The sequence below is a fragment of the Lacerta agilis genome, chromosome 2 (assembly GCF_009819535.1).
Source record: "Lacerta agilis isolate rLacAgi1 chromosome 2, rLacAgi1.pri, whole genome shotgun sequence".
NCBI classification, from domain to species: Eukaryota; Metazoa; Chordata; class Lepidosauria; order Squamata; family Lacertidae; genus Lacerta; species Lacerta agilis.
In genome coordinates, this window is record NC_046313.1 from 21,597,931 (window position 1) to 21,719,826 (window position 121,896).

General features: G+C 43.6%; 4 protein-coding genes across 5 annotated transcripts; 2 read left to right on the top strand and 2 right to left on the bottom strand.

Moving 5' to 3' along the window:
* Positions 1–10,737: 10,737 nt before the first annotated feature.
* LOC117040848 (regulator of G-protein signaling 9-like) lies at positions 10,738–11,495 on the bottom strand. The gene has a single exon (XM_033138896.1). The coding sequence runs from the start codon at positions 11,360–11,362 to the stop codon at positions 10,835–10,837; it is 528 nt and encodes a 175-aa protein (XP_032994787.1). The 5' UTR covers positions 11,363–11,495; the 3' UTR covers positions 10,738–10,834.
* Positions 11,496–17,607: 6,112 nt separating this feature from the next.
* LOC117040847 (regulator of G-protein signaling 9-like) lies at positions 17,608–66,919 on the bottom strand. The gene is made up of 17 exons (XM_033138895.1): positions 66,776–66,919; positions 57,165–57,261; positions 51,484–51,534; positions 50,522–50,628; positions 47,558–47,609; positions 45,276–45,334; positions 43,794–43,870; positions 41,927–42,008; positions 38,292–38,354; positions 31,803–31,832; positions 29,964–30,025; positions 28,078–28,191; positions 26,849–26,963; positions 26,156–26,244; positions 25,375–25,513; positions 23,138–23,226; positions 17,608–18,209 (listed from the first exon to the last, which is right to left on the bottom strand). The coding sequence occupies exons 1-17, from the start codon at positions 66,836–66,838 to the stop codon at positions 18,071–18,073; spliced, it is 1,428 nt and encodes a 475-aa protein (XP_032994786.1). The 5' UTR covers positions 66,839–66,919; the 3' UTR covers positions 17,608–18,070.
* A 4,895-nt stretch (positions 66,920–71,814) lies between these two features.
* Positions 71,815–102,190, top strand: GNA13 (G protein subunit alpha 13). Its single transcript, XM_033138898.1, has 5 exons — positions 71,815–72,167; positions 78,483–78,709; positions 97,406–97,456; positions 99,118–101,497; positions 101,642–102,190. The coding sequence occupies exons 1-4, from the start codon at positions 71,885–71,887 to the stop codon at positions 99,691–99,693; spliced, it is 1,137 nt and encodes a 378-aa protein (XP_032994789.1). The 5' UTR covers positions 71,815–71,884; the 3' UTR covers positions 99,694–101,497; positions 101,642–102,190.
* A 6,478-nt stretch (positions 102,191–108,668) lies between these two features.
* Positions 108,669–120,724, top strand: AMZ2 (archaelysin family metallopeptidase 2). 2 transcript variants are annotated; one of them, XM_033138899.1, is made up of 7 exons: positions 108,669–108,761; positions 110,091–110,373; positions 112,361–112,534; positions 115,511–115,639; positions 118,075–118,238; positions 119,478–119,654; positions 120,441–120,724. In XM_033138899.1, exons 2-7 carry the CDS (start codon positions 110,091–110,093, stop codon positions 120,582–120,584), a joined length of 1,071 nt encoding a protein of 356 aa, XP_032994790.1. In that variant the 5' UTR covers positions 108,669–108,761; the 3' UTR covers positions 120,585–120,724. The 2 variants fall into 2 exon arrangements, with proteins under 2 accessions (XP_032994790.1, XP_032994791.1); XM_033138900.1 differs by lacking the exon at positions 115,511–115,639.
* Positions 120,725–121,896: the final 1,172 nt, after the last annotated feature.

Genomic DNA, 121,896 nt, shown 5'->3' on the forward strand with positions numbered 1-121,896 from the left:
AGCCCACTCTGGCTAATCATTCTCCCTTGGATGTCCTAGCATGTTTCAGAAAAAGTGGACCTAAATCATCATTCATATGCACACCCCTTGAACGTTTCTGTTTGCTAATTTTGTTCACTGTCCTTGGTGTTTTGTCCCACCACCCCAGTAACTTTCACATGAGCAACCTCCACTGCACCCTCCTGGTCAGGTCTAAGGTTATTCCTGCAGTGCAGAAATAAGGAACCCGTAGCCCTCCAGATGTGTTGCTGGACTCCCACTCCCCATCAGTCCCAGCAAGAATGGCAAATAGTCAAGGGTGATGGGAGTTGTGGTCTACTGATATCCAAACCTTTCAATAATTCTCCAGTGAAAATAGGGACGTCCTATTCCATAGCCTCCAACATTTCCCGGATGAAAATAGGGACCTCCTAAGGAAAGTGGGAGGGACCCAGGTGGCGCTGTGGGTTAAACCACAGAGTCTAGGGCTTGCCGATCAGAAGGTCGGCGGTTCGAATCCCTGCGACGGGGTGAGCTCCTGTTGTTCGGTCCCAGCTCCTGCCCAACCTAGCAGTTCGAAAGCACGTCAAAGTCCAAGTACATAAATAGGGACCGCTCTGGCGGGAAGGTAAACGGCGTTTCCGTGCGCTGCTCTGGTTCGCCAGAAAGCCGCTTTGTCATGCTGGCCACATGACCCGGAAGCTGTCTGCGGATAAACGCCGGCTCCCTTGGCCTATAGAGCTAGATGAGCGCTGCAACCCCAGAGTCGGACACGATTGGACCTAATGGTCAGGGGTCCCTTTACCTTTAAGGAAAGTGGGACATTCCAGGATCAAATCAGAAACCCGGACAGCTTCTGTAAATCTGGGACTGTCCTTGGAAAATAGGGACACTTAAAGAGATATCTAGAGAGCCGTATGTTCCCCTTCCTTGCTGTAGAGGCACATCCCCATTGAAACTCATGTCCCAGAGCATTATTCTCTGTTTCCTGTACTGTATAGCAGGCAGGGCTTGGATACAACCTGTGCCCCCATCCAAGTTTAACCCTTAAGAAACCAAGGACATAAGAAGAGCCCTGCTGGATCAGATGAAAGGCCTCTCTAGTCCAGCATCCTGTTTCTCGTGCTGTCAACCAAACCTTCTGAGAAGCCCACAAGTAGCGGATGAGAGCCACAGCCCTCTCCTGCTGTTATTTCCTTGTCAGCTGGTATTTGGACGCATGGCACCTTTGATCCAAGAGGGCCCCCTTTTTCTATTATGGGGCATTGACCACCCCCCTATGCCAAGTAGGATCTCCAAACTGGGATCCAAACCTTCTGGTCAGGCACATTGATTTATTCCCCCTGCCTTTCTACCCTACTTTTTAGTTGACCATGTCTACTCAGTTGCCTAACTACTTCATAGAGAGCCAGTGTGAGGTATGGTAGAGTCTCCTAGGACCTGGGGGACAAGGGTTCAAATCCCTGCTCAGCCACGGAGCTCACTGGGTGACCTTGGGGCAGTCACATTCTCTCAGCCTAACCTACTTCGCAGGGTTGTTGCGAGGATGGAATGGGGAGGAAGGGAGCCATGTATGCTACCTTGAGCTCCTTGGAAGTTGGGATATAAATGTGATAAATAATAATGGACGACACTGGATGTGAGAAAAGAAGGCGCACCAGTGACTCCTGCTTCTTCTCTCCTCACTTCAGTGTAATGTGCAAAAACACACTCTCTCTCTCTCTCATCACCCCAAACACATCTCAGAAGAGAAGGTCCACACAGCAAAATATATCCATACACACACACCGTGCAAAAATGCAGGTGCACTTGGCTACATTCTCGCAACGGAAACTCCTCTCCTTTAGCAACCCTGTTTCTATTAGCTTCCTCCCCAAAGTAATAGATTTCACTAAGTATTGTATTTTCAGAATCAGTAAAACAATAATCCCCAAGAAATTGCTCACCAGCTCTGTTTCATTACACCTCAGGTTCCTGATGCAGAAATCAAGGAGAAGACTTTCTCTCTCCTTCTCTCCCCCTCTCTCTCTATGTGTGTGTGATGCTGGGGGAATCAGGGAGCATTAGATCCAAATCTATTCAGCCTCTCGTGATAATAAAGCCTCTGAAAAGATGTGTAAATTTAAATGGTCCTTGAGAAGGTGCCATTTCAGATGGAAGTGGGATTGTTGCTTTGAAATAAGCCTTATTTTCCACTTTAATAAAAAATCACTTTATTCGATGGCAACGAGATCAGAACCACAGAGGAGTGGTGAGAGCTTGTGGTGCAAATGAAAGAGGGGGGAAGGTGTCTGTGCTACACTTATTGGTGATCCTGGGGACCTGTGGCCTTTATCACACCTGAGAGACGATTCACAATTGAACCCAAAACAGTTGTAGGTCATGGGTAGGCAAACTAAGGCTCAGGAGGCGGGTGCAGCCCAATCGGCTTCTCAATTCGGACCACAGGCGGTCCAAGAATCAGTGTGTTTTTACATGAGTAGAATGTGTGCTTTTATTTAAAATGCATCTCTGGGTTATTGTGGGGCATAGGAATTCTTTCACCCCCCCCCCAAATACATAGTCTGGCCGCCCACAAGGTCTGAGGGACAGTGGTCCGGCCCCCTGCTGAAAAAGTTTGCTGACCCCTGTTTGTAGGTCATATCACCACCTGTCCCCTAATGGACACCCCAGGATTTGATGGGGGAGCTGTGTGTGTCAGGTTGCCAGCTCTTCAAGCAGCCCTCTGCAGCTAGCCTTTACAGGAGCTTGTTCTGCAGGAATTAGAAGATGAAGCTCTTCATAAGACGGAATTAAAATGTTATCCTTATGCTAATTGCTGAAGATCAAGAGGCGCTTAAAGGCACAACTAACAGGGACCAGCTGAAAGGCTGGAGGCCCTAATTCCATGTCTATAAATACTTTGTCAGGATGCCTCAGACAACCACGACTTCCCGTTCTTGTCTCCACCGCGTACTGTTTCCTTTCCAATGTTATTATAGTTGCTGGATCAGGTGCATTGCACAAGCCTGGCCTGAAACTGAAGAGCCAGAAAAGAGCCTGCAATTGGATGAGGCCAGGTTTGTAAGTGATGGCAGATGCATGGTTGATGCCCAGCTATTATGTATGTGAACAGCTAGCCATGCGAATCAATGTTACCTTGTAGGACATCTCCATGCCAGAGCCACATCTTAGAGGTTGGCTTGGAAAATCTTGGAAAATGATCCCATGCACAGCTGTGTTGATCCACATGGCTAGCCTTTCACGTGCAAAGGAAGGTCTCAGGGCTTAGTGGTAGAGCGTCTGCTCTGTAGGCAAAAGATTTCAGATTCAATCCCTGACAACTCCAGCTGAAAGAATTTCAGGTCACAGGGCCGGAAAAGGCTGGAGAAAGAGAGCCACTGCCAGAGTAGACAATTCCAGGCTAGATTGGCAAATGTTTGGACTCAGGATACAGCAGTTTCCATTAAAAGGCCAGCCACCTCTGCAGAATGATCATTCCATATTCCGGGTGTGAGAAATTGAAAGTTCCCATCAGTGGAGGGATCCCTGAGAAGATTTGTATGGGAGGAGATGGCTCTCGAGAGGCCTGTTCCTAGGCCATTTAAGGCTTTAACCATCAAATTTTGCACTTTGAACTGAACCTGGAAACGAAACTGGAAGCCGCAGGCTGCCCTAACATGCCCAATCCTATTAGCTCCAGGCAACTTGTGGCTGCCATAGTCTGGACCATTCGAAATGTCTGGGCAGTCTTCAAGGGCAGCCTCACAGAGAGCATATTACAGCACTCCACTCAAACCTTGAATGACTGACTAGTTTGACATTACAGGTTTCAAGATGGGAGATTCAAGTTTGAAAAATGAGATTCCGACTAAACATACAGAAAAACTTCTTGACAGCAAGAGTTGTTCGACAGGGGAACGGTCTCCCCTGGGAGATTGTGGACTCTCTTTCCTTGGAGGTTTTCAAGGAGAGGTTGGATGGCTATCTGTCTTGGACGCTTAGCTGAGATTCCTGCATTGCAGGGGGCTGAACTAAATGACCCTTGGGGTCCCTTCCAATTGACGTCTTCACAACAGGGCAAATAGTTCTCGATGTTCCGTGTCCTCCATCCTTTCCTGCCCCCTGCTGTGCAACTGTGATTTTTTTAACATACTTTTTTTTTTTTTTTGAAAGGGCTGGGTGGGACGAAATGATCTTGTGAAAGCCGGTTGGAGCTGAGAGCACCAGGGCCGCCTAATTCATATACATCCACTTAACAAGCAAACTCATTGATAAGCAAACCACCTGATGCTTGCGCAGCAGAAAAATAAAACACCTGGTTTTGCCCCGTGGCTTGATAAGTCAGTATCTTTAATCTCAACCTGCCCCCCCTTTTTTACCCTCAGATGACTGAAGTACACACTCTGTGAGACCCTCTGCTCCATCCACACTGGCAATAGTGACTAAGCTTTGATGTCCCCTCATTCAACAAATGTGTTTAGTTCAAAGCAGAGAACAGAGGCACCTTCTTTGCTTTTTAAATTATTAGCTCCCTAAGTCTTCTGTAATGATATAGTTTGACTGAAGTGTGCAGTTTATTAACTACATAAAGATGATATTATTAGAGTGGAGAAAGGCAGCTGAAAGTTTTGCCTTTCAGTTCAACAGCAGGGTTTTAAATACTTTGATCTCAATCAATGCTAAATGTCTTTGTATGAGAGGGGGGGAAGAGAGAGAGAGAGAGAGCGCAGCTGAAATTACCTTTGGCACCGGGGCTGCATCAATTATTTAGCTCCTTTTCTTAAAAATTAAAATCTTCAACTTTTACCCTAATTTCTTCTTGCAGGGTCTTCCCCTTTTATCTCGGGTGGACTGGTGGAGGAGTACAAATTGGAAGACATTTTGCTGCGTGTGCTAATAGAAACTAAGCTGACCTTACCCCAAAAAGGTCTAGTTTCTGATGGGCCTGGGGACAGACTGATATCGGCAGCCATTTTAAGCCAGTCAACGTGCGTCAATTTCCTCTGATGGGTGTCAAGGAGGCTCCCAAAGTGCAGCGACCAAATATTTCATTTTCTCATTAGCTTCCAAGCCAGGCACGGCTTTCCTCGCCTCTGTGACTTAGCCCTAAACAGAGCTGGCCTGCCCAGGAGGCTGGATCAGGCGGCCACCTCAGGCGGCACCCCCACCCCCCGCCAAGGTGCAGCACCCACATTCTCTGCCCCAGCTTCCAGGATAGAGAAGGACTAGCAGCAGAGCTCCGTAGAACACCTCCCTTATGCCTAGTCAGCGAGAGAGGAGGCATTCAGACACCCAGCTTTGCCAGAGATCTCCCCCGCCCACAATCCGGCAGCGTGACATGGCTTTTGCACCATCTTCTCCTGAAGGGAGAAGCCGGTGCAAAGCTTCACCACCATCAGGAGGGCAGGGATCCCGAAAGGATGTCCACCACCACCCACGGGGGGGACGTCTCCTTAAGAAGCCCTATGGAGTCTCCCTCCCCCTGGCGTATCACGGGGGTAGCAATGGGGGTGTTTTGCCTCAGGTGCTGAAATGCTTTGGACTGCTCATGCTCTTAAACACTTTAAACGATTGGGCTCTATTATCACTGCGATGGTGACAGCAGTCATGAAATTAAAAGACCCTGCTTCTTGGAGGAAAGCAATGACAAACCTAGGCAGCATATTAAAAAGCAGAGACATCACCTTGCCGACAAAGTTCCGTATAGTTAAAGCGATGGGTGTCCCCAGTAGTAATTATGGAAGTGAGAGCTGGACCATAAAGAAGACTGATCGCCGAAGAATTGATGCTTTTGAATTATGGTGCTGGAGGAGACTCTTGAGAGTCCCCATGGACTGCAAAAAGATCAAACTTATCCATCCTTAAAGAAATCAGCCCTGAGTGCTCACTAGAAGGACAGATCCTGAAGTGGAGGCTCCAGTACTTTGGCCACCTCATGAGAAGAGAAACTCCTAGAAAAGAACCCTGATGTTGGGAAAGATGGAGGGCACAAGGAGAAGGGGACGACAGAGGATGAGATGGTTGTACAGTGTGTCCTCGAAGCGACTGGCATGAGTTTGGCCAAACTGCGGGAGGCAGTGGAGGATAGGGGTGCCTGGCATGCTCTGTTCCATGGTAGTCCGAAGAGTCGACACGACTAAACGACTGAACAACAACAAACATTGGGCTTCTGATTATCTCCTCAGCAAAGAGATCTAAGAAATATACCCAGTCCTGATCTTCTTAGAAGAAGACAGGCTGCAAAACTGGTTAATTTTTTTTAAGGTCACACTAAAACATAAAGTTCACAATGCAGCAATAGAGGAGCACCAGATTCCTGAGAGATGTAAGTCGCTAATAGGTGAAAAGCAGAACGGTTCATGTTCACACAAAAGGCACACAACATTTTCTCTAGGACGATGATCACAGTTTAGAAAAAATGAGAACAACGGTGAACTCTACCAAGAAGTTACGGCACCAGGAATTTTTAAAAGGAAAATTTGGTTTCCAGGATGTTGTTTTTTGAATAATAATACCCCAGCACCTTGGAGACAAAACCTAATAAGGAGAGCTGCTTTACATTACAGTTTGTGTATAAACACTCAGTCTTCATTGCTCAGACATGAAGGCAGCACTTTTGTTGGAAAGTGATCACTATGCATTAGCCCACAACTTCTGCAAATTTGGTGTATTAAATTAAGGATTTCTTTATGCTCCAATGGATTTATTGTTGTGCATGTGGTGATTTTATACGTGTAAACCGCTTAGAAGGCATTTTTGGCATGTGATATATGAATTGATAAATAATAATAAATAATAAATGAAATCAAAACAAGTAAAACGTAAGAGAGACACAACATGTTGATCGTAAATATCCTATCGGAAGCAGAGTCATTCAAATTCATTTTATTTATAACTCATTAGAAGCAAAAACACTTGATACAGATAAAGGAAATATACTCAATTATCAGGAAATCACCCATATAGAAAGGCAGTTATAGTGTGTAATGAGGGCAGACAGCTGAAAGAGCTGTGCGGCGTTGGTTTATTAAAGGCTAAAACAAATATATGAACATAGAGGGAACACTTGATGGAGATGCAGTCAATATTCAAACTTCAGCTGAACCAAACACAGGGAAACAGAAACAAAAATAACCTCAGTGAAAAAGTTGGTAACAAATAAGGTGCTCGTGTTTCAGAAGAATATAGAAGTATCTGCACTACAGTTTATACTGGTTTTACATCCCAAATATTCTGTGACTATTTCGGCAAGGTGCTGATAACTCTCAAGTTAGAAAACTATTCTTTCCATACAAAACTAAATCCTACGGTTGCTTGGGAAGAGGGAATGTGTTTTAAACTTGTCTGAACCAAATCAAACTAGATTTGACAGTCTGATCCCCAACTTGTTTGTAGAGGTGTTTTGCATTTAGTGTTTCTGAGCTCCTAACCAGTCCCATTTGTAGGGAAGATTGTGGGGAAGTGGAAGTGGAGAATACAGATTGAAAATGGACGTAGTAAAAGAACTGATCTGATATTGTGGTGCCATTGATGCAGGTACAAGTCCGAATGGATGGCTGGTATACAGAAGTGTTCTTAGGATTTAACCGTGTTAGCATGAAATGAGGCCTCTGGTCAACCATAAGATTATCACAAACATGGAAGTTATTGCAGGCATCGCAGGCAGATAAATTGGTGCAGATGGGATCCAGAATGGACAGCTGGACAAAGACAGGGAAGCCCTGTGTCTTTCTGTGTGGCTACGGACAAAGTCATTCCCTTCAGCTGTTATTTATACTGTATATAAATAGGAGTGATGGTGATTTACCTTACAAAACGGTTGAGAATTCAACAAGATAAAGAGGATGAATAATATTGCAGTTGAAAGTTCTCTGTTCTCTAAGTGATTAAAAGTAATAACAGACAACGGACTTCTAATTAGTAGTGTCAAGTCTTTGGCTTCGCTGAAATATGGGCTATGTTGCAAGGTTGGAGCAACATAAAAAGGCAGAACCCTGCTACCAATATTTCATCAGCTTTATAATTACCCAGACATAGGATTGTCCAGAACCTGAGTCTAATTTCACTCAGAAGCTACAAGCCGTTTATCAGAAGGCACCCTTCATTGTCACCAAGAGTTATATGGATTTAGCAAATAACATTTGAAATGAAACAACAAAAAGGGGGGGGGGAATGTGTCAATTTAGCTACATCAATTGCAGCAGAACTTCCTGATAAGGAAATATCAATCTTCCCTTCACAGATGTTTGTAAAGGATTTTGTGAAGGGCAATTAAAGTTCAACGAAAAAATGTCATATTTATCTGATAATGAAAATGATGTATCAAACATATATTTTCCGCTCCAAGATTTGAGTCTAACTCAGTTAGATATCGGGCCTGAAGAGTACCTGATGCTATAGCATTGTTGAAGCCAAGCAGATGCCAACCTAATCATTACCTGGTTAGGAGATCTGTAGGAGATATACGCAAATCTGACCTTCCAAAGGAAGAGCAGGGCGCAGGCATAAGAAACACAAATGCGATAGTTCTGAAAGGCTAACAAAGCAGGAGAGTTTCCTAAATACACTTGATGTAGTTAAGAGTTACATAAAAGAAACCAGGAAGTGATGGCACTGAACTGCCCACCCCCCGCAAAAAGCCAACATTAAATTTCTGAATTTTGAAATAAATATGTATCTGGGTTCTTGCTTTGCAATCCATGTGAATTATTGTCATTCTTTATTCCATTGCACTCCTTTTAACAGCATTATTAAATCAATCAATCTATAGGAAATTATACCTGCCAATTCAGGAACAGGATAAAAAAAATTATCCATTTAAAAATATCCAAATAGCGTCAAAGGCTTCTTTTTTATCCAGCTTTTCCATCTTCTATCAGATTCTCCCATGGGCAGATAACTTCATTTGCAGAATCCTTGCAAGCCCAGTGGCTGCCCTCTTCCTCCTCCTCCAAATCTATTGGGTAGACCTTGCTCTCCAGGGGTATTTCCATTTTTATCTGGAAGAAGCTGGGATGCAAAATGAAAAACTCGTCACAGTGTGGGCATCTGCCAGACAGACAGTCCAACAGCAAGGCGTTTGGCCTGGACTTTTGCTATTGTGATAGCATCAAAACAGGGGATCTTCCAGCACATCTGCCTATCAGCTCCCCATTACTATGGTTGCCTCAAATTGGTTTCTGGGGCAACCAGAGGGTATATGATTGGAGGCAAAGCTTTACATTCTGAGTCTAGAGGCGCCTGTCTCACAGATGTGGCTGTCTGATGTATTTGGAATTAAGATGTGGATGAATTTATTTATTTTATTAAAACATGTGTATCCCACCTTTCAGTTCTACAGTGGAACCTACAAAGTGGCTCCCAATCTCAATAAATTAATAATAACTGGATTACTAGGCTACGGATTCCTAAGGTGTAAGTTTTTTTAAAAAAAAAATATGCAAATGCTCTCACAGTTCAGAACTTATGGCTAAACCAGAAGTGGCTTCTTCCTAGAGACACACAAGGGGGGATGTCCATCTAGGGATGGATGAATCTGTTAATTTGAGTTTCTCATTTTCCCAATGTTAAATTCAGTTTTCCACATTTCTGCAGCCATATTTGATTTTTAAAAATAATAATAATAATAAATCCTCATGAAAATCCACCAGTATTTTAGTGCAATTCCCCCCCCAATAAAAGCTTTTTGTAGTTCCATCAAAGAAGAATAGATAAGCAAGATGATGGACTATGCTGAATCAGCAATGTTAACAGCTAACATAAGAGAACTTAACAATGACTGCTTCACTGAAGAACAGAAGTCTTTTTCAGACTATTTATAAAGAAATATTATAATATGATGAATTCGCAAGCAGAATTTGAACTATGAGCAACAGAAACCATTGTACTATGATTATGATACAAGAGAGGAAATATAGGTTGCAGCAAAGGGGTGGGGGGAAAACACCAACAAAAATGGGATGGGAAGTCGATAAAACAAAAGAAACAATTATTATGTATTGGGATTTTATGTGAGATTTGTGGAAATTTAATAAAATATATTGGGGGGGAACGGACATTTTTGCATGCAGTTTTGACTAATACAGTATACACATTTTTGCAAGCAACTTTCCCTAACATAGTAATGTAGTTCTCCATGTTATTTTCACTAAGAGGTGCATTTTTATGCACACTTTCACCTAATGGATGTATTTTAGTACACATTGGTTGGAGAACTGAACCACCACAGTTCAGAGACATTTCCATTCATGTACAGTGGTACCTTGGTTTACAACCATAATCCGTTCCGGAGGTCCGTTTGTAAACCAAAACAGGTTGTAACCCAAGGCACGCTTTCACCAATGGGGCCTCCCAAAAAAAAATTGATCGTAATCCCCCCAAAATGGGTTGTAATCCAAAAAAAAGGTTGCAAACCGGGACACGCACTTCCGGGTTTGATGTGTTTGTAATCCAAAACGTATGCAAACCAAGACGTATGCAAACCAAGGTGCCACTGTATTGGTTAGATAACAACAGCAAATTAGGTACAGTGGTGCCCCGCTAGACGAAAATAATTCGTCCTGCGAAAATTTTCGTCTAGCGGGTTTTTCGTCTAGCGAAGTGGCAATGACAGCCACGCTTTCGCTAAACGGAAAAAAGACGAAAATTTTCGTCTTGCAAAGCAGCTCCATTGACTTTTTCGTCTTGCGGGGCAGCTTCCGCTAGACGAATGCCGTTCGTCTAGCGAGTTTTTCGTCTAGCGAGGCATTCGTCTAGCGGGGCACCACTGTATTTTCTCATTAAGATGCATGCAAAATCAGAGTTCTCCCCAATCCTTATCTCCCCTTATAGCAGCTCTCAAAGCAAAGCATGATGGAATAACTCAGAGGGATACTCACTTGGACACCTTTTTGGACCTCTGTTGCAGTTGTGGGTTGAGACCATCGAGTGGCTGCACTTTCCCATGAATCACTCCAGGGCACTTGGGTGAGAACGTCGCAAACATTGGAGAGTTCAAGCATCCCAGTTTGAGGAACCTACCAAGGGATGAGGACATCTGGGGCTTGGGCAGCAGCTTCGTCTTAGAGCTCATACGGTACTGGGAGCTGCAGCAGGGCTCCAGCTCAGAATCCATGGCGATCTCAGTGCTTTCCATGAAGGAAGGGGCGGAGTTAGAGCTAGGCCCATCCCAGTTCCTGCCCGTGACAGAGGTGCTGTCTGGGGCTACCTTAGCAGAGGAGGAGCTAGTGCTGTTTGGTAGAGTAATGCACCCAGGGCACTGGAGAGGACGATTGCTAGGCACACGGCGGGAGGAAGAAAAAGCATTGGACGTAGACGGAGAGTCAGAGGTACCACTGTAAATGGCCAGATGGGGAACAGGAGCAGTGAACTGGCACAGCTGCATGGAAGAAAAGGAGAACATTTACAGCACAGGAAGCAGAATGGAATTCCTAGGAAGCATGGGCATGTTGTATCTGCCAGCCGTTCTCATGCTCCCACCTCTTTACCTGAAGGCCCACAAAAACATGGAGCTGGTTCTGATTTGGATCTCTTTCCCACCCCACCTTTAACTAGTTAAAAAGGTAAAGGGACCCCTGACCATTAGGTCCAGTCGTGTCCGACTCTGGGGTTATGGCGCTCATCTCATGTTATTGGCCGAGGGAACTGGCGTACAGCTTCCAGGTCATGTGGCCAGCATGACTAAGCCGCTTCTGGTGAACCAGAGCAGTGCATGGAAACGCTGTTTACCTTCCCACTGGAGCGGTACCTATTTACCGGTATCTACTTGCACTTTGACGTGCTTTCAAACTGCTAGGTGGGCAGGAGCAGGGACCGAGCAACAGGAGCTCACCCCGTCGCGGGGATTCGAACCGCCGACCTTCTGATCAGCAAGCCCTAGGCTCTGTGGTTTAACCCACAGCGCCACCTGTGTCCCGTTTTAACTAGTTATCACCACACAATATGACCCATCCCATTGCTGCTAGTTGTTCTCAGAAAGGACTTGGGTAAGAATATGCCTCTAAAATGTTAATCTGTTACATGCTGCAACTTTCTTTAGACAAGGAGAGGTGCTTCAATATCAGACTGAAATGCATATAAATGAAGGGTGGAAGGATAATGTAATGATGAGGTGAATGGTGAGAAGAAATTCTACTATTACTGTTGCAGCTGTGGGTCGCATTAAGTCGCCCGCCCCCCCAAAAAGATTTTATTAACATCTGGAACCCAATGACTACAGAGACTGGCACAAAACTCTTATTTTCTCATCCTATCTCCAGACAGAACTAAGTCAGCCAATCATAAGGCTTTTTATTTATTTCTTTGAAACATTAGCTAATCCAGCCAAGCATCTTGCTTCACCTGAAGAAAGGATGCACATAATTTGATTGATCCTCTTATTGCTGTTCCCCACCCTACATTCTACCCAGCAGTTTATCCCCCTGAAGATTTCAGATCTTCAAACAGATGTGGGATTTATTACTTTAGTTCTGTCCCGAGTTCCAACGTTCCCTTTACATTGCAGTATCTTGTGTTATGGAACTATGGCTTCTTGATCAATATACTGGCATGTCATGCTAAATGTTAAAAGGCAGGAAAGAAGAGTTTGCCAATACGCCGCTCCAGATTTTGTCAGTGCAAAACTCCTGTGATTCTCGGAGTTGACCAGGGTTGCAAACAATTCACATGGAAATGAGTGTTAAAACTTTCACGAGATTCCACCATGATCACATAAAATGTGAAAAGGAACATCACGAACATAGACATAAGTGATGGTCAATACTGCCAAAGTTGCCTTTCAATACAGTTACAGGTGAAACTCAAAAAATTAGAATATTGTGGAAAGGTTAATTTCTTTCAGTAATTCAACTTAAAAGGTGAAACTTAATACATGAGATAGACTCATGACATGCAAAGCGAGATATGCCAAGCCTTTATTTGCTATATTTGTGATGATTATGGCGTACAGCTGACGAGAACCCCAAATTAACAATTTCAACTTTGGGGTTTTCATCAGCTGTACACCATAATCATCACAATTATAACAAACAAAGGCTTGACATATCTCGCTTTGCATGTCATGAGTCTATCTCATATATTAAACTCCAGTAGCTAATGAAAACAATTGCTTACATAGATGGACTTTTCCACGATATTCTAATTTTTCGAGTTTCACCTGTATGTGCAAAGCAATGTACAAAGTAAAGATGGCACCCAATAATCGATAAAAAAAATTCAACTAAACATGGGAAAAAGTTAGTGCATTAAAAAGGGGGGCAGGAAATAATACCTATCCAATTCAAGCAAAGATGTTTAATTAAAGCTTGACACACTGTAATAAATTCTGGTGTTCTAACTTTAAAAACTTGGTCCCTTGGAAGAAGGAATCCCACTTTGAATTTCAACTTCCCCTTCCCATCTCTTACCAAGTCCTTACATTTTTCAAAAGTAGGATAACAGAAACATTTTCTCTCTCTTCTTTTCTCATGTTCAGGTGACGTAGATTCAGAGCTGAATGGCAAAGCCAAAGCTGCTGGTGTAGATAAGTTGCTGGTGGAATGAATACATGAAGACAGATGGGAGAAAATATGGGGAATATGAATTTATACATGGCCTTGATATATACCAATAAATGAAATGGTGCCAGTTATGTTGGTGCAAGCCGGCAGGAAGTGATGTTTGATAGCAGGTACCAGAGGATGATGATCCAGGAATTAATCAGCGGCACTCTAATAACCTCTAGCAAAATGGCTTGATATTTTATAAGGTATTTGCCCTGGTTGTTTATCTTTATAAAAATTGTGCCATGTACCATATGTAACAAAAGACTTGTGACCGATAAAAATGTGATGGAGCCAACCCTATAATTCTGTCTAACTAAATAATTGCATTCTCCTGCGAGTGCAGAATTCTCCTGCAAGTGCAAAAAATTTCCGCCCCCCTGCTTTCCCCTAAGTCTGCTCTGGGTTCCCCCGCCCCTGCAACCCAGCAGAGAGTTTGGTTGTGATTGTGGGAGTTGTTCTGTACATGCAATGATTTAAGTTGTATGCAACCTAAAAAACAATAAAGTATTCAACATGACTATTTGTTTCACTGGGTGCCATTGCATTTTAAAGAACTAACTCATAAGTGCAAACTCTAATGTGGCTTAGTTCTGTGTCGTCATTTTTCTAAAGTGAAAAGAGGGAGGCTTCAAAGTTTAACTGATAGCTGATTATCATGTTGAACAACAGTTCAGACTACATGAGCCATTAATGTCTTCTTTTGAGAACCATCTACGGATGGGGAGATTGCCTTTTTTAGTATTGCCATCCGTCTCTGGAACTCCCTCCACCAAAAGATCAAAGAAATGCCTTCTTGGGTCTCATTTCGGCATCAGGTTAAGACTTAATCTGTGCAACAAGGTTCCTAACTGAGCTCCATTTTCAAAATGGTTTGGTTTGGTTTTTTCGTGTTTGTTGTTTCCTTGACTGCTTTGTAGCTATCTAATTTCTTTGTTTGTTGAATTAGACATGCTGAAGAGAAGTGGTCAACAAACCCTAAACCAAATATAATGGAGAATACATAGAGGAGTAGTCCATCAATCAGAGACAGAATGGTGTGATCTTGCACAGATACTGTGCTTACATTGCAACTACTGTCAGCAATTGTCCTTCAGGCGTGAGGTGGGATGCCTTTCAGGCTGTCTCCTCTTGGGGAATGGATCCAAGCGTAACTTCACTCTTTTGACTAGATTCACTACACGCTTTGCAGTAGCAAATTGTGCTCCCAATAATTTTGTGTTGTTTCCCCACCACCACCTTTTCCTGCCATGTGACTGTGGGATAGAGGAGCAAATAGTGGTGAGGTTGAAATCAGCTTCCCTTTATGAAAGCTGCATTCCTATGCCCACTTACTTAGAGTACGTCTAAGTACAGGTGCATAGCATTGGGGTGTGTAGACTTAGGATAAGGATGTAAATGAGGAGCTTCTGGAGACTATTAGGTTCTGTATTGCTACAACACAGCCAGTAGAAGGCAGTTTTAGAAGATGGTACCTTATGATTAAGACATGTAGCAAGACTTAATGTCGACAAATTAAGTAGAAGCCTACCTAATCTGACATTATCTTACACAATGGTTTTTCAAGCTCTCTCGAAGCATTAGGAATTGACGTATGCACTATTCACCAGTATTTTAGAAATGGAAAACCGATTCAAAATGGGACAGAGGCAACACAGTATGAACAAATGAAAGACACACGGAAGAGAGGCAAAAGACATGACAGACAAGCACAGTGATGGTTTTGCTTTCTAGTTTTATTTGACCAGAGGAGATAAAAGAAAGGAAAGATGAGGAATCAGGGTGAGAAAGAAAAACAAAGCAGTATTCTGAAAATCCACTGGAAGCCCACCGCTTCTTAACTTAACTAGACGTGAAGCCGATTCCATCTTGGGCATTTAACAGAAATGAAAAGCAATGACACATATACATGCATTGACATATTTGCCACAAGGAAAGAAAGATGGAAGACAGCATGAGCTTAGAGGCCAACAACAGGCTTACAGCTCTGTGGTATCTTAAGCAGTTTTCAAACTTTCTACTGGTGAACTTGAACTCTTCCACACTGAAGGCCACCTACTCATTACAAAGGGTTCTAGGGTACCTTTTGGACATACTGAGTGGAACTCAGCGTAGTACAATGGGGTATTTGTACACAGAAAGAGGTCTGCTCATGCAACCAACCCTCCAGAGCAGATTTACGTGGCACAGTGGAAGGAGAGGGGAGACGTCCCGTTGGCTGAGCAGACGTCATTCCATGCACACAACTTAGTTGAGTCTCACCCACTATGTCCTTGGCCTTGCAGTCATCCCATGTAAACGAATAGAACTACAATGCATCCAATGTTCTTCTGTCACTGTACATTGCAGGGGCACGTCAACCATGATGGGCATGCTGTTTTAAGAAAGTTTGGCTGCCACTGCTGAAGTTACCCCAAGGAACCTCAGAACACAGTTTGAAACCTCTTGCTTCAGGCTATTCTGTTGTTTCCATGTTGGCCTCGATAAACAAAGATGCAGGACAAGGTATTGGGGTTTCCTTTAACGAGCTAATCTCCATAGTCGCACTCAAACTCAGAAGCGGAGCTAGCTGCTCCGCACCCAGAGGGCGTGCATGCTGTGCACCCGGGGGGGGGCGAGCATCCCAGGGGGGCAGCATGATGTCACCTCCCCAGGGATGACACCTGGGGCCAGGCCACACCTATTGCACCCCCCTTCCTCCACCAGTGCTCAAACTTGAGTGCTTCAAGGGATCTGCTTATGAAATAAATGCTTAAATTTACAGCAACGCCCCTTGGCTACCTTTAGACTTCTTTGAGCTGGTAGAAGCTGTCACTCCTAAACTGCTTTTAATATTGCATTTGGGGGGGGGTATTTTCCTCACAGCCTTTTCGACTGTGACGTTCTGCTGCCACTGTCAGAGTGATTCCCAAAGTTTTGCTGGCATTTTGTAGGAAATGATGAAATGCAGTGATAAAGGAGAGAAAAACTGCAAGCAAGCCCAGAGATGGAGCAGACATAAAGATATATACATACAGCGGAAATAACTTAATGGGGAAAGAGATGAGTAGGAGGGAGTCCTGATTCCATTCAGTGCCCATAATTCTGGATTTTTTCGAACACTTCTTGATCCAGACTTATGAAGCACTGAACATTTAAGGAAAAAATGATATTGCCATTGTTTTGGGATTAGGGTTTTTTTTTTTTGGGGGGTGGGAGGAGGCAAGCATTTATGTCCTCCTGACTATGCCCACGAAGGAAACAAGAGAGGCTACATTTTGTTCAACACTCCGTCAGTCATACGACTCACCCGTCTTCTTCCTTTACAGTATGGCAGCCTCATGCTTCCCACATGTGCACTCCTCTAAGTATTAGGTTCCCATCTTTGGGGAATTTCACAGCGAATAAAACCAAATGGGACTTGGAGCTAGGTGGAGGAAAACGGATGTTCTCCATTGGTTAGCATACCCTTTAACAAAGACCCTAAAGAACATAGGAAGCTGCCCAATACTGAGTCAGACTATTGAGCTATCTAGTTCAGTATTCTCTACCCTGATGGACAGCGGCTTTCCAGGGGACACCTCCAGCCCTGCCTAGAGATGTTAGGGACTGAACTTGGGGCCTTCAACATGCAGAGTAGAAGCTCCAGCCCCCAAGCTATGGCCCTCCCTGTTAGAGCTCAGAATCCATAAAGGACTTCCCGTCCCTATGACCAAGTTACACCCCGGCCAACTATACTCCTATTCTGCTCAAGCGAATATGCATTTGAGCAGACATCTACTTCAGATTGCTTCGGAAATGTGGAATGCATGTTTACATGCACAAGACCACAATACGTACTGCTTGTTAATTCGTATGGGCCATGCGGCTGCTTGGTTCCGTGCTTAACACCCACAAATACTGATCAGAATACCTAATCCCCAAGCATACCCTGAAAAGAGGGGGGAATAATCTACCCTTTGCTGATATTTAACCGTCTGAACTGTTTGCATGGCAAGGTGAGGGTGCCTGAGCTGTGTTAAGCAACTGGAGTATGCAGCCTTATTTAGGATTCCTCAACAGCGCCTGGAAACCAGAATAAGCCCTGCCCTGTGCCTCATAGCACACTTTTTGCTGCGCCTCCCCCCTCCATCCTTTGCAGGCGCGGGAGAAGAGGGAAGCCAGTTGCCATGGTATCTAGATTTCTGAATATTTAGAACTGGGAGGGATGTTTCAGGCAGTTTATAGAAAACATTGTTTCCTTGGTTTGTTTAACACACACACACACACACACACACACACACACCCATTTGATATGGGGAAAGTCACTGTGAGGCTCACATGGCAACTTCTGCCATCTGCGTTCAACGATTCCACCAGCGATGGCTTATGAAGTGACACTACTATGGGCGCCATGGCAACAACATGCTGTGTTGGAAAGGAGGGATGGAGAGCACAGAGAAATGTTTCGTATAATGACGAAGCACCACTGCCACCTGCAGGGAGGAGACAGGAAATGCAGCTCTACATTCAGCCAACACCCTCAGACTCTGGCCTTTTCACCAACATCTGAGCCCTACTTAGCAGGCGGGGGCTCCTGCTTGAGCTGGCTTCTACGATCCAGCTTGCTCATAACCTGGGTGATCCACGTTGGCTGCTGCTTCTTTCGCCTTGGCTTCTTCCTCCATTTGCCTCAAGATGACGGGGCTGGGGCTGGAGCGGAGCTGCCGGCGAGCAAACGGATTATTAGAGCTAAAAAGAAAGCGGAGGAGAAGGCGGTAAGGGGAGGGTCGTTGTGTATGACAGTGGAAGGTGGACGTATCTGAGGGTGTCTGCGGAGGCAGAAAAACACAGGATTGTCGAGAAACCACATCAAACCCAGCTCTGCACCGATGGATTAATCAGTGCCTGTTTACAACACAAATTGCCCTGGGATAACATGCCGTAAACTCACTTACTTGCCTACACAGACAGGGGGGATGAATCAGGGGTTGAATCAAACTGCTCTGGAGGGTAGGACTCGAACCAATGGCTTCAAGTTACAAGAAAGGAGATTCCAACTAAACCTTTCCAACAGGGAGAGCTGTTCGACGGTGGAACGGTCTCCCTCAGGAGGTTGTGGACTCTCCCTTGGATGTTTTTAAGCAGAGGTTTGGTGGCCACCTGTCATGGATGTTTTAGCTGAGATTCCTGCATTGCAGGGGGTTGGACTGGATGACCCTTGGGGGCTCTTCCAACTCTGCAATTCTCTGTTGCTATAAAAGGGAGACAGCAAATGCTGGAAAGGTCAGAGATTCTTGCCTTTCATCCCAGGGCTGGATGGGGGACATGTGGCTGTCTAGATGTTGCCAGACTCCAACTCCCATCAGCCCTAAACGTTGGCCATGCTGGCATGGGCTGATGAGTTGGGAGTCCACAACAACTTCTGGAGTGCCGCAGGGTCCCCATCCCTGTCTCAGGGTTAGAGGTAGCTCCACCCTTTCTGTAGCATATCTGCTGCATCTACATCGACGCTCCACACTTTCAATGGCAAATGTGTTTGCTGTGTGCACATCAAAAGGAGAGCAAGATTTCCTAAATCAAATAACATGACGTTGTTACTCCTTTGGCGCTGCTGGTCTCAGACTCAGGATGGCAGACTCTGGAGAAAGATGAGCAGAGAGACGAGAAAGAACGGGAGAGGAGGCTGCAACAGATGGAAGCCTCCCTCTGAACTCATCTGGTTCTAATGTTGAGACAGGAGAGAGCACTGTCAAGAGTCTCAGGAGGACTCTGAGCTGTAGCTTGGGGTGGCCGAGCAGGATTCAGATAGGGAGGTGAGTTCGATGCTTTCTCCCATGACAAGGCCGTGCCTCTGGAGAAGGAAGGTCTGCCTTAAAACTTGATGGCTTGGTGTGGGAAACTTGTTGGGACAACTTCTCAGCTCCTGGGTAGCCTTGCACTTGTTACCAACCCCGGACTCATGAACCCTGTCCCTGGCTTCTAGATTGGGCTCATCCCCACCAACCCTTTGCCTTGTGAGATCTTCATGACCGCATTAGCTCATTTCCTGCTGCCGCTTTACTCATGCCTTAATAAAGATCACTTCCTTGCTGTTTTGTTTTGGGGTGGCAACCAGGACACATATAAAGCCTTACACGGCTCAGGACCTCAACACCTTAAGGATCGCCTCTCCCTGTATGAACCGACCTGGACCCTGCGCTTATCATCTGAGGCCCTTCTCTGTGTCCCCCATCCCAGAGAGGTTCAAAGAGTGGCAACAAGAGAACGGGCCTTTTCTGTGGTGGCTCCCGATTGTAGAATAATCTCCCCAGAGAGGCTTGCCTGGCGCCATCACTACATGTCTTTAGGCACCAGGCAAAAACATTTCTCTTTACCCAGGCCTATGGCTATTAAGTAATCTATGGCCAGTGAAAGTGTGAGGAAGTGGACTGTTATTAAGATGACTATTTGATTATTGGCTGTCTGTATGTTTTTATCACTGATGTTCTGTAATGTGTTTTTAATATTGTACACTGTCCTGAGATCTTCTGATAAAGGGCAAATATATAAGTTGAAACAACAACAACAACAACAACAACAACCCACATTTTTGAGCAGAGATCTCTGATGGGGAAGGTTCAGAGTACTATAAAAAAAATCCAAGTAGATAATCTGAAAATTATCTAGGATAGCCAGCAAGGGAGCATAGTAGAAACAGCCTAGAATTCCTTGATAGGATAGGTCTGTCAACAAGCTTGAGATAGTGACCTTTAATTGTTCTCTCTGTGTATGTATGTGTACTTTTCAAGACCTGTCCCCCAATGTAAACCCCTTCCTAAGATATAATTACTGATTCTACAGATACGTGCTCCCTAAATCCTAAGCAAAACATTTTAAAAAGCAAGTGCTTCTGTTATTAATGCTAGCAATCAAACTCCATTTGGGAGGAACAAGATCTCTACCTAGATCTTCAACCTGCAAGTAATTTCAGAGATATATTCATGGCTGAAAGATGGTGGCGATCACTCCCTCAGCTTTACACACACCTGCTCTGTGCCACCACTTCATTCTGTACCTGCAAATTATTCCAAAGTGCAGTTGAATGCTGTCTGCATCCTTCTGGTTATATGAGAAGCCTTTTCAGAAGCACATCACAGTAAACACGACAACATTTGCAATTGCTACTTGCAACATTGCGCAACATAGCAGTGTTTGAAAATCGCATTGGTGGCAGCCAGGTATTTTAGAGAGCTGCAGGCTGCACACACTTCAGTGTTCAAGTATGACTGGGCTTAACTGTCCAGGGGTCCTTTACCTTTTACCTTTACACCTTGGGAAAATGCAGATAGAAGCTGGTGACACTTTGGAACAGGCATATGAAATTCTCTTTGTGAGACTTTGGTAATTGGGAACTATAAATATAAAAAAGACCTAGACTAAGTTCCATCTACCTCCCTGACACACACCAAATGACAGTGTGGTCCCAGAATAAGAGAGCCACATCCATTGGCTGGGTGGCGGGGGTGGGGAGGCAACATTTTGACTAAGGTCAATGGGATTATTCTGGAGGATTGTACCATATAAGGGAAGAACACGCTACTGCTATGAATGAGATATCTTGTTCATTTCTCAATTCAGGATTAAAAGGTTGTTATGTGAATTGGTAGGGGGCAATACTTCTAACAAAGGAAGTCTACAGAGGATGACCATTTTGCGTGGGGGTCCCGTTTCCGGCCCCTGTGCACGTCAGCAGACTAGGTATGAGCATCCCCACCCCACATACAAAAGGACCCGTGCATTGGCAATCGCTTGGATGAGGACTATGTTGACTGGACAACTTGAGAGGCATCAAATCCACTTTAAACTGCCATGTGTACACAGCCTTTATGCACTTAATGAAGGAAACTCTGGCCTTGCCACAACAAACACAGTTGCCACATAAAAACGGAGCAGTCCTAAAATATAAAACACTCAAAAGATTATACTCAGAGTATTCAAACACATGCTTAATCTGGGTTCCCTAGAATCTGGTTTTGATTAAACCACGGCAATTCTCTGTCTAGACAAATCTTATACATGGTAACGCTGAACTCTCTCTCCTGCTAAGAGACAGAACCCAAGACTCACATTCTTAGTTCAGATCCAAATGTTACCAAGCAGGGAGATGAGATTGATATCTAGTCCTCTGAACCCTTTGTTAATTTATGGGAAGCCACATTGCCCATTCTAACTGCTTTTAACAGAGGAATATAACACATGTTTCCATTTGTGTGTATACACACGGAAGTAAGAACTGTGTCTTAGAACAGGGATGGCTGCCAAAGAGCCACAGAGCAAGGGAGGGGGCTCAAATATCGCTGACTTTCCTCACAACCTGTCCGAAGACTAGAAATAAGTCCAGTTTGGGGATAGCCCAGGGAAAAGGGTAGGGAGAAGAAGCAGGCAGGAGAAGTGCTTATTCATTGGGTGATATATTTCTATGTTGGTTTTCATAGCAAAAGGCAGCTTATCAGCTACCTTCTGTGTCTACTGCTTCTTCCCTTGATGTAGCCCTATGTCATTCTACACTAGGGATGGGGGGGGGAGAGAGAGAGTTTGATTCATTTCGCATTTAAAGGCGAATCTACCTAATTCACGCTTTCTGGAACTCAACAACACCGAAAAGCAGCCACCTTTCGAAATTCTCACTTCTTGTAATCTTGCATTCAGAAAGTGGCTTATTAAAACACGCACGGCGAAAACAGCATGCAAAGAATAAATAAAGCCCTGCTGCAACAGCAACCAAAGCGGTAGGGAGTGGCGGTGGGGGGGGGGGAGAGAACAGTTTTCATAAAGAAGCAGTCCGGAATATTTCAAAAGCTTCCTCGAAACGAGTTGCCTTGTTCTGCCATCTGAAGCAGCAAAGGAGGAGGGCGGTTTGAGGGAACCGTCCCTTAAAGGTAAAGACAAACACGTCCTTGAAAGAGAAACTGCATCATGTTATTCACCTGTAGGGTGAGCTCTCAGCTTTGCAGTTGCGTGAGAGATGCACATTCCAGAAGGCAGAATGCAAAGCCACCCACTAGTCTTGTCTTCTGCGCCGCATGTTGGCAGGCTGCCTGGCCTTTGGGAACCCCCTGTTTCTCAGTCCCAGCCGGCCCCTTCTATAACGTGAGGATAAACCTAACAGGCCCTACTACACAAGGATGCTAGTAAGGATCTCGAAAACACGCCCGTCAAGCTGCCTGGGAAACCACTCAATGGATACACTACTACTGCTGCTAATATTAAACAACTCTTCTTATTGCTGATGCTCAAAAAAACCAGCTTCAGGAGCCTGCAAACGATGCTTACCATAGGATGGTTTCCATGACAACCAACAGCAGTGCAAGGTACAGCTGTTTCTGTCCGAGCTATGCTTTAAAGAAAGAGGGGGATGTGGCACATGCTAGTGGCCAGAGGAAACTGCTGTTAGGGCAAAAGGCTTTTCCGCAAATAGCCATTCCTTCCTGGAAGCGAAGCATCTGCAGAGTCACAGACAGCTCACGTCCAAAATGAGGTGTTATCTGTCTCTGAGCTCGTCCCCCCCCCCACCATGAAAAACCTACTTTAAATTATGCAAATGCCTAAATCACAGTAGTTTTTGCTCAGGCCCCCAGCACTTTGTGCCCTCGTTAAACCAACAGCAATAACCTGCAATTAAACCCCAACCAGCTTGCCTTTTCTTCACGGCGGCTTCTTGCGGCACAACTGCCTTGGACAGTATTTCCTTGTATATCGGAGACTTTAAATAGCGACCGAACGAATCCTACTGGGGAGAAGGAAAGGGGAAACGGTAGTTATAGATTACAAGCATCCTAATTAAATCATCTTTTCTTACAGCTGTTTAGGAGTCAAAGAGGCGGGGTGGGGGGGACGTGCAAGGGAAGAGGATAATGTCGCCCAAGAGCACAACAGAACATCTCTTCTCCACATTGCATATGTATTATGAAAACCACTGGTTAAATTAATGCCCGGGTGGTTAGAAATCTGTGGCCAGAGCACTCAGTAAAAGATTGGGAAGAGGCTCTCATCCTAGGAAGGAAAAAAAAAATCACATAAGCTCTCCCTTCTTCAAGTGTGCATTTCAGCCAGTCAAAGCCAGTGAAAGGAAATGGGAATTGTATATTAAAGGGTATATATGCTATGCATCCTTGAAAGGGTATGGCCTGATATACCTCGAGTCACCCAGAGCTACTATTATGTAAGCACCTTTGCAGGGCACATACCCTAAGTGTGGTGGGATTACCTAACTGAGATTGGAAGAGGTTAAGATGTCCTAACACTAGACTACTTGCTGCCGTTTGGGCTAGATGGCTTTCTGGATTCTTAAATCTATTGGATCTGTTATTCTTGTAATGACATGACATGAATGAGGTTGCACTGCCACCATCTGCCCCAACACATTTCAAATCACATTATCAAACTTGCTAAGGGTGGGGTGGACAAATGTTGTGGTTAAGCTATTTCGCTTCCTCCATCCATCTCCTGTGTCAAGCTGCAGTTGGTGTCAGCTGAAATTAAGTTTCCTGTGGCTGCATTACATTTTCTGAAAGCACACTAGGTAGGAGGCTTTAAAGTATTCTGAGAAACCTGAACCCCAGAGAAATAAGTTGACTATTGAACCAAATGCTACCTTCGCAACCTTCTTCATTTGGCCACTGCTTCTGTAATGTTATGAGGTCAGCCAAACAGGAAAAGAGGCAGGTATGCCTTCATCTGAAAAAGAGTGCCCAGGGGTGGAAAAGGGTGTGTTCGCACATAACGCTAAGCCTTGTTTTAACCATTGCTTGCTCAACAAACCACAAGTCATCCCATAGACGGTGGATGAAGGGCCATAGCTCAGGAGAAAAGCTGCTTTACACCTGAAATCTCAGAGAGCTGCTGTCAATTAGTTTAGAACCACGCTGAGTTAGATGGACCAACGGTTTGAAATGGCATAAGGCAGCTTCCTACATAGATGAGCAAACAGTCATGCTTTGTTTCCCCGAAGCTTTGTTTGTTTTTCAGTTGCTCCAGCCTTGTGCCTCTGCAGCTTAGCAAGCATCTGAGGTACGGTGGCCAACGCATGATGCTAAACCATAGTTAAAACGAAGCCATGGTTTTTAAACCAATACCATACCATGGCTTCACATAATGGATTTCATTAGAAAACAAACCATGATTAGTCTGTTAGACTGGGTTCTAACAAGTCACAGTTTGGCCAACAAACCATGGGTTTGCTTTAAGGTGCAGACCAGGCCACTTTATAGGAAAATGCCAGAGAAATTAAGAACTGCAGATCTGTTGTGGCTTTATGTACAAAAGATCAAAGCTATCCTATTTTGTATTCTAATTTCAAAAATACTTCCATTGCATACATTGGGCATTCTTAGATCTTACATAATTTCTGTCTGCATAAATAGTATATTAGTTCCTTCTTCATCAAAGCGTAGCTTTGATTATTTTGCATGGCCAAAATAAGGGCTGAGTCAGCCCCAAAAGGAGATGTCCCAAGACTGTCACTAAAAAATTATTTCATGTGTTTACTTCAAACTTCACCAGGGTAGATTCGGACAATGGGCCAATACTGCTTTTCTCAAGAAGGCTTGGGTGGGAGTGATGGCGATGCCACTTGGTTAACTGGGAAGAAGAAGAGGAGTTTGGATTTGATATCCCACTTTATCACCACCCAAAGGAGTCTTAAAGCGGCTAACATTCTCCTTTCCCTTCCTCCCCCCACAACAAACACTCTGTGAGGTGAGTGGGGCTGAGAGACTTCAAAAGAGTGTGACTAGCCCAAGGTCACCCAGCAGGTGCATGTGGAGGAGCGGAGACACAAACCCGGTTCACCAGATTACGAGTCTACCGCTCTTAACCACCACACCACACTGGCTCTCCAGCAAGCCGGAATTAATAAGCAAAAAAAACAACAAACCTTCTTCATCAGCATATAAATGTGAGTCTGTGCAGCATCTAAGACATAGCGATGAGGGTGTTTGAGGCCTCTGACTGTGATGCCCATAGTGGTGCCGTCAATATTGATCCAGCGCCTTGCTCCAGGTGCCAAGAAGGTCCTGAAATTGAAAATGAAAATGAAAATAATGTGGATTAAAATAAAGCTGGGGAAGACAGACTGTAGGGACATACTTCCTGTTTAAGGCAGCTCTAAATGTTCTCATGTCAACTGACAGAAGCAATTCTTACTCTTTGACGTGAACAGGTATCGCTAAAGGTCTCCTGTATCTTGGACGCTGTGCGTATACCTAATGATGTGCAGCTTTAATGCCACCAGTCCTTGACTGGAACCACTGAGAGTCTTTTCAGCGGCTCCGGCTGACATTTCACTTAGGATATTCGAAAGACTCCTCAGTGCAAAAGTCTCAGACCATGTAGCTAGCCTTCCAGGGCTAGAAAGAAGAACGTTCGGGGCACTGCTTATTGCTGGCAAATGTGATTACAATCATATTCTTAAGATGAATTCATGTGACCCTTGTTTCCCCCCCCCCCCATCTATCATGTGGCAGAGATCTATGTGCAACTAGGTCACATGAAGACTTCTGCATGGATTTACCAGTGCTTTGAAAATCCTACTAAAAACATGAAAGAAATTGCAACTCGGTGTTTCGTTCATTATTATTATTATTTTTACAAAAATTGGTACAATGTAGGAAAAGGACACGAGGGAAAGTTTTTGTAACGCCATATACTGTGCTCACTTGTAAATTTCTTCAGCTTTTTCTTTCACCTTGGATTGGTCTCCATACTTCAGATCTTCACAAGCTTCCCAAAATCCCAGATTCCTCCCCTGAATTAAAAGAGAAAGGAAAATAATGCTGCGTGATATATAATATTTTAAGTCAATAGCCTAATCGGCTGAATGTGATTCTAGTGTGGTGATTCAAATGGGGACGCTGAATTGCTCTTCTAGAAGCAGGTGCAGAGATTTTCTTATTTCCTCCTCATGGAAAGTTTCCCTTCCCAGAATTCTCGCTTTTGCACAAATGTCAGAAATACGGGAGCTTTCTCTGTCTTTGTATCTGGGCATACGACTTCTTGCCCTATTTATTTGTGGCCTTGCAGACACAGAGAGGATCTACAATATGCAAAAAGCTTTGCGTTTCCAAGCCCTTTTAATATATCACAGCAGCCCCTTTGTGGTGGCAGGCTTCGTATAGTTTTATGTCTTGAGCCAATTGGATGGCTTTGTAGGTGCTAAGCCATGGGCAAAAGCTATAATGGACAAATTTGTACTCTGCACTGTTACCTCAGGGCACCTCTCCCTACTGTAAAGGGAGAAAGGAAACGTTTTTTTTTTTTAAATGAGATGCCATGTGTGACATCAAAGTCCTCCAGCACTTTAAAGAGGAGCTAGAGAGGGTGGAAAAGCAGAGACACAATTTCACACCCACCGCTGAACTCTTCTTCAGGAACAGCTGGAAGTTCTGGCGGCCTTTGGGATCCCTCATCAGCTCACTGAAATTGAAGGCCCATCTCTCCACTCGTGATTTGGTGGGGATTTCCACCCTGCGAAAGTTTAATGGCAAAGAAGTTGCACTGTTTCTCTCTGAAATCATTTCCTGTGAGATTCAAACAGTCTATCTATTTGTGTGTTTTAATAGAAAGCAGACAAGCACACACACACACACACACACACACCCCCACATACCAGGTTGGCAGCATAGAGATTCCCCCCCCCCCCCTGTTTTCAATACACCACAATGAGCTCTCGAGTCCAAGTAACTGGTAATTAACCATTGTTGCATATAGCTGGATCATTATACACAAAGAGTCTGATTCTAATTTGATTCATAATGCAATAGCTTCGCTGAGCAGGTATTCTTGATTCTCATTGTCCGACGACAAAGCAGGAATCCTAATTACATTTTGGAGAGGTCACGCCGTAACAAGGAGGCATATATTTGCGTTGGCCCCTGCAACTAACATCAGAGCATGCTCAGATCAGCTCTTCACCCAGGGTGAGCTCTGGTCTCGTCCACTTTTGCCAACCACTGGTTCCACTACTTTCCACCACTGACTCTGAACCCTGTCCACCAAGAGCATGGCTGCCAACAGATTATTCCTGACATAGCATAGTACTCAATAACAGCGACAAAAAAGATTCTGCACCCCTCTCTTAGGCCAAGATACATGAGGCTTGAAGCAGCTCTTTTGAAAACAGGTTTGTAATGGGAAGGTAAAACCTATCTCGGTCAGGAATGCTCATCCGCATTACAAATGCCTCTCCTCTGCTTTCCAAAGACACATTTTCCAGAACAACGTAAAAACCAAAACACGGTCATCCTTCAAAATGCACACTTGTTCTCCAGCCAAGTAACGTGAATATAACGCATATAACTGAGATAAAGTGTTCATTATATAAGGTGAAATTGCTTTGCAAAAAAAAGTGTATATAAAGCAAAATTGCATAGAAACATATGTAAGGAGAAATTTGCACAAAAAGGCTGATGAATTTTCATGTGAACTTTTTTTTTTTTTAAATCAAACTGATGTGGAAATGTGGAGAACGGAGCTTAAGATTGGAAAAATGAGAGTGTAAGAGAAACTGAAATTGACAGATTCACCCCTGCTTAGGTAAAGTCACTGTAACTCACAAAAGGAATGTAAATGTAGTACATACAGCTTTGCATTGTACTCCCAAAAGTCAACCTCATCTGAGATCCAGGGGTTGCTGGGGAGGCATCCTGAGATTATGCAGTCATTGGAGCGGAACTGTTCGCAGTACTTCACAATTCTGAAAACATTGGAGATGAAAACAAGGTGATCATCTGTGGTCAACATATTAAATAGTACAGTTGGAAGAAAACTACGAATGGCTTTAACGACTGCACAAGATGAAGGACATTCCGTGCTGCGAATTATAACACTTGGAACCTTCCTGCCTAGCCCAACAGTGATTTTATAACCCGTCATTTCACAAAACAGTTACAAATTTTGTGTTGGTTCTAAGCTCACTGCAGAAGAGCGAAAAGGCTGAACAATCCATTACCTGCATATGCCTATGGGGAACTCAAAGCTGGACAACACATTCCAGAATATCACCTGGCAAAGCCCAGCCTGGACTCCACCACTCTGGAACGCAGGTGAGGGATCATGGGTTTGAATGTACCCCTGAATGTATATATATATTAAAAACCCTATGTAACGGAAAGCAACTACATAGAGGGAAAGTGGCATAGCCTAGCTTTCCTGTAGATATGATAGTTTCTCTCTAGAAAGATATTTTAACATGTGAGATTATTAAAACATGAAGTCCCCCACCTGCAGTCTGAAGTGCCGATGTCCAGGAAGAGCTGCACCAAATGATGTTTCTAGGCAACCAGTTTGCTTAATCGTGCAATGTGTTGATGGGAGCTGGGCCTCCGTTAGCAGACACTCAACCTGGCAGTTACCCAACTTGGTGTTATCTTGCTTTAAAAACTCAAAAACCTGGCTGCATTCCTGGTGTTTGCATGCTTCGGTGCAGGCATGCACCTGGACTTTTTTTTTTTCAATCTGGCAGTGCTTTCCAGCTATTGCTTGCTCCTGCATGCCAGAAAACAGATGACCGTTTGGGCTGAGGAGGCCAGGTGCAAAACCGTAAAGTGATCCTGCACTTTCTTCAATAGTTGTGTAGAACAGGGATTTTTAGCAAGTGTAATTTGATGTGCATCTGGTCCCCTTAGCTTTGGCTTCCCTCTAGGCTAATAGAAAGCTCCTGCTTCTAGATGCTTCCGCTGTGAAAGATTCTGTCCCCCTGCCCTTTCCCAGCCTGTGGAGGATGAGGAACATTTGGTGGCCCAGCCTGACAAAGAGCAGGAGAGTTCAGAGGGGGAAATTCACATGGCGATGTCTCCCAGGGGCAGGCAGGGCATCAGGTGAAGAGAAGAGACTCCCCAATGCCCTATTCCATTCGGGCCAAGAATTCTTGAATGGAGGTGGATTTGTGTAACTTAGCCTAGAATAGATGACCCTTGGGGTCCCTTCCAACTCTACAATTCTATGGTTCTGTGATCTGAGATTAGAAAGAAAGGCTTCCAGGTCAGAAAGGGCAAAGCTCAAAACAGATACCCTTCCTGCCATTTATTTTCTTTTCTTTTTTTTAAATAATCACTAGCTAAATCACATTATTTGAAAGTATTGAATTAGGGCTTATCCACACTGACCTTTGGGCCCACTCTTTCTAGACAGCGGCCTGTGCTGTGACATTCTGTGTTGGAGCATTTTTAATTTTTTGCCCTGAGCTTTCCCTACAAAAATCCGCTCTTTAAAGCTGAATCGGAGCAAACATCAGTTCAGTTTGTGGATTGACATTTGCTCTGATTGAGCTTTAAAGAGTGGGTTTCAAAGGGAAAGCTCAGGGCAAAAAATAAAAAATGGTGTGGGTGGGTGTGCTTGGACAAAAAGCTTTAAGTCATGGACTGTGCTTGGAAAGAGTGGCGGAAAAGTTAAGTGTGTGTAAGCCCTCAATCACTAATAAACGGAAGGGCATAATATGCTATGCCTTAAAACAAAGTTAGCACTTACCCTCCCAGGGAGACAGAGGACTTTACTGTGGTTTTCATTATGGCCTGCTGGTAGTACATGATCTAAGCAGGAAAACAGTTTTCATTATGTCAGCAGAACCACAGGTGCTTGCGAGAAAGCTTCACCCACCAAGAAGCTAGCAAGAGGTTTCCTACACCCTTATAACAAGGTACCTAGGTGGTTGTCCAGAAATCAGCTTCCTGCACTGTAAATTCAGGGTTTGTGCTATTTCTCACAATGGAAATACGTGAAGGTGACAAAGCAAATACCATTTGGAAGGCTCCACTCATGGAGCAGAAGGCTATCAGAAGCTACTAACTGCATTCTAGGGCCTTTTAGATGTGCTTCTGGGAGCAGGGCTATTGATTATCGTTTGTTTCATTATGCATTTTGTGTTCTCTGTGATCTAATGATGTTGATGATGATGATGATCAGTGGTGTGTGGTGAAACTTTTCATTGACGAACAGTTAGGGCCAGAGGTGCCAGTTTGTGAGGGTGATGTCATATGTGTGATGTTTTGATGTCCTGACGTTGTGCACGTGAGCATTACACCTTCCTTCCTAAGCTGGGCAGAAGCTTTCTGGGGTTTGGGAAGGAGGCACCAGGGCTCTGACAGGATGCTGGAGCCCTCCTTTCTCCTTCCCAAAGCCGGGTGAACTTTGGGAAGGTGCTAGGAGGGCTCTTGGACTCATTGGAGCATCGCGCTTTCCTCCCTCAGCTGGGCAGAAGCTTTCCGGGCTTTGGGAAGGAGACGCCACTGATTGATGATTATGGCCACATTCAACCTCCTCTGTCAGAGGGAGCGTGTCCCCAAATGCCAGCTGCCAGGAATCGCAGGTGGGGAGAGTGTTGTTGCACTCAAGTCCTGCTTGAAGGCCTCCCATAGGCATCCAGCTGGCCATTTTGAAAGCAAAACTGCTGGACTAGATGGGCCCTTGGCCTGGTCCAGAGCAGAGCTCTTCTTCCATCCATGCATCCCCTGATATGCAAAGAGCCCAGTCTGGGCTATTCCTACAGTCGCCTCCATGTACAACAATGTGAGGCATGGATAGTCAAGGGGACCAGCATGGGATGAAGTCACACACACGCACACTTGGGCATGGGGGGGGGGTTGAACTGTGAGGGTTGTACATTAATTGACATGTAAGTGCAAATGCACTACATGTGGTCTCAAGTTGGTAATTTGGGCTGAGCATTGTTAGCTGGGGAGGCGGGGAGCGGGGGCAAAGAGCTGTCCCTGCAATTAAACAGCATGTGTGGCCTAAGGGGTTACCAAACCTTCACCAATGATTAAATAATTTAGAATTTTATATATTTTACCATGGAAGGGGGAGGATTTTAGATTTTCTTGTAGCTCCCCAAGAATCCTTATCTGCCTGGCTGTAAAGCAGAAGTGCGAATCCCACCCTCCCAGGATTGTTAAGGACGATATTCCCTTGGAGTTGATTTGCTGGAGGCTGCATGCTGGCCTTGAATGGGACCAAAGCCCAAGGGCAGATGGGGACCAGAGGTCAAAAGTGGGTGTGGCCAACCCTCCTCTCATTCTGCCACCTTGTTTTCTTGTTATCTCTCCTTCTGCCACAGTCTCCCCCCCCCCCCCAGCATGCTGCGAGAAGTGGAAAACTCTTGCCACCAGTCTGGAATGATTGCTTGCAGAGGGTTTTTACTCGGTTCTACTGAGAGCTCATTCATTTTAATGGGCCCACTTTGAGTAAAACTTAGTTGAAGACTTGTGAATAAGGTTTCAAGGAAAACGATGTTTTTACCAGGACTGTATTATTAGTCGTCGTTATTAACAGCAACCACAAACACCGATTAATATGTGGGAAAGAAATTACCTCTCTCCTGTAAACATCCATGGTTTTTTTCTGTAAAAGAAAGGAACACGGTAGCATAATAATAATAATAATAATAATAATAATAATAATTGACTGGGTGTTCAAAAAAGCTGTATCTGAACAGACAGCGCATTGCTCTCTACTTAACCAACTTTAACAATTAACGCTAAATTCAGACTAGCATCTACCGAGCCTATTTAACAAAGAGAACATTGACGTGAAGAGTTTCCACCCGCCGCGCGATGTTGTAAAGCCTAACTTTGCAGATAGCGTTGCCTGTTCCCCTCTCAGCCCATATATGTGTGTGCATTTAATTACAGGGTTATTCTAATGGAGCTAATGCAGATTCATTTAGGAGACAGGGATTAGATCATTCAGTATTAGTTAAAGGCGACAGGAACTGACATATTGCAAAACATAAACATAGCAATTAAAAGCCTCAGAAACAATATCTGCTGTGCTTATGCCGCTATTTAAATGGCTCAGATGATGTTATGTGTCACCCACCAGCCAGCAAGCAACTGAAAGCTAGAAATTAACTGCAGGCTGTTTGTTCCTGCAGCTCCCTTTGAAGTATCATGCCGTGACTTTGTTTGGAATAAGCAGATGGAAACAGAGGAGAGGCACGCCAAGCGAGGGCTGTCAGGAAAGCCTCCAAGTTTTGTGGAGGCCTTTTCCTTCTATGACATTCAAGTACGCACTCAGCTCATGTCTTGCAAACCTGCCATGTGTAAGGGGCTAACTAACTATAATATGCAAATGCATGCAATAGGGTGTGGGCACCAGTTTTCTTTCTTTATTTCTTGGAAAGCCATTTGAGGAGGGCGAGGGATTTGTCAGCCAGTTTTCTACTCAAAACTCCCCAACTTCTACATTATCCACCCGACAGGATTCCAAATGGATATTTGCATTTCATGGAGGATAGTTTTCCCAGAAAACAGCTAGAAGGGAAGGGTTTCGGCACCTGTGCTCTCCCACCCCCAAAGTGGCTTTGCTTTTTAAAGAGCAGGACTGAACTACTGTCATGCACACTAATGTGTAACATGTAGCTAGGCCCTTAATTCAATACGTAAAGGGACAACGCTTACCAAATAAAAGCATGCAACAATCAATCGACACAATAGCTGCTTTTAGACAATCACTGGCATGCATGAAGCTCTGGGCACCTTGCATGTAGAACCTTCCCTGTGATTAATCACAGCTTCCCATGATGTCCAAACCAGGCACTGTAGCGAATGGCTTCCAAGCACATCAGGATTTGAAAGCCAGCTTTACACCATTAATTAATTTCCTGGCTCAACAAGAAGCCATTAGCTATGGTTTGCTGGTTCAGATCTAGCAGGAAGCTATAGCTAACTTCAGCTTCTTGGTTTGCTTAGCTGATCTCGCAACAGAAAGAGTGGAGCGGAAGCAAAGAAGCTATGTGAAGATGTGCAGAGCTCATGCATATCCTGGCTTATTTAACCACGAGTTGATTGTCCAAACCAGGTCAATATGACATGACACCAGAAGAGCCACATGGTGTCGATATAATACCTGCACATTTTGCCCCTATGTTCAGAGACAGGTGCAATTTTCAAGAGGAAAATAGCATTTTGGGAAAGGTTAACCTGCTTTCCCCAGCACTGCAGTCCCAAGTGATGCCAGGGCCAATTGTGGCTGTTAAAACTTTTAGAAAACAACAGCTTGCAGGTCCTGCCAATGTCTCATCTATCAACACCCTTAGTTTCTTAGGATGAACCAGGGCTTTCTGCCAGCTGCAATGCTACAGCATAAGGAATACCAGTAGATGTTGCTTCATGCTACTGACTTCTGGAACTATGCTGTGAACATTAAAAAAACAGCCAGGAAACAATAATGAACTGTATCAAAACTTACAACTATATGAGGACTTATTCACAAGCTACATTGCGCATATGACTTTACATGTTATTTAAGTGCACAATGCAGTGAGGAAACCTATCCCTGTGGTTGTTGATCTGAAAGTCACATGCCATATTTTTCGCTCCATAGGGCGCACCTCGTTTTTAGAGGAGGAAACAAGATAAAAAATATTTTTTCTGGTTTTCCTCCTCTAAAAGCCCTGTTTTTTTGAGGATTGACTAAAAGTTTTGCAGCTTTTTTGCAAAGGGGAAAGCCCTGTTTTTTTTGAGGATCAACTAAAAGTTTTGCAGCTTTTTTGCAAAGGGAAAAGCCCTGTTTTTTTGAGGATCAGCTAAAAGTTTTTCAGCTTTTTTGCAAAGGGAAATGCCCTGTTTTTTTGAGGATCAGCTAAAGGTTTTGCAGGTTTTTTTGCAAAGGGGGAAAAGCAAAGCTCCTTTTGCAAAGGGGGGAAAGCAAAGAGGGAAAGCCCCATTTTTATGGGGTTCAACTCACATTTCTGCAGCTTCTAAAGGAAAGGGAGCCTTTTCTACAGTTTCCAGACAGATAATCTAATCAGCCAGTCACATGTTGCTGGGGAAACAAACAACCTCCCTCTGCAGCACATTCAACAATGGAGGGCGGGGCTGAAAGGGAGCCGGGACTCTTATCTCTCTCCTGATCTCTTGCTGAGCGGGGTCCTTTCAACACCCCCTTTTCTCTTTGTAAAATAAAAAGCATGATCCTCTTTTGGCCCCTGGGCAATTCAGCTCCAGGGACCACCATTTGCTCCATAAGACGCACAGTATTTCCCCTTACTTTTTAGGAGGAAAAAGGTGTGTCTTATGGAGCGAAAAATACGGCAAATACATGTGCCCAAACTGAATGCCAAGTTCAGCAGATGGCTTGCCTGTCAATGTAGCTTGCCCAAGCCTTCCCCAATGGAGTCCTTGAGGCTGGGCAACTGTGTTAGGGGTGATGGGCAGAATTTCCCCCAAATGAAGCACAATGATTTCCCCTTTTGGAGTGAATGGCAGCTATTAACTGATATTCAGGGAAAAAAAATTAAAAATGCACCCACAGACTTCACCTGGTGTGCGACTCCAAAATGGAAACCCTTTTGCATGTTTAGGCAGCTCATCATCCCATTAGAAATGTCCAGAGTTACACTCAAATCCCATCAGAGTCCCCAGGAAACATTAATTGAATTGTATGGCTAATCCACAGAAAGCAAAGGTTTTGCATTAAAAGATAAAAAAGTTGTTAATTTAAATTAGATCCGTCCCTCATTCCCATTAATCTTCATTTCCAAGGATGATGTTTCTTAGGTACACAGTACAGTTGTATAAGGGGAACAGAGGTGAAAAAACAGAATGTCACTCATATGGAGGTTATAGAGCTTTAGTCTTCTACGGAACAATCAACCCAGGACGTCACAGACAGGAAGGCCATGCACACATCCCAGAAAAATAAACTGGAAAGAAAGAGAAAAGAAAGACAGGGGGAAATGGGTTAATTAACTATTTCAGAAAGCGGCAAAGCTCTTAATTAAATGGTTATCATATTTGCTATTCCAACCTGAATAGTATCGTCCATACTGCCCCCCTTTCCATTTTAGTCATCGCTTTGTTATTTACTATTCATCCATTCTCTGTTTATAATTTCTCTAAATGCAATGAGCTGTTAGTTTAGGGTTGTCACCCCTATATTCTATTACTCATGGACTCAACTGAACAAATCCTAGAATTCACTGAGAACAGTAACAAAACTCACAATGCATTGAACTGACTTACAGAAGCTATTTGCTGCATGTTGTGTGCGTTCTCCAGATGCCATCACCCTGAAAGTGCATCTGTTATATAAGAACCCAGGCATCGTTCTTCCTACCAGCCCAGGACTGTGGTCCTGCGGATATTGTTAGACTCCACTTCCCATCATCCCTTATCATTGGCTATGGCTGACGGGAGCTGGAGACCAATTAGTATCTGCAGGGCCACAAATTCCTCACTCCTGCGCTTGTCTGTCAATTACTATGGGGCTGCATTTCACCGGCATTTAGGTGTGTCTGTCTGCTATTGCTGGGGAGGACGGGGACTCGATTTTGTCCTAGGTCAGGCATCCCCAAACTTGGCCCTCCAGATGTTTTGGGACTACAATTCCCATCATCCCTGACCACTGGTCCTGTTAGCTAGGGATGATGGGAGTTGTAGTCCCAAAACATCTGGAGGGCCAAGTTTGGGGATGCCTGTCCTAGGCACTCTCATCCGCTCTGCTTACCAGGAAGGGGAAGAATCAGCTCATCTTCTCCGCACAGCTCCTGCCTCTCAAATTTTCTGCATCTAATTCTGTCTCTTTACAACCTGCTGCTCCACAGCCTCTGCTCATTGTGAAGAAGCATTGATGAGTTCACTATGAAATGCCTCTCTAGTCCAATACCCCAATTCAATCTGCACCTCTCCCCAACAGAAGAGGTGCTTTGGCGTCTCGAGAGAAATGGAGCATTCAACTACACTGCAGGGAGGGAAGAGATTTTAAAAAGACAGAAGCCTTATTAGTCAGGGTTGGGGAGAAGATGGAAAGCAGCTAGTTCTGAAAGTGTTTAGGCTTGCATGTGTAAACAGGTCCGAGGAGAGTAGCGTTCTGTAGCATTAAAAAAAACACACCAAACTCTTCCGTCTCTGTAGGACTCTGCAAATATGAGCACAATATGACATAGCTTGGCATGATAACCTCCTCCTGAAGTCTATATTTGGTCCCCTACCGGCTGACATAGGCTTCTGTTCTCCTTTCAAAAAAGACATGTCAGCCACCTCCTCTTAACGGTAAGAGGTAAATCCTCAGCCACAACGTTTAGCTCTCCTCTTCAGTCTCCATGGCAACCAAGCCCACTTGGCCACCGCAATTATTTGCAGCTGAGAGTCCTCACGCAAATGGAAAGTTTCATTAGTACTGCACAGGGTTTGATGAAAACAATTTCTATAAAGAGGGTTCGGACAAGCAGCACACAAGCCTCACCTTCAGCTGCAGGCCCATGAACAACAGATCACTTCAACTGCCTGGTTTGCGGCCTCCCCTATTCCCTTCATTCTCCGCGAGAAGCTAAGTTAACATGGCTGCAGAATGTACTCTCAGCCACGGGTAGAGGAAGGGGGTGCGGTGGAGGTGGGCCGCCCTGGGTATCACAACTGAGGGGAGTGGCAATATGCCGGGCGGCACTCACTGCGGGGCCTGCAGTGTGCCTGAGCCACATATCTCTCCTGGGAGTGACGCGGTGGCTTGGGCGCCCGCAGGCACCATGCTGCCCCAAATGGTCCACCCACTGCCTCCCCCGTTAGCTGTAGGGCAGCTGACTGGGAGGAGGCAGGCAGACTCCTTGGAGGCCCCATGGAGCGTCCTGCTGTGGCTGGCCCTGCCCTGGGCACAGGGCATGCGTGCCACCCCAAGTGCCCGATCGGCTTGCTCCACCGCTGCTCTCGGCCTGCCCTACACAAAATTAAGCTACAGTATCCTTTTCATGCTAAGGCCTTGACTGAATTTAAATCTGACACCGGGAAGCTCGGTGTGGGCTGTACCACTTCAGATCACAACAAATAGAACTTCTGTCTCTTTAAACTACTGCTGCCACAGCTTCTCTTCCCTATGCATGGCTGAATATTCCCCACAAATAACCCCACTCCAGCGCAGAACCCTAATATGAGAAGGTAGGCTAGGACCCCTTTTCCGTGAGGTGCCCGTGACATTTTTTAATTGAAATCCTTCCACATTAAAACTAATTAAATCCCAGCTGCAGTCCGAAGGTCAAGTCAGATGGCAGAAATCCATAATCACATCCCATACCTCTTTATATTTTTGCGGGGGGGGGGGGGAGAGATGCAGTACAGTTCAGGACCAGGGCACTGGTGGAAGGGAGAGGTTTAACTTTCCCCCTACACCTGGTTTGCCTGCTGAAATTTGACTCCCCTACCTGTTCCAAGCTGCTATTCGCCCTCAGGGGAAACCCCCAGGCATATGGATTTTCTCTAAGGCAGCAAACAGGAGCTGCAGGGCTAGCCTACTTCACCTGGAAAATGGCATAAGGAAGCAAATAGCTAAGCCCTCTCTCCCTGTAACACCATAGTCCCAATCTGGACCCAGTCCTTACCCCCCTGCAACTCCTATTTGCCCAAATCAAAAGCGATAGAGGTTCCACTCACAGATCTCCTTCGCCTTGTTTAATATCACCCTGAAATAAAAACAGCTAGGATATAGGTTGACTGCCTTAGTAAGAACTAGGTCAAACAAACCCCGAGCAAGACATTTAAATGGTTATTTGTATTAAGTTGTCATTCCTATTCAGAAGAAGAAAACACCCAGTGGCAGAAATGGTTAGCACTCTCATACTTTTTGTTGGTACTCAAAACTGAGTGATCTGTGTGGATCAAACATTTTCTCGAACTCCATAATGATTGTACACTGCATCAAACCCCCTCCGTATCTGCACATTTTCACCACCAGCTGTTGGACCTTCGGTCCCAATCTTGACTTCATTGGGTCTTGTTTCTGTCCTTTCAATGCGGATATAGAAAGCTTTGTCACCATTCAAAAATACAATCCGAGTGCTACTAAGGAATGCAAACTTACCTAGTTTACCGTATTTTCACAGGGATCAGTTACTCGGTCTAAGCCATAGTCAAGTGTGTCTTGCATCCCTGGCTATTACAGTCAAAAAAACAAAAAACATACAATTACATATTTGTGTTTTTTTTTTTTAAAAAAAATATTGTTTATAATATTGCATCAATTATTTAGCTGCCAGTGGTAAGCCAAATTAATTTTGGAACAATTTCCAAAATAACAATATATATATATTCTGTTTTACAGTTTAGAATACTCATTTAAACATCCTTAAAATATCAGTGACTTCTCTTTCCATAGTTCATTTTGCATCTCATAAATCCCTGCATATTTTACATAAACTAAACCATTCATTATTACATCCATCAAAACTTATTTACACTGTTGAATTTATCTTAATGTTTCCAATGTTTTCAAGTGTACACAATTCCCCCCCATATACTCAATAATCATTTTCTAATCTTCTCTAAATGTATGTTCTTCTTATTCTCTTATTCTATATGTTAAGTCTGCAAGCTGTGCATATTCCGTCAGCTTAAGTTGCCATTCTTCTTTAGTTGGGACCTCGCTCGTTTTCCATTTTTGGGCTAACAAAACACAGGCCACAGCAGTGGCATACATAAATAACATTTTTTTGACACCTGGGAATTTCCATCTAAACTATCCCCAACAAAAAGGACTCCAATTTGTTGACCTTCCTAATACTTCTCCAGCTCCACCAGCTTGTCCACCAGATCTAAGCCTAAATTACAAAAGACCTTTATTCTAGTTGTGTTTGCTGCAGAAATATTAATTAATATGCCACAACTAGTGTTGTGTGTTCTCTACAATTCTGCCCGAGTAATCCCTGGGCTATTCCTAGGGTTAAGAGAAGCAGACAAAATTCAATATTCTGCAGCTGCTAATTCAATACATAAAAATAAGCAGCTATGGGAAAACAGATGCAAATCTTTTCCATTTTGCAAATTTCCACAGAGCACAGAATTCTTGGTGGAAAGCATGTGTTTCGTTTCCAGTGCAGAGCAACCTTTGCCAGCCTGTTGCCAGATGTTTTGGACTTCAACTCCCAACAGCCCTCATCAGCACAGTCATGCTAGTTGGCACTAATGGGAGTTTTAGTCCTAAACATTCTGAGGGCACCAGACTGGTGAAGGCTGGCACAGACTATGCACAGCCATGGCTGAGTTCAGCATTAGCACCCAGCACCACTGGGCAGGTGTCAGAGCCCTGGCATCCTGGCAGTGCCCACTGGCATTGACACACTTGCTATGGGCTCAGTATCCCAGGTGGCCGAGTCTTCAAGTCTTATGATGTTCTTGCAGGACCAGGCATCGGACTTTCCATACACCAACCCTTATAATGAGAGACCAAAGAGACTGGTGAGAAAACCTGGCGCAGGAAGAAACCAGCCGAGCCCAGGGTGCTGGCTGCTTAAATGAGCGAGGTGTGGATCCAAGGGAAGCCCACCGCTGGCTCCATTTGCTCCGCCCCCTGCGCAGCCCAAGTCCCAGCCTGCATCTCCAGTGTGCAGGCATAGGATCTGGTTCCTGATAGGCTTATGCCCCCTCCGCCCATCAGGAAGAGCCCAGCCAGGTTGAATTCCTCCATCAGGGCCCCAGTGAAGCCTCCTCCGCCCCGCAATGCCGCCGCATGCGAAAGGGTGAGAGGGCTTATGCTAGCAATGGCCACGGTAATGAACAGTTGAGAAAAGCAGCACTGGGCAAATTTTCCTTCTCTTCAGGTCTCTTAAAAGCACGCGAGTCTCGTCTTTCATCGCACCTGGCAAACCGAACGATAACTGTATGTTTTAAAGTGTGTTTTTAGCAAAAATAAAATAAAATTATTGGCATGGGAACTTGGGACGATGCAGAGAAAACCGTGCCCAGTGAGGAAAGGGGGTGCCTCGACATGGCAAATAGATTGGTACCGCTGTCACATCTGCTTTGAGCACAGCTTCGTTTTTGATCAGCTATCTGACGTCTGCTGAAGTTTGGCCATCAATAATTAAACTCCAGCCAGCGCTATCTTAAAACGGCGAAAAGAGGGGAAACAGCTCAAGAAAGAGAAAGATCCAAATTCAGCTCTGGTGTGATCAAAGGGGATGCAGCAGGGAAGATGAACTAGGACCAAAGGGGCGGCTGTGGCACAGGGGCCTTTTCTACAGATGGTATTCCCCCGCCCCCCCGCAAGCTAAGCTCCAATTACGGCCTGACATTTGCCGGAGGCTTATGCCTTCTCTGTCTGTTAACCGCTGGGCTCTCAGTTGGCCGCTTACACCGTGTGCACAATTAAAAGTGGATCTTTGATTATGACTTGGGATTAGGGAATGCAGCTCCTTGGCATGTGTCAGAGCCATGCGGCATGCTGTGATCAGTGCGGCACCGCTCAGGAAAACACCCCACCGGCATCTGCCAGAAGTGCCTCCGAAATAACAGAAACTTGGTGCTGCGCTCCACAGTTTGGAGTCTTTCCCCAGCATGGAAGATTCACCCAAAAGTGTTTGTGGGCGTGGAAAGATCAACACAGAGAAATCAGGCCGTGAGAGGAGGCGGAGGTGCCGTGGGTTTGTGTATCAGGTTTGCCTCCGTTCTTCCTGCTACGTTTGGCGGGTGGGAGTGTGACCGCAACCCCTTGCAATTACTCAGGTCAAGCTGCAGGAGCTGACTTCAAGGAACGAAACGCACCCGACACAGATGTATGCAGCATGCACAGTTCTGAGAAGACAGGGGCTTAAACCCCAGCTGCTTCCTGTGCGAGCTTGTGCCTCACTTCCTCCACCTGCAGGAAGCAGGATATCTGGGCGTCCTTATCTCTCTGCCAGAAGAGCCATTCCTCCCTTCTCCCCTTGCAGTGATTCCAAACTACCTATTGCAAGAGTTAAAACTGTAAGATGAGATTCTGTAGAACGAAGATAATGCCAAAGTGGACAAACCATTCTCTTTGTTAAGTCGGCGGCTCTCGTCAAGTCTGTTTAAGTGTCTCCTTGCATGTCTAAAGAGTACAGGCAACTGGTTGCCAAAGAAGCTAATAGCTACAGAGCCTTCCGTAAGGTGAGCTAAAAGTGGGCCCCAGCAGGAGGAGAATGTGAAATAATAGTCAGCCTCATCTTGATCTTGACTTGATGTGATATCTCTACTGAATCCAAAGCCACGGTTTCGGGGAGGGAACCACCAAAAACTTAATAACGGAGCAAGATTTGTATTACTACTACTACAATTTTTTTGTCCACCTTTCGCTCCAAGGTCCCAGGTGGGTTGCAACAGTTAAAACACAATATTAAAACTGTTCCAAACAACTCACAATTACAGAAATAAGGTGTGTCACAGAATATAAGGGTGTTCATGCTGTGAACTGCTTTCATATGCTCCGTTTCCATATACGTTTCAATAAAACTATACAGCAGAAAAAAACCACAGCTTCCCGTGACCTTCATTCTAAGGAAATGTTAAGCCAAAGTATGTGCAGAAACCCCCGAGACCTCTTAGTGCTCACAGATTTGGGTGTGCAAAACTATAGCGCAGGGAGTTGGACCAAATGACCCTTGGGGTCCCTTCAAACTCTACAATAATATGATCCCATTATTATTATTATTACTCTAATGAGAATCACAGAACCACATTGTTCACTAGATATGTCTATTCTTCACTTACAGCTGTCCGGTGCACTAGCCAATAGGCTTTCTCCTGACAGTCCAGAGCATATCGATCTTCCTTCTTTCGTTCTTTTCCTGTCCTGCAAATTCAGGAGGGAAGTGTCATTTCAACAAATCAAAGGACTGTCACAGGACTACCTGCACATCCCTGACAAGTAGCGTAACACTGACCAGGAATTTTGAGTATAACGAAATTATTTCTTAATGTTCATGTTCCAGAATGGTCCACTGCCTACAATTTTACTGCGTGTATTCTCCTTTTTGGAGTCAGGCACTCTTCCTCCCATCCTTCCTCTCCTGTCCACATGACTGTACCCTTTAGCGAGTGAACCAAAAGGCAGAGTAGTTTGTTTTTTTCTAAAATCACCATCAGTGTTGTTTATACAGACACCACTTTTCCATGGTAAACCACATTCAAAGTGGGCTACTTAAATTAAATAAAATAACTATCCATGGAATGATAAGGACGGACCAGAAAGTTCCCTGGTCCAAGGGCTCCACACATCTACCAGACTGCTCAAACCACAACCAGCATTTTAGAATTCTTGCTGAGGCACCTGAGGACTGGAGTTGGGGAAAAGGAAGACCTAGGTAACTATTGATGTCAATACAAAGGAAAGGTGCTAGAACAGATAGTTAAACAGTCTGTCTGTGAGCACTTAGAAAAGGATGCTTTGATTACTAGGATGCAGCAGGGGTTTCTCAAAAACAAGTCATGCCAGATGAATTTCTTTCTCTCTCTCTCTCTCTCTCTCTCTCTCTGATAGACTTGGTGGATCAGGGGAATGCTGTGGACATAGTGTATCTTGATTTCAGTAAGGCTTTTGACAAAGTCCCCCACGATATTCTTGAGGAGAAGCTGGTAAAATGTGGACTGGATGAGGTAACTGTTAGGTGGATTTGTAGCTGGTTTATCAACCAGCCCCAAAGAATGCTCACTAATGGTTACTCATCATCCTGGGAATAAGTGACAAATGGGGTGTCACGACATTCTGTTCTTGGCCCATTACTGTTAAACATCTTTATATGCTGGGTGAAGGAATTGAGGGGATGCTCATCAAATTTGCATATGACAACAAACTAGGGAGGAGGAGTTAATACAACAGATGCTGTGTAAGCAGACAACGGACGAACTGCAGTGAAGAGCCTTGTTGGGAAATGGAAAGTTACAATGGTTACTATCCAATATGATGTGAGGACGAGACACATTTCCTAAGAGTGAGCACAATCATCCTTTGAAGTTATCTCACAGGAAAGGCCATTTAACCAGCAACCACACAGGTCGCAGCAACTCTGCTTTTGTAGCCTCACTTAAGACATTTTGTTAAGGTTTCCTGGCTTAGTACATGGTCAAAGATGTCGGTGGACAACCTGAGCCAGATCCAACCACCCCAATTCCACTAGCTGAAACCAGCACAATGAGCCTGCCAGTGCAAAAGGGCAGCTACTGCCATCAGCTCTAAAACAAAAACCCTGCTACTGAGAATCAGTAGAAGAGTTCACTGAATATGGATTTCAAAGTCAGGCACCCTCATTATCAGAGAAGAATGAAACTGCATTGACAGAAAGCCGTATTTACACCTTTCAAGCAGACGGCACAAACTGCCATCAGTGTGGTTTGTAAGCAGAACTGCAAGCTCATTTGGTAACGGGTAGGTGCAAAAGCAAAGGTGGAGTTTCACAGATGTACCGGTAGCAGGAGACCGTGTCAATTTTTGAAAGCTCTTTCTCTCTGTTTTAGAGAGAAGGGGAATGGGTTATAATTCCTTGGCTACTGAGAACTTGACAGTTGCTTACTGCTCACTGCATCACTCAAAACAAAGGCGAAAAGAGAGGGGGGGAAACAGTGTTAAGAAGCGTCTCACCTATACTGTTCCTGGGCCTGCATAACAACGAAGTCCCACTTGTGGTTGATTTTTTTGTGCAGCGTGTTATAATTTTCCTGGGGGGAAAAACAGCAGCAGTGAGACAGCAAGGAAAGGCACAGGCCTCCGTTTCAACACGAAGGGTATGTGCTACAGCACACAGCCACATGTATGAAACACAGAACAAGTTAGATTGATTAGATTTCTCAGTAGGATTTATTAGCATAGCCCACTGCAGTTGTAGCAATGTGGTGTATATTTAAGTTGACAAATCTGTTTAATAGATGTAGTTTAATAGGTGAGGGGGGGAACCAAAATCTGAAAGTAGAGAAGGGGGGGGGCGGAAACACTACAGTTGTGAAGCTACAATGCTGGAACTACATGCTATCAAAAAGCTCAGGGCTGCTGCTAATCTTGGTAGACCGCGGCCGAATTACAGGAACACAGGAAACTGCCTTCTGCTAAGTCAGATCATCAGCCTATGTAGCCCAGTACTGCCTGCAGTTAACCTGCAGTGGCGCGCTGCCAGACCGATGTCAGGGACTGTGATCTTCTGCATGCAGAGCCAGAGCCGTCTTAAGGGGATCTGCCGCCCTGGCGCGGCTATCCCTCCGGCGCCCCCGCCATGCCGCCTCTCCGCCGCCTCCCTCCCGCGCTTGCCGCCCCTTGGGAGGGGGGTGGGCGAGCAGGGGATGAGGGGCGTGGCGCTGGAGCGGCGCGGGGCTCTGCGCGCCCTTCCAGCGCTTCCGGGATGGGAGGCGAGGGCGGCCGGCTCCCGCGCGCAGCCGGGCAGCGCGGCGCGGCTGGGCAGCTCGCGCTGCATCGGGCGGGCGGGCGGCTGCGCGCGGAGTGCGAGCTGCCCGGCTGCGCCGCGCGCGGGAGCGCGATCCGGCTGCCCTCGCCTCCCGTCCCGGAAGCGCTGGAAGGGTGCGCAGAGCTCCTGTGCTCTGCTGGGCAGTCAGAGGGCGCTGCCGGCAGGCGCTGCCAGCGGGGCTGGAGGGCGGAGGCGCCCTCCAGGCCATTGCGCCCTGGTGCGCCGCGCCACCAGCCCCAATGGATGAGACGGCTCTGTGCAGAGCACATGTTCCACTACTTAGCTTTAATGCTTCCCCATGGTGTGGCCCCCTTCCCTCCACTGCCATGGATGTGCTTTACCAGAGGCGCAGGTTGCCCCCAAGATTCGGGGAGCCGGCGCATGCCGTCACACACAACTCCAGACGCCGCACGGTCCGGTGCAGCCTTCCACTAGTCTGCGCGGATTCCTGCGGCACCAGAAGATGCTGTGCAAGCTGATGCGACCTCACACCAGGCTGCGCCGCTCCCTGCGGCATCTCTCGACATCATGCATTCTGGTGCAACCTTCTGTGATGTCACACTGGGGCGATATTTGCCCTTCAAGCAAATATTTAGGGTCCTGAAGACACCTCCACCCCCTAGATGCCTAGCCAAAAGCTTGCACAAGATGCCATAATACTTTCTTACCTTTTCATATTCTTCTAAAACTCCTTTCCTTTTGATATTTTTCTTGGCTAGGTAGATGGCTGGGAATGAAAAACAACAACAACAGAAAAGAAGATACATTATTTCCATGCTAACCATACGCATGTAATTAATGAGAAGGCCCAGTGAAAGAAAAGTAAAATTACATCTTTTCCAAATAAAGATTCTGTCCCAGGTGAATCCACATGGCACAAGATCCACATAAGCTTGTGTCTCCAGCCAATGCTGTTTCCCAGCATAGGTGATTCCCATAGGAGTAGCAAAAGGAATCTGTGTTATGGTGACAACTCTGGTGCAGGGGGAAGCTTAGGGCAAATGTAGGAGGGGAAAATATTCTAAGTGGTGTTTGTAAGCTTCACTGTGATTGTAACTTTTTTTCCTTAATGTGTATAGGACTAAGATCAGAACAGCTGTACTCTGAATGGCTTTGAATTCAAGAAACAAATGACCACACTTCCTACAGAAGCCCATTCAGCAGAGAGTGCTCCTATTTTCCTGGTGTACACATCTAGAATTTACTATAAGCAGCCATCTTTCCCACTCTTTGTTTTATCCGGAAGTCTTATTGAAGCTCTTTGAATTAAATATCTAACTATGGAAATTATTTCTCCTAACTAGGCAGTGTGCCCATAAAAGCTAGCAATTTAAGCAGCGTATAATTAACACAGGTAGAGGGTAACGAATGCAGCACAATTGCAGGTTTGGCTAATACCAACATGATTGGAAAAGGAACGGCAGTTTCATTTCAACATAAAATTGGTGTCGTGCATGAGAAAATGTTCTGAGGGTGTGTGTGTCGGTTTGTTAGATTTGTGTCGTGTTTTTATAGTGCTACTCTTATTTTCCCGCTGTGATTTCTAACCTTATGCTCTGGTTAAAGCCAGTTTGCTCATTTCTGGTGTCTCAGGTACATATTCATGCAGCAATGAGGTGCAGAGAATGGCAAGTTAAGGAGCCAAATTAACACATTTCTAATAACACATTCCACAAACCAAATTAAGCCGGAGAAGTTTAGTCCAATCCTGCAGCACGTTTATGCAAAAGTAAGGGCCGCATCCAATCAAGCTATATGCAAAATGGACCAACTGAAAAAAACGGACCTCGGTTAGAAATGCCCATACATTTCACTGGGTCTACCCTGCGTAAACTAATAGCTAAACCAAAGTTCAGTCGACTTAGTCCCACGTAAGGGCGTATCAGACTGTGGAATATTTCTTTAATAAAACAATCTTTAATAAAACTTATACTTATTCTTTATTTAAGGCTTAAGGTGGGGAACAAAATTCACATACATTCTCTAAAAAAGTATAAGAAACAGATGGCCCAATTTGCACATGTAATCAATGTATCTTGGCTTTTTGTGTGGACTGGCTTAACATGTCATTTCAAGCCTTCTTTTTGGTAGTTTCAGCACTGCCAGAATTGTGCGAGGTACTGCTTCACATTGCGACTTGCCACATGGAGCAGCGTCTATGAGGCTTTAGTTTCAGGAACCTGCCACCACACCACTGACCAGGCCTAAGGCAATTAAAGATGTGCAGAATGATCAAGTGACACAGCTTTCACCTGTACTGTTACAGGTGGAAGGTTGTAAATTCAAATGCTCCGCTATGTTAAAAACTCCCTACCTGTGGATAGCTAGCATGTCAGGGAGAAGGGATTTTGGCCTAGCTTTCTCCTTGGTGCCAGCTTTCAATATGGATGGATTGCCTTCATATGAAGGGGTGCTTAAACATGTGAACATCCCATGCATACCTTGAAGTACTACAGTCCTAGGAAGGGTCCTACCGCATCATATATCTGAATGTTTTCTAAATCATTTTTTAAAATGAGAGTTGAAATGAGACTGTAAGTGGGTACCCTCCTCTTCAAAGTGAAGTACCTCGGTTTTCAAATGTAATCCGTTCCGGAAGACCATTCGGGTTCTGAAACGTTCGAAAACCAAGGACTCAACAGCCGACAGCTAGGCCTCAGGATCTTGCACTCAGCGGAAGCCGCGTGGCATGTTCGACTTCCGAGGCGTGTTCAAAACCCGAAGCATTTACTTCGGGTTTACGGCGTTTGTAAACCAAAATGTTCATCAACGGAGATGTTCGGAAACCGAGGTACCACTGTACCTTTCCCAGAACTGATTAGTTTCTACAAACACCACCTTTGGAGTTCATACAAACACCTACTGCATCTTTTCCTCCAAGTGCACATGATCTAAACCTTTAAGATTTCACCACAAAGGAAGAGAGTGCCTCCCCGATCTTATGGCTTACCATAGTCTGTATCATCTGCTGCCCACTGTTGGGTCGGCCAAAAATACGGTGTCTGTAAGAAAGAACACAAAAACTAAGACCCAGGTTATCAACTGATTCTTTAACTAATTTCTTCTAAATCATTCTACCAGCTAGCATGTGACTGGCAGCCCTGCATATTTTTAATACAGTCATACCTCGGGTTATGGCTGCTTCAGGCTGCGCAATTTCAGGTTGCACACCGCGCCGAACCCAGAAGTAATGGAACGGGTTACTTCTGGGTTTTGGCGCTCACGCATGCGCAGAAATGCTAAATTGCGCTTTGCGCATAAGCGCCGAATTGCATCACGCCCGTGCACAGATGCAGCAGTGTGGGTTGCGAACATGCCTCCTGCATGGGTTGCGTTTGCAAACCGAGCGTCCACTGTATTTTTGTAAATGTATGTTCTCAGCTATTTTATATCCATTTGAATGAGGCCTGGAAAACAGAATAATCTTTTTTTTAAAAAAAAAAAAGGCAGGGAGAGGCAAGCCTCCAATCCTTTGGGGTAGGGGTTATTGTTTTGTTTCTGTTCTTGCTTTTTATATGTATTTTGTGTTTTTATCATGTGTTTTTATGCTCTGAACCACCTTGAAATTGCAAACGAAGGGTGGTTATACAAATATTAACTTGGAATAGTAACATTCACTGGATGTTGCAGCTGCAGCTCTCTCCCTATGTGAACACCACTGTGAGGTTTTTAAAATGATTGTTCATGGCCCCTTCCCACTTTCTGGTTCAAATAGGTAAGGTCCACCCAACTAGGGATGTAAGAAGGCATTGGTTTCCATTCCAACCCATATTTGTCACATGCAGCGCTGCTTCCATTCCACTGCATTTCAGCCTTTCGTAAAACCATGTTATTCGGTCACACTGTCTGCTATAGCGAAATTTCACACAATTAATCGTGTAATTATCATGTTATTCCACACCATTCCTTTCAATGGAAAGGAAACGCAATGCAAATGGGAAGATTTATCCATTGGGGACTAACGGCTGCAGACTGAAAAATAACAACAACAGTGAATGCAAATCAAATTCGCCAAATTGACGTCTGTCCAGGAAATGTGATGGGTAAGTGAACATCAACGATTTCCACTCCTCCTTCCACCAGAATTTTCCAACATCTCTACACCCTTCCTGTGTGTGTGTATGTGAGAGAGACAGAGGGGGGAAATGGTAGGATACCGTGTCACTACATTGCCACTGCTTCCTCTAAGCCTGGATTCTTGCCAGCTTCCCAGGCCACTGTAGCCAGGCCCACCGGTCTCTGACAGATTCTGTCAGGGGGTTAAAAATGAGTGCTTTTGTGTAGCCTACTGTTGCTGACAAATTCAGTGAGGAGGAGTACGGATGGGGTGGAGTGGGGGAACAATAAAGAGAAGCAGAGGAAAACGGGAACTGGAGGAAGTAAAAGGGAGCAACTGAGGACCCAGTAAAATGGGGAGAGAGGAAGTAACAGAGATAGGGGTAGAGAGAGAAAAGAGCAAGCCCCACATTTGGGTGTGGGTCCCAAATTTACCGTATTTTTTCGTGTATAAGACTAGGTTTTTTTCTTTAAAAAAAATAATGTCAAAAATTAGGGGGCGTCTTATACATGGATATATCTCCCCCCGTTTTCTTGAATCTGAGTCCTCAAAAATAGGGGGCGTCTTATACATGGGGGTGTCTTATAGACAGAAAAATACGGTATACTTGCCCTGGGCCTAGGAGGCCAAAGCCAGCCAGGGGGTCCTGCAAGGAACCGGGTGCTTTTTGTTTATAACTATATTCTAAAACGACTTCTGCCCAGGGCCTCAGACAAGCTCTGCTTGGGCCTAGTGAGCTCTATGGTACGTAGGGAGAGAGGGAGAAAGAGGTAAAAAAGGGGGGGACAAACAGACATGCTGGGTGAGTGACAGAAATGGGGGTGCATAGAGAGGCTTGTGGCAATGCAAATATAAGGCACCCCTCAAAGTTGATGGACATTGGCATTCAAATGGTGTGCATGTCTTGTAATTGATTATATGGTGTGGAGCTTACCCCCCCCCATATTTTATTCCCGTTGGCATCCCTGCTTAGGCTTATTTCCTTCCTAGAGTGGCACCAGTTGGAGCAGGGTAAGAGCTAAAAGGTAAAGGTACCCCTGACCATTAGGTCCAGTCGCGGATGACTCTGGGGTTGCAGCACTCATCTTGCTCTATAGGCCAAGGGAGCCAGTGTTTGTCCACAGACAGCTTCTGGGTCATGTGGCCGGCATGACTAAGCTGCTTCTGGCAAACCAGAGCAGCGCACGGAAACGCTGTTTACCTTCCCGCTGGAGTGGTACCTATTTATCTACTTGCACTTGTACGTGCTTTCGAACTGCTAAGCTGGCAGGAGCTGGGACCGAACAACAGGAGCTCACCCCGTCACAGGGATTCGAACTGCTGACCTTCTGATTGGCAAGCCCTAGGCTCAGTGGTTCAGACCACAGCGCCACCCACGTCCCATAAGCGCCCACAATTTCACCAATTATGAACTAGCATACTGCTCCTTCACACTTAACCACAGTTAATTCTATCTATGGTTTGTTGCAAGAGTGGGGAATCTCAGGCCCAGAGGCTGTGTGTGGCTTTCCAGGCCACATGCAACAGTCTCTCTCCCCCAGGCCACGCCCCTTCTTCCTAGGCCACACCCCTCACTGGGGATCAAGTGTTTTGAACTGTGATAAGGCCTTGCTAGGATGGAGAGTCCAGTTTTTGCATGGCTGGAGCACTGCTGACTGTACAAATGTAAAGAGTTCCCTCTGCAGCTGGAGTCCCGGTTCATCTGGGCTGCAGCCCCAGTGCAGTTGTCTATGAAGCAATGTGAACTTTGAGTTGAAAAAGGTTTTAACCTGATATGTGAATGATGTTTATGTGAAAAGTCTAAAAGACCTTAGCAGGCTTCCATTTCTTCCGCTTTTGGCTGACTGCTCTGCTCACCTGAAACCTGTAGAGGCTGCTGTCTGGTCTGAGATTCAGATTCTTCGGATCCTGAAGAGGATAGATGTATCCGTACCTGATAATCATACTTCCCAAACTGAGTGCCTCTAAAAAAGAAAGAGATCAGCTGCCTTCAGTTGGTTGTTTCTGCATGCCAAACTTGCAGAAACAACCAGCTATTAAAAAGACAAGAATTCAAATAAAGTGGTACCTTGGTTCTCAAACTTAACCCGTTCCAGAATTCCGTTCCAAAACCAAAGTGTTCCAAAACCAAGGCGCCCTTTCCCATAGAAAGTAATGCAAAACGGATTAATCCGTTCCAGACTTTTAAAAACAACCCCATAAGCAGCAATTTAACATGAATTTTACTATCTAACGAGACCATCGATCCATAAAATGAAAGCAATAATAATTGATGTACTGTACTATTAAATAAATAAGACAGTATTGTAGACGATAAAAAATAAAATTATTATTATTTTCTTACCTGCACTGATGATAGTCATTGTTTGGAGGGGGGGGGCTTTATGCATTTCCACAGTCACACAGTCAATCAATCAGTAGCTGAATTGGGTTCCACACAGTCACAAAAACGAATTAACAAAAAAAGCCTCAAAAACAAAAATGCAAAATAAATAGCAAAAAACAAAAGTACCAAACTTAATCCATTCTGGAAGTCCATTTGACTTCCGAAATGTTCGAAAACCACAGCGCAGCTTCTGATTGGTGCAGGTGCCCTGGAAACAATAGCCAACAGCCATATCGGACATTCAGCTTCCAAAAAAACATTTGAAAACCGGAACATTTATTTCCGGGTTTCCGGCGTTTGAGAACCATGGTGTTTGAGAACCAAGGCGTTTGAGAACCAAGGTACCACTGCACTGTAACGGCGGGAAAAGAAGAGGAAAAGGGTGGGAAGGAAACTTGACTAAACGCCACCTGTGTTTCCCGCTAAAACTTACCTTCGTTGGTAATCTGCAGGCGCTGCATAAGCCACTGTAGCATATCAGAACCTGAAAAGCAAGGGCAAGAGCAGACAGTGTAAATCATCAGAATAACAAAATTTCCTGTGACCTGCTTACAGGAACCGCCTCTCTCTGGAAAGCCCCCCCCCCAGGGAAATGCAGATCCAGACCTGCAACTCCCACCCTCTGCCGCTACAAGAGACTTGTTGTCAGACTGGAAATGGGTAACAGTTTGGTTCCCCCCAGACAGGTTTGAAACATGGTTTGAAAAAGTGACAGTCACTTGTAGCCACGTGTACATACACTCGTCCCACTTTCACTTCTCTTTGTATTTGATATTTTATTGATTTGTTTCAGAAGGGCAAACATTTGTCCATAACAAGGTGGTGTCATAGCAAAGCATAAAAAGAGGGAGGAGATCCGGCGAAGGGCGCAAGAAGGCAGTCCCCCAGCCCCATCGCGGTTTAAGTTTTGCCGCAGACACGCCTCCTGCCAGTGCTGATCGGACAGCGGCCGGATGGCGTCGGCCTCCGCCCCCAGGCGGATCACTGCAGGGCCCGATGCCTGCCCGCAACGCCGCCCACTGAAAAGGTAAACGGACAACCTTGACACACAAGGGGCAGTAAGAAAAGAGAAAAATCAAAATCAAAGCTTGGCCACCAATTTCCTCCTACACCAGATGTTCCTATGATGACCAGCTGGCACAGTTCTGGGGAAGTAGGTACTCGATGGAACTTTGCATTCAGCAAAGCTGATGAAATGACACGTGCTTCCTATTTCCCACACTGATGCCACTGGAATGGCTACCCCCAAATGACAGCTGAGGGGAGAGAGGCCTGATGGAGCTGCATTGCCACAGAAGTGTCGATGGAGTGAGCTGTGGCTCACAACTCTCCCAATGAGTCTGTCTCCTGGCTAGTGATCTTCTACTTGCTATGCCAACAAGGACCAGAATAATATTGGGAACCATGTGCACAGCTGTCAGGGATTTACTCCTTCCCTTGGATGTTGCTCATGAGTAAAGACAAGCCTTTAGGTAAGCTAAAACTATTTATTGCCCATAATGGAATTACAGAGTCTCTGCAGCCATGACTGCTCAGTCAGTTTCAGTTTCTCAGAGGAAAGAGGAAGCCCGCCAACACAACCAACGGCTCGGCACCCTAAAATGACGTCTGCGTCTCCTCCCCCCCCCCCCGGCTCATCTTCCTGTCTGTGACTGAGGGTGCTGTGTCTCCGTTCTGTCATCCCCAAGCCTGGCATCTCCCTCTCTTCCGGAGACATTTCCTGACTAGGGCTGGAAGAGGAGGATGAATCTGTAGAGATTATGGGTGGCTGTTCTCTATAACCCAGCGACCCCCCCCCCTTCTCTGGAGGAATCGCTATCTTCTCTCCCAGCTCTAGCTTGCTCCTCTCTCTCTCCCTGCTCCTCCCGAGTAGTCCCTCTTTCCCTGACAACAGCGTTCGAAACTCCCATTGTTCTAGGCGCATTTTGCAACAGGGGATTTTGTTAATGCGAGCCGTTTCTGAGCTCTGGGCGCTGTAACACGCCTAAGATTTCAAATTAAAACTGCCACTGCTGGAAGAAAAGGAGGGCCTTTTTCTGCCTCCTCCCCATTTCCAGCTACTCTCGGAAGAATGGAGAAGGGACCCTCATAAGAATATTAGAGAGGTGGGCAAGGGAACCATGGCTTTGTTTTTTGCAGTCTTTAGATGAGGACTAGATCATGTGAAAATTAACACAAGACTTTAACTGCACTTCATTCATTTTCAGTTTTGTATTTTTGTTATAAAAAAGCGTGCCTAAACACTCCATTGCGGCGCCCATAACCTAGGTTTAACGTGCCATTTAGCTCCTAGCTTTCATATTTCAGTTTCTAACACTGTGTGTGCAGTTTCTGAGTCACAGGTTGGTTGGTCATACTTTTTTTAATGAAGCTCTGTAAAAAAAAATAAAAAATAAAAAGCAGGATGAATAAATATTAGAGTTTACATCCCTTTCTTTGATGGGCATTCAAAATCCGTTGTGTCATTTTTAACTGACTTGAAAATGTGGAGAACTAAACTTAAGGTGGGGGGGACGGGGGCGGGGAATGGAAACAGAGAGAATCTGAAGTTGAAAGTTAGCTATCTGTGAACAAAGCAGTTTCAGGGCAGTAAACTATTCTGGTTCATTTGGTTACAGACACCAGAAGTTGCATGGAAGTCTTAGCAATACAGCAACCAAGGTGAGAGGGGTGGGGTGACAGGAGATGCTCTGCTCTTGTGATGTTGCACTTCCTGTTCAACTTTTAAAAGCCGGAGGATGAAATAACTGCCTTCTCATCCTCTCACCAACTCCTTCATAGCAAATGGACTGAAGGGAGTTTTAGACCAAAACATCTGGAGGGCACCAGGTTGGGGGAAATTGGTCTATTTATTAATTATTATTATTTTAAAAAAATACACTTCAGGAGCTAATATTATGACTCAAATGATCTAAATCCATCTGCTTTCTAAAAGCTCATATTCCTGCCTGTTCTCAATGCATATGTTTTACTGCATATTTTCGTGAAAGAGGGGGAGTATTCCGATTTGCCACTGAAAGGCTAAATCATAATCCAACGTCAGGGGAAACGGAATTGTGTTCTCTCGACAAGGTGACTCATTGGGAACCTTATTATTTCCTGCGCGAAAGAGAAAGGGCAAGCTAGCCAGGAACTGTGCAATTCAATTAGAGGTATGTAAATTAAAATGGAACACAAAGAGAGATGTCAGATTTCAGAGGCCACGCTTGTAACTCAGGGAGCAAAAAAAAGAAAGGACGCATGGAACCAGTACGAAAGGACACATTACCATCTTCAATAGAGATATGTTTGGTGAGCTGTAGGGGAATTGATTGTATGGAGGAAAATGATAAATAAGCCACAGAATGCTTCGTTTCAAAGGCATTAAAATATATATATACATAGATACATACAGAAAAAATATAGTATCAACCAGTTGGAGTTGGGAGAAGAGTTTAATACATATCATGAATGAATTTGGTATTAAGCCACCCCTGTTTCTGCCACCTATCTTTGTACTCTGCACTGTAGGACAGGTTAAAACTAGAAGTTTTAAATAGGGCAAGGCTTCAGGAATGCACTCCCTCCCTAATCTTCATCTCCAAATGCCTCCACAATGCAGATTAAAAATGTTAACCTTTCCTCACATTGCGCTGATCACTTGAGACTTTTGCCAAGCAGCCAGGAGCTCTTATCCCTACTATCTGCTTCCTGAAATAGATGAAATTAAAAGATTAGCCTGTAACTCAGACCTGTGCTAGGCAACCCAGCTTGCACCTGTTCTCACACAACCAGTCAAACGATGGTGTACCAAGACTGCAGGAATATGCAGTCTCCAGGAGAGGAACTCGCAGTTGCTTTGCTTCTTCCCAGTTCTTTAACTCCCATGCCATGCTAAACCAAGGTTTAGGTAAAGGTAAAGGGACCCCTGACCATTAGGTCCAGTTGTGTCCTACTCTGGGGTTGCGGCGCTCATCTTGCTCTATAGGCCGAGGGAGCCGGTGTTTGTCTGCAGACAGCTTCTGGATCATGTGGCCAGCATGACAAAGCCGCTTCTGGCGAACCAGAGCAGCACACGGAAACGGCGTTTACCTTCCCGCCGGAGCAGTCCCTATTTATCTACTTGCACTTTGACGTGCTTTCGAACTGCTAGGTGGGCAGGAGCAGGGACTGAACAACGGGAGCTCACCCCGTCGCAGGGATTCGAACCACCGACCTTCTGATCAGCAAGCCCTAGGCTCTGTGGTTTAACCCATAGCGCCACCTGGGTGCAAACAGCTGCGATGTACTTTTTTCCAGCATTCTTAAGTCATTCTGTTGACTTCAATGGCACTATCAACCAAGAAGAGGCTGGCTTTGTCTCAGAAGTATACATTTCTCAAGTCATCTCTCCATTCCTGGATTTTGGCATAAATCTCTCAGGGGCTTGTTATTCATTAGTCAATTTTTTCTTCCATCTTCCCGTCGAATAACGCTCAAGGCAGCTAGCAACAATAATAGTGATACCAATAATATCGCTATTAGGAAGGGAAAACAAAGCAAACGGAAAAGCAATAAAGTCGATATAAAGACCAATCAAAACCAGTTTTAACAAATTTAGCACTCAGCTTATGGCCAGATAGAGCATGGTCTTGGAAAATTTCACAGAACTGTTTTCCCCGACCTCAGGGCAACTTTCCATACACACCTTGTAGCAAAGTTAAAAATCAACCTCACTCTTTTGAATAAGTCAACAATTGTTCCGGGTGAGTCCATGCTCATTTGGCAGACTCACTAAAACAGGTTCCTACAGGGCTGCCATTTCTTCACTGAGAGACTGAGCTGTAAATATTCTAAGACACAATGACAGAATGCAGCTGGTGCGCATGACCCACTCCCCTCCTCTGTCTGTCATGGAGCGAAATTAAAATCTGCTCGCCATAGCAATCATCAGATTGGCAAAGAAACAGTGTGGGACAGGCAGGGGCTGCGCTTTCTCTCAGTGCCTTGGAACATTTAAAGGAACAATCTGTGGGTTAAGAGCTGGTCTCCTGAACTTATTGGAATATTACCAGGGAACGGTAGAACTAATCATGGAATCAGCGCCTGAGTGGTCCTAGCTAAAAAGAAACCGAACAAGTTATATTTCCTTCTGTGAATCTACTACCCCTTGGACTGTCCTTTTAAGCACATTTGCTTCGTTCTGGTTTTCCACTCAGTTCAACCACAATGCACTTGGCAATGCTCTGCAGTTTAGTGCCTTCATTAGAAAGATCACACCAATGCTCCTCATAACAGGGGCATACCTAGGGGTGGGTCAGGATGACCCCTGCCAAGGACGCAGGCCCAGGAGAGTGCAGAAATAATGCCTCTCCTCTCTTGGCTTGGAGTGGCTAGGATTTCACCCACCCATCTACCAGAGTGCTTGCTGGGCCACTCTTCTGCTGCTCTGGGCAACCAAGTGAGGCATGCATCTCCTCTGGGTGCCTCAGCAGAGAAACACAAGGGATGGGAGCGAGCAGAACTACAACTCCTTGCCAAGGGCACAAGGGAGCCTAGGTACGCCTCTGCCTCAAAAAGGCACAAAGGAACTACTGTGAACCGTAACTTCACCTTCCAGTTCTACCTGCTAATTTCAACTGACTTCCAGGTCACCTTTGTCTTCAGTGAAGAGGGTTTGGTACATATGGCAAGGGCAAAATGGTAGTAAAGTATTTACAACATGCTCCAGAGCTTGTTTTTTTAAAAAAATAAAATAAAAAATAATAATAATCCACAAGGAGGTGCTTAGAGTATGTTTGCAGGGTTGCCTTGAGTGAACATAGCTGGCAGGCACCAGAGTACAATTGTTGTAGCATACTCAATAGACAGTAATGACAGGCTCACAACTTCAAAGCACCACTGCTACCTGTCTATTTCCGATTCAGTGTGTTCTGAGGGAAGGAATGCTGTAATTTACAGGCAGAGGAGTTGGATATTTTGCTCCCTTTTTTGTGATCCCAGGACAGCACAAACATTCTTTATGGTAAACTGTCTTCTTTCTTTGTGACTAACCTCCCAGCACCAGAAAAGTAATTTTGATTGTTGGGTTATTTTATACAAAAGGGGGTGAGAGTGGCTTTTGGTGCACTTTGTGGCTGCTACTGTCAGACTTACCAGTCATTGCATGCGGGATGTCGACGACTGTGACCTTCTGAGCGTGCATTTTTATGCCAGAACTTGGATCCTGCATCTCCACCAACAGAACCTCCAGCTGCAAATGGGAGCAGGTGCATGTTAAGAAAAACAGGGGGAATGTGTCGAGCATGCAAAACAAAATCAAGAGAGCCAAGAAGTTTGATCGGCCTCACTTTCTCTTCCAATATCCCATCAAATTCATAGCTATTCCAGTGGTGTTATTCTATTACAGAAAAACCAAATGAGTATCTTGTGTGTCCCATGACGCTTGTTGTTGCATTTGGTGCTTCAAAGCATTCCATTGACAGCTACTACTTATGATACACATACTTCTCACTAGGAATTCATTAAATTAGCGGTCAGGCACTCTTACCTGCCAGAGCTCATCCTGCTCCCCATTCCCACCCCACATTTCCCAATGGGATTGTGATGTTCTTGGGGAAGATAGAGAACAGCAGGGAAGAGTAGAGAAGGAAATAGGGAAGAACTGGGTTGCTCGAGTATTCCTTGAAATTCCAGCCTCAAACTCCATTGCTGGGCACAGCTGAGATTCATCAACATACTTAAAAACTTTATCAAGTTTTGTTTGGTTTTTACTATTCAACTTGAGCAACCCAACAGGTCTGGGAGCCAATCAGGTGGGTGGCTGCCCATCCCTAATCATAAGAAACAATTACAGGTAGGTAGCCGTGTTGGTCTGCCATAGTCAAAACAAAATAAAAAATAAAAAAATCCTTCCAGTAGCACCTTGGAGACCAACTAAGTTTGTTTTTGGTATGAGCTTTCGTGTGCATGCACTTCTATTTCAGTGTATCTGATACACTTCTATTCAGTGTATCTGAAGAAGTGTGCATGCACACGAAAGCTCATACCAAGAAGAAACTTAGTTGGTCTCTAAGGTTCTACTGGAAGGATTTTTTTCATAAGAAACAAATAAGCAAAGCAGGCAGAAATTAAGAATCTAGGTGGCTGCAAAAGGTACAGACACAAGGCAACGCAAAAGGAGAAAGCTTAAGGCAAGGGTAGCCAACATGGTGCCAATATAAATGTTGTTCAACACCCATCAGTCCCTCCAGCATGGCCAAAGTTCTGGGATTATGGGAGTTGTGGTTTAAAAACACCTGAGCGGTTGGCTACCCTTGGCCTAAGGTGTAACAAGTCTTTCTTCTTTTCTTATGATCCACAGACCACTACGCTAGATAGTGGGGTGAGAGGAAAAGGAGTACTGCCACATTCACATTCACCAAACCAGCTGACCACTTGCATGTGCAGACCAAGACAACTGCAACCTCGGTTGACATTGACTACAGAGGAGAACTGTGCATCAGTCAGGAGCTTGTGCTGTTAACACATGTCTGCTGTCCCTGGAAAACAAACAGCAGCCACTGGTATGAGGAACAGAAAGGGGATTCGAATGGAAGTGTGGTGGGGAGGAGGAGGAAGAGACAAGGGCACCTGAGAGCAGGAGCCAGAATGTTGCTCTACCTGTTCTGGCAAAGCACACAGTAGACAAGGCAGGCCAATCTGCTCCTCTTACTGGTACTGAAGGTGTGCTGAGCTATAAAATGGTGCCACTGTATGACTCATGACTTACAGGTCACACATTTGTATTTGCTCTTTTCCTTCTTCCTAGCAGAAGGGAGGGGAAAACAAAAGGGCACCTGCCTGTTGTTCCAACCTGATGCAAGACAAAAGGTGGGGGGTAAAAGAACTCTACACCTGACAATATATTCACAACAGATCATAGGGCCTGTCCCAGCTCAGTTGAAGCACATGCGGGATGGGATAAGGACTTCTGCCCCTCGCCTATGCAGGCAGGGGCTGGAGTAGCTGCAGGAACATTCAACCTCTGCGAGAAAGGGGCAAATATGTCTCATTTTTGGACATTAAGACCTCACACCTGCACAACACATGGGGCTAGAGAAATTGTCTCCTGATTTGAAAGTATTGACCTAAAACCCACAATAATTTGGAAATGTGTCCTTCTCCTTAAAAAAAAACTTTATTGTCTATGGGAGGGATAGAAAATTATGTCGTGCAGTTGGAGAAGTTACAGGAAAGTGGTAATGCTGCTTACATCTCTTCCATTTTATCAAGAAGGCTCTGGTCACAGCAGAATAAAATGGATTGCTTAGAGCCTGGAGCATAGTGTACTTTTTTCAAATATGACAGGTAAGTAAAAAAATGACATTCCCAATATCTACTGATGCCACCGAAGACTGTTCCATCCTGTTCACCTTTCATTCAATTGAACATAACCCAGAATGCATGTGGCAAGGACCTGGCACGTGGTGGTTACGTCTCAACACTTATCTATTCAGACGCAAATAACTGCATCAAAAAGCACTAGTAATACATCTATGGATTCCAGACACGTGTCCCTAAATGTACGATATCCGCCATTTGTGTTTGCTGCAGGAAACCCTGATGTTTCTTGCAGAAATCATAATAGGTATATGCGAACAAGTCCTTTCAAGGATTGAAAGAATGGCCAAGTACATACGTGCCCAAGCCTTCAAGTGTAGCAGACCAGATTTTCATGCAAAATACCATTTGCCTAACTTAATCTTGCTGCAAGTCTCCCTGTGTTCAAAACCAAGCGAATCTCCCAAGCCCTTCTATGTCTTTGGCCAAAGTAATTTGTCAGGCTGTGCTGTTTTGAGCCCGCAGGTTCTTAACATACACAAATACATCCCTACTGCTGCCTCATCCCTATGTACTTGCCTCTGCAAAGAGCAGTGTGTTCAGAAAACTCGCATCAGTCGGATGGTGTAGGGCGGGGGTCTGCAACCTGCGGCTCCGGAGCCGCATGCGGCTCTTTTACACCTTTGCCGCGGCTCCGGGGCTCCAGGGTGGATACGCCTGTCCATTTCTCCAGCTGGCCAGTGGCAGAGGCCGCCCTCCAGCTGGCCGGTGGCCCGCCCTCCAGAGGCTGAGGGTGCTGCTGCTGTGCTGCTCTGCTCATGCGTCGTGCCTCGTTTCTGCCAGCGCAGGCGCAGCAGCAGACAGCAGCAGCTTCCCTCCAGAGGTGTGGCTGCTGCTGCTGGCTGCTGCATCGAGGCGACGACGAGGTAGGCAGCTGTGGGCTGGGCCAGGGGCGGCGGGTGGTGGGCGAGCGCGAGGGGGGAAGCCCTCCTTTTAAAAATGGTCGAGGAAGCTGCGCCTGTTTCCCTGCCGCTGCCTCCTTCACTCCTGGTTCCGCTCGCAGCCTCAGACTGCGCTCTCGTGGGCGCACGTCTCTCTCCACCCCGGAGCAAGGCCGGGACACGCCCTTGCCCGGGACCCGCGTCTCAGGAGCCAATGGGTGCATGTGTCGCGAGGGGGCTTGAAGGCTCCTAGGAGCCCAAGCACGCACAGCAGGGAAGTGGCTGCTTCAAAAGGCTGCATGGAGGAAAAGGCAGTTGTGCGTTCTTCCGCAGCAGCGTCGAGCGGAGCCGCCGCCGGACCTCACCAGGCAAGGTTAGTCACGTCGCCCCCGCCTTCCAGGGCGCAAAGCTGGGCTGGCTGGGCAGAAACCACCATTGAGCTCTCTGCCTGCCGTGGGCGGGGGGCTTTGCAACCCCCCAACGAGTCCCTTGGGGTGGGGGACTGGGACTGGGGAGGGGGAGTCCTCTGCCGCTGCTTCCTCAGGTGTGTTGCTTAGGCTGCCGGGGGGGGGGCACGGGAGCGCAAGTTGGCCGCCTGCGCCGCGCCCTCCGGCTGTGGCCTCTCCAAAGTGGCCTCTCCAAACGCGCGGCGCAAAGAGCGGCGCCTTGGCTTTGCCCCGGTTTGGTTGGGCAGCCTGTGGCTGGAGGAGATCCGGGGGATTCCTCCTCGGTGGCTGAAAGAGGGGCTTGTTCTCCCGCGCTTTCTTTTCTCCCAGTTCTAGGTCACTCGACCCACAATAGCACTTCTTTAGTCTCCTTGCCGCACGCGCTCTGGCAACTTTTCAGGCTCCGGCTTGCGTAAAAACTGGGAAAGCTTTCTCTCGCTTCCTTCCCCCCTCCCCCTCCGATGCTGCTCTCCAACCACCTACCTGCTTGTCACAAGTTTTGACACACACACACACACACACGCTCCTTGGAAGGGTTTCATTATTGGAGCTGAGCTTGTCCCCTGCTGAGGTAAATGACTTATTGCTCTGCTTTGACCGGGGTGGGTTGGTAAAGAAAACCAAACCTGAGTAACTTATGCAGAGGCAGAATTTACTAGGTGGGGGAGAAGCCCCTGTCGTGACTTCCAGGTGTTTGGAAGCACGGACAGCCCACCAAAAAGAAAACTTGTGAAAATGCTTCCTTCGCGAGGGCAAGGAGTAATAGGGGTGGAGATGGGCCGAAAGTCCAAAGGAAATGATTTCTTGAAGGGGGAGGATGTACTATGGGAGGCAGAATAAAGGGCTGGTTCTCACAGAGACATGGGTAGGAGAATGACGCCCCAAAAGGTTGCAGTTTTTCCTCTGTCCTGAGTGTGTGTTAGGGGAGCCTTGACAAAGCACTTGTTGGCGTGGAAGAGAGGAGTCCTAACTTGGATCTGTGTTCATGTGCAAAATCTATCGCCATTGTCATTAAGGGGGCAGGGAACTCCCCTAAAAAGGTTTGAACACTATGAACTACTACAGCCACCTGTATGCAAGTCAGCACAAACATAACAGGCTTCTCTGGTGCAATTCTGTGCTTTATTTAGCAAGAGAGGAGGTTGGAAGAGGTGAGCATAGCCTCTGGTCTGGAATATTAAGGGTAAAAGACACTAAGATTATTGTAAAAGCCAGCAGTCTTCAATTAGACATGGGACAAACATTTAACACAAGTGTGCAGTTGAGGACTCATTTTTTAAAAAAACAACAAATCAAAGATTTGTATGCTGTTGCAACCCACCTTGGATCAGGCTGTGACCTGGTAGTGGTCCCCAGGTTGGATAAAAATGAATGATTTAAAAAAAAAAAAAAGGATTTTTTTTATTTAAATCGGATTTTTTAAAATTTAAATCGGATTTTTAAAAAATAAAATGCAGTGTTATATTTGTTTTAAATGTCGCAGTGATTTTGCGGCTCCCAGTTTCTTTTTTTTCCTTCAGAAACGGGTCCAAGTGGCTCTTTTTGTCTTAAAGGTTGCAGACCCCTGGTGTAGGGCATACTGTTTTCCTAATGAGCAAATAACTCCAGAGGCTTGTCACTTCCCTCTTCCTGCCGAGTGCCCTCTTGTCATTTAAGAAATATAATATATATCAAAGGGAACAAGGGAGATTGGGTAGGAAGCTTTCATTAGGTGCTGCTGTACTGACTCAGCCACAAACCATGCCTTTTGCTGATGAGAACGCAGCAGGCCTTTTCCCTCATCTGAGAAGGAAAGTGGCTGCTTATTAAGTGTTCCAACATATTAAAAATTGCTAGCCATGCTGGCAGGCCAACCAATGCCCAGAAGGGCTAGTTTGCATAACAGTCGAGGAAGGAATGGGGAGGAATTTCAACGCAAGCCTACCTCATTCACACTTCCTGAAATAATATACCAAATCGAAACACGGCTATCTTTTGAAATATACACTTCTCCAAATTTTGCGGTGCGGTTCTTTACACAAATTAAATTGTATGAAAATGTATGTATAAGACGAAAGCACACATATTAATGGAAATTGTTGAAAGTATCAGGGTGCGACTCAGCTTCCACTGTGGAATGTGCATGTGAGAGAGCAGAGGAACCTCCCAACTTCCTAGGCTGGCCTCCTTGCGCTGACCTGCGAGACAAACCAAAATTAACAGATCTGTCTATCCCGAAGATGAGGTTAGCAAACAGTGGAGCTATCTGGGGCAGCTCCATGACCCCAGCACATATTGAGCAAGTGTGTGAGGGAGGCTGTGTATGTGCCCTCTGATGTGAAGGACCATGGGCCAGTACCAGCAAGGCCCTGGGTTAAACACAGAATAAGAAATTTGATGGGAAGCAGCAGGAAACACTGCAGGCATGCCTTGAAATAGGTTTCTGACTGAAAACTTAACTAAAGGCATAAGGTTACTGCATACTTAAGTCTTATCCTTGTGTTCACAGGCAGGCAGCAAAAATATCAGTGTTGCCATACCTTAGTACCTCCCAGATGTGGGTGGCGCTGTGGTCTAAACCACTGAGCCTCTTGGGCTTGCCGATCGGAAGGTCGGCGGTTCGAATCCCCATGACAGGATGAGCTCCTGTTGCTCTGTCCCAGCTACTGCCAACCGAGCAGTTCAAAAGCACACCAGTGCAAGTAGATAAATAGGTACCGCTCTGGCGGGAAGGTGAACAGCATTTCCGTGCACTCTGGCAGTCGTTATGGTGTCCCGTTGCACCAGAAGCGGTTTAGTCATGCTGACCACATGACCCGGAAAGCTGTCTGTGGACAAATGCCAGCTCCCTCGACCTGAAAGTGAGATGAGCACCACAACCCCATAGTCACCTTTGACTGGACTTAACCGTCCAGGGGTCCTTTACCTTTACCCTACCTCTCAGACATTCAGCTTGGTGTGTCAAAAGATGTCCCAAGCCTTTCCTTACCTGCTTTTACTGCTCTCTCGGTATCTTTATGTTACATAGAGTTGCCGTATTTCAAAAAGTGAAAATCCAGACACAAAAGTTGTTGAGGTTTGTTTGTTTGTTGCTGAAGTTTAGCTTTTTTTGTTTTTGTTTTGCAAAATCTCAACAAAAAATGAGGTTTTTAACCTATCTTTTTAGGAAAATCGCCAAAAAATCAACACTTCCGATATGGGCTACCCAGACGTTTTAACTGCTTTCAGAAAATTCTGCCTGGACGCCATTTTCGAACGACAAATCCTGGCTATGTCTGAGAAATTCTGAACATATAACAGCCCTATGTTACACTGTGTCAGGTTTGCCAGATGCCCTATATAAAGGCTCACACAATATCCCTCCCCCACTGAGCTTTCAGCATCTTTCTATTGTTATTGAGATATCGATCTACAAAACCTGTCAATCCATCCCTTGTTGACTCTCTTCTTTGGGACTGGTTTGGGACAGTCATTTGCAGCTGCAAACTTCTGATGCCCACTTACCTGAGAGTAAGCCCCAATGAACTGAATGAGGCTGGCTTATTCTGAGTAGACAAAGGTTGGCACACCACTGCAGTATAATTTAACCTTTATTGCATTATGGGGCCCAAGGCAGCACGGTTCTCAGTACCATCCAGGTACTGACTAGGCCCAGACCTGCTTAACTTCAGCAGAGTGGTGGCCACAGGTGCCTTGAGTTTTAGATGAAATTCTCAGGTATGAAGTATGCAGTAGCATCTCGCAAGAGGCTCCGTTTTCCTCAAAACTTCCCACAGGCATCAATGGGAATAAATTTTCGAAACAAGTAACGGAAGACAATGGACTTACTGTAGGTTGTTTCAGTAAATCTCAAAAGGGAGAGGGGTGAGCCCTGCAACTTCTTTTTAAATATTAGAGGAAGGCAAGATGAAGGCACAAATATGAGGACATGATCACTACCATCCCATCTTTACTACCTGTGGGCATTTTTTTTTTAGAAACTGGATCCAGTTTCATCTTGTGCTTTATTACAAGTGAACAATATGAGGATAATCTGCGGCAAAAATAAATAAATCTCCGTGTGTGTTTTTGTTTAAGTACAGGCATATTCTGGTAGAATCATGGAATTTATAGAGTTGGAAGAGACCACAAGGGTCATCTAGTCCAACCCCCTGAAATGTGGGAATACTTTTCCCAACATTGGGCTATCATGCTCTACCGTCTGAGCTACGCCAGCTGTCTTAATATAAGGAAAATGTAATTCCTAAACTGATCTTTTGTTCCTTCCAGAGTTTATCTCCTTGCCTTCTGTGGAATTTGCAAGCATGTAAATCAAAACAGAACATGGCCCAATTGCTCTTTTAAATAAATCTTGACAGGCTCTAGGAACAAACAGTTCCAAAGGAAAACATTGTGGTATCCCGCTTTGAGCATGAAAACTACAAGTACTGGTGATGTATGACAAATATTGTGACACAAAATAAATTCACACTCCCTCTCATCTCTTTTCTTTTTTGCTCGTAATCCTGTCGCTGCCTCCTATGTTTTGATACTCAGCTAAAACAGCTTAGATGTGAATGTGTTCGTATGTTGTGCCATAGTGTGCGCGCACACAATCGAAAACACACACACACACACACACACACCAGAAATGGGCAGCTGTCCATATCACTGGGAAGTCAACTAATTCTATTCAGCAGGATAAGCCACAGACAAGAAAGGCAGGCAGGTTCAGGGGAGAAAAGCTGGGCTAATACCTTGCCTGCTTAAACTCTTTTCACATATTGGCGCTAATAAAATGCTTTTATATAGATGCTTTGCGGGAACGAAAAAGGCAGTTAATCCCAAACATAGTTATTTGTCAACATGTTGTCTGTAAGGCTTAAACTATTATAAAGGCATATATACACCCACTTCAAAGCAGATTATAACCAGGCAGAGAACACAGCTTGCAGCGTCTTTTGAGGGGGCGGAAAGACACCATCAATATGTCAAGTATATTCACTCAAATAAATGGCTTAGACGGCAGTCTGAACCCCACTTACCTGGGAGTAAGCCCCAGTGAATTCAGTAGGGCTTACTTCCGAGCAGATATGGTTAGGATTGTACTGTCATTTAGCTCCGAAAAAGGTTGATGGGAAAAAAGGTGGGTTTTTCTCATCCTTTCTTCTGCACGTTTATGAGTGAGGTAAATGAATGCAAATGAGGTTGGCTCCCTTCTCCAAAATCAAATAATGGATAATGGATTGTGTGATGTGGACCAATCTGTTAGCTGCTTAGAGTTGTTGGGTTGTTTTTTTTCTAAAAATGTTAAGCAGTCATAAATGATCAAAATAAATGGGATTTCAAATCTATGGGAAAGGCTGGGAGTACAGCACCGGGGGGGGCGGGGGCGTAGATACTCTAGATTAATAACTGCAGCATAAAAACATCTGGGTCTACATGGGGTAAGGATGGAACTGCAGCAATGAATAAGGATGGGAGGGGGATATGAAATTAACCGGGCTGCAGTTCAGTGCTGAATTAGGGCTGCAAATCCTGAGGGTGATGGGCTTTTATCCCTCAAAATTAAAATATTAATGGCCATCAAAGCAAAAATAAATAAATACCCTCCATGCAAGAAATAGTAGCCTTACGGATGATGTAAAATAACAAGAGCTATTTTTTATATAAATAATAATAATATATCCAAAATTCTTATAGCTGCTCAGTTTTATTTCAAGCAGCTACTGCTGCTCCCATGCACAAACAAACTGTGTGTAACAGGTTGCTTTCATCCAGTGACTTCCAAAAACAAGGGTATTTTTCTTTATGCTCTGTAGCAAAAGGGCTGGGGGAAACAGCAAGCAAAGGTTTTTTTTTTAAAAAAAATACTCCGCTAATGGAATCATAGGCTCCTTGGAAAATAATTAATTCTGAAACTATAAGAAATGGCACACCTTATGCAGATAACATGCCTATTGTTTGCATGCAAAAATCTTTGTGATATATAATCTTGGTCAGAGGGCAGATGTTTCCCAGATGTGTTCAGGGTTCCTACACTAGCCAGTTCATCTATTTCTCAGGTAGCTACTAGACTCTTAAAATAATAGTAAGTTACCTTTTTCAGGAATGCCATTCTTGGCCTGTAACGCTGCCCTTGATCTATGCGTCTGATGGTCATCGTGGTCTACTTAGCCAAGCCGAAAGCTACAAAAAGAAGATGAAGAAAGAAAGAAAAAAACAGGCCTAACCAATTGCAGGGAAGCCGGTCCTCTTGTTACTGATTTCAGGCAAACAGCATTACTCGAACTCCCCAGCCTAGAGAATAAAGCCAGCGGTGGAATCGGGCACTGTCCCGCCATAGCCAATCAGCAAGGAGCACCGAGGTCTTATTTGCATGTGTTTTTGGAGTCTTTCCAAACTGCCAGCATTAGGGGGAGCCCACTCATCTATTTACAATACTAACGGGATAAGAAACGGAAGGAGAATTCGGATCGGAAACTAATCTGAATCGTTTACGAGATTAGAAATTGTTAGCAGGTTGCACGTCCCAGCGAAGGAACAAAATTGGAACAGATGCTGTTTTCTTTCTTCTTAAGGATGAGTTGGTGTGTTGAAAAATATGGCAAAACAGACTTGTTTCAATCTCAAACGCTGCTTAGCTGGAAACGCTGGATTTATTTAGATCCCCACCTGCAGGTAACATTATAAAGCTGTAAAGCAGCCGGTTGCACTGAGAAAAATACAGGATGCATATTTTCCACATTCCACTGATGTGGAGCTTCTCTGGGCTGTAGTCCAGATCCAAGCCACGAATATTCAGAATCAGGACTGAGGGGGTCTCCACATAGCTCATGACCTCACCTGATGATGCTCCCTGTTTGGCAGTTGTAAGCTTCAGAAAGATGCTAAGGCTTGGACATATCTCCCGTGGGGAGGAAAACCCAGATAGGCAGAAGCTACTGAAAATGCCTTTGCATTATCCCAAGAGAAGATAGAACAGTCTTTATGTATGCCACAACAGCAGCAAGAATCTTATTAGCAAAAAAACTGGAAGACAGAAGAAATATCAATGATAGAAGAATGGCAGATGAAAATGATTGATTATATGGAGCTTGCTGAACTGACCAGGAAACTCCGAGACCAGAGGGACGACGCGGTGGAGAAAGATTGGAAGAAATTTAAAGTATATTTAAAGAATCATGCTAAGATTAGTATTTAAAATAAGCAGGAAGACTAGACAGGCACTATTTCAGTGTATCTGATACACTTCTATTCAGTGTATCTGAAGAAGTGTGCATGCACATGAAAGCTCATACCAAGAACAAACTTAGTTGGTCTCTAAGGTGCTACTGGAAGGATTTTTTTATTTTATATTTTGTTTTGACTATGGCAGACCAACATGGCTACCGGTATCTACCTGTAACTGAACTCAGTGTGTTTGTTTCTGAGTACTCATGTAACATTGCAGAAAACCAATCGCAAAATTAGGGTAACACCATTAATCACCTCCCATAAGCACAAAGGATAGGAACAGAAGAAACTATGGTATTACAAGTCAGCGTTTATCGAATGCATTTTGGAAAAATTATCAAGAGCATTTTTTTATATAGCAACAATTGACATATCAGGGGTATTGCAGCAACCCCTGTCCATACTTCATAAGATACAGGTATGCTTCATAAGATACAGGTTGCAGGTATACACACACATGGTGATGGGAAGATGTAGACAGTGAGGTCAGAAAATGAAATGCAGAAAGGTGCAGGTATACAGTTACATTATTAACAGCAGCTATTAGCACATAAGCAAACAGTTGTGTGAATAGCATTGACATTAGCAAGCCAATTAACACATATAGTGTGATGAAAATCCATTGTGCTCATTCAGTACACAAATGATAGCACTGAGCCTCTTGAAGTATCTTGAAGTCTTGTGATCTGAGCGGTTTCACTTTGCAATCTCCCTTTGAAGTTCTTCCGTTCAAGGACCACCTTTAGGTCACTGGTAGGGTATCCTGGGAGTCTGAAATGTTTTCCCCCTGGTTTTTCAACATCTGTGCCTTAAGTAGTGCGCTGCTGGCAAGTATTGCCATATATTACACTGGAAGATGTGCAGGTGAAAGAACCTCCAGTGTTGAGGATGACACTTACTAGGTCTTGTTATAGTAGTAGACATAGGGTCAGAGTTGGCTACGAGACCTGATTCCTGTGTTCATTTCCGCTACATGTCTTGTTGTTACTAGTTAGTAGCTATGTTAGCTTGTAGAATTGCCTGGGAGCAGGTGTAGGATTTCACCCAAGGCCTGCGCCATTGTCCAGGATAGACTGTATATCATTGATCTCGAGTGATTTTAACTGGGAACTGGGGTGACAAAAAAATGTGGCCTGTCATTTTCTCTTCTAGGCAGTGCTGTAGTTATAAGGGGGTAGCTGGGATTTTTTGCTCCAGTTAAAGCCTCCAGAGGGGCACCATTGAGGCTCCCAGCCTGTATGTGTTTGTACACAAATGCACATGGGGTGTGTGCCAAACTGGGTCTTTGACCTGGGTGAAATAAAGCCTACTTTCGCCTCTGCTCCTAGATAATACTTCCCAAGTATTAATCTGTTTTCGTTGGTCTGTTGTTTTTTCACTTTGTTAGGCAAACATTGTGCTCAGAGGAATCTGATTACTGTTGTTGTTGTTGTGATAATAATCTGAGCAGATGTGGTTACATCATAGGGATTAGCTGTAGACAATGGTGTGTTGGGGTGAAAACAGAAAGCATGTTAGTATGTGCAGCTACCAGTGAGTTTCCTATATAAAGAGATGCTCCGTTATGAACTTGCACAGCGGCACGTGAACCTCTTGTGCATACTGGTATAGGATCACACTGATGGTGAGGTAGAAATCGCTGGAGTTGTGGTGGAATTGTTCAGATATCCCCCGTCAGTGAGTCCGGATGATAAAGATGACAGTCATCGATATATGTATCTCAGGTAGAGGAGAGGCTTTGAGGAATGGAAGATAAGCAAGTGTTATTCAAGGTCAAACATGAAGATCTTGGCATACTGTGGAACCATGCAGCTGCCCATGGCTGCGCCACTAATTTGAAGATACTGTACATGTTCTCCCCACAGCAGAAGCCATTTTGGGTAAGTATAAAGCGACAGACTTTGGAACCAAGCAGAGGGCCTTATCAGTAGTGGCACTCTCCCTGTGGAAGGCCCTCCCTTCAGATGTCAAGGAGATAAAGTACTACATAACTTTTAGAAGACACCTGAAGGCTGTCCTGTATCGGGAAGTTTTTAATGTTTGATGTTTTACTATGTTTTTATATATGCTGTAAGCTACTCAGAGTGGCTGGGGAAACCCAGCCAGATGGGCGGGGTATATATAATAGAATTATTATTATTATTATTATTATTATTATTATTATTATTATTATGGCATTCTCTGGCAGATTGTCAATATATTTTAGTTTTTTCCAAATAAAAATATTAATGAGTATATAACTTGGGAATACTGATGGAATATGATCTGGCACATGGAGTCTATATAACCAGATACCCCAACTGAGATGGCTCTGAAGTCCTAAATTATAGGGCGCCTGGGGTTGCTTGGTTTGTGCATTTTGGATAACATATACAAGATGCCAAGTCCAGGCTCCGGAGGTGTGTCTTTGCAATTTCCCAGGACACTCTATAACTGATTTAATGGAACTTCAAAGGCAGACTGAAACCAGAAACTGAATTTTAGTTCATTCAGAAGTTCAGTACTATCATTTGTGGATTGAATTGGCACAATTGATTCTTATCACACATATCCGTGTCTTCAATGAAACTGTGATTGGCCACTGTTAATAATGTAATTATCACAGCCTCAGCTTTTCTGACTTTCCTTCCTCCCTACCTCACAGTTTATGTTTTAAATTGTGTTTGCTGATTGTGTCTTACTTATTAATGTTATTATTGTATATATAAAGAAATGTGCTTCCCTTATGGCATCCAGATGTAGCTGCTTCACAAAATCACATTAGAGACCTTGGTATAAGCAGTGCTTACAAGTGGGGCAGATCCCCACCATACATTTAAAGCACAAGCAATGAGCATATAAAGAATATTACTTTATCCTTGGAACTGTAGTTTAAGGCTAATGAGAAATGTATGTCTGAGGAGAAAACAATGGTCTCATGTGTTTCCTACTGAAGAATTGCAGCCAAACACAATCAGAGTAAGCTCAACCTGATGGGGAGATCTTTTTTCTTTCTTCTGTGCTGGAATGCTTAATTTCTAACAGGACAAGTGAAGATGCCCCCAGCCTGTTTCGGAGCAACACCCGAGAACCAGAAAACCTTCACCCTCCAGTGATCGGATTCGGATATGTACCGATAGTTGAGAGCAGAGGGAAATGTGGGCATAGCCAGGATTTGTTAGAGTGGGGAGGAGGACACCTACCTGTCATCATCCACTGTTCGTGGGCGTAGTCAGTGGGTGCAGGGAGGCATCTGCACCCCTAAATCAAGTAAATTAATAAAAATGTTTAAATAACTGACCAATTGTGTCACAGATAACTCGGTTCTGCCTCCCCCCAACATAAAGCCTGCCGCCCTAAAATAAATTCTGGCAACGCCCATGCCTCTCTCTGGCTTTGCTTAGCAGATTTGGAATGAAACGTCTCAACAGCAGTCGTTTCAATTTTTCTTTTTAACCCGTGCTGGGGGGGGGGGGGGAGGAATTGTCAAAATCATCCTACAATTTCTACTTGTAGTTAGATATTTTATTTAATTACTTGATTTTTGGGGGAGGGAGTGCAGCCCCTCCCTGGCGAGAAACGCACTCTGCACATGCCCTTAGCACTTTTCTCACTATACTTCACGCGCCTCTGCTACCGGGAAAGGAAACCGATACGAGCAAAAGACAGCACGGGCGATTCTGCAAGCAGAAGAGAAATCACGTGACAAAAAAGCGCGCGGGGGAGTTTTCAGGGAGTGCACGGCACGGCCACGTGACGGAGGACGGCGGGAGCGTCGGGCGGACGGAAAGCGAGAAGAAGTCAGCCGCGTGACGACAGGGAGGCTCCTGATTGGGGAGCTCGCCACGTGACGCCCTCGGAGCGGCGCCTCGCGTCACGTGTTCCGCCCTCCGAGTGGGCGGGGGCCCCCGGCCTGTCCGACCCCGGGAGCTACGCAGGCGCAGAGCGGCGCAGGGCCGCGGCGGCCGCTCCCTGGCTGGCAGTGCTCGCTAAGATGGCGGATTTCCTGCCATCGCGGTCCCCGCTGTCGGGCTGCTTCCCGGGCTGCCTGCTCAACAGCAGCGAGGCGGAGCAGCAGCGAAAGTCCAAAGAGATAGACAAGTGCCTGTACCGCGAGAAGACCTACGTCAAGCGGCTCGTCAAGATCCTGCTGCTGGGCGCGGGCGAGAGCGGCAAGAGCACCTTCCTCAAGCAGATGCGCATCATCCACGGGCAGGACTGGGACCGGGCCGCTCGAGAGGAGTTCCGCGCCACCATCTACAGCAACGTCATCAAGGGTGAGGGTTGAAAGGGGGGGTTCTTTTTCTCGCGCGCCCCCGTTCGTCCCCCTCCCCAAACTTTGGGGCCACCGGAAAGAGGGAGGGGGAAGCAAAAGAGGCGCGCGCGCCCCGATACCCGTTGAGGTGCGGGAGGGGGAAGCCAGCAAAACAACAAAAAAGCGGTAGGTGGGTGGGTGGGAGGGGGAGAGGAAAAAAAGAACCGCAATGTTTGCAGGGAGAAACCCTTCAGCAGCTGCTGCTGCTGCAAGACGGAAGCCCTGAGAGAGAAGAAAAAAGAGAGGGTCTGTGGAGGCGAAGTCGCTGGAGCCTTGAGGGTATACGTGGGGAATAGAATACGCGTGTGAGGGCTGCGGCTTGAGAGGGTGTCATGAGGGAAACGGGCCAGAACCAACGTCTCACCTTCTTTCCCCGCGTTTTTTTTTTTTTTTTTTTTTTTTTTGGCTCTTGGGATCCCCAGCCGCCCTCGCCGCAGCTTTCCTGTTTTCGCTTTTTCTCAGTACACGTGTCATCGGTTTGGGAGGGTGTTTGCGTATGGAAAGGTCCCCCGCGCTTGTTTCGCCCGACTCGGCTTTGCTGTGACGAGTTGGGGATTTTCGAACGGGGCCTTTATAAGGAACCTGACAGCTGCCTTGTGGCCGTTTGAGAACGGAGGTCTTTCTACGGCATTGGCTCCGACGATTGAGAACCTGGGACACTTTGCAGGCGAAACATGTTCTCTACCACTGAGCTAGTGGTGGTGGACATGTGGGTACGACATAACTCGAAGAAACGTGATCAGAGCATGATGAAGAAGGGACGGGAGGGAGGGAGTAAGGAGGAGTTGGGGGCCGAGAGAGTCTGGGTGGCAACGCTGGCTTGCGATCTTTTATTTTGACTCCTGAATTGTGAGCATGCTGTTTAGTCAGTATGTTGGCTTAAAGATGTGAGTGCTCTTTTACATTGGAGGAGTGGTTGGGGTCCTGGCATGTATATGGAATTAATAGTGTGGTGGTCAGGATGGCCTTGTGCCAGATCCTGTAGTGCACTGGTTGGCCTTCAATTGGCAGTTCACAACCTGATCCAAAGTGGGGTGCAGCAGAAGTACTACCACCATGCATATAGGTGATGAAAGATTAAGAATGGGTCCCCAGATGCATGTTAGGCTTAAAAGTGAGTCCTGAGTCTCAATGGATTGAAGATACCTGTTGTAGTGTGCCTGTAGTTGTAGGAAAGATATATTGTGTTATGGGTATACAGTATTGTGTTATGAAGCTGTGACTCTGGGTATGTAGAGAGGAGAAAATAGACAGCACTATAGGCATGGGAATTGCAATTGCAAGGTTAATGAGGGGCTCCAATGAAAGGTTTCCATAAGTCAGTTACCTGAGTGTACAGAAGAATTGTGGACCTAAAAACGTAAGGCTTGCATATGGTGAAAATTATAAGTGTGAGTAGTCATGTGTGTGTTTATAGTCACTCAATATTAGACATCCAAATGTTTCAGTGTCTGCTGCAGGAGGTGAATGGTCCATAACGGAACAATGTGGAACGGCGTACAAATCCTGCCTGGGGAGTTTATTTTTAAATAATATTCTTGAGGTTTATCAAACAGGAGTTCATATAAGCTAGTTATCATGCCTTATGACACCTGACAGTTCAGTTGTGTCTGTAGATTTTTGAATGTGAAATTTGTTGCATGTGAAATTGGGGTCGTGAAGGGTAAGCGAGGAGAGTTCTTGGTGGTTACACAGTGAGGAGAGAAGGGTATGCATGGGACGAGGGATGTTTTTAGCTTTCACAAAGTGATGAACAGTTATGGAAATATGTTCAAAACTTGTCCAAGAATGGATATATCTGTACCATTGCTTAGTGTCATTCTAATGCTGTCTTGTGACATGGAAGTGAGTAGTATAGGAACAAATTATTTTTGCATGTCAGTTGGCTTGTGTGCTTCCTCTCCCTTCCCCCTCCTGGCTTACAAAATATTTGGGTTTGGCTCAAGCTACAACTGGTGACAATATGGTACAGTCTAAGATTCCAGCTTTAACCTGTCCAGTCTCGTTTTCAACTTCCTAACAGTTTCTCTTTTTATGCACAATGAGAGGAGTTGATGTGTACAGATCTCAATTGAGTAAAAAAGCACAGAATTAGAGATGTAAGATTTCTGAGAATTTTGAAATCATTGAGGGGGAGGAAGGTTTTTTTCTCAGTGTTCCCCCTGAATGCCCTTCTCCGGAAATTTTTGGATTTATTTATTTTGAAATGCAATACTTGTACATTACATACTCTTTACATATCAAAAGTCATGTTGTTACTTTAGGAACATTAGATGCATTATGTATACAGTAACTTGATTTACCATAGAATTATCATGTCTGGTATATTAAAAATGATGCTTGTTCAGGCAAATGGAATTGAAAGTTTTTGTTAAAAAATGGAGCTGCAAATTGTAAGGAACCTAGCATCTATTTGGTTTTGCCAGTAAATGAACACGCAAAAACAATAACTAGAAACCATCAACTTTATAGTAAGACAAATGATTATTCAGAAAATTTTGATGTCGTCTTCTTCAGTCCTCCACAGTATAAAACAGACATAAAAAGAGCCAAGAAAAAGATGGGAGGAGGAACAAAACTCAGTGAACACACTACAGTACAGTACAGTGGACGCTTGGGTTGCGAACGTGATCCGTGCGGGAGGCACATTCGCAACCCACAGCGCCGCATCTGCGCACGCGCAGGTCACGATTCGGTGCTTCTGTGCATGCGCAAAGCGCCGGAACCCGAAAGTAACCCGTTCTAGTACTTACAGGTTCGGCGCAGTGCACAACCCCGAAAACACACAACCTGAAGCGTCTGTAACCCGAGGTATACATGAAATTTGAACAGTCTCTTTTTCTGTGGTATCAGTTTCTGTTTCTTCATATTATCATGGACCTCTAAAAGCTGAAGGTTTCCCCAGATTGAAATAAGCTCTTGTCCTTTCACATAATCAGTTTATTTCTTGATTTGGTGTTTCAAACATAGACCAATTTCTTTCACATGTTGGAGCAGATGGAGGAATCTGAAGTATGTAAGAAGCAAGAGGAGTCAGAGACTTTGTTTTGCGGAGACCTTGCCTTGCCATCATTCTGCAGGCGGGATATGTTTGGCACAATCCCAGACTGTATTTCTTGGCCAAATGCGTGAAGATGTTCTGAAGTCTGCAGCATTTGAAAGCACCTTTCCAACAACAAGCCTTAAGTGTGCTGTTTGTTTTGTAATTTGATCATATTCGGAAGCAGGACTATAATCACCTATGACTTTGAATCTTGGATCCAACAGCAACATGAATTAGATGACAACAAATAATGTTGCTATGTACTTGCTGCCACTCCCAGTCCTTTGAGGCCTAGACAAGCGGACAGAAACAGGATCAACAAATATGCCAATAAGAGGAAGACCACAAGCAAAGATGGCATTGAATGTTTCTTCCAGGGCCGAAATGCATCTTGCTCTTGCATGTGAGCGTTGTACTCTCAGTTGACAGCTCAGGACTTGTTCTCACTGTGCAGGAATTGTAATGATTTGATACTGTACGTACATAGTCTCACATAAAAATCTTCCTGTTGCATAGTTTTAGAAACCATTTGGCGGGGGGAATATATGAGCACTTTGTCCTAAATAGTTTGTTTGTTGTTCTAAATGAAAATATTTCATAATCCTTTTTTCTTTTTTTTGCGGGGGAGAAACAAATATTTTTCGGGGGACCATCTCCCCCCCCCTTTGAATTTTTCCATTCCCCCCACAGGCCCTCACATCTCCATTCAGAACATATGTTTGCAAAAAATAAGGCATTAAAGCTGAAAGTGCATCCCATCTCAAGTATCTACCAAAAAAGTGTATACATTTCAAATATTTTAAGATAGTTCTCTGGAAAGATGCGTAGAGGAGGTTATACCATAAGACAGCTTACAAGCTTCATGTTTGCAGGAGCTGCTTATATCCCTGATCTGTATGTAGGGAAAAGTTGTTCTCTGATTCTCTAGTTTTTGAAGTGTCTAGAATCTGTTCAAAAATCGTAAGATGGGGCTCTTGGCTTCTGAGCCTTGTCTATGGCGGTGCTTAATTTATTTATACACAAGCACAAGAATGGGGAGTTATCTGTAGTGTAAGCTTAATCTTGTCATGCTGAGACTTTCTGTGCCAAGAAAATATGCCTTCTGGGCTGTCATGCTCTCTTAAATTCCTACACAGGTTAATATATGTCTTCTTCACATGTGTCATCAGGATGTGCATGTCTCTCCTACCTGATCTAAATGTTAGCTGCCTCAGGCTTTTTCCACCCAGTTGTTAAACGAGATCACCTAAGACTGAAGGAATTTTACATGGCTGGGCTTCTTGGGAATCAAACAGTGGTGGCACTTTGAGAAAATTATGCAGATGTATTACACAGCTATAGATTGCCATTCCATTAATTGAAGGCTCTTCACTTAGTGGAGACTTTCTTGAGTGAAAAGGGGAAGGAGGGGCTTTTTTTGGCTCCCTTTTGCCTAGAGCAGTGTTTTTCAACCTTTTTTGGGCAAGGGCACACTTGTTTTATGAAAAAGTCACGAGGCACACCACCATTAGAAAATGTTAAAAAATTTAACTCTGTGCCTATATTGACTATATATAAAGTAATTCTCTTGAATAGGAATCAAATAAACACAATTTGTCCCACGGCACACCAGGCAACATCTCGCGGCACACTAGTGTGCCGCAGAACAGTGCTTGAAAAACACTGGCCTAGAGCCCCCATTCTGCAGCACCTCCCACGCTGTTCCAAAGGGGTAGGGGGAGGTGTTTGAGGACTCCAGAAGGAAAGGGAAACTGATGAAAATTGCCTTTCCCTGTTTCATGGAAGCCTCTGATGGATGAAAGAGCCTTCTGTTAAGCCAAGGGATACAGTTGGATACAAGCCTATGTTTACAAAAGAGAGATTATATTGTTCTATCGTCATGACTATCTGCAGTAAAATGGTCCCTCTTTTTTTCTTTATAGGCATCAACAATCCCAAATGAAAAGATCTCAACTAATAGCCACAATTCTAACTGTTTTGGCATTTAAAACTAACATTCTCCAGTGCTTCTTACTTTGAAAGTAAGAGAGTTTGTGAAAGAGAGACTGAATACATTTCACCAACTATTTTCCAGGATCATGATAACTGATACTAGATAATCAATATCTTACTGAAAATACTTAATAGTGTTTTAGAAACTACAAATTTATTTTTAACTTTGACACCAAAGTAGGGTGTTCTGGTCTTATATGTGTCTTTTCCCCCTTTTCATAAAACAACAGTACTTTTTAGTATTCATATAGCACAGTAGAGTGTTCAAAGTGCCTTGGTGTATGTATTATGTTTGCAGCACACCTGTAATATATGTTAGTGTTAAGTGTCTTGAGGCTGAAGAAGAGTGCCTACCTACAGTTACGTAGCAACTTCATGGCAGGTAAATTTTAAACCCACAACTTGTTCATGACTGAACCGCTTAGCCCCTCCATTACACCAGTGTTTTCATTTTATCCGTAAAATGTAACAGCTTGTACACATTCTGTTTTTTACCTTCTATTTTAAGGATAGTATTCTCTTCGCATTTTCAAGATGAGCTGGACTGCACTGAAGACTGTAGTACTTATTTCCTGATAGGGCTAGGTGATAAATCATCCCAAACGGTTTGAAGTCCATATTGTGATAGCAGTTTCATAATTTTTGACCTGGCAATATATTGCAAATCATAATGTGTTCGTGTGCTATGCAAAAAATCACAATGTGGGTAAATCTGTGAAGCTAGCCAGTTCCTCTGCATAGCTCCATCCTTATTTCTGACGTGATATATTGGGATATCATGATATTTAGCTGGTGATATATCACAAGATTGAAAACCAGGTCTCACTCAACCCTACTTCACGATATGTTAGAATTAAGGTGTTAGGCCAGTTTCGCAATTGCATCCCAAGTTAATACCGCGTCTATAGTTCATTATTTGAAAAGAAAATTTGAGGACATGCTTTGTCAAAGCTGATAATCTCCCTATTTCTGATTACCACTTTGGATTTCTGCTAAGTGTCCTATTCCAGCAGCTGCCTTAGGCATATATGAAATAGCTATTCTCTATGCCCAAAACTGCACAGGATCTGATTATGTAGAAAGCAGTCAGGGCTACTACAGACATTTTTCCATCCATTACTTGTTGTCATTAGATCGGGTCTCTCTATGTGTGTTACTCATTGCTTTTTGAGAGAAGCTGTTTATTGGGCCTAAAATAAATACCACTAGGAAAATAACAAAGTGCTTTCAATTTTGTTGAAGGTGTGAGAGTCCTTGTGGATGCTCGAGAGAAACTTCATATTCCTTGGGGAAATCCGTCTAACCAAAGAAATGGTGATGTGCTGATGGCCTTTGATACCCGCTCAGGAGTGGTTGCGAACGGAATGGTGGAGACCCAAGTTTTTTTGCAGTTCCTTCCAGCAATAAGAAGCTTGTGGGCAGATAGTGGTATCCAGCATGCCTATGACAGACGCAGAGAATTTCAACTGGTAAGAAGCACATCTGATACTTGTTGTTCCTGTTGAGATTGCATATTGTAAAATGTTTTCAGGTGAAATAATGATTCCTTTCAGAGCCATTGTAAAAGTTATCGTTAGCCATGATCAAAATACTCTGAAGATGTATAGCCTAGCCTGCTATGATTTTCATTTGACAAATTGATTATTAAGAATCATTACACATAACTTAATATCCACAAGGCCCACCACAACTGTAGCAGAGCCTGAAATTTGAACCTGGCCTTGAGAGTATATAAGAATGATTTCCTGCTTTTAATGTACTTCACATAAAATAAAGATACAAAAAGAAAAAAAAATGGTATTACAAGCTACTTGCACACCACATATGTCTGGTTAAAATCAGGTGTAGGTTCTGAAAGAAGTTTAGGGATGATGATAAACACAGTCAGGGGTAATGATGTGGGAATATTTTGTTTCTAGAGGAGCAAGGCACAAATAAGTAGAGCATGCTGTTATTTTACATGGAAAATAGGAAACTGCCTTAGTGCCAGAACATTGGTCTGTATAGCTAAGTGTTATCTACACTAACTGGCAGCAGCTGTTCGGGGTTTCAGACAGGATTCTTTTCCTTACATACCTGGAGATGCAAGGTATCAAACATTCAGCATACAGAATAGTTGCTCTACCACTGAGCTATGGCTCCTCTTATTCCCAATCACTTAACTCTTGGTAATGTTACCTTTGCTCATAAGAGTCCTAGGATGCTAAACACAAGCATATGAACTGCCAGTGTTAGAAATTAGCCAGGTACCAGGCACATTTTGCTATTGGCGCCGGTCAAATTACGACCACATGGAGATTTCTGGATGCCAGGTTGGCGATTGACTCTGGCTTGCCTCTCCAGCTTTCTTAAGGAAGTACACAGAAGAGCTTATTTATTGCATTTATATCCCACCTTCTTCTCCAAGGAGTACATGGTTCATCCCCTCTCCTCAGTTAATCCCTACAAAGACCCTACAGAGGCTGTGCCTGCTCCAAGGTCACCCAGTGAGCTTCATGACTGAGTGGGGATTTGAACCCTGGTCTCCTAGGTTCTAGTCAGACACTCTTAACAACTACAGCAGCTTGGCTTCTAGAGTACTTCTGATATGGGACAACTATATAAATTAAGTAGGTAAATAAATATGGGGGGGAAACAAGATGTTAGTTAGGGAAGGATCTGAAAATTTTCCTTGTTTAGGGGTGGGGGGGTGGAGAAACATAAGGCAAAGCTGGCTAGAACACTGTACAGAAGGCTTCCATATGTCTACATTTTGTTGCGTTGTGTTCCCGGTTGTGTTCCCAGTTCTCAAAACCACAGTTTATCCTTCTCACCTCATGCACTAGTATTCAGGTAAAGGTAAAGGGACCCCTGACCATTAGGTCCAGTCGTGTCCGACTCTGGGGTTGCGGCACTCATCTCATGTTATTGGCCGAGGGAGCTGGCGTACAGCTGCTGGGTCATGTGACCAGCATGACTAAGCCGCTTCTGGTGAACCAGAGCAGCGCACGGAAACGCTGCTTACCTTCCCACCGGAGCGGTACCTATTTATCTATTTGCACTTGGACGTGCCTTTGAACTGCTAGGTGGGCAGGAGCTGGGACCAAGCAACGGGAGCTCACCCCATGGCAGGGATTTGAACCACCGACCTTCTGATCAGCAAGCCCTAGGCTTTGTGGTTTAACCCACAGCGCCACCCACGTTCCGTAATATTCAGGTAGCAACATCCTATTATGTAAGCCATTGTCTGCATTAAATTGTCTGCCTATGTGCTTCTGAAAATCAAGATCAAACTGGTTTACAAATCTGGTACGTCTTGCTGGTTTGGATGTTGGGCCAATTTTGTTTTGCTACAGATCAAGGAAATTAGGCATTGTAGCATATGAAAGAGAGTGAATATGCAAGCCTAAGGGTCATTCCAGGCTTGTTCATTTACTTTGAAACTATGTCTAAATCAAACTATAATTTGCTGGTTCAGACGTAACGGGAAACTATGGTTTGTAGAAACGGTTTGTAGAAATGGTAAGTAAGATCATCTTACTCTGCAAGAGAAATGGGGGAAGGTGGAAGTGTGTGAGCCCAAGACTTGCTCGTGTAGAGTCACCCTATGGTTTGGAATTACAGTGGTACCCCGTGTTATGCACACGATCCGTTCCGGATTGCGCTATGTAACACGGGTGTGCTTAACACGAAAGCCCCACCAAAAAAAGAAAAAACCCGGAAGTAGCGCGATTTGAGCACTTCTGCGCATGCGTGAAGTGTGCAGAAGCATTCTGCGCATCCGGGGGTCGCACGCGCTCCAGAAACGCTTTCTGGTTGCGGGTGTTCTTAACTCGAACGTCCGCAACCCGGGGTGTGCGCAACCTAGGGTATGACTGTATATGTGAAACCAAGCTGTTGTTGCCCATACTTCTCAATCTCCATATTATGAAAGGAAGAACTGTGACAAAAATTTACCTCTACTTCCAGAATAGGATATATGCAATAACGGCTTGGGTTCCAAGAAGCACGTGTAGAACCCTTCTTACACAATGGACTTTCCTGCCCCATCTTCCACATTACAGCCCTTGAAAAGCTGCTCCTAAGGGTCAAAGGACCCTCCAGAATGGAATGGGATGGAATGTGTTGTGGGGAGCTGCAGAATCAATAAAGGGGGACGGGGATGACTTTGGTTGGCAATATTGGATCCAAGCCAATGACAACAAGAGAAATAAGACATAAAACTCTTAGCATTTATTTTTCAAGAAAAATAAATGGGCACGTATATGCAGAGTTTCTTTAGAACGTTTTCATTCAGGTTTTCAGTATTTGGGCAAATGTGGAAACAAAGAGAGGAATTCAATGTTGCGCTAATACAGATGTTATTTTAGCTCAAGCATTTCTGCTTGCTCAGACTTCCCCTCTCCCCCTGCACACTGATCTGGGGTTTCTCCCACCCCACCCAAGCCAATGTTGGGGAGGCCTGTCATGCCAGCATGCACCATTGCACTTCCTACCACTAGTGGAACTAGTTAACTGAATCCAGCCTCTGGTTACAAACTTTTGTATTTATCCAGTTCTCATGACATAATTTAGGAGAAAGAAAGGTGTTCCTTAGAATGCCTTAAATCATTAAAGCAAACTACTTCAAATCTCAGAAACCTCATTTAATATATGTGATGCTTTGTTGCAAGTGACAACTTTTTTGTTTGTGTTTTTAACTAATTTGATTTATGTACTGTTTTAAGTAACAATTGCATCTTTGCTTTGGGGTATATGGGAGAGAGGGGAAGGAAACATTAGTCAGTTGCACTTTCGATGCATACTCCAAGGTTTCCTGGCTTGATGAATGTTTGAACAGCACACAGCTGTCATTTCCTTTTCTCTCTCTCCCTCCCTCTCCCTCTCCCTCTCCCTCTCCCTCTCCCTTCCACTTCCCCAAATAGAAATGTGAACATTAACACTTTAGAATTTGGCAATAGCCTGTTCTTTACAAAGTTCACATAGTCTAGTTGCATATAAAACTGCTTTGCTTTTATTGCCCGAGTATCACGGTGAGGTGCTTGGTATACTGTAGAATATAGCTCCACAAAAGTAGATGATTATACAGAGTAACTCTTAACTGGCATTTAAGCTTGCAAAATTGCTAGCTACTCTTCCCCTTTTAAAGTCAAATTTGACTACTTTTCTGTTGCTTTGCCCATGGAGTTGTACAGTGAGAACTTCATTATTGCAATACTTTCCACTGTCTGCTTTGCTTAGTTGTGGCTTCTTGCTAATGTAGAAGATCTGGACATGTCGAAATATGTGAAGTCAGCTGTATTCCTAACACCAAGTTTTGAATACAACTCTTGTGGGTTTTTTTTTTTTTAATGTTTTACATATTAACCTGGAACATAAAAGTTAACTAACTGCAATTGTGGTCTGAACATGGGAGTTCAGTTCAATCCTTATTCCATCAAAGTCATGAACGTCTCCCAGTAAATATTGCAGAAGGGTAAGAAAGCATTCACTTAAAGTAGATGTAAGGCTGGCCTTTTTCAAAGATAATTGGTAATAAAAGGCATGTTAAGAGTAAAGGCAGCTGAGAAAACCCCCTCCAAAATCCAGAAAGTTAGGCAATACTCAGCTTAAAAAGGTAAAGGGACCCCTGGCCATCAGGTCCAGTCGTGTCCGACTCTGGGGTTGTGGCGCTCATCTCGCTCTATAGGCCGAGGGAGCCGGCGTTTGTCCGCAGACAGCTTCCAGGTCATGTGGCCAGCATGACAAAGCCGCTTCTGGCGAACCAGAGCAGCGCATGGAAATGCCGTTTACCTTCCCGCTGGAGCGGTCCCTATTTATCTACTTGCACTTTGACGTGCTTTTGAACTGCTAGGTGGGCAGGAGCTGGGACCGAGCAACGGGAGCTCACCCCGTGGCAGGGATTCAAACCGCCAACCTTCTGATCAGCAAGCCCTAGACTCTGTGGTTTAACCCACAGTCCCACCTGGGTCCCAATACCTTTCTTAGGGCCAACCAAAATGTTACAAAATATTGGCAAGCTGTCAACTTCTCCAGAACTCTTCACCAGGCAAGATGTTAAAGCAGAAGGGTGTGGGGGAAGATGAGGAAGAATAAAGAGCAAAAAAGTAAAAGAATTTGGCTGGGTGCCATATGGTCAGTTTCTAAACTGTGTTCCAAGATGAAGACTGCAAACTGAATGTCTCTGCTAGGTACCTGTAATGTATGCTTGGGGAACCTCTGCCCACAATGCAGATTCAGGCAGGCAAGGTCTTTGACTTGCAAGGTCATTTTCTCACAGCTGTGCCTACGTTCTCTACTCTCAATATCATATGACTTCAGATGTGGGGGAGATAAAAGTGTGCTTCAGATTCATTTTAAATTTGGTGCCTTGCTGGGTTGGGCTCTATTTGGAAGGCTCCTGAACTGAGAAGATCCCTACTACAAGCAAGGCTTGCATTGCACACTGAACTTAAATGCCCACCCATCGCTGGGATTGGGGAACTGTCAGGAGCTGGCTGATGGACGGGATCCAGCTGTCCACCCCATGCTACCGGTAGCATAAGCTATTCATTTTGCAACAGTACGGTAAATCTTGGTTCTAAAGGGGACACTATTGTTATATTTGAGATCTCACATACTGTGGAATATACTCCTAGCCTAGAGACTTTTTCATTCGATAAAACTGATTGAATTGGGCTCCAGCCCATGAAAATGTGTGCCTTAGTAAACCAGCTAGTCTTTAAAATGCTACAAAACTTTTTTGTGTGTGTGACATTGCTACCCCTTTCAATATAATCACATAGTATGCATAGATCAAAGTAATGCTCTATTTAATAAACTTCCAGGCTTGCTATACAATGCTAATATTTTTGTGTAGTTGTCTAATTCACAAGGCAATGTGAACTATTTTGAGATATGAATCATAGATCATGTTTCTTCAAGTTATAAGGGACTATTGTGTAAACGTCATAACATTAAATAGGTTATACAAATATATATTTAGAGTCGACCAAAGGTTTCACATGACTCAGAGTAGATAATATAAATCCACTGAATAGATGTAAACCATAAAGTAAACGATCTATGCATTAAATAAAAGATCTGCCATGGGGACATTTTGGCCTGAAACAAACAGTCATACCTTGTGTTGCGTTCGCAGCGGGATGCAAATAGTGCGGGTTAAGAATGTGCCGAACCTGGAAGTACTGGAACAGGTTACTTCCGGTTTCAGCGGTTTGCGCATGCACAGACCCGTCAAATGACATCATGAGCAGAAACGTCGAATCGCGTTGCGCACATGCTCAGACATGGCGCTTGAGATGCGGACTGCTCAGGATGTGAACGGGGCTCCGGAACGGATCCTGTTCGCATCTAGATGATGTACCACTGTAATACTGTTTAAGTAGTGACTGTTGTTTGTAGTGGACAGACTGTTTGTTTTCAATTTTGCTGTTTTCCATTTGTTGTGCTTAGTAGGGTCTGTGTGCTAGCCTTTTATTCACTGCTTAACACGTTTGAGTACTAAATAAAGTACCTTGCAAGATTTGGGTGATTTCTGCTACAGTGTGGAAAAATATGATATTTCTGACTGAAATAATTTGAGTCTCATGTGAAATTACTTCATGTCATGCAGAACAGTTCCCACACGGCACCTGTGCTTTAGAATGAATTAACATTACCGTGGAACCCGGAAGTAGATGCTCCCAGTTGCAAACTTTGCCCCAGGATGCGAGCGGAAGTGGCGAGCTGGTGACACGGCAGCAGCGGGAGGCGCCATTAGCGAAAGCATGCCTCTTATTAAGAATGGTTTTGGCTTAAGAATGGACCACCGGAACAAATTAAGTTTGTAACCGGAGGTACCACTGTAGATGTAGCTCCTCTCTAGGAGAACTTACCTGGTGAGATCACTCTTATTTTTTCCAATAAGGAGTAGGGAAAATATTTGCCTCAGAGTCAGGTGATCAGAGCTTGCGACTTACTGTCTGGAAAGATTGAAGTTTACTGGATTTGATACAGTGATCTGGTCATTAATACAGGGGTTCACAACCTCTTTAAGCCCTTGGGGCACATTTGGACATCTAAGAAACTGACGTGGGCACCACTAAATTTCCATTTCACATAAAAAGAACTGGTGGTGCTCAGAAGCCGCCGCCCCGGCCCCCAAAGCACCCAACCTTCGTATATGGCAGCCACTTCATAAACAGAATCTGATAGAAATTATCAGGAATGATCAGACTTTCTGGATCATTTTGAAATGTGAAAACAGCCCCTTTTCATAAATTTTATTTATATTATTTAACATAGTTTTACAAAACAACCCCATGGCCAGGAACAATTAAAATAAGCACAATATAAACAACAACAATAAAGAACAGATTAATATTTTTATTAGTGGCTGCTTAATTGCAAATCAGTGTACAGTGGAACCTCGGTTGTCAAACGCTTCGGAAGTCAAATGTTTCGGCTTTCAAACACCAGCAACCCAGAAGTGAATGCTTCCGTTTTTAAACATGCCTAGGAAGTCGAATGGCTTCCAAGGCGTGTTTCTGCATTTTTTCAATGGATTTTGCTGACTGGCAATTGCGCCTTGGTTGTCGAACGTTTCAGAATTCAAACGGTCTTCCGGAACAGATTACGTTCGACAACCGAGGTTCCACTGTACAGGCATAATTCTGCCTCCAGAAGCACCCACAGATGGACATTCCTTAGGTGGGTGGCTCCATACCTGGAAGATAGGCAAATTACCCACTCTGGATGGGGTTGCACTCCCTCTGAAGGAGCAGGTGTGGGCACTCCTAGATATATCTTTGCCACTAGAGGCCCAAGTGTCCTTTGTGGCCTTGACTGCCTTTTACCAGCTTGATGTGGTTCACCAGATACAGATGTTTCTGGACAGGGACAGAGCTAAGATCAGTGATAAGTGTGCTCTGAACTGCTGCCTTTTAACCATCAAAGCAGAGTCTGATCATACATCATTAGGACTGGAGATAAGCCTGTGCCTGCTTCTGGCTTGAAATTTGAATTGCCTGATGTCAGGCAATTGAAAAGTAGGTACCCCACCCACTTGTCAAAATTATCATCATTATTATTTATTAAATTTCTATGCTGCCTTTCATCCAAGGATCACAGGGCAGTTTACAATATAAAAACACAAAGGTGCATAACATAATAACAAAGAAAAACAAAAATCTGGCATTTGGGGGTGGACAAGTTCTGGAACCGGTCCTCAGGGTTGAAAATGTTCCCCACCTCTGGATTACAACAACTGAGCAACGTTGTGCAGAGGTATTAGACCTCCCCTGCAGGTTAGGGGTCTGGTACGGTAGGGTAGCTTGCAACAGCCCTGCATTGTTCTCCATTTTTATCCTCACATTGTAGATTGGACTGTGAGTAGTTTACAGCAACTCTACAGTGTAGTTCAGTATTTTACTCCTATTGCAGAGTGGACAGCTGTGCAAAGAGGCAGACTAGCCTACAGTATCCCTGCAACTGTTAATAGTGCCTTCACAAATCCCCTGTTCCTTTCAGGGCTCAGCAAAAGTGAATCAACTTAAATTGTTCCCCCTGGCCACCTTCCTGGCCATATGCAGCTCTCAGATACACATGCAAGTGTCATGCTCTATTGAACTGGAGGCAGACAGATTGTACTATGAAATGTTCAATAAATCATGATTTGATATTTTAGCTTGAAGCACCTATCAAATATTTGAAACAAAAATAGTATTGTGTGACTGGAACAAATGTATTGTCCAGTGGTAGGTACTAGTGTATTTGAGATTAATTTTTATAGATTCATGGGGCAAGTGATACAGATATGAATTAATAGCTTTTTGTGATGACAAAGGCATAATCAGGTGACTGTTTTTGATCTGATGCTGATCTTCACTTTATAAGTTTTTGAAGGGCTAGCATGTAAGAGGAAGGGAGAGATGTCTTGGAGTGGTAGCATCTTATTTCTTAAACAAAATCAACTATTTCTGTACAAGATTATTAGGTAAATGAATACTTAGTGGAATAGAAAAACCTTGCAAATAGTGTCTAATTGTAAATACAACTATATGAGCCAGTTGCATTTTAATTTCAAATTTGGAATTAGAACAATTTGTATAAATCTAAATTGAATTAATTTGCTTCTGCGTAGTTTTACACTGGAATATATTTGTTTAAATCCAGTGAGGCACAGTTTGCGTTTGAATAATGTTGTGGCTTCTTTGTAGATTTAGCATCTCTCTAAATAATTTGAATATTCTCTTAACATGTTCATATAGTATTCAGAGCTTTGGATGTTCACTTCTGTCATTTAACTGGAATTGGATGTAGAAATGGCCCCTTGGTCTGCTAACAACTTTGAAAGAGAATTGTCATTAAAACTAGTGCAAGACCATTCCAGGAAGAATTAGAACAGTGTCTTTCTTCTGAATCCTGTTTACGCCTGTGACAATGCTTGCAAGCCTTTGATCAGATTGTCAATGACAGGAAAAGGCGTGTTTGGTTAGAATCTCTACAGTTTGTTTCTCTTTTTAGCATGGAAAGCAGTGGAGAGAAATGTTCATTATCCACGTAAGCAATTGCAGACCTGTGATTTGTCACTTCCCTATCCCTAGGTGAACACTTGATTGGGAAACGGCCCCAATAAATATGTTCAACTTCTAGCTGGAGAGGGGGAAAGGGTTGTGCATGTAAACAACTAGCATGAGAGCTTACCAGCCTGTCTTTGAATAGCTATGTATAGTGTTGATCTAATCAGTTGGGAACCAGTGTAGAAACAACAAGAGAGCCAACCTCAGAAATGCTCATGGCTGTGTAGCTATATTTCAATGAACTTTTTGTTTTTGTATGTCTGCAGTGCTCAAGTTTTATGTGATGACGCCAGACCCGTTTGTTTAAACCCGCTTCTGACCTAGTGAGGTACAAAGCTTGGGGTGTTCGATTTCCAGAATTCCTTTTCTCCTGTAAGGAGGCTGAACCTGGAGATAAGAAAAGAACTCATGAAGGATGACTTGCAAAGAGATTAGCAATGGACATGCAAGAAGGGTTCAGCTTTCATTCTCTGTGTTCCCCTGTGAACCTAGGTGGCTGAATGGGGACCTGAACACTGATTTTCCCCGTCCAAGTTCAATACTTGATCCGCTGTTCACCACTAGGAGTTACCGGTAGCTTTCACCCTTATTAAGAGGCTGCATTTCGCCTGTTGGAATATTTCTGGATTTTAACTTTCGCAGTACTCTCTCCTCTGATCTCATAGAAGTAGATTTAAATTAGGACATGAAGAAGTTGCTTCACTGTGTTTTCTAGCCCATGCAGGAAATGCAGGCCATACAGAGACAAATGTTGTCAGGTTTTCAGAGAGAAAGCATCTAGTGGTTGAAAGACATGAAAAACAGTTTGCTAAATGCAGCAGGCCTTTCATATGAGTAGCTTATACCACTCAAATGCTTTCTTTATTTGCCTACCTTTCCTTTTAGTTTTCTCCAGAATTTTATATAGATGTTGAAATCAGCGCTGGAAATGGACTGGAAGGCTAACTGGAGAATGAGGCTTCAGGAAAAGAATGAAGGAAATAAGAAACTGCAGCAAAAGGAGAATCAGAAGAAAACCCTAAAGATCAGTAAAGGTTGTGGGGGTGGAGCAGGAAGGAAGATGAGTCAAAAGACAAGGTGGCTGAAGGAAGGGGGACAAAGCAGGCTGCGGACTGACAAGGAGGGCATGAAGAAACAGTGGTGAAGGCACAGAACTTGAGGAACCAAGAAGAAAGCTGTCAGAGGCAAAACTAAACTAGGGGCTATGAATTATTAGCAGTATGGAAATAGACAGGTGAGGGAGGAGGGGCATATGCGGCCCATGAAACCAAGGGCTATAGGGTTGTAGACCCTGAAAGTGGTGGTTTGGCAGTCATGGTTTCACCTTTGTCTACAGCATTTTGACCCTAGCAATTGGGGGGGGGGGAGAATAAGAGCTAGAAATTGGTGGGCATCAGGTGGGTGCTGAATTTTTCTTAGTCATTAGCAAAGGCTTTTAATATTGTGCATTTTCATTGTGAATGTTTTGGTAAGCTGTGGAGGAAAACACTGTAAGTGTTGATTTGTGATCATTGAGCTGTCTGGCTGTGTTACTGAGACATAGCTGGATATTGAGGGGGTGTGAACCTCTCCCAGATCCCCAAGATATTGGATGTAGCACCAAGCATAACCTGAGGGGCGGGATGTATGCCTTTGGTCTCTGGACAGCATCTGCCTGATCAGATGCCCTATTCAGCAGTTGGCCAGTTCTGTACCTATTGTTCTTCTGCCCACATCACCCTATTTGAACTGATACAGGTGGTCTTGGGGAGTGTGTTATTGAAGACTCCAAGGCGATGGGGTTGGGGACTTTAATGTCCATGCTTAGGCTACCTTGTCAGGAGGACCTTGGAATTTCATGACTTGTGCAGTTGGAGGATGTGGATAAGCTTCTTAGATAATTGAATCCCAACATGTATACTCTGGTTCCTTGACAATTGTGGCTATTGAAATCAATAGAACTAGGCTGGAGATAAAGGTGGTGAACATTTCACAGAAAAAGGGGTGTGGTTCCTATCGTTCTGGAGGTGGTGGTTAAATTCATTAAATACAGTAAATCCTTATTGAATTCACAAACCTTGAACCAGCCTCCAATCGCTAATATTTCATTATTAGTCACGGTATTAGAACACATGATGGCTTCCCAACTTGACATGCTGATGCTGATTATTTGGATCTGTTTCAATCCACCTTCATACCCTAGTTTGGGTAAGAACAGTCTCTGTGTCTCATGTAGATGGCTTACATTAGGGAATAGATTGGGCAGGGCGGAGAGGATGTTACCCTTTTGGTTCTTCTGTGGCTTTCAATACCATTGACCATGGTATTCTTCTGGCCAGTTTCTCAGGATGATGGGAGGGTATGGTCCAAAATATCTGGAGGGCACTAAGTTGGGGAAGACTGGATTAAAGTATTGCTTTGTTTTAACAGTGCTTCAAAAAAAAAAAAAAAAACACTGACAAATGTTTGACCAATCAGTCAGCTAAACCTTTGTTGACTAGCCAAATGCCCAACCCCAGTGCCAGATCACATAATGAAATTCATAGTCATACCCTTTTCCACTTTTACTCGCAAGCTTCAATCCCTCATTGGATAGCGCAGAGTAACTAGCAAAGAGACATAGAACCTTGTTCCAGTATCTGTTTTTAAAGATTTGATTCTGGTATAGGGTGTTAAAAAATAAATAAATCTGTGCAGTGTACAGGAATTGGAGTAGCCAAAGCAGAAGTAGTTTGATCAAAGAGGAATTGGAGTAGCCAAAGCAGAAGTAGTTTGATCATTGTTAATGACTTCTTCCTGGAGGGGTGCAACACCCCAGGTGGTCAGCTGTGTGAGTAAAACGATATCCTATCTGAAGGCTAAATCTGCTATCACCTTATCTATTATACATTAAGAGTTTAAAAAGCTAAACCAAGTATTTTGATATGTTGGCTAATGGTTAACTATGTGTGTAGCAACTTAAATCCAAAGGAAGACAATTTTTAATTGTATCAAAATAATAATTGGCACAAAACACTGAAAGTTTGAGGAAGCTTTCAGTTCCTTTGAATAATTGATGGATCACAAATAATATATTCTAATTTTGAAGAGCAGTTAGTTCAGTGGATGGGATGTTTAACATTTAGCCTGCTATCAGATCCACGAAACCTAGCTCTTTGGGGCACTATTAAATACAGAAAATGCATTGCTCATCAAGGTGCTAAATCTAGTGCTATGTATGACTGTATTGTTTGTTTCTTATTATTTAATAACTTTATATACTGCCCTTCTCCTGAGGATCACAGGGTAGTTTACAACATAAAAACACAAGAATACATAGTAACAAATAAAAACAATAGCACCCCCAGAATTTAAAATGCCATAAATTGTTTAATTAGCGAAAGATCTGGGAGAAGAGGCATGTTTTTGCCTGGTGCCTAAATATATGTATATTCTGGAAAACTTAAGTAAGTAGCCCGGCGCTTCTGTCTTTTAGATCACTAGGACAAAGATGAGGGAGGTCTGATTTAGACGCTTGTTGTCCGTACATACAGGGCACTGGACAAGTAGGGGGCAAAGTACTGAGAGGCAAAACAAGCTGGCCCGGGATCATCCACTCACATGGGGGATGGTTCACATCCTCCTTCGTGTACATACGTCGCTCCACACCATTTGATCTTGACAGTCCAGTGGTGACCAGAACCATCCCAGTAGCTGAAGATGATTTCAGTTTTTTCACTCTTGATTTTCTCCTGTTTGGCTTCCCACTCCTGGCAAAATTCTTCTTGCAGGCGGTTTTCTTCTTCCTCACTGTCACTGACAGGCAGGAAGCTGGTTTCCACATCTGAGTTTTCCCCGGTTTCTTCTTGGGGGGCCAGCTCCTCCCACTCCAGCTCTTCTTCCTCTTCCTCCTCATTCAGGGTGAAGAACAAAGTAGAACAGAATGCAAAATAAACCAGAAGAATGTGGCTCTAAAACTGCACCAATCCTAGTGTACTATAGTTGTTCTGGTTTACTAACAAGCAGGGGGCAAGAATAGTCTGGTCTGTATCTCTGGTGGTGGGTAGAACATACCGGTAACTGCAGGGCAGCTCAGCTTTTTTGCAGGCTCTTTCTCCTGTCTTTTAAGGGGGTGACTTGCTGAACAATGGGGTTCCAGAGCCAATTGCTCATGTCTCTCAGGTAGGCATCTTAAGTACTCTTTTTGCATTTGAAGAGGATGGGAGGAAGATACAGAACAGCTTGACTTGGAGAACTGGTGGTACTAGGAGACCAAGGTCGGGTGTGACAAGTAACACGTTGCATTGGGCAACTTAATTGTGCAGTTAAGTTGCAAGGGACCTTTTCTTAGAAGCCTTTTTGGACATTCAACTCCCCCATTTGTGAATAATTCTGACTGCCTTGCCTGCTGAAGGGCACCTTGGTTTATAGTGCACAGAATAGTTACTGCTTTTGCCTGTTTGCAAACTGAAACTGGATTCTGTGACTAATTCGCCAGATGTCTGACTCAGATGGAAATAGGCTAGGCTTCTGTAAACGAATACAACATTTAAGGAGAAAATACTGATTTTGCTTTGGATGTGTCATCAAGTTCTAGGTTAAGTGTTTCCTTTCTCACAGTTCATCATAAACCAGCACTTGTCTAACTGTACTAAAATGTTTGCTTAAACTTTCTTCAGTTGATCACAAGACTACAGGGAGAACCACATGCTATCTAAATACAGCTCCTCTGAAAATGGAATACTTGCTGTTTATGAATCAGTGTATTTAACAGTGAGCATGTGTAGATTACTCAAATCTTTCAGTTGGAAAAAAGACCAGGCTTTGTAGCTGAGTTTGGCCCTGGATAATGCTGATGAATTCAACAAGAGAGCAGATGTTCCATGAGCATTCAGAGACACTGGCTGAAGGCCAGCAAAATGACAGAGGGCCTTTTTAAACTTTGTACACCAGTGATGTTGTTAAGCTTCTTTGCCATCTTAGTGTACAGAAATCCACACAATGTTCAGTTACAGGGTAGGGTTGGGGGATCTCTTATTTGTACCCCTGTGGTAACATCCAAGCTCAAATATCAGTGGTCACAACTCTGTTTGATTTAGAGAGTTAACACTTGGTTACTGATAGCCTGTTCAAGGAAACGGATGGCATGCATGTGTGTTTGAAATTGCTTGTGATTTTCTCATATTTTTATACTTTACATCTTGACATGTTCTGTGATTGTTTAAAATGGGATATTCTGGTGCTCTGTGCCCAGTTTGAGAGTAGTCTCTCCTTCATATATTTTGGGCATTATGGGCATTATTAACACCTTAAATTGGGCTCGAAAGCAAATTTACAACTAGTGCAGATCTTTCTGGACTAGTATAATACATGCCTGGTCAGAGCTGGCCGTTAGCAACTTGGTTGTGCATTCTGCACAAGCTACAGCATCCAAATACTCTTCAAGAGCAGCCCTGTGTAGAGTGAATTACAATAGTTAAGTCTGATATTTAATAAAATACACAGTGGATTTGCACAAAAACCTGGAAGAGCAAGTCCTTTGGTATTCTCCTGAAATTTTGATGCATCTCTAGGTGAAAGAAAGGGGGGAAACGAAGATACATTGTGGAGTGGGAGTTGTAAATGGGGGGTGCAGAAACGGAACAAGGAAAGATCTTTGCTGTATCTTGGTGACTTCTCAGCAGAAATGTTTGAGATTTCATATGAATAGGGCATTCAACACTTAGGTGCTCTATTGCATACAGTTTGGGCAAGTGGTCTGGATTTTATAGGCACCTAGAACATATGGCTGTCGTGTTAAATTTCAGGTCAAATACTATTTATTCATTTGCTTATGGGAAAGCAAAAATCACATTTGGCACCCCAAAGTGCATAAAATACAACCTTCAGAACTAGCTTGTCTCAGCCTACAAACAATAACATTACGTATCTGGTGAGTGTTGTAAAAGTTTTCCCTAAGTTAGCAAAAGCTTGTCAGACAATACTATAGGCTTGCAAGTTTGTCTAAATTGTTCTGTATTTTATGCTGGTAGAACAAGGTTTGCTATGTGGTTGAAAAATTCATCATATAATGCTATCCTTGGTTATAAGAAACCTCAGTGTAGTTTCCTCTTTCACCACAGAGTTCTTTTTGACCTCAAGCAAATTACCGAGTGATTGATCTCTTCCTCTTTAAAGATGCAGATGAAATTTAGTGCAATCTATAATTTAGGAATCGTTAAAAGCATAGCCTAGGAATGGTTAAAAACATAGCCTTGCACATATCTACTAAAAAGTAAGTTCCACTGAGTTCAGTGGGATTTGCTACCAGATAAGTGTGTTCAGAATAACAACCGAAGAGGGTTAACCTCTGTAAAATGAAGGAATAGATAGACATAGACATGAATGGTGAACTGCAAACTTACCGGTACTCTGATGCTGAATGCCACAATATAAGTCACGGAAATTTCTGGACAGTGGCTCAGTTGTTGTTTAGTCGTTTAGTCGTGTCCGACTCTTCGTGACCCCATGGACCAGAGCACACCAGGCACTCTTGTCTTCCACTGCCTCCCGCAGTTTGGTAAAACTCATGTTAGTAGCTTCAAGAACACTGTCCAACCATCTCATCCTCTGTCACCCCTTCTCCTTGTGCCCTCAATCTTTTCCATCATCAGGGTCTTTTCCAGGGAGTCTCTTCTTCTCATGAAGTGGCCAAAGTATTGGAACCTCAGCTGCAGGATCTGTCCTTCTAGTGAGCACTCAGGGCTGATTTCCTTAAGAATGGATAGGTTTGATCTTCTTGCAGTCCATGGCACTCTCAAGAGTCTCCTCCAGCACCATAATTCAAAAGCATCAATTCTACGGCGATCAGCCTTCTTTATGGTCCAGCTCTCACTTCCAGACATCACCACTGAAAAGTTTCCAAGAGATGTGCTGAGTGCTGCCTTCCTGCACCATACTAGTTGTATTTATGATTTCTTCCCCCTCCGCACCGCTAAGTGTTATATGATGCAATTGCAATTACACAATGCTGTGCAGAACAGCGTAGAAGTAAAGCTGAGTGTCATCAGTGCAGTGATGACACTTCAGCCTCATACCTCGGCATGACTTTCCCCACCAGTTTGGAAGCCAAGATTTATTCCACATATTCTCTGGGTGAAAGATGCATGTGAGCCTCAGGTTTGTCCCATATCTACCCTGTACGTAGTTTATGCAATGTGAAAACATGTCCTTGGCTGGAACTTCATTTTCAACAAGATTCTGTTAAAGACTCTGATAGTAAGGAGATGGCCTGGAATATTGGCAGCATAATTTGTCCTTAACATAGCCAGACATCTCTACTCTAGCTGTCTCAACTTCTGAGACAGTGGACCATTTAGGATTATCTGGTTTGCTAATTTTGAGCAATAGATATACTGTCAATCAAGGTTTCAGGGGATTGTCATTGGTTGCTGGTTCTCAGCATCTGCACAGGCCTCTGGTGCTTTCTGCAAAGGGCTGCTTTGTTTTTCAGTCACTTCAAATCAGTATCAAGATTAGTACCCACCTCGCGAAATAAATGTTGGCTGTTCCTCTTCTATGCTTGCAAAATTGCACTCTTCCTATTTTGATATTTCAGTGGACTCCCGTTATTTTAGATTGAGTAACCATTGCATACTTTTCGCATTGGCAAACAGAAATGCTTCGTGCAACACAAGTCTGGTGGGACATTTACATTAGCAGGATTGTTGTGACACAAGATTTCTCAAGCTAAATCCCACTTCATTAGGTGCAAGAAATGTGATCCTGAGTCAGGAGACTGGTTTTATATACATACAGGTACAGGAAAGATAAAATTCATTAGTGAGGCCAAATGGTCATGAAATGTGAGGTATATGCAAGAGCCCATTCACATTGGCATTGATTGATGGCAATGATTACTGTACACATAAGATGGAAAAGGAGGGAAAGTGAGAGGGACGACTGTGTGGGAGAACGGGAACAGGGAAAAGGGAGTGGCTGAAAGAGGATCTTTGAAAATCTTCCAATTGAGGATAAACATTTATACATCTAATAGAGTGCATGTTTACACCACAGTAAATCTTCATGCTTACATGAAGTATCTGAAGAAGGTATCTGAAGAAGTGTGCATGCACACGAAAGCTCATACCAGGAACAAACTCAGTTGGTCTCTAAGGTGCTACTAGAAAGAATTTTCGATTTTGTTTTGTTCATGCTTACAGTTCCTCAAGATTCTTTTTTTACGTCAGGAGAACGACACAGTTATCCTTCCAGAATTTGTCACTGTTCAGTGATCATTACATGCATCAGCCCCAGGTCCTGCAGTTGCACTAAATGCAGATTTGTTTCTTATTACGAAAACCTGATTTGACCAAATTAAAATCTAAAGCCTGAAGATACGCTGTGTGCATTTTGTGAGTACTAGCAGGATTGTAACCATAAAGGGGGCAGTGAGAAACAAGAGTGGTATGTTGATGCTTTTCTTTTTATCTTTATCTTGAGTTCAATCTTATGGACTGGTGCTTTCTGGAGTAGTATTCTTGTGTTCTGATTTATTGTGATGGTGTTTTAATAAATTATCTGGGCATAATTTTTTATTGCTTTAAACTGCTCTGGGTTCTCTTTTGGGGGAATTATGGAATAAATGTTTTTAGATTTAAAAAGAGGATGCTTGGGCATTTTCCGAGATTTGCAGGAAAAAAGAAAACTTCGAAAACATCCAATGAGAACTGCAAATACTGGGGTATGGAGGATACAGAGTGCTATTCTCTGCTTGGAGAGAATGGCTGCATCAAATGGTGAATAAGAGCACATATTTTAAGAGAAGTGGGGTACACTGCAGCATTTTGTTGCAGGACATGTTGGCTTATTCTAATAGCAATTGTGTTTTCTTGGAATCACACTGTGCTAGCCCCAGTACTATAGGCCAGTTCTGGAACCTGCCATATATAACAAAGCATTTCACTACTTGTACTTAAGGAATATCTTGTTTGAAGGATACTGGGCCAAATGATAGGGTGTCCGTCCGCCCGTCCGCCCCCCCCCCCCCCCGGATGATGAGCCATCTCTGGCTTGTGCCAGCAATATTAACTTTCTGTATGCATGGAAAGGTAATTTGAAATGTGTGTTTTTCAAAACACTTTCTTAAAGAGATGTGCTAGTTTATGGTGAATGTGGCAGGAGTTATATCCCAACGTTCTCTGTTATTAGTGACTTTGCACTTCCTTGAAATTTGGGTTGTTGCTTGCTACAGCCAGTTGTATTTATTGAAATAGAATCTTATGTGCATGTAACTCATATGAATGTCAATGTATCAATCTTCCCCCTTTAAACAGATGAGCAGCAAATTTGTGCAGACAAATTATGCAGAAGTTCAGAAATCATTGTCACACTTGGAGTCATTTCCCCATCTTTACCTCCTTGTAAGCAGAATTTCTAAACAGTTACCTTGCACACCCCGATCCCATGTACATCGGTCCCAATCCAGGAGTGTTCAGAATGCTTAAATTGCCTGAAATCAATGTGCTTTGCCCTATGATAGATTGTGGCCATTGATTTGATGCAAGTCCCACAGATCTTAGTGGCATTTGCTTTCAAGCAAGTGTGTTTAGGAATGGGGTGCAATATACCTCCTTTATCTAATTTGCATTAAATAGTTGAATTAACTGTGCAATTCCTTCATTTTAGGGGGAGTCTGTGAAATATTTTCTGGATAACTTGGATAAACTTGGAGAACAAGTAAGTGTAACTTCATTGATTTTTAAAGCAGTCTGGTATGTTTGGAATGTTTTTATTTATTTATTTTTACAGCTTGTAAGAGTTGAAAGTTAATTGACATTGCAAATTAAAAGTGAGAAAACATGCCAACATACTGCTTATGTGGTGTTTGTGTTCAGTAGTCATTGGCGTCCTCTACCAAGCTTCCACCATTGACTCAGAGAGCTATGGTTGATGCTAATAGTGTTTTTTATCTGCTCAAATTGCATGTTGCCCAGTTCTTGGGAAGCTCTCAGATACAGTAAAGCAAATAACAGCATCTTCAGGGCCACAGTTTCCATCAGGATTATAGAATTGTTTATAAGCTCCAAATACATACAAAAAAAGGTGGAAGCTAACACAGGCCTTGGCTTAGTGTTATGAGCAAACGAGTGCTCATGGTTTGTTTTCTCTCTAAACATTAATGAGTAAGCAAGGAACAAAGCCTGACTTCTGTTTATGATTTGTTTGGAGAGAAACAAACTACCAATGCAGGTTTGCATGTTAACACTAAGCCTAGGTTTCATGGTTTGTTTTTCACAGCTCTAGGCTGGATGGAATGATGAAGCAGGAGCAATTTGAGCAGTGTGCTTTAGCACGTTGCTTATTCATGGCAAGCCATGGCCTACTGCTTACCATCATGTGCAAATTAAGCCACAGTCACTTTTCAGCTGGACTGTTCTGTTTTAAGTTGAGTTGGTTAATCTTGTGTAGCGGGAGTGAGCCTGTTGAATTGGGCTTTGGGCCCCACAAGCGTCTTGGGAAGGAGGGGAAGCTCCCAGCATTTCTCAATCTATCTTGCCTTCACATCAAGCAGCACACGCCTTTCTTCAGCTCCCGTGTTTGTCTTCCACATTCTTCTGCTTGTTAAGCAGCAGCATTCTGGGCTTAGATGTCTGCTTCTGAAAGATAAAGATCCTAAACTTGAACTACATTATCCAGAGAAGAAATAGCATTGCAAATCTGCATAGCCATAAAGACTGAAAAGAATAGAGCTGTGTCCTTTTCTGTCCATAAAGCTCTTCTGTATTTCTTTTCTTGATCAGAACAAATCAGCTAGGATATGTTAGCGTTTTAATTCTGCTTTGCAGGAAATGCTCCTTTTAGAAATCTTCAAGGTAGAATTTGATCAATCTCTACAGGGAAGAATTACATTTTTTCTCTCAAGTGCATTGCAGGGGGTTGAAGTAGATGACCATGAGAGTCCCTTCCAACTTTAAATTCTATGGTTTTAAGTTTTGGGGGCTTTACTTAATGTTAAGGCACACTATTAGTTACTTAATAATATAGCTAAATTTTACAGAGTGTTAGAAATTAGGTAAGTGCTTTCCTGAATAAAACAGTCATAGGCAAATAGTTCTCTTCTCTCCCTGCCCCCAGTAGTTTCTCTTTCTGCTTTCTGAAACCATACATTTGTCACTGAAAACTTTTTAATCAATTAAATGAGATAAACTTAGAATGGTATCATTATACTTTTGGCACTGTATTGTACACGCAACTAGTAAGTTTTTAAAAAACAACAACATTCAGATAACGAAGGATGATAAAATCTTTTCTATTTCAAACATTCCAGGGCAGCTCATTTTAATGTTCAGTACCATTCACAATACCTTAATTAACTTTGGCGTTTTTTTGTTTCTTAGGACTATCTTCCCTCCCAGCAAGATATTCTATTGGCACGAAAACCTACAAAAGGGATTCATGAGTATGATTTTGAAATTAAAAATGTTCCCTTCAAGATGGTTGATGTAGGTGGCCAAAGGTCAGAGCGGAAACGTTGGTTTGAATGCTTTGACAGCGTCACTTCTATATTGTTCCTGGTTTCATCGAGTGAATTCGACCAGGTACTTATGGAGGATCGACTAACAAATCGCCTTACAGAATCTTTGAACATTTTTGAAACTATAGTCAACAACCGGGTTTTCAGCAATGTCTCCATAATCCTCTTCCTAAACAAGACAGACTTACTTGAGGAAAAAGTGCAAAAAGTGAGCATCAAAGACTATTTCCCAGAGTTTGAAGGGGATCCCCACAACTTAACAGACGTCCAAAAATTCCTGGTGGATTGTTTTCGCACGAAACGCCGGGACCAGCAGCAGCAGAAGCCCTTGTACAACCACTTCACCACTGCTATTAATACAGAAAATATCCGCCTGGTATTCCGTGATGTAAAGGATACCATCCTTCATGACAACCTCAAGCAGCTCATGCTACAGTGATGCGCAGCAACAACAACGAAAAACTTTGATTTGTGTTAATAGTTTACAGCAGGAGTTGGAAAAAGGTCTTGTCCGACCTCATGATGTGTGGGTAAAGCTGCTGCTGTTCCAGTTAATTGCCAACTTCTCTCAAAATTCAGGCTTAAATCTTTTCTGCTATATCTCTGTCTTGAAAGAGTTTTCATTTCTTAACAGACCTCAACTTTTTTAAAGCTAACTCACATGTTTTAACCTCTTCCCTTTTTTCAGCCTGACGAAGCCTGTACTCCAATAACAAGTAACTTGTAGACATGCAGTTTAAAGAATTTACTTCGGAAACTTGATAAGTTTAAAAAGCAGTTTGGCATGTGAAAGGGCTATAGAAGAGATTTGTATAACTCTGGACTGCTCTCCAAGCTTGGCCAACCACCACCGTCAGTTCTTTGTGGCAAATAGCTCCACCCTGTCAAATAATTAAGCTGTCTTTGAAGTTTACAAATGTATTTTTGCTTCCATGCCAATATAGGATGTTCACCAAATGGTACCAGAAAGGAGGTCCACTACCAGTGAATATTTTAATCAGAAACAATCATGCAAAGGGACTTCTCATCTTAATTGGTCATTTTTAGATCATGTGGTTTGACAAAAAAATCTATGCTTTAAGTTTGGAACTAACTAGTTTAAATCGTACAGCTGTTTGCAGCTTTAGATGTCTGCCAGTTGCTGTGAATTAACTGTTTTAAGAATGTTCCTTGAGGATTTTTGTTGTTCTTCAGTTAGCTCATACATTATGGTTTGGATGATGGAGGAAACCAAGCAAGAGATTTGTTTCTGTTAAGCAGCAGCAGCAGTGTTTATAGATGTCAGGTGCATCTATAGGGTTGACAATACTGAGAATGCACATAACTGTATTAATATACAGGACTCAATATTATATTGCTGACCAAAAAGGCAGAAAGTGATTATCAAAAATTATAAGGGAACTGAATTATAACCTTGAAATGCCATATTGCAAGACAGTGAAATTTTAAAGGGCCTCCACTTTCCGCCTCAGTTGCTGCACACCTCAATAACTCAGCCTTGTAAGCACCCCATTCACTAAAACACAAGTTTTGTGGAACTACCATAACTGCCTTTTTCATCTCAATTCTGAGGAGGCTAGTGACGCTTTTGATTTCTCAGGTGTTGGTTTAAAAGCCCATATTATACTAGTTACTCTGGATTTCCAAGTTAACTGTAAACTTTATTGCAGGTCTTACTATGCTATGCTTTAAAGGGAACATCTACAAAAGCAATGGATACTTATGCCTGTTCTAACACTTTACTCTCATAAAAGTTTTAATGGTTAACATGATCAGAGATTAGCAGCACAGTTCCCCCTTTTTTGTTACACAGGCCAAATTTGATGCATTGCTACTGCAATTCCATAATCTTTGTGGAAGGAAGTCAGTCAGCAAAATCCATAGGTTTGAAACCAATTTAGTTTTGCTGTCTAGATCCAGGTAACTTGAGAGCTCGTGCCAATTAAGTGCTTTACTAGAACAGGCTCAGTGTGGAATAGTGAGCCTATTACAGCATCAGAAAACACTGTTAAGTGATGCAGAATCCTTTAACCTAAAGTGCCTCTTAATTGCTTTTCCTTGCGGTGGCCTTAACACAAATGCCAATGTTTCAGATCGTGGCCTTTTGTGGGGTGGGGTGGGGACTCCATTGCCAGGTTAAACTTACCGGTAGCTACTGCACAGAGATGTTGCATATTTGCTAGAAAATACTAAAAATAAAAATGAAACCACCCACTCAGATATTCTGAAGTGTAACAGTATAGGTCAGGGGTCAGCAACCTTCGGCTCTCCAGATGTTTCGGACTACAATTCCCATCATCCCTGACCACTGGTCCTGTTAGCTAGGGATCATGGGAGTTGTAGGCCAAAACATCTGGAGAGCCGAAGGTTGCCTATGCCTGGTATAGGTGTAGGTGTTCTGGGGATAATATTTCTCCCACTCCTGTATTCTTTCAGGAGTCAATCAAAATCGGTATGCAAAGTGCTTTTTGCTAGTCTTCTAAGTAATATATAGTTAAGGGCAGTATTTGCTTTTAAATGTGTTAACAAATCATGATTTATGTGGAACTACAAGCAAACAGGAACAAATTGGTTTCATTGACTCAGTTTTATAATACTGCTAATGGGTATAGTTTTTAAAGTGTGTCATGCACAGATTTTCCATTGTACTCCAGAAAAATTGCTAGAAGTGGAGAGATTTGGAGTATTTGGCTTTTTTAACCAAAAGGAGACATTTTGGGGTGGGGCTGCAAATTTAATTAAGGGAACTGGGGAGGAGAGGGGTGGTCTCCCCCCCCCCCCCCGCTGGCAGCTTTCCCACTCAGTCTCACACATACACAGCTGCTTTTCCTCCACAGCTTGGTGGTGGGGGTGTAATTTTGATAGGAAAATTTAGCTAGAGGGGAAAGAGTGAAGCAGCCCTTGGCTATTCATCTGCTTAACCTTCATGGCAACTTCAAAAAAAGTCATGGGAAAGATACACACAACTATGTGTCATGTCTAGTTTGGTAGAACCTTACATTCTCAGATGTAGCTTTCAAATACAGGGCTGGTTTGTAAGAACACTTTTTCCTCAAGTGTTGCTTAACAAAATGCTTCCAATAAATGTGTTCTGCAAATTCCGGGATTTGTATTTAAGTAATTTGTTTTCCTTCTAACCTCCGTGGAATAAACATGGAGTGATCTTGCGTATAATATTTTAGACTAACAAAATCCAGCGTTTTAAAGTCTGAAATTAAACATTTAATGTCAAAATTATTTTTAAATTTCAGTAGAAAAATTAAGGCAACTGATCTTTTTAAACAACAAAAAACCGGTCTTAGCTTTAGCCTCATGCCTTACTTTGTAGTAGCACAGTATAAACAGCCATTTTTCAAAGCTTAAAAAACCCTCTTTTCTCACTGAAGTGCAAGATGAGACTGCTGCTGCCCCACTCTCGGGCTTCTTGAAAAGTTCAATGCGGTGTGGGAGAGCAGTTTGAAGAACCCAAAAACTAGGGGGAGACTTTGAAAACAGCCTTTGAAGACAAGGTGATAGTTTCACACTCTCAAGATGCTTTTCACTTAAACCAAATGTTATTTTCATGTAAGATTATTTGGAAACTTATCTTAAGAAGAAGCCTAGGTTGAATCCAGACTTGGTCATAGTTGGAAAATTATGGGACTCTTCCCATAATGATTTCAGTGGATCTGTTCTAAGCATGACTAAGTCCACATCCAATTCATTGGCAGCAAATTCTTGCTTGAGCCCCTGATTAGATTTTCTTTGTGCTAGAGTCAACTGCACAAAGACCAGCTTTTTTTAATAGGCCTTTTTCTGGTACCAAAACAAAGACATCCCTAAGACCAGACTTGTAAAGATGACACAGCATTGTAATACTGCCATTTGCAGTTTTCTTTTATCTTTTACTTGAAAGCAAATAATTGCCACTTATTTAAAACTGCTTTCCCATTCTTCAAGAGCATTGAGAGCTTACATTCTAGAAACCTTTTCTCTAAAAATATATTTGGTAACAACCTCACATAATATTTATCTAATGAAACCAGGATTTGTATTAGCTTTGTATAAATGTGGGGTGTTTGTGGCTTTACATTTTTTTTATATGTGTAACTTTTGTAACTTTCCAGGGACTAAGAGAATCTGCTACTTTGTAAAAAAAAATCCCTCTTGCCTTAGTTCAGCATCAGCAATAAATTATTTCTAAAGAAGGTCTTATAGGCATAATTTTAAAATGGTTCGGTTACTAATAGACAAAAGCCTCTTTTAGATGTACGTTGCTCTCTGTACATACATTGCAGGTGTTCCAACTATTAATATTTGCCTTATGTAAATTACTGACGGTAAATAAACAATATACATCCTCACTGTGCATATGGAGTTTGTATCTTTGTGTATATTAGATTGAGGTTTTATAACTTGCTGGCGATGCAGCCAGATTTTGACAACTGTCTGCCTTTGAAACATTTAAAATTCTACGTGTATGTGGAACTTAATTGTATTTTGTGGGTCTGCGTTGTCTTCTCTAGCTGCAAAGTAAGCAAATCTCTGTGCATTCTTGACATTGGAAAAATAAGTGCCATTCTAGAGTTTTGACACACCCAAGTGTGTAAAAGTTAAGCGAAAAGTTTACTAAACATTGAACCTTATTCTATACAATTCTGAAAAAAGAATTCAAAGAAGAGAAACAAAAATATCAAGGGTTGGAAGGTCCCATGTTGAAATACAGAATTTTGACGTAATTTGGAATTTCTTTGGAAGAGGAGGAGAATAGTGGGAAGAGTAGAAGCATAGGGGGTGAAGTGAGGGCTTACCAATGGTGGAATGCTGAAAAGAATTCTGATTGTATTAGTCCTAGGTTTTATATTCAGCAGTCCAAGACACTTTGTAGGCATGACTACTAACTCCATTATTTCACATTTCACATTATGTCACTAGTAGTACAGTCCTAACCTTGATAACTTGCAAGTAATTCCTATTTAAGTTTTATTCTACATAGGATTGCAGCATGTAGTAGTTATTCTCAAACATGTGCTGGTGTCATGTTGCCCAAAACAAACAAGTATTTAGAAGCACTGCTTGATCCTTGCCTATAAAAGGAAAACTTTCAGATGGCAGTCTGCACAATAGTATTAGCATGTTGACTTAGCAGACCAATGACTTAGCTACTTAGAAACCAATAGGTCAGTGTTAGGAAAGAGCTTTATGGTCTCTATTTACGGGATACATCCACGTGACTTGATTTGAAGTTTGTTCTTTTCCCCAAGAAGCCCTCCACGTGTTGATTGAAATTTCTCAAGCCTGCCTTCCTCTGAAAGTAGTTTTTAGGTTGCACAATGAGCAGAAAAAAGTGGAAGAGCAACCCTTTTGTGACGTTTTGCTAAACACTTATTGAGTGGCCTCATTGTGGTAGTGCATTCCTAATTCCGGTCAAGATTATCAGAGCTGAAATGAAGCTTCAACTTTTCTGTCAATATATATGTGTGTGTGTTTTAATTCATACCTCTTCTATACATAGTCCAATATGGCATTTAAGCATTTGCTAATCTAGAAAATAAATGATCCGTGTAGTGTTTTGGACATGCAATAGTGTGGAATTAACACAACCATCCAAATCATTCAGAATTCAAATCTGGGTAGCAGAGGCAAAAGGAAGGAAAGAAGTGTCCCTTTTTCCTTGTGTGCAGTCGCAAGAAAAGCCTACTGGATCAGGCCAGTGGCCCATCTAGTCCAGCATCTTGTTCTCACAGTGGCCAACCAGATTCCTGTGGGAAACTTGGAAGCAGGAACTGAGTGCAAGAGCACCCACCCTGCCTGTAGTTTCCAGCAACTGGTATTTAGAATACATCCTCCAACCACAGGAGTCCTTTTTTACCCAGACACAACCTCATTAGCAATTGCAGAAGAGCACGTTAGTTTTCCAGCTACCCTAGGCTAAAGCAATTGAGACATTTTGGCTGCATCCAATGAGTGTGCCTCCACTGATACTAAGGCTCTGATGCAGCAGCGCCTTTGTCAGTGGAATAGGTATTGAGGTGATATTCCTGTATCATGTGTCATGCTGCTCTGAAGGTTGGGCAGATTTATAAAGATGGCAAAATCATTTACAATCGCATTGATCCCTGTTCTGGTGATGCAAAACTTAACGGGATACATTGCCTATCAGGGTCATGAAACACCTTGAGGGGTGCCTTGACATCACAGAAGGGCTGTGGTTCAGTTGCAGAGCACCTATTCCTGACATCTCCAGGTGGGGCTGGGAAAGACTTGTCTGAAATCCTGGGGAGGTGCTGCTTATCATTAGAAAATACTGAGCTAAATTGATTTGTATAAACCTGTTGCTTTTGTTCTATCTACTGGAGCACAGGGACAGATTTGGAAGCCTTTTAGCTCTTCGTCCAAAAGCAGCTCCAACCTAGTTAAGAGGCAGAAGAAACACCAGTAAATATAAACTTTACAAAACTAAAAGGGTCTTAGGCAGTGCTTTTCAGATGGTGTTGCTTGCTTTTCTTTCTATATGCCAGTATCAAGCAAGTCTGCTCACTTAAACTTTAAAAATAAGAAGGCTTGATATTTAATTTTGATTCTCCCCTCTACTAAAAAAAAAGAACATTATTACCCCTGTTTTCTGTTTCCTTGTTCCCTGAACACATTCTACTTCACTATTTTTTCTGATGTATGCATTCAAGACTTTGTTGGTACAGTTCATTCTTTTATCTCCAGGAATTCCAGAAACTAAATGTATCTAAAATGTGCAAAAAGGCAAAGGCACATTTATTCATTTTATTTCTTTACTTAAAAGTGAAATGTTACTGTGATAAAATCTTCCCCTCTCTGAGTATGTTTCACAGGAAATATTTTTTTTTAAAAAAGAAAGGCTTCTCTACAATACAGAACACGTTTTCTGAGCACATCAAATATTTGATTCAATTGTATCAAAGTATCGCATTAAAAAAAACTATGCAGTACTGCTGTTAGAAATAAACATTGTTCTGATTTCCTAATACTGTAGCAGTAGAACCTAAAAACTTAAAAATATTCTCAAAACTATGGCTACTTAATTTACATTAAATTTGAGTTTACTATAAAGTTTTAGAGAATTCTGTAAAAAAGAAAAAATGGAGTACTGTTGCATACTCTTTTGTATTGCAATGTTTGAAAATAGAGTTGACACAAAATATCCTATAGATCCAGTGCAATCCAATTACTTAGCCCAAAAAAACTGACATTGGCACACCTGTAATACAATATGCTATTTAGACAATAGTGTAAACTGCACACTCTTATGGTGAAATTTGAGACACAGTATTGCAGTTGGGGTGTGTCCAAACTAGGATTTTGTATATTCTGCTACAGGAAATCACATAAGGAAGTTGTGTTCATTTGTACAAAAGCTTGTACCTCCTAGGTAAAACCCTTTGCACAATTGGACTGGACAGAAGTGTGTCTCTGCAATTGTTTCTCTTTCATTCATTACACAAACTTTTTTTAAAAAAGAATGCTTAATTCAGAACATTACGCTAACACCAAACTAATTTCTTTTGTAGAAGCTAAACTTGGCTTTGACAATTGTTTCTGCTGTTTTTCAGTGGTACCATCATACATATTTAGGCTATGTTGCTGAAATTCTATTTTTAATAGAAGAAAAGCTAAAGCCCAAATTTGATGAATTGGTTCATATATGTGGGAACTGCAACAGTGGAGAACAAAGCTGGGATGCAACAAGAATATATATAATATATATAATAAAGTGAAATGACATTGAAAGGTAGAGAGCTTTTTTCTTTACCGATGATAAAGTGTAACTTCATTCTTCCTGAATAAGGCAAGACCCAGAGCATCAATTCATTCACACACACTCTTAACTTCCGTACAGTTTTGCATTTGGGACAACAGGAAATAGCTATTTTTTCATTTACACCCTTCCCCAGCATTGCCCTATTGTTTGTATTCTACACTAATTAAAATGGGATACTTGTCATTGTTTGGTTCTGCAATAAAAGTAACATAATAGATGAATCTAAAAACTAAATCTCTGCATGTGCAGAGGCTCTGGTGCAGTGGGGAAATCTATACTTGATATTCTAATCTCCTAAAACTCGCATCAAGTTAGAAAAGGCTCCTGTTCAAAATGAAAACCAGTCCGAAACCTTAGTTTTACACTAAAGGCATCACGTCTCCTCATGTCATGTTCTGGGCTGGACTCATTGCACAATATACATATTACTTTGTCATACTGTATATTCCAGTGCTTATTTTCAAGAGATCCTGCATGGGAACCTGCCTGGTTGCCCTATGGCCAGGTTGGCAGCAAGAGTCATGGGAGTAGTTGGGGGGGGGGTAAAGCTGCCCCTAAATCAAATAAATAAAAATAATTTAAAGTTGAAATAATCAGAATATTTGAAATTAAAATACTCATTGTGGTCACTTGTACCACAGAGCAGTCATTCTTGCAAAATAAAGACCTACCTAAGGTTGAAGATGACAGGGGAGCATCTCAATCGCTATGCTTACTGAGGGTGCACAGAAAAACTAAGGGGGGAGGAGAAATTTGAGAAGGAAGTGCTGAAAAGGATTTCGGCAAATCCAAGAAAGCTTGTTTTAGTTTATAGATTTAAAAATATATATATATATATGGGAAAAGGCATGTTCTTTGTAATTTTGCAAAATATACTCGTTAACCTCATGAAAGGTGCTCCCTGGTGCATTTTTTTTATTTAACTTCCTAGTTTGCAAACTACTGAAGATTTGGACAGATTTTCCTGAGCGCTTGGGGTCAAAGGAAAGTAATTTAAAAGAGCTGTTGTGGAGACATTTCATTCCAAATCTTGCTAGACAGAGCCAGACAGAGGAGGATGACGACAGGTGGATGTCCCAACATAAATCACGGGATACGCCCATGGCGGCAGCCCCCTTAAACAGCGTTGAGAGAAATGCACTTGGCACATGCTTAGAGACACTCACCACCTGCGTGCGACTGCATTGTGCCCAGGGGTGCCAACTTGAATAAAATATTATGATTTGGGGGGGGGGGGAGGCCCAGGTAAGCCTGCATAATCGATCGCATGATGGGGCGCACCTACAACATTTGAATGGCAATGCCCATCAAACTTTTTTAGGGGAGGGGGCAAACCCCTCAAATATTTTATTTCTTTTGTGGGGGGGGGGGACCTCGGCCCCTAGGAGCTGGCTCCTATGTGCCTTAGCGTAGGCGTAAATAGGTATATATTCCGAAGCGGGGATGGCAGCATCTCTTCCGTCGACCAGGCAGGCCCTGCATATTCTGAGGCAGGAAGGTCGGGCCAGCCGGCCTGATGCTTCCCTCACGGCCGGCGGAGCTAAGAATCCGGGAGCAGAGACCTCGCGTCTGGAGAAGGCCCGAGCCAGCCCGGCCTCCGCCCTCTCAGTCGGAGTCAGGCCGCCTGGCAACGGCTGGAACCGAGCCGGGCTTCGCGGCAGACGCGGAAGGCCGGAGCAGGCCGAGCCGGGCGGTGTGGGCCGAGGCTATGAGAGAGGGGCGTGCCTAAGGAGGTAGGTCTCGCCTGGGCGTGGCGGCCCGCGGAAGCGGCGCGTTGTTTCGGGGGTTCCGCTGTGAGGGTAGAGGGGCCAGGGTGTGAGTGTCAAAGCACAGGGCCCCGAGGACTACGCCTGAGGGGGGGGGGGGGCTTCTGGCATGGGCATAGACAGGATTTTTGTTAAGGGGGGGACAGGCTTTTGGTGGGGGGGCAAGAACCTCATATATTGATTTGTATTTATTTTGATTGATTTGGGGGGGGGCAGGTGCTCCCCTTGGCTACGCCCATGAGTTTCAGTAAGGATGGAGGTGACATAGTCAGGGTAGTGGGGTGGTGTATTGTACTGGGTCAGGGGTGCCAACTGCTCAGGCCCTCCCAAGAGTCCCCATTTCCAAAGGGACAGTCTCATATTTACAGAAGCCACCCCCCAGTTTTTCATTTGACCCCGGAAGGTCCCACTTTTCCTTAGGACGTTCCTGTTTTCATTGGAGAAATGTAGGAGGGTGTAGAATAGGGCATAGTCTGAAAACGCAGAGCCAGAAATGCCTACCTAAATGAGCAAATTGGTAAATCATTCTGATAGTTCTCAAAGCCATGTGTGTCTTGCTGTTCTCATTAGGGAAGATTCAGGGTCTGGGACTTCTTCTCTAACTCCACCTCTCCCCTCCTCCTGCCCCAAACACACGCATGTCAGAAGAGGAAGATAAGAACATACCACAACATCCTGTACTGATGGCACTGCTGATCATTAATATGTGATTTTAAAAGGCCATTCATGATGGAATGGATTTCCTGTGCTGTTTAATGTTTCTCAGATGTTCAGAATAGGCTGTGGTTGAAGACAGAATGACAAGTTTATTAAGCCACTGCTTTGATTTCATTAGGATAGACGTCATTAATTGTAACTGGATTTAAGAACAACCTAGATCTTGGTACAATGTGGGTTTCGGACTAACGTAAATGTGGCTGGATTTTTTTTTGTCAAAGCTGGGATGAAGTGATCCAGTGAACATTATATGGAACTAGGCTGACGACTTGAGTTTGTAGCAAGCCTTTCCCATGCTTGTCTTGTCCAAAAGCAGAAGCTGATTGTGAAATGATGGTTGGGTATGGAAATAGGACAGGAATGAGGAAGCTGAATGTTGCATATGTAGGACTTGATGGTTGCTGAGTAAGCAGCAAGCTGCAAAATATGGCTAATGGGTGGTTTGTTACTAATCGTCAAAGGAATAATAGGAGCTTGTGAGGAGTGATGGAAGAAAGGGAACAGTTTGAAATTTTTTAAAAAAATGTGTGCATGTGAAATGCAGATGTTGTAACAGTTTCTGTCTTTCTCTTTCTTTAGATGAAGGTTATTAAACATTCTGAGGAGGTGCTGAAGGCAGCCCTGGTTTCCAAGGACACACAGCTTGCGAAACTTTATGAGATGTTTAACCCTAAGGAGAAGAGTTTGCTAAATGAAGCATTTCAGCCAGGCAGTGTTCTTTTCAAGCCCATCACGCTGCATTCTGAGTCGGATTGGATCTCCTCACACCCAGAACCCACCCAGGATTTTGCACAGTTTTATCATGACCCTTGCAGAAAGACACCAACTCCCCAGAAAAATCGGATTTATGTTCAGCCCATTGGTAATGCTGCCTACAGAACCTTATGACCAATAAAGCATGCTAACCAAGCTAGGCAGGTTCTTTAATGCGTCATTAAATAGGAACTAATTAAGCTGGTGTTTTTCAAGCTTTCCACCTTCAGGGAAGCCTTTTCACTTTGAACAGTCTGTGCCCATCTACCACAGAGTCCCTGGACATTGCAGCAGATATCACTCATATTTTGGGATGCACTTGGTTGACACAGGACACCTGTAAAGCCTCACCATGTACCTTATTGTATATCCAGTCCTTTGAAGTCTAGAAAGTGTTTCATGACACATAGGAATTGGTAAATCAGGATGAGGAACATGAGAAGCATAGAAACCTGCTTTATATAGAGTCCCGGGGAACATCTCGCTCAGAAATGGGCAGAAAGTAGATCAGGATCTGTTGGTAGATCTCTGGGTGGTTTGCAAGGTATGCCTAGCCGGGGATTCTGACTTTCAATTGTCTAGCAGTAGCAACAACACAGCGGCTTCTTATACCTAAGACTGCTGAAATAAAGAAAGCTAAACAGGAGTGGGCATTTGTGTGAAATTACTGAGCAAAATTGAGTTCTAGAATTGAAAACAAATTCCTAAACTCAGAGTATGCTTATAGTCACCCTCATTTATTCAAACTAATGTACCGGTATGTATTTTGCACATGGCTTTGGTTCTTGATGTTCTAGAAAAAAATAAGGTGGGCCACAAGCCTAAAGTCTTCCCACCTCTAGTTTGCACTGAGTGGTAGCAGTTCTCCAAGATTTCAGAGAGGAGTATGCATTCTACTGCTGAGCAAAAGAACTTTTGTCCTAGTTATATAAGTGTAGTTCAAACTTTTGTTTACTTTGTTTAAAAGTCCCACTGATATCAATAGACTTAAGTGTACAGGTATATCCCATTGCAATAAACTGAATTTAAGCATGTCTGCTGTGTTCTCGTTTGCATCATATATGCAACCATAATTTTAACCTTCACTACTTTTTGAGTGCTTGGCTTTGTAGAGTTTTTGCTTTTTGTATGCCATTAAAAATGGAAAATCTAAACTTGACCCTCAGATAATGTTTCCTGGCTTTGATAGCCAGTTGTGACTGTGCTGCATAGTTTTGCCAACACACCCCTTTTCACTTTGATCTCAGCCCCCCACCCCTGGCTTACTATTTGGAATGGCAGCCAAGACAATGTGGCTCTCCCTACGAAAATATGCTAGAGATAAATATCATGCCCAGTGGGATATAAACGGATAAAGTAAAGCCAAACTGTGTACATGTTTACTCAGAAGTAAGTCTAATAAATTCAGTGGGGCTGGCTGCTCAATAAGTACGTCTACATTTCTCTGCATTGTGAACCTTTTGCCCTATGACTTATTAAATGAGAGACAGCCAACGTGGTGCCATCCAAATGTTAGACTACAACTTCCATTATCTCTGGCTTACTTGGGTTTATGGGAGTCATAGTCCAACAAACTCTAGTGGGCACCATGTTGGCCACTCCTGCATTAGATGGTCTTTGGCAAACCATTATCCCTCTGCCTTTGTTCCTCATTTTTTTAAAAAGACTAATGCTGCACATCTCAGAGTCTTATTCTAAAGCCAGACAAGATAAATATTACAAATCATGGGATGTATTCAACTAAAATAATGTGGTAGCTGAAGCCAGCACAGTGATTCTCGCTAGCACAATATGGCTCCCCCTCCCCTCCCCCCCCCGCTCCCTCTGTGCCCTCCCCCAATCTGCTCAAAAGTGTTGCGAGAACTTCCAGGACAGCACATCGGGGAGAGAGGAGAGGGAAGATTGTTCTTTTGCAAGCAGAAATGTTTACACTGATGAAATGATTTCTTTAGCACTATATTGAATGCAAACCCATATCTCATATTTTAAAATAGTACTATGTATACAATAGCTCTTCATGTAGTTTGAGGTGGGAGGGGGCGGAACTCTACAGCTGAAGCTATAACATGCTGCTTTTCTTCACTGTTTTTTGGTAGGTTCTTTTGGAGATTCCAGAGTTAGCACAGATGTCTACATGAAATGGCTGAAGGATTACTGTGAAGCCTTTTACTACGGTTTGATTGTAAGAATCCTAGGACCAGTGCCAGTTTCACACACAGGTTGCCCTTTTCGGATCAATGAAAACACACACAATCTGCAGATTCACGCAGGTATGAGCAGTGCTTTTTTTCTTTAAAAATTGTTTAGGGGTATACTCTCATTTTCCTACTCATTGAAATACTGCCCCCCCAAGGAGGCCAAACTTAGATACACAAAATGTTTAGGGGTATGCATACGCCTGCGTACCCCCCCCCCCCGAAAAAAGCACTGGGTATGAGGAACAGATGGAACACTTTTGGATTGGGACTTTCTCATGGCGTTAAATAAACTTTGCCAGTTCTGTGGGCTAGCTTATAAATCTCAGCTGTCAGCGGGCACTGCTATCTATGGTTGTAAGATGGTTGCTGTATTCAGAACCAGGAAGGAATTTCCCTACATTGTTAGCTTTCACCTTCCCAGTAGCATTTTGTCACAACTTTGGTGGTTTTAGGCCTTGGCCATTATTCTATAGTCTTATCTGTGAGTGGGGGGCAGCATATTGATGCACCCCCATGTGGCGGCGTTTCCAGGGCACGTTAAAGGGTTGATTGCGGGAGTCACTGGCACTACAGCGGCAGCACATGGGTCAAACTCCTGGCTAGGTGAAGTGGGAGGGCATGCTGGGTAAGTTCACGCTTTTCAGTCCCCTCCCACAACACCTGATTACCCTGTGCACCCTCGGCCCCTGTCGGGTATGAGAGGGATACCTTCCAAGGCCTAAGTCAAGGTTCCTGCACCTGAAATTAAATAAAGTTGTGGCCTAATTTAAACCCATACATTGTTGTCATGTCTCTTCTCTTGGGGGTGGGGTAGGCTCTGGGGACAGGGTTTAGCGCATGGGCTCACAAATCAATTTTGCCAGTTGTGTGGGCTAGCTTATAAATCTCAGCTGTGTTAAAATAGCATTATGACACTCTTTTTAGCAAGTAAGAACATTGAGAATTCTTACTCCTGAATGACTGGCAGTAATCAGAAAGCAAATGAAAAGGTACTCCAAAAGTTTTCAAACTCTCGTGGATTTTATGTCAGCTTCATGCATTGAGCCTTTGGGATTCTTCCGCGTGAGCCTGTCATTCTTCTGTGCAGTTCTTAACCATGAAGGCAAGAAGGGTGACTGGCAGTTCACACCAGTTGCAAAGAGCAATGCTTAGAAATATAAAACCTAGGAAGCTTCTTCAGATTCAAGAGTATTTCTCTGTCCAACCCATTATTGTCTACACTGACTGGCAGCTGCTCTTCAGGGTCTTGCTATGTGATCCTTTTAACTGAAGTTGCCTGGGATTGAACCAGGGACCTTCTGCATGTGCTTTTCCACTGAGTTATGGCTCCTCCCAGTACTAGTGCTCCTGTTCAGTTTTTGTATGGTTTTGTCACCTGTGGGACAAACAACAGCTTTGCGAGGTTGTGTTTGTGATTTACAGTCCTATTCAATACATGCATACTCAAGAATAAGCCATACTGAGTTTACTGGCTGTATAGCTTTGCTGCCTTAAAGCAGGAAAGCAACACTGGAGGTTGAAAGCATTACATTCCCTCTCCCCAGGTGTCACTCCATCTTGCTGTGGCTGCTTTCAACTTGAAAAATAAAGCGTAGAAGATTAGATGGCAGGCCCCTCAGCACCTCATCTAGCTTGGTCCACAGAATGCTTGTTTCAGTTAACCATAGCTAAGGCAAACCACAGTTTGTCTCAGTTCTGGCATAATAGTAAACTCTACTTCATTACAAGCAGAAGCAAAAACTTCCCAATCTTCTCCATGCCACATAAGGAGATGAAATGAAGAAGGGTGCACAGTTCTGTGACTCTCCCAGGCTTATTCACATAACAACAAACCATTATTTATTGTTACAGTGACTGTATCGGGGTGATCTTATTCACACTAACTATATCTGTCTTAAAATCTGGTGTGTAGACTCTTGATAGTAGGCAAGAGTTATGACAGCTAGATTGCTTTTCAACCGAAAATTATTTATATCTGGAGGGAAATTCTGGCTGTGTCCTTCCCCTGGCGCTATAGATAGAGGCCTGTGCGGAAACAAAATGGGAGAGTATAAAACTGCAGTTTCATTTGCTTAGTGGTAAACCGAGTGGTAGACTCATTGGTTTTGCTGCTTTTCTCTCTGGAGAATGCTTAACTCGGGGGTAGGTAAAGGACATGGGTATCTGACATTCCTTTTGTATAGTATAGCATGGCTTAGCATAAAGACCCTCTAAAGCTGCTGGAAAACAGTGGGTTTGGGAATACCCCTCCCCTCCCCTCCACCAAAAGCAGTCTCTGGGCAATGTTTGTACATGGCAATGTGTAGGCACAGGCCTTTTGTAGTGGAAAGCAAGTGCGTAGGCATAAGCTCTCAGCTGGCTGGTGCTTGAAGTGGGCGGCTGAAAGGAAACCATGACACTCACTTCTTGCTTCCCTCCAGCCCAGCACAAGCCCAAGGAGGAGGCAGGCTCATCCTGTTGCCCTTCAGCCCTGAACGTTTCATGGAGCTTGGGCTGGAACCCAAGACAAATTCGCACGAGGACTTCAGCACTTACAAAGGGCTGAGCAGAATTTGCCTCCCCTGGGTCAGAAGCATTCTAAATGCGATAGGCTTAGTGGTTAGAGCGTGGTGTTGATAACACCAAGGTCGCAGGCTCCATCCCCATATGGGACAGCTGCCTATCCCTGCATTGCAGGGGGTTGGACGAGATGATCCTCAGGGTCCTTTCCCAACTCTACAGCCCTATGATTGTAAGCCATCACAGGGACACAAGAGCTTTCAGATCCTGGGCCCTCTTCCATCAAGCCGAAACAAACTTCCAAAAGCTAGGAGATATACTGGAGGGCAGAAGGAGGGAAATCTCTTTGCCCTGCTCTCTCCCATAGAATTTTTTTCCCCTGTATATCTCTACTTATTATCATTGCAAATGTCACATTAATTTTAATAGAACTAGATAGCTCCGAAAGCCGTCTGGAATTCTGGGTTATGCTATCACTGTGTTAGAGCATTTACAGTCTCCTGTCCTTTTGCTTCTGCTGAGAGAGACCTACATCTGTTGTTCATACAGGTCACCTCTTGAGTTACCTAAAGAAAAAAAAGCCAAAGGATGCTTTTTGCATTGTGGGAGTGACCATGATAGATCTTTACCCAAAGGACTCCTGGAATTTCGTCTTTGGCCAAGCCTCCTTGACTGAAGGTATATACATTGTTTATTGTTTTATTAAGTCATCAAGACTATATATGACTTTAATTTGATAATGAGCTTCTTCTATCTTTGCACAAAACATCAGTAAGATTGCATACAAGAAGCCAACTATTTTTTTGAGCAGTGGGGCTGCTCCAGAAGTGCACTTTTTATTTTGGTATATGTATTTACTGTATATATAAAAATACAACATACATTGAAGGAAAAGCATTTCTTATTTATCAGTGCACATGATGAGGAAGAAAGAAAGCTTTGAAAATTGAGGCTGCTTCTGAGGGAGCTGTGCTGCGTCTTCTTCCGCTGCCAACCCTGTGTAGTAAGTGTTAAACTTTGCCAAAGATGGAATTCAGATTGGCATCTTTCCTTCTGGCAAGGTGAAGTCCAACTCTGAAGCTGCAGGCATCCCACTTGAGGACAGGGTGTGATGCATGACTGCATGGCCATGATAGCAGAGCTCAACTTGTGAGAATGAAGGATGTCCTCCACACAGCACAGAGGCTTCTGGCATAGATTAATGGCATTATTTACTCACACAGGATCCTAGAAGCCTTTGTGCAGATCCAGCATAGCTCTGACTATGTAGATGAGGGGTCAGGAACCTGTGGCTCTCCACCCATCATCCCTAACCATTGACCTTGTTGGCTGGGGCTGTTGGGGGTTGAGTTTCTCCACTCCTGGTGTACACTGTTCCCTACCTTCCCAGTCTTTGAATGGCAGAACCAGCCTCTTCACATATAAGGCACTGGCAGTAACTATAATTAGGCTGAACAGAAACTTTTAAGGCCCCATGCTAGTATGAATCTACAATGAATATGGCCGTGCAGATTGTTGTGAGGTTTCTGCTGAGATAGAACATGGTTTGTGGCTGCACTAGAGCAACTGGGGTTTTCCTTCCTACCCCATCATGACAGTGGATTTCAAAGCAGAGATGATAGATGTTTCTGCAGAATTTCCAGCTTGGTGTTGTGAAAACGAATATTCTTTTGAAAAGGTTCTGCTGGGTTCTTTTGATTCAATAAAGGTCCAATAAACAGTGCAGAGGGAGGGAGGGTTTGCAAGAGGGTTGCAGTACATCTCTTGACCACAAAGGGGTGGCAATAGCACATACAAAACAGTTTTATAATGACGTCTCCTGTGCTGTCTAGGGACAGTAGGGCATTCTGGACCATGAGGATAAAACTAGGTGAGATTGGGTCTCTTCTCATTTTTGCAAAAAGCAACGCGGGGTGGGGGGTGGGCATTCAGATATAGACTGATGTCAGGGATATCCATTTCCTCCTGTATCATTTTCATGATGAAAACTACCACTTCTTTCCTGAAACTGATGTTTGTCTGGTGGTGAAGGTGATAATTTGCCATATAACACACACTGACCTTTGCAACACACCACCTTGAGGTGTGCTAACAAACGACAGCACTTACCAAGTTCAGAGGAGGGCCATACAAATCTATGCAAAATAGAAATTTTCTTTGAGTGTGATGAAGTGGCTCGAGTTTTGAGCAAGTCATTTTCTCTAAAGTAAGAGGAGAGTGGCCAGATTCAAAAGAGGGCTGGACTCCTGCACCTTTATTAGTCACACACAAGAGACAATTTCAGTAGGAAATTCAGTAATGCAAGTACACTTGCTAAAACTCCCATCTCTACACAAACTATTAAAAGTGCAGGAGCCCTGTCCCCTCTTCACCTGACTCCCTTAACTCTTACAGGACAGTAATGAGCTCCTTAGAGGAAGGGCAGGATTCAAATTAAAAATAAAATAAAAATGCCATCAACTTGCTTGAAGCAAGTTGCAGCTAAAGGTGGGTGCTGCAGTGGGGCTGCAGTTCTGTGGCTACTCCCAACCCCACCCATACTTTCTCAGCCTGACCTTAGTCATACATGTTCCATTCCCACAGCAAACTTGGAATTCTTTTTAGAGATGACTGCTGTGAAGCCACAGCTGGCCCCAGGTGTTCTAGGGCAGTGTTTTTCAACCACTGTTCTGCGGCACACTAGTGTGCCGCGAGATGTTGCCTGGTGTGCCGTGGGAAAATTACTTTATATATAGTCAATATAGGCACAGAGTTAATTTTTTTAACATTTTCTAATGGTGGTGTGCCTCGTGATTTTTTTCATGAAACAAGTGTGCCTTTGCCCAAAAAAGGTTGAAAAACACTGTTCTAGGGAGCACTTGGGACCTTATGAAGCTCACATGTCTGAGGAAGAACATTTTTGTAGCTGGACTGATCTCAACAGGGGCCTATGGGTAAGTTTCCCCCATGTCACTTCTTGGTGGAAGAGGGGAGGAAGCCTCATTTCTGACTTTCTCGAAGTATTGTACTTGCTTTTCCAGTAGTATATTCTGCATTTTGGTGCTATTACCCTGTCACCACAGCCATCTGCCCTTCGTGGGAGTCTAATTTGATTTCCTCTTTGCATTGTTGAGGAATGGGGATCTTCAGCTTTGCCAGGTATGACAGCGACTTTTACAGTGCAAACTACAAAGGCACACTGAAGACTACAAAGAAGCTTCCTCCATCTGACTATTCTGTGTTTGATGGCTACTATACCCCTGAGATCACAAGCAAGCTGCTTCTGAGGTCCTGCAAAGTGGGTGTGCTTTAGATTCCTGGCACTACATTTCCACATCTAAATCAAATCTGTGTTTTAGTTGCCACATTTCTTTTAATTCTTTGATTAATTTCCTTTAATACTTTAATTCTGTTAAAGTAAGTGGACTTAACACTGTTTATTAATTTTACTTCTTTAAGGCCATTTCTAAACTCCTTTTTTTAAAGGTCTCTAAAAGACATACAACCACAAAAACACACAATACTTTGTTGCGGGCAGTAAACCAAAATGATATAATCCCAGTTTTGTCACATCACTGTAGCTTGATGGCCTAGCCCTAGCAAGGGAGTATTTGGATCTAGAATAACAAACTGGATGTTTAGCAGACCTCCAGAAAAATACATGATTTATTTATTTAGTCTTATTAGGAGTTCGACATTTTCATCTTGTGTGTGGTGTTTGGGAAGCTCATGTTGCTTGGATGTGCTGCTTTACTTTGGCTACGTGAAACCTCTCAGAATAGGCTGCTCAATTCACCTCCCTTTTAAGACGAGGCTGGTCCAATCCTGCTTTCCCTCAGGAAAACCCATTGTTTACCACTGAATTGGAACATATGTCAGTTGGGTTTTACCCCCTGCAGATTGGTGTTTGTTCTGATTCAGCAGTAAACTGTGGGTTTTCTCGGGGAAAGTGGTGGGGCAAATGAAGAACTGCTCGGACCCGTGCCTAGAAATTGTGGGGTAAGTGGAAGCACGGATGAACCTATAGTCAGCTCACAGTTAACCGTTTTGGTTTAACTGGGAAGCAGATGTGGCTGGAGGTCTGCATAAGCAAGCCTTTCCTGTGGAAGCCACTGTGCGCAGAATACCTAAACAGTTAGTTGTTAAATGGTTTTTGTTTGGGGAAGTGAAAATATCAAGTTTTGTTTTGGGAGGGTTTATTGCGTAATGCTCTGTGTAACAGCAAGTTCAAGTTCCCTAAAAGAGCAAGAATTTTATCACCGTTATGTGTATACCTTGTCTTGGAAAAGAGCTAACAATACAGTATTTGTTTGTTTGTTTGTTGTACCTCTCCCATCTGACTGGGTTGCCCCAGCCACTCTGGGCAGCTTCCAATATATATAGAAACATCATAGATTAAAAAGCTTCCCTATACAGGGCTGCCTTCAGATGTCTTCTATAGGTTGTATAGTTACTCATATGTAGTGCCATGGGGAATGCCAGGTTCTTAGAACACACGCTCCAGTTGTTCCTTGTTTCATTTGGTCCTGCGTTTCAGACCCTGACTCATGAGATTGGGCACATCTTTGGACTGCATCACTGCCAGTGGTTAGAATGTGTCATGCAGGGCTCCAACCATTTGGAGGAATCGGACCGACGCCCATTGCATCTTTGCCCCATTTGTCTGCGCAAGCTACAGTCCGCCCTTGGCTTCAACATTCTGGAAAGATACAAGGTACAAAAAGATTGCCATTCAGGTTGGAGACATCCATCCTTTTTGCCTCTTACCCTAAAACTAAACATGGGTAAGTGTTACCCCAGCCCAGCAGTGTAGGAACTACTGCAGGCTGCTCTCAACTTATGGGGTGTTTTTTTTTGGGGGGGGGGTGCATTAATGTAGCTTTTGATTTTACGTCTCATTTTGTAATTAACATACAAGAGTATTTGTTGCTTATTTATTTTAAGCCACACAGAGAACTTTGTTATGGGACAGCATAACAATGTTGAAAATGAAATAACTTAAGAGACGAGTTATCACTTTCTCCTCTGTGACCCCCCATCCCACGCTGCCTCCTTGTACAAACAATCCTGTACAGATTGTGAGATTAGATTGTTGAGGATTCTCAGACCTCAACCCAGAACTACCCTAGATTTTTGAGAGGTGAATGTCAATAAGCCACTGAACTGCTTAAGAACTGGTTATATTTTAACACACGATTTTCTTTATGAGGAGATAAATCCACAGATCTGCCACACACAGCCTGAATAAATATTTATTTGTGTTTCTTCTGTTACGGGTTGTTTCTTTGCTTCTCTTTGTCTTCTTATCTTCAACAAATAATGGCACAAATAAACTGAAAGGCCCTGGAGAAAGCTGTGGTCTAAAAAATGCACAAAAGAAGTCATTGTTGGTGCATAATCATGGCTCCATGCCAAACCAATTGGCTTGTCTTAACTGTTTATTTTATTTTTCATGACCATTTTATATAAGACTTTTATTTAGCGTTTGGATTTCTCCTAGGCACTGCAGAAGTGGATGGAGGAAGAAGCTACTGGACTAGAAGGGCTTAGCAGTGAAGCAAGGCCAAGTTTGCAGAAACCATTGGAAGCATTTAAAGAAAGCTATGACTGGATTTCCAAATGCCTAGAAGTTCTACAGAAGTAAAATCCTTTGGGGTGTAGGTAACCTTAAAGTGAACACTCTTATTTCAGTGGTGGGCGGCTGCTAAAATATGAGATGGTGAATGAATGAATGAATGATTTGTTTAGTTCTTTAGTTAGAAACTAAACAACTTGTCCTTAAAAGTTTAGTGAGTTCATTTTGTGAGCAAGGTTTCCCCTAGCTACTTACTTTAATTTTTTGTTCTGAGCTATAAAACATTTCAAAATACTTCAGCTACGTTGGAGTCCAAAGAACTAACAACAGAGAATCATACTTGTCCCCCTTTTGATTGGCAGTCTTACCATTATCTACCTGCAGGACAGTTGTGTAGCATTTACATACCTTGAAAACCTGGAATTATAAAACAAGCAATGGCTCTTTGGCATAGAGTGATGTACACAATTTTTTTTTTAATCAGAGAAGATTCAGACAATATAGATGGATCAAGTAAACCTAAGCTTTTCATTGTCTAAATTCTGTGGAGTTACCGTATTTTCCGGCGTATAAGACGACTGGGCGTATAAGACGACCCCCAACTTTTCCAGTTAAAATATAGAGTTTGAGATATACTCGACCGCAGATTCTCCACCCGGCGTATAAGACAACCCCCGACTTTTGAGAAGATTTTTCTGGATTTAAAAGTAGTCTTATACGCCAGAATATACAGTACCTATTATAAAGCTAAAAGTCAGGAACAGTGAGGTTTCAGCAGCAATATCCATTGAAATCAGCATTTAGTTTCAAATGAATGTTTGTGAGGATTGAAGTGTCCATTATCTGAAAGTAGTGGGAATCTTCCTTAAGATGAGTAGACTGAACAGACAACACTGCCTGTCTTGAATATGTTAAACTAAAACATACAGGTACAATAGTTTTTAGCTTTGCAATCAATTTAAATTCTCTAATAGTTGAAGTTGTTCAGAGAGGTAAGGATTATTTTTACTTGTGGCCTACATACAGAGACTTACTGAGAGACCAAGAAGGAAAATGGAAATTAAAAGATTATGATGAAATTAAAGAACATGTCCAGAGTTGGTTGCATTACAGACAATTAAATGAGATTTGTAAGGAGGATAAAAAGGGTTTAGTTACACAAGTTCCAGATTCCAAAAGGAGGTTATAGAAGATGTGAAGCTATTGAAAAAAGCATATAGTATTCTGCTAGAATTGGAAAATAAAGATGAGGAGGTTAAATTGGTTATGATCAAATGGGTGCAAGATATAGGACACAGCATACAATTTGAGGATTGGGAAAAATTGTGCAAAGTGGATTTGAAATTTACAGACTGTTCTCTTTTGAAGGAAAATTACATGA

Bases quoted from the DNA above. Each gene is read 5' to 3' on its own strand.
- LOC117040848 (XM_033138896.1), bottom strand. From the start codon at position 11,362: ATGTTCTCCTTTTCTTCCATGCAGCTGTGCCAGTTCACTGCTCCTGTT.
- LOC117040847 (XM_033138895.1), bottom strand. From the start codon at position 66,838: ATGACCATCAGACGCATAGATCAAGGGCAGCGTTACAGGCCAAGAATG. The intron at 57,262-66,775 runs GTAACTTACTAT...TCCCATTTGCAG, and splicing joins GAATGGCATTCCTGAAAAAG to CTGGAGGTTCTGTTGGTGGA. The intron at 18,210-23,137 runs GCAAGCTGGTTG...CTTTCTTTTTAG, and splicing joins GAAGCCGCCGTGAAGAAAAG to CTCTAATAATCCGTTTGCTC.
- GNA13 (XM_033138898.1), top strand. From the start codon at position 71,885: ATGGCGGATTTCCTGCCATCGCGGTCCCCGCTGTCGGGCTGCTTCCCG. The intron at 72,168-78,482 runs GTGAGGGTTGAA...ATTTTGTTGAAG, and splicing joins CTACAGCAACGTCATCAAGG to GTGTGAGAGTCCTTGTGGAT. The intron at 78,710-97,405 runs GTAAGAAGCACA...CCTTCATTTTAG, and splicing joins GACGCAGAGAATTTCAACTG to GGGGAGTCTGTGAAATATTT.
- AMZ2 (XM_033138899.1), top strand. From the start codon at position 110,091: ATGAAGGTTATTAAACATTCTGAGGAGGTGCTGAAGGCAGCCCTGGTT. The intron at 110,374-112,360 runs GTAATGCTGCCT...GTTTTTTGGTAG, and splicing joins GATTTATGTTCAGCCCATTG to GTTCTTTTGGAGATTCCAGA. The intron at 112,535-115,510 runs GTATGAGCAGTG...TTGTTCATACAG, and splicing joins CAATCTGCAGATTCACGCAG to GTCACCTCTTGAGTTACCTA.